General features: G+C 34.6%; 2 protein-coding genes across 3 annotated transcripts; one reads left to right on the top strand and one right to left on the bottom strand.

Annotated features, from left to right (window-relative positions):
• Window positions 1-3585: 3585 nt before the first annotated feature.
• Window positions 3586-18109, top strand: LOC149420331 (membrane-bound acylglycerophosphatidylinositol O-acyltransferase MBOAT7-like). The gene is made up of 5 exons (XM_089636340.1): window positions 3586-3704; window positions 3785-3996; window positions 12317-12502; window positions 13552-13690; window positions 17702-18109. Exons 1-5 carry the CDS (start codon window positions 3642-3644, stop codon window positions 17957-17959), a joined length of 858 nt encoding a protein of 285 aa, XP_089492466.1. The 5' UTR covers window positions 3586-3641; the 3' UTR covers window positions 17960-18109.
• Window positions 18110-18808: 699 nt separating this feature from the next.
• Window positions 18809-52209, bottom strand: Pdxk (pyridoxal kinase). 2 transcript variants are annotated; one of them, XM_089636614.1, is made up of 6 exons: window positions 51905-52209; window positions 45752-45903; window positions 41332-41575; window positions 36570-36839; window positions 35176-35355; window positions 18809-23306 (listed from the first exon to the last, which is right to left on the bottom strand). In XM_089636614.1, exons 2-6 carry the CDS (start codon window positions 45887-45889, stop codon window positions 23194-23196), a joined length of 945 nt encoding a protein of 314 aa, XP_089492740.1. In that variant the 5' UTR covers window positions 45890-45903; window positions 51905-52209; the 3' UTR covers window positions 18809-23193. The 2 variants fall into 2 exon arrangements, with proteins under 2 accessions (XP_089492740.1, XP_089492739.1); XM_089636613.1 differs by lacking the exon at window positions 51905-52209 and adding an exon at window positions 49071-49142 and having other exon boundaries at window positions 23175-23306.
• Between the last annotated feature and the right edge of the window lie 69687 nt (window positions 52210-121896).

Genomic DNA, 121896 nt, shown 5'->3' with positions numbered 1-121896 from the left:
CTACACCATATTTTGAAGTGGAAGATACTCTCAGTATATCCCTGGTAAAAGACCACCTTTCGGTATCAAAACATTACTTGAAATGGCTGTAGCCATGTTTAGAAACAAAATATTAATGTGCAGGTTCTACCCAACCATTCTAATCCTCCCCTCTTTCTTCAGCCTCTCAACATTCTCCGATACCACAGATCCACTGGCACCGGACATAGAATACATTGCATTATTGCATATGCATTATTCATCTCTTATTAAATTTTTTTATACTGTATTCTTTGTGAGTAAATACCATTTGAAATCACAAGGAACATTAGGAACTGACTAATTAAAAAAATTATAACTTCCAAAAAACAGAATTTCAATTTTCTTTTTGCCAAATATTTGTCTTTATCAAATGACAGTGACATGTAAAAAATTAATTTAGTGACATAATATTTTCATTATTAAATTTGTGTTTTAATAATAAACTAATTATATTTTTCATAAATCAATATGGAATTGAATGATTTGACGTTTTTATTTACAATAATGTCCTGCTCATTTGTAGCTAATACTTATAAAACATTAGAATCACAGAGTATAAAAAAGTTATATGGATCATTTATAGGTCTTCTGGCGATTTTCTTAATATCTGGACCGCATATTGTGCATCCCATTTTCATAACTATGGTTAATTCTGTTATTATTCTAAATGTCAACAAAAGGTACTACGAGTAAAATTTTATCCAATTCTTCATATTGAAATTGACTGTTTATCAATCAAAACATTTAAAAAAAACCCTTGGAAAATATACAGTTTTTGTTTGTGTCATTCCCTGCAACTTTAGGGCTGTCGAATAAAGTTTTCCTGTTGGATTATCAATAATAAATGATATTGTTTATTTTCTTTTTCTTTTAGGATAATGCATATTTACTCTTTTGGATTTTCCTGGGCCTACCTGTTGCTAATTCACTCTGATATATTGAACATCCCCTGGCAAATGATTCCTATCCACATGGTCATAACCCTACGATTAGTGGGCCTAAGTTTCGAAGTGAACGCTTCTCATATAAGCAAAAACCGCAATAAAATTAATCACAAAGAGTATGGAGTCAATGATGATATAATTCGACAAATTGCCTCTTCCGAAGAGTTGAGTGAAGACCCTCGTTTGGATGATATTCTGTTTTATACCTTCAACTTTATTGGAATTCATAGAGGTAAATAATCTCGACATATTAAAATACATAGTACAAAAAACAAATGAAAAAATTCATGAAAATTTACTTATACTTTCTTCTTGGCAAAAGAAATTAAGATCTGCAGAGTCCGCCCAAAACAAAGTGATGGATCCCCCCTCTAGGGCCTTGTTATTTTCTTTACTAAAAACCTGTCTTATCTCATCAAATATTGATTCTATCGACTTGGAAGTGGTCTCATTCGATTCAGCACAAATGAAAACATAGTAAACGATACTTCTCTTGACCTAGATTGTACCCCCTAGAGGGGCGTTCCACCACTTTTTTTGGGTGGATTCTGCAGATCTTCGTTTACACTGCCGAGATAAATGTATGACCAAAATTCCACGAATGCATGAATTTTGTCATTTATTAAACCCTATTTTACCTGAGCTGAAAGGCCAGACAATAATTATATATTAAAACATTGTCTTAGTAAGATTCACTATCATAGCCAAGATGGTCTACTATGTTATGAATTTCTTACATGGCGAATTACAATACTTTATTCATGTTTACACCCCAGTCAGGAGAACTCTTGTCCTGGGGTGACCGGTTTGCATCTTCTAGTAAACTCTGTTGACAACAAATGACATTGAGTCAAGTAAACATTGTGAATTTTCAACAAAAATAATAATTAAGTAACGTTCTTAAACACCCAGCAACGGCTCCTAGTACACTGGTTTGTGGAGCAACGTCCCAGACATCTCTATCATAAGTCTTTTATATACCTACATATCAAGGGAAGCAATAAAGATTAACTTAGCCAATAAGACAAGAAAGTAATAGAGAAATAATATCCGTATGACTCATGAGCCTAAAAGTCCTGGACAGAGCAATTCGAGAACAATTTGAAGCCGCAGGGTGAGGGGGAAATGTATGAAAAATTCTAAAACCTACTTAAAGTTTTTAACCCTTTAAATGCCGGAAGGTATTTTGCTTGGATGTACCGACAGGCTGCAAATTTTTTAGCTTTAAAAGAAGCTTCATTTAGATCACTCTAAAGTCGATATAATCTGTGAACTGTTATACTATAATTATTTCTTCATCATCCCAATAGATGTCACCGTAGGTTCCATATTTTAGATTTTTCAAATTACTTGAGTTTGACAAGCAAAATCGTCATAAAGAACAGTGTGTTAACGCGCTCATTTTGTATGGCCGGCCTTGTGAGCACGGCTACCTAGAGAGCGTAAACGCGCTTAAGGCACACAGCCGGTTAATGACATATCCCATTAACTTCGCTAACACAAAAATAAAATTATAATAGTTCATTATGTTCTTCCACTTTGCATACAAACCATTTCAAAAGTGTGCCATACAAGATGGCTGCTAGGCAATTTCCTGTCACCCTATATTTGGCTTTAATGCCATTCATACAAAACCGCACTAATACTCTGTCCAGTGTCCAGGGCTGTTTAGGTACATGGTGTGATTGGTTCCCATCCATTGATTGTCAGCTGTAAGCTCGCCATAATCTTCTATCTATGTATATAAATAAAAATGTTCGTTTGTTCAAAATCTTAAATTTCCGATAGTTCTTCACTGATTGAACGTTGCATTTGAATACGCGTGTGTTTTTCTATATCTATATAAATATAGATGTCACCTGTGACAGGTAAAAACATGCTTTGTTGAAAAACAGCGCCATCTGTTGGTTGTAAAGGCAGCATGCTATTGTTTTTCTATCTGCACAGAAAAACTGAGTCACAGCATCGTGTGGGGGGGTAGAGCTAGTTTATAATATTAAAACTGTATTTAAACCTCCTGATGAAGGAAGGGTACTTCTGAAACCGGTTGAGTGTGATTGAAATAAAGTGGTTAAAAACAAATTTATGTGTTTATACAAAGTGTCCGGGGTCAAAGTGCAGTAACTTCGGGAGGTGATTCTACATGATGGTAGAAGCAAAAAAGATAAATTACTTTTTCCGAAATTCCAACTTTTTTTTCCATACAAAAAGATATACCTACTAAAAATCCTTAGTGAAGGTACACACTTAGCCGATAAATTCGCTGTGTGCTTGTCGAGCACGAGACTGGTGACGTTGTTTATTATTACATCCACCTGCTGTTCGGTACACCCCCAACGTGAAAAAGTATTTTTCACCAAATATTTGTCGATTTCAAATGATCCAAAAGCAATAATAATGCAGTACGCACACGCCGGCGCAATTTTTCGTTAGTATCTGAAAAGTTCATCTAAAAGTTGAAATTTCAAAAAAAGCTATATATCTTTTTTACTTCTACCATCATGTAGAATCACCTCCCGAAGTTACTGAACTTTCACCCCGGATACCCTGTATAGTAAAAACTTTTATATCCATAATAACATTATTATTATTTCAGGACCATATTACAGATGGAAAACATTCAATGACTATTTCAAATTTCCAGTGGAAGATATTAGAATAAAATCATCAACTAAAATGTCCACCCTTCCAGTGATTTGCGCCATATACTTTTCTATGAAATTTTTATATCCGTTGAATGTGAGTAAGTAGTAGTAAGTTCGTAGTTAACACATTCCTCATAAAATACAAAAATATTAATTATAAAAAAATTGTTTCAGGATTATTTCGAACATGGCACCTTAAATGACATAAGAGCCTTCTGGTATTGGTACAGCATACCTCACTTGGTCATGTTGATTCTACATCAATGTATGATTTCTACAATGTGCCAATCTGTTTGCATTGCAGCGGGATTTGGTATTTACCCAATCAAATGTAGAGCCGTATCAGGGGTTGGACCCACTCAAAACTTTGAGTTACTTCAAAACCTGTTAGACATTTAATTAACAACACAAATATTAATCCTATCTTCTTTATTTATCAATGACAAGCTAATTCAGTTACTTATATAGGGTGTCCCAAAAAATAGTGTTAAGCGGAAGTCCAGAAGTAGAGGTAGAGTACCCCTAGGGGTACCCAAATCACCCCATGTATGTTCCGCGATTATTTGTGGTTTTCGAGGTATGATTTTTTTTGTTAATTTTTGATTATTGATTATTGGCCACAGAGACATGAATTATTGAGATAAATATTTGATTTTTTTTTTATAATTAGATAAATAGTATGCCTTGTAAACAAAAAAAAATCTGATTGTGCCATAAAAAAATGTTGAATCACAAAGTTAGTTGAAATTCTAAACTTTTCAGATTTTCGAGGAAGTCACTGAAAAAATTCCATCAGGACCCTTTTTAAAATGAAAATCTGTTTACCTTGTAAATTTCATTGAGCTATATCTTCGGCGTCATACTTAAAATTTGTTTGAAATCATAATAAGCCCAAAAAATCCTGTTAAACCCTTCAGTACTTTCATCACATTTCTTCAGTTTGCAATGTTTTCTGGGTATTTCAAATGCGCTATACACTTCTTTTTTTTTTTTCCATTATTTCTGGCTTTCACCCTTCAAGGGTGTTCTTGGCCATCATTTAAAATTATTGAGAAAGGTGTATTGAAAGGTGAATTTAAATATTAATTTTATTTAAATAGGCAAATTTCAAAATTATAATGAAAATTGGAGTCGAGTTCAGACTTAAAAGAGATGAAATGTTGAATGGAGGGGAGGCAATTTTAGTTAAGGCTTGATAGAAGAGAGGATATTTGTTTAGAGAGGGACAACCAAAAAATATGTGATCTAAAGTTCCCACTTCTAGACCACAGAATGTACAATCTGGGGAGTCAAGGACGTGAATTTTAAAAAGATGGGAAGGAACGGAACAATGACCGATCCTCATTCGAATGAGTGAAGAAATTTCTTTTTTGGAAAAATGAGGGAATTGCTGAAACCACGGTTTTGATGGTATAGTCCTTTGTATTGAGGCATAGCAGGCTCCCTTGGATTGACTAGCAATGTGCCAATACTCTGACCAAACATTGCGGGATCTTTCTTTGATGATGGAAAAAATGTCAGATAAGGGAATGTGGTTTACGAGGGTAACAACAGGGTTGGACGCTCCTTGTTTTGCCAAGGCATCCGCAATATCATTACCCATGATACCAACATGTCCAGGAATCCAAATCAGGGTTACAGATTTACCAGAGCTTTGAATGGATGCTATCATCACTCGAATAAGGCATACAAAATGATCATCAGGATGAAGAAGAGGACTGGATTTAAGTTTTTGGAGGGAACTGAGAGAGTCAGAGAGAACGAGGGAATGTTCAAAATTATTTTTGATTATATATTTGAGAGATTCTATTATTGCAATGCACTCAGCTGAAAATATTGAAAATTGATTTGAAATTGAATGAAATATTCTATCATTAGAATTATTGTGGTAAACGTTAATACCTATACCACAGTTAGGAGAGTCGGGAGATTTGGATCCATCAGTAAATAAAAGAGAAAAGTTGGGCCATTTAGATAAAATAATGTCATTGAACATATTATTGACAGTTCGGGCCGGGAGATTGGAATGACTTTTAAAGATTCCGATCCCTTCTAATATTGTTGGGGATAGGGTGACGTGACTATATTTTAGTTTGTATAAGGGAAGTAGATCATTTTGGATGATGTGGAGCTCTGAGAGAGACTTAAAATTTTTACAGATGTCAGGAATAGGTTTAGTTGAAGCTCTGATTGTAGATGAATGGTTTGAGTCAATGAACAAAGAGACGCTGGGGATAACCTGATGACATTTAGAATTTAAACATTTAAGAACAAATTTGTCAGCAAATAGTTGACGCCTTAAATAAAGAGGAGGATCAGAACATTCTACTTGAAGGGAATTGATGGGTGACGATTGCATCGCTCCAGTTATTATTCGCAAAGATTTAGATTGAATTTTGTCTAATTTATTAAGTACATTTTTTGAGGCAGTACTAAAAAGTGGGCAGGCATAGTCGAGATGGCTTCGAATAAGTGCATTGTAAAGCAACTTAATGCAAGTAGGGTGAGCTCCCCACCAAACGCCAGATAATGATCTGATGATATTTAAATTTTTTTCGCATTTAGTAACTAAATTATTAATATGGGAAGACCATTTAAGTTTCCTATCAAATGTTACTCCCAAAAATTTTACTTCAGAAGCGTTGGAGATTGGAGAATTTTTAAATAAAATTTGAACGGGGGGGTTTTTATGGCGGTTTGAGAAGGTGACACACTGAGTCTTTTGGATTGAAAGTTCAAGACCATGTAACGTGAGCCATGTGCAAAGGGCATTCATGGCTTCGTTAAGATATTTGACGGCAAGAGGGATGATTTTGGATGATAAGAAGAAAGCTATGTCATCTGCGAACTCGATAATTTTTATTTGTGGGGGAATAGTGACATGCATATCATATGTGTATATATTATACAGTAAGGGGGACAATACATCGCCTTGTGGTAAACCCTTCCAAATAGACCTACTTTGAGGAGAAATATCTGGAAGTTCAATGAAAATTTTTCTATCTAGAAATAGATTAATAATTGATTGGACAAACATGGGGGGAAGGCCAAGGCCTAGAAGTTTTTTTTTCAGGATTGGGATGGAAACATTGTCAAAGGCGCCTTCTATATCTATAAAGACGGCAAGACAAACTTCCTGTTTAGAAATTGATAAATTAATATCAGTGCTGATGATGGCAAGGTTATCCTGAGTGGATTTTTTTTTCCTAAATCCAAATTGAGATGGAGAGAGAAGCTGTTTACTCTCGACAAAAAATTCTAATCGGTTTTTAATTAATTTTTCATAAAGTTTACTGAGGGTGGATGAAAGAGCGATTGGCCTGTAGTTGGATCCAAAATTTGGAGATTTGTTTGTTTTTAAAATAGGGATGATTATTTGAGAACTCCAGTCATCAGGCATTATACCAGTCTGGAAGATTTTATTTAAGATGCTTAAGAAGTGGTTTAGAACATTATCATTACTATTTTTGATTATGCTGTAAGGTATACCATCTCTGCCTGGAGATGAGTCCTTGACTGTTGATAAACCATTTTTTAGCTCAATTAAGGTGAATGGAGAGTCTAGCCAATGATTAGACATGGGAGTATTATAGATGGGCGTTATTTCATCTAAGTTAGGAACAGAAGGGGGGGCAATTTTGTCCAAGAATTCATCTATCCATTTAGAATGAGACGCTCGAGGAGATGGTGAACTGAAGGAGGATCGAAATCTTCGGATCATAGACCAAACTTCCGAAATTGGAGTGTTCGGAGATACTGAACTGCAAAAGTTGTACCACCCGGATCTTTTTTTTGACCTCAATACCCTTTTGGCATTGGATTCAGCGTTTTTGTATATAAGATAGTTCTCCATAGTCATATTGTAACGATAGGAAAGAGATTTAGCTTTCCGAATTCTTACTACTTTGGAACATTCCTCATCCCACCAGGGAGTTGGAGGGAGTTTTTTGAGAGATTTAGTTTTAGGGGGAGGATTTGATTTATTTATTGCAGTTATGAGCATTGATTTGAAGTTATTATAATCATCTTTGACGGAAAATATATCGGTGGCGGGTGAATTTAGTAGGAACTTGTCCATATGAGAGTTAAATTCATCCCATTTGGTGTGTTTCGTTTTAATCTTTGTCGAAATATGAGACTTGTCTGATTGGAAAGAAGTTTGATAAGTAATGATGATCGGGAAATGATCACTGGAGCAAGGGTCGGGGGACACCACCCACGAGGAGAGAGAAGCCAGACTAGTAGAACATATCGAGAGATCCACTGCACTGGGGTTTGTGCTGGGGCGTGAGATCCTAGTAGGAGATCCGTCATTCAAAAGGAAAAGGTTGGATTGATCTAGGAAATCCATCACACTACGACCATCTCGGTCGGAGAAAGCAGAACCCCAGACGGGGGAATGGGCATTAAAATCGCCTAATATAAAGAAAGGAGGGCTTAGTTGACTTACAATTTGCAACCAAGTTTGTTTATTGAAGTGGGCTGTTGGGGGAAGATAGACTGAAATAAAGGATGTGTCCTTTATTTTAGCTGCAACCATTTGGAAGTCAGCATTGGGGGGTTTGATATTATTTATTGGGGAAAATGATATGGATTTTTTAATAAAAAGGGCAGCACCGCCGCCCGAACCTTCCGGGCGATCGTCGCGGAGACAGGAATACCCTCCCACATTAAAGTGGGTGGATGGAGTAAACCAAGTCTCCGAGATAGCAGCCAAAGAAATAAAGTTGGAATTTAATAGGTTAAGGAGATCAGATTTGTTAGAAATAGCACTTCGGCTATTCCACTGAAGTATTCTGACATCCTGAAGAGCCATTTTGAATAAATGATTTTAATGTGGAAATAATAGTAGCAGCGTTGGACGGTAGATTAGTTTGAGAAGAAATAAGGTCAATTAGAAGAATAATAAGAGTTTGGATAAATGAAGAATTGTCTTGGGAGAGTTTTTCAGAAAGTTTAAGAGAGTTCATTGAGGACGGATTATAATTATTTGCACACCCATTTGTGGCATTTGAAAGAGGTGAACCATTGGGATTTAAGAGCAGTGAGTTGTGTTGTTGCTGATCGTATCCAGGAGCCGGTTTAGAGATAGCGTTTTTGTATGTGAATTTAGTTGAACGAGAAGAAGTTGTTGTAGTGGAGGGAAGAGGGTTGGATGAGGAGTTGCTGGATAAAGCCTCAGCAAATGATTTTTTGACAGGCGGGAATAATTTAGAAGCCTGCAGAAAAGACAAGTTCTCAGAGGCCATAGAAATTTTAATATTTTTTTGGCGAGATTGTTCTGGGCAAGATGTGTTGATAGCTGTATGTGAGCCTGAGCAGTTAAAACATTTAGGTGAGGAGGAAGAAGGACATTGGTCAGCTGCGTGGTTTTCTCCACATTTAAAACATCTGGGTTGAGATCTGCATGCAGCTTTGGTATGACCAAAACGACAGCAATTGAAACATTGAGTGGTGGGATATGTATACATTTCAACTGGTAATGAGTTGAAGAATAAATATATATGGGAGGGAAGAGATTGACCTTCAAAGGTGATAACAACAGATTGGGAGGGCTTCCAGGTAATTATACCCTCAGAGGAGTCCTTGTAATTTAGCCTCCTGGCTTTTATGGGATTGCCAATGTGTTGGGGGGTTGAAAGTGAAGACAGAATTTCTTGGATGGACAGATCGGTCGAGATACCTCTGACCAGGCCCATGCGAGTGACATTGAAAGTAGGGATATATGCCTTGAACTTTGAATTAGATGAAATGAAGATATTTTTGATGAAACTGTTGGCAGCTGGCCCTGAGAGGAATTCGACGGAGATTCGGAAGCGACCCTCGGCTTTTACACCTCCAGGTTTGATTGAAAGATTCTTGCTATTTGATAGGAATTTGCCAAATTCAAGAGGGTGGATGGTTTTTCCTTGCTCAGTTTTTTGGGCGTATGCTATGAATGGGCCACGGGAATGAGGAGAATAAAAGTTTGTTGGAGGAAGTTGAGAAAGTGCTGGTGGGGACAGTGAAGTCGAAGGCGAGTCAAGTTTTATTGGGGAAGAAGGAGTAAATTTCCTTTTTTTGGTAGAAGTCAAGATGACAGAATCACTGTCAGAAATTTCTACATTTTCCCCGTCTGGGGGGTCTGGAGAGGGATCTGGGGGCTTTGTAGGGGGTCCAGGAGGGAAATCTTCCTCCATTATTCACAACAGTAAACAACTACAATAATAGTATGAAAAATGACAGAAGTAAAAAAGTTTATAAATATCTGGAAATCAGCAGCGAAAAGTGACTCCTGGAAGATCAGGAGGGAGAAGAAACCTCAAGGCACAACACACTACACTTTTTTTTTGCCAGAAAACAAAAAAGAATGGTAAAAAATTAATTTTAGATAGAGCAAAACAAAACAACTGATGACAGCCAAATGTTATTGTTGCAATCCTATACACTTCTTATTTTTTTAATTTTCCCTATAAACAAATACTCTGTTAGAAGCTAGATAAAATTATTTTTCCGGTGTATGGATTTAAAATAAACATTACTCATCATCATCACTTTTGGCTCTACAACCCCTGGTGGGTCTTGGCCTCCTCAAGAGTTTTATAAAATATTAATAGTCTATAAAATTTTAATAGCAAACGTGAAAAATGTTGTCAAAAACGCTAACCACATATTTACTTAAATTTTTACTCCAATCATAGAAAAATTGAGAAACTCGATTTGTTTGGGGAATTTATAAGAACTCTGTACCTTCAATTTTATCTCATTCATATAGTAAAAAATAATTTTTAAAGTTAAACCGATTGTTACGATAGCGGCGCGAAGTACGAATTATTCATTTTGGCTATTTTTGTGGATTTGATAAATGGATTCCAGTATAAATATTTGAGGCAAACTGGAAAGAATTTTTATTTATCTTTCTAACGCCCAAAAAAATGAAGTATTTCCGCATGATAGAAAAAAATACAGTGTGTGGCAAGCCTACGCACGACGGAAGTGAAACTTTTATTATTCTTCTCTCTCTCTTTTCATTTCATTCTCTCTTTTCATTTCATTCTCTCTTTTCATTTCATTCTCTCTTTTCATTTCATTCTCTCTTTTTTCTGTCTATTGACATACTTATAAGTAGCATATGATAAAAAAAAAATTAAAAGTTATAAAAATATGGGATTCGAACCCGGGTCCTGCATAACGAGTGTCGAACGCTCTGCCTCTAGACCGCGAGGAGAGATATTTCGCGCGACGCGGCGTTATCGGCCTTGATTAGTAATTTTAATGATTCAAAATAAAAATAATTAATCAAAATACCGAGCGACTCTACCGGCTCGATTTGTAAGCTATATTTTGACCAAAATATCATATAGGTACCGTAAATTAAAGTAAAGGTAAATTAACAAATTTATGTAATTTTTTACTACATTATTACAAATTGTTGATAAAAAAAAAATAATTAATCAAAATACCGAGCGACTCTACCGGCTCGATTTGTAAGCTATATTTCGATCAAAATATCATATAGGTACCGAAAAGTAAATTAAGTTTAAATTAACAAATTTATCTAATTTTTTACTACATTATTACAAATCGTTGATATAAAAAAAAATTAAAAGTTATAAAAATATGGGATTCGAACCCGGGTCCTGCATAACGAGTGTCGAACGCTCTGCCTCTAAACCGCGGTTATTACGTATTCGACCAAAATATCATATAGTCAAAATATCTAAAAGTCGCAGCACGAGAGCATTTTATCACTTTAAAAAAAATTATTATTAAAAAAATCACAAAAAGGAAAAAAAATTAGTTAAAGCGGGGATCGAACCTCGGTTCTTCACGACGACAATCGGGCGCTCTGCCTCTAGACCGCGAAGCTGAGTTTGGAGAGTGACCTAAAGTAGGTATATAATATTGGCTAGGCTCCTATAGCGAAATGATCACGGTTTTTCTTGACAGTCATGAGTTGGTTTTACTCCGGTCCTCGAAATTGCATAACGCGCGTAAAGAAGTTTCATTTCAAAAAGATAAAAATACTTGTATAAAATATGGACGCTCGGTCATATATGACCCTCAAACACTGGAGGGGTTAAAAGGAGCTAAATAAAACTAAGTAATAATTGTTAATTATTAAATCTAAAAAAATATTAAATCATAAAAGTTTTCAAAATGTCGACCTTCATGTATGCAACTATGTTGGTTTTTATTTTTTTTTCTGCCTGTCTCAACTTTGTTCGTAATTCCACTGACTTTCTAATTTATTTGGCGTAAACTAAGCATTTTTAATAGCCCAAGATGAAGAAACGCCCCAACACTCTGCATCTGATTTGTTCGAAAGCATAATAAGTCCAAAAAACATGTTTAAAAGGGTGAGTTAAATAAGCTTGGAGCACAAGGGGATGCTGGACGTGGGGACGTTTCTTCATCTGGGGTTATTTTTCTATGGCGCAATAGTATCAGATCTGTACACAATTGGTTATGTGTCTACAAGACATACTATTCTAATTAGAAGAAAAAAATCAAACATGTATTTCAATAATTCATGTCTCTCTGACCAATAATCTCTTGTAAGACAAGGTTTTACAAATAAATTCGAAAAAAATCATAACTCGAAAAACATAAATAATTGCAGAAAAAATATGGGGGTGATTTGGGTACCCCTAGGGTGCTCTACCTCTGGACTTCCACTTGAAATTATTTTTCGGGACATTCTGTATATATCCATATTTGAAATAGGCAAGAATATCCAGAGTTGGCCCTGAGAGAATCATATGACTTTGGAGCAATAAAGAGCAATGACAAATACCACATGTTGGTTGCGTCAACCATGCGGAGAGCTTTACAGGCATACAACATGACTATTCGATATTGGTTTTGGTCTTGTGTTTATAGAAGACTTCCATTCAAAAGTAAATTAGTGAGGTTAGTTTTTATATCTTAACCCTTATGAGCTGAACGCGCCAACCTATCGGCGTGCCATTCATGTATTAAAAGGTCGACTCCACAGATCCTTATATCCTTGATATCTGTTTTTATTTCACTGAAATAGGTTCACAATCAAAAGTTTTATAAATGTTTTAAATAATTTTGTATGCAGTTTATTCATTAACCCATTGGCCTCCGAATTGTTTAGCTAAAAAATTGTCCTTCACATCCGAATTAATTTTGTACCAAAGTTTTAAATCTGCAGTGGTGTACTAAATCTTACATAACTTTTAAACTAAACATGCAAACGAAACATTTTTTTTTAAATTTACTTCTGCATTGAATTAAGGTATGTAAAAATATATGCGGTTTTTAAAAAATAGTAACAATATGATTAAACGAGGATATAAAAATATTTTTTTTATAAAAACCAATTTTTTTTTTTTTCATTTTTTTATAATTGGATTAAGAAAAGTTTTACATTTATCATACTTATTACCATAATATATATTTTTTCAATTTGGGCTGATGTTAGCCGCCCACCAGGCGTTTTACGAACAAGCTTGTCAATTCCCGAACAAAACGCCATTTTGAAAAAATTCAATGACGCTGAAATATAACAAAATTTCAATCGTAAATATCAGGAAAAAACTGTACCAACGGAGTCCTGCCAATTACTACGAAATGAATGCTTAATTATCTACAGAGCGATTGGCATTTAAAATTTTAAACACAGATGTCAATAATGTATCCCTTTTTCGTTTTTAAACCGACAGACATCAGACCCTCAGTCGTTTGATTTTAAGACACATCGCCGTACACACGCTGGGACGGCGTCGTTTGAGGTCAATGGGTTAAAAGTACTTTCATAAATATCTATGAAAAAGTGGTAGGTTAAAATCAATTAATTAATTTTTCATTGGTCCTATTCTGATTACCGGATGCATTGATATAATTGATATTTGAGGATTTTCTATTTCTACATAGCTTTATGTAATCAAAACCTATGTATAATTTTATTGTAACTATCATTCATATGTTTTCAGATCGACAATATCAATTCTAGCCTGGTTTGTATGGAGCGGATTAAAGCTAGGGAACCTAATAATGGCATTCACTCTGCTACTTTACATTTATATTGAAGATTTATACAAAGGAGTTCTGAAAAATGTGTTCTCATATTACGTATGTATAAAAAAATGTTGATTCTTAGCAAATATATTATTTGCACAACTTGCTCTCAAGGCATTTTTTTCATGTTGGAAGTATAATCTCAAGGCATTATTTGGCATATGTATGTTGGAAATAATCTCAAGGTTTTGTTTGCCATATTGTATGTTGGAAATAATCTCAAGGCATTGTTTGCCATATTGCATGTTGGAAGTAATCTCAAGACATTGTTTGCCATATTACATGTTGGAAATAATCCCAAGGCATTGTTTGCCATATTGCATGTTGGAAATAATCTCAAGGCATTTTTGCCATATTGCATGTCTGAAATAATCCTAAAGCATTGTTTGTCATATTAGGCCAGTGCAATTAGCGCCAAAAAGGGGGTCGCGATCGAAGTAATTCCGGTAGTCCCAATTTTTTATATGTTATATTAACTAATCCCCTGATGTAAAATCTGAGTTTCCGACCTTGTCGCACCTGTGCTCGCGCCGCCATTTTGAAAAAATTGGCCGAAATCGGGCCAAAATCTAGATTTTCCCAAATATCTCATTTCCAATGCAAATTTCGGCTAAACTATTTTAACAAGTATAATAGAACATAAAATAACCTACAACTTTTGTAAAAACAAATTTCTTCTATCTCTAATAGGTACCGAGGTAGAAAGTCGTAAAGGTGTGTATATTTTTGAAAAAACAAGTTTTTTGCGCGACTAGGTTTGGTTTTTTATAAATACCTCGTTTCCAGTCGAATTTCATGAAAATTTTATTGATACCAATTATGTAGAACATAAAGTTTCAAAAAAAGCTGTGCAGTTTTTATGTTTATATAGTTTTTTTACCGATATAAAGAATAAACAAATCTAGGTAGGTACGCACAGAAAGTCTATCACGGTTTATTATCACGTTATTAGATTTTTGTTTGCATTTTTAAATACATACATCTATAAATTTATTAGAGGGCACTTCACAGACAGTTCCATCCTTCGTTAGACTGCTGGATTCGTTTATCTGCATAACATTTGTGAGGGTATCGAGTCATTCTGAGGGATTGAATCAGGAACGTCAGAGCAACATGTAGAGATGAGGCCTGCAAGAATTAAGAGGGATGATCGAGACGTTCAAACTCTCATTGATTGGTTTGCTTGCCATGAACCATTTCCTAAAACAAACGTGATTATGTCTATTAGCAGTGGCACAATCGGGGATAGCAAAGTCACTTGTCACATGGCTGAAAAGATGGGGAAATTAGCTATGTCTAAAGTTATCAACCAGAACTTTGAAAACCAACACTTAAAACGTAATGATGCGATAGTTTCTCTTGCGGCGGTGACCAGCAGTGTCAAAAATCAGGGTATGACTATGGCAATAGATCCATTAATGCTATTCCATCATATGTGTATTGCCAAAAAGTCTGAAAGTGAACTTAAAGAATATTTTCAATATGAACTCTCTCCTGTACCATTGTCTCCTTTCTCAAAGGCAGGCATGCGCAAAGGAACGAAGTCTATATTTTATTCATCATTCAACCCTTTACCAAATAATACAGAACTGGGAAGCAGTAAAATACACGTAATTGATGGAGGACATTTACTGCACAAAGTTGTATGGGGTCGTGCTCAACCTTTTTCAGTAATTTTCCAGTAATATGTCAGGTATGTACAAAATCATTATGGATCCAATGCAGTGGTGGTATTCGATGGATTCCCAGATTCTATGGAAAAGAAAAGCACTAAAGGGGTGGAAAGAGCACGGCGTGCCAGAGTTACAACTTCTGCTGAAGTTTTGTTTTTTGAAAGCATGCACCCACAAGTGCCACAGGAAAAGTTTCTGGGATATGAGAAGAACAAGTCTCGTTTTATTTCCCTACTCAGAACCTCATTTGCACGATCCCACATAACGACAGTACAAGCTGAAGAGGATGCTGACGTTCTCATAGTGAACACAGCAAATTCGTTGTCATCTCAACATGATGTAGTCATAGTCGTTGGTCAGGATATTGATCTGCTGGTACTCCTCACAGCTCTCTCACTTCCCAACGTATATTACCAAAAAGTTGGAAAAGGTAAATCACCTAACGCGTTGTACTCAAATGTTTTAAACACATTGAAATAGTTGAAAACATTTTATCCCTTCATGCCATAAGTGGTTGCGATACAACTGGAGCTCCGTTCGGTCAAGGCAAACACAAAATTTGTAATATTCTTCTCAAGAACCACTCAGTGAATGAACTTGTTTGTGTATTTCAAGACCCAAAAGCAAAGACACAAACAATCACTTTGGCTGCCGAACAACTATTTGCACTTTTGTATGGCGGCAACGAGAAATCAAATTTGGAAAATTTAAGGTACATCATTTTTGTCAGAGGAGTAAAAAAGAACAAATTCAATTTATCCAGGCTACCACCCATCAAAGATGCAGTCCAGCAACACGCTTCAAGAACATACTTGCAAGTGCAGACTTGGCTTAGTCACGATAAAGATCCGACTGAATGGGGGTGGAAAAAGGATGCTGTTGGGTTACTTACTCCAGTAACAATGTAGAAGGAAGCTGCACCTCAGGCCTTGCTGAACTTCATATCATGTCAATGCAAAAAAAGGTTGCGCTGGATAGTGCACCTGCAGAAAGTCGGGTTTGAAATGTTCCCTACTCTGCATTCATTGCAATGGCAACTCCTGCGAGAATGCTGTAGAAGCCTTCGTTGATGACGATGACGAGGAATATGATGACCCAGTCGCCACAAATTTGGGTTATGAGACAGATGAAGAAGCTATTCAGGGCCAGAAGTAAGAAACTATAGTCAAGGGCTCGTACTTCTGTCTAAACTGATCTACCATTAATTTTATTTTTTGTTATGTTGACAACTTAACTAATAAAGAAAAGAATGTCAATAAATGGTAATTTTACCAAAATACCAATTTTTTATCTTTTTTATGTACCTTATCATCTTAATTGTATTAATAATCTTAAATGTATGTTGTGATTACGTTGATAGGCATGTCAGACCAAGCTGCGAGCACAAATGTAGTGGCTTGGCCTATTTTAGTGGTATTCCCATTGGGAATGTATGGCGACCGATATGCTGAAATAGTCTATCTACTATATTTATAGCTAGGTCTGACACAGGCATGACGATTGTTGTCAACGTATATGTTCTTAGAACAATAATTGTTAAGAAAAATAAAATCAAGGAATGCCAAGTTTAAAACACCTAACCCCTGTTTCAATTTTTGGCCTGGTTTTGGTGGATTAGAGTTTGGGTACGTAATAATAATAGAGATAAAAAATATAAATTATATACCTATTTCTTTAACGAAATTTTATTTTCTACAAAATTATTATCAATAAATTTTTCACAAAATTGTACTGGAAACGAGTTATTTATAAAAAACCAAACCTAGTCACGCAAAAAACTCGTTTTTTTCAAAAATATATGCACCTTTACGACTTTCTACCTCGGTACCTATTAGAGATAGAAGAAATTTGTTTTTACAAAAGTTGTAGGTTATTTTATGTTCTATTATACTTGTTAAAATAGTTTAGCCGAAATTTGCATTGGAAATGAGATATTTGGGAAAAACTAGATTTTGGACCGATTTCGGCCAGTTTTTTCAAAATGGCGGCGCGAGCACAGGTGCGCCAAGGTCGGAAACTCAGATTTTACATCAGGGGATCAGTTTATATAACATATAAAAAAATTGGGACTACCGGAATTACTTCGATCGCGAATCGCTAATTGCACTGGCCTATATCACATGTTGGAAGTAATCTCAAGAGATTGTTTGCCATATTACATGTTGGAAGTAATCTCAAGACATTGTTTGCCATATTGCATGTTGGAAATAATCCCAAGGTTTTGTTTGCCATATATTATTGCAGGTTGGAAATAATCCCAAGCCATTGTTTGCCATGTTGCATGTTGGAAATTAACCCAAGGCATTGTTTGCCATATTGTATGTTGGAATCAATATCTAATTGTTAATTAACATTAACATTTATTTTACTAATTTCAGATTTTACGTTTCAGGGGAATTATGCCTTCATCACTGTGCGCTACATTTTGAGAATACTTTGCATAATATACATCGCCCCATCGCAATTTCTCCCGGATAATCAGAGGATACTACAGTTCTACAACTGCACTTACTGGTCATTCCAACTATTTCTCATTTGCTTACTGGCGGCGGTGAAAGTGGCTCCTAAAATCTTTCAAAGGATTTCAATGAACGCACAACGTGATCAAATGGCCTCCACGATGGAACATGCAACAAAGTTAATAACATAATTGCTACGATTCTAATGCACCACTGCCGTTACAAAAACAACAACACTGCCGTTATAAAAATCGCGGGTTATCTGTACTGCATGCATTAAGTTATATAAAAAAGCTTTTAAACTAACCAATAAATACTACTGTATTTGAAGGGTATGACAAGATTATAACTTATAATTTTTTCCAATATTTAAAATACATGTTTTTTAAAAGACACAGTATGTAAACCGAAGCTATTAGAAAAACGAGATATGCTATGTTGTCCGTCGGACCGTAGGCGGAGTACTACCTAATTAGGGTACTTTGAACGGTATCGGGACGTGTACGGACAGAAATCTGTTCTATGTATTAGTGCGGATACCCTAGCGTAAGCGAAGGTGTGCAGTAGTATTGGTGAACAAAACCGGCGACACTCGGCAAAACAATTCCACACAGTACGAACTGCTCATAGCACATCTCGTTCTTCTAATATCTTTGATGTAAACTGTAAAATGAGAAATGATTTAATAATTGGTTTTAAGAGAATTTTGTTGTAAATTTGCTAGAGTCGGATCTTCGAAATGTTGAATTACACAAACTATATCAAGTTTTAGCTTTGGGTCATGAAAGGGAAAGTTATCCTTTTTTGCAGAAAGCTTTTAAACACGTTGAAATTCGGGATATTTTTAGGAATTTTTTTTATCATCTCTTTCAATCTTTTTACCCAGATGAAAAGCTTAAAAAAGCTCGACTAGAAAACAATTTAAGAATTTTTGACAATAAACTAACGTGAAACTTATTTATAATTTTTATGTGTTTAATAAAATATAATACAAAATTAATAAAAATACCAATATCTTGAGACAATATTTTATATTGTACATTTTAATAAACAGGAATACATTAATTATTTATAGCATTAATCTTTGTTTATTTTGGAAGCCCATTTATAATATACATCAAAATAAATATTACAATAGAGTTAGCACTGTTTAATTTGTTTGTACTTTACAGAGACCCAAACAAACAATAAATTACTATATGAAGCACCTCAAGTCAAACATTTAACACTAGTAGTTCTTGCATCCAAAAAAGGATGTTTCTTATTTTCTCTTTTTTCATAAATCAAAACAAAAATTTCCTTTGAAATCATAAGATTTGTAAGTAGGTACTTAATTATAAATCGTATATTTTATGCAACATTATTTTATTTCAAATAAGGAATTATTCAATTTGTCCAAAGAAATGACACTGACTGTTCACGCAATATGTATGGAATTGGTAGGAATGCATTTGACTTGGTGGATAGGAGATCACAATATCAAATCCTGCAATTGTCCTACCTATCAGATGAAACCATCCCAAAATGTCACCATGACCAGTATAGTTGTTGCAAGATGTCAATACAGTGGCATTATGCTCATTTGAAGCTCACCAGAGCTCAGTGTAAATCAGATGGGCATGACTCCGATTGAAAATTGGAACCAAAATATTGTGACATCATATGATTGCCTAACTATATCCACCAATGAAAAACTCTGAAAGTCTATGGAATAAACTTTTAGAGTTTTTCATTGGTTTATAGGATAATAAGTAGGCTCCGAACGAGAATTGTACTGTCTATATATTGGCATATCTATGCTTTTTTAGGTCCAATTTGTTTCATACAAAAGCCCGAAGATATCAATCTAGTGAATGGTTTATTTATGGCTCAGTGTAAATTAATACCTGACAGGGCGGATTGAAGCGTAAAATAATACCTCAGAAAGTGAGGAATGATGTATAACATAACCACAACTGCGGAATAAAATATTTTAACATTCATATTTCGAATACATCAAGAATCTGGCAGACTTTGTTACCCCAACTGGGACAGTTGAGTTCCTTTTTTCCTATACTCCAAATCTGTGCATTTTTTATGTTCCAGAAAGGTTTAAAGCATTGAGGAAATACTGTCCATCATGTTTGGCAGATGCAGAAAATTAAATTGTCTCTATAACAAAATTGCAATTAACATAGTTCTGGGACTGGTACTTCGGGAGTGTTGCATAGGGATTTTTCCTCCTAAGGGTACGTATACATTTGCGAACCGAAACGCGAACCGTACCACTAATTATGGGAAAGGAACGAATCAACTGCAAGCGGCGTTTCGTGTCATTTGCGGTTGCTTTGTTCGGCAGTTCGGCTCGCGGATGTATACGTAGCATTACACCAACTAATACAGTGGAGTCACAGTTTCGCGACACCACTGATAATGACAATTATTTTTTCATACTTTCTTTAGGCAGGTAGGCAGGTAAGTACCATAATATTAAAAACCTCAGTCGAAGTTGCCATATAGTCAAAACACCAGATTTTCGAAACCGGAAACGGAACATACAAACAAATTTACAGACAGAATGCCAAACGAGTTAAAACAGGACTTCGATATTCTCAGTCAATAAAAATGTAGATTAGCTGTCCAAGATGCAAGATATCAAGCAGCTAATAAATTATTGAATGTAAGTACGTTCAATACAAGTATAAAAAACATTTTTGCAAAGTAAATCAAATAAACATCACATAATATTTATTATTATTGTCAGCAATTGAATTTCATGCACCCTAATCAAAGGCTAAGTTTTTAATACATACATAGTACCTACAGAGGATTACTTCTAAGGAGGGAGTCTTGGCTTATAAATGATTTTTCCTGTTTTTGCTTTCTGTAATAACTCTTTGTTAAATTATGTTGTAAACTGACAAAATCGTGTCTATCGGATATTATTTAGAAAAGAGTAATCGGAAACATGTTTTGTTGGCAAATTCTTACAAAAATGACATACATCATTTTATGTTAGAAAGTTAATTTAGATAATTACGTTTAGTTTGTTTAACCCTAAGCCAAGTTCACAAAGGAAGCAAAACTTTCGGCATTGCTTGATCATTCATACTGAGGGCTAGCCATCTACTTCGTCAGTTTGATATTTACATTTCAAATGTACTAACAACAGCCATTAAAGCTGATATCAGCTGTACTCAGATTAGCCAACTTTAGCCTCTTGGGCTATAATGCCAATTTACTTAGACAGTCATTAAAGCTGATGTCAGTTGTACTCAGATTAGCCAACTTAAGCCTTTCGGGCTACAAAGCCAGTGTACTCGCAGAAGCTGATGTCAGTTGTATTCAAGTTAACCAATTGCAGCCTTTTGGGCTATAACGACAGTTATTTAAGCTGATGTCAGCTGTACTCAGATTAGCCTACTTCAGTCATTCGAACTACAAAGCCAGTATACTAATGACAGTCACTGAAACTGATGTCAGCTGTGTTCAGTTTATTTATTTTAAAATTATTTTTTGTTATTGTGATTAATTCATAGAACTTTAAAAAAAAAACTAACTTATAATACTTGCAGAACATAATTATTTCATGATTAAATTTGATTTATGTATTTAATAGAAAAAGCTGGAATTCAGGTTAAGGCGATGCACTACGTCGTGTAATATTTTAAATCAAGCCGCTATCAATAACACCCCTTACGTAGATGGCGATAAGGTTTAAATTCCCGTTTAACACCATCCGCCTGTTTTGATTTATGCAAGAAAAAAACATGGCCAAAAAGTGGTTTTTATTTTATTTTGTGTATACCTATCAGGCATAAATATTTAATTTTTTTCCGATCATTTTATAAATAACTTAATTTGCCACATTATACAATAAAATCATAACCGAAAATGGGTTCGTAAGTAGGAGATTTTGAACTTTAAAGCAGTTTTCATAGGCCTTATACATTATTTTTTTCTGGGCTTATAAAAAGACTTATCTAAAAAATACTTGATTATTTCAAGGGCCAAGATGTATTATACTCGCAGTATCTGAAAAATTTCTAGGTGACCAAATATTCAAACCAAAAACACATGATTTTGCATTACTACGTATGGCATCGCCTTAACCACCTACAAACTTTCAGGGTATAGTACCAGAGTGTACAATCTGTCAGGTTCTATAGAAAATCATGTACAACAAAAATTAGCTTATGTAAGTTGGGCTAAGTCTAATTTACAAGGTTGGCAAGAAAGTTAAATAGATCTCCCTGTTTTAATAATCACACAATCTAACATATTGAATATTTCTACTATTCTGTGCATTATTCTTCATCAGTGAAATAATTGCTAAGAATAATCTTAATGTAAATTGTTAAAATCCGTGATATGTCTATTGGCTGAGGATAAAGTAATTGCGGATGAAATAGATAAATTATTATAAAAATTAAATAAGATACATTTTATCTAATGTATAAAAATATATTTGTAATAAGATAACATTTGAGGAATGTTTAAGTTGCTATGCAGATAATTCTATAACATATCTATAATAAATAAACTTTTCTTAAGAACAATCTCTGGGTTAAATTAAATATTTGTATGTCAATACTTTTTTTTAAACTTTGGTTTGGAGTAATAGCAAAAATTATGATGTAGTTACATTTTATGCAAATATTATTATGGTTTTATGTTGTACATACTTGTTTAATAAATATAATCTTTTTAAATGTTATTAATCTAAATTTAAAAAGAGGTTGAATGTTTCACAGAAATTAAAATTTAACATTATCATCAATTGGCCAATCAGTGCCATTTTGTTTTTTGACATTAGAAAGGTTTCCGTTAAATGCCGATTCTGGTACTTAACAATATTATTTTGGGCTTTTTATATATTTAATTAAACAATATTTTATGGGGAGGCTTAGCCACATGTTACATTTTTCTACAATTAGCTTTCTATGATCCTTATTCGATATTCAATTAAATAAATTATTTAGTAAACATCTAAAAATAATATTTATACAGAAATCAACAATAACAAAACATGGTTGTATATAACAATAATTAAACCAGTAACAATAATTGTTTAACAGATTTTTTGGGTGGTTATTTATTCACCGAGGATGTAAATTAATATTAATACTTGTAAATTAACTTGTTTAAATTCTGTGAAACACGTGAACATTATTTCTTCTTGGTAAACAGAGTATTGTTGACTGCATAGATAATAAAAACAAGGGAGATGGGCCATGTATTATTATTAGTTTGAAACCGCGAAACTTTCATTGACTATGCTGCTACGATAATCCGTGCAGTTTGGTCGTAGCTTGGTGTCAGTCGGCAGCTTCCATGCCATATCTCCCTTTGTTATTATTATCTAAGGTTGACTGAGATGAGTTTGTATTTCTTATACACAAATTGGTAATGAATGTTGGTTGGATCAGGAAAATATTATGGTAAATTAATCTGTTTGAACGGCGTGTATTTCCACTTGTGGATTTTCGATGGCGGACTTATTTTGTATAAGTCGCAATTCCACTTTGTCGCAGGTTAACTCGCCATCACCGCATTTTACTGGAAACAAATATAATGTTAATGTTTGAGTTAAAGAGATTTTATTTTTATGTTCTAGAAATTCATTTTAAACGTAGTAATATTATGTAAAAAATAGTAACTCTAAGGTAGAGATTGTATGAAACCATTCGTATTTGGGAGGTGGTCAATGGGTACCGCCGCCCCGGGAACCATACTCTGGGTTACCAACACCTCTGCCACAGGTCACCTGAAGTGGTTCGCTACGTTTGGTGACTTAGCAGGGGTGCCCGGGCTCATGTAGGGTTGTGCGTTCTGGATCACACTGATGAATGGGTCAGCCTACTTACTGCGGGGCGGGCCGGGCTGGGAGAGGCCGGTTGAGGGAGATCCAGTAAACCGGTTATCGCTGTCCGGGCCGCTGGATAGTACAGGGGCCCGACCCTTGGGCTCATGACCAAGGGTGGGCTGCCCCATCAGCCAGCGAAAAAACCCTGCCGCTGATGTTGTGCCGGTTCGTGACCGGTGAGGACCCAGCATCCAGCGTTTGGGGCGCACTGGGCGACCTCCACAGCCGGACTCTCCTGCCCATTGCCTGGAACCGCAGTCAGAAGAACATACCTTACATTTGGTGTATCCAGTTGCTCCACTCTCCAACTCCCCACCCAACCTTTTTAACCTAATCCTTCCCAACCCATCCTAAATCCCACAAACAAATAAAACAAACTTAAAAACTATGAACTCACAACAAATTAATATAAACTCAGCGACAGCGAACAGTAGAAGTCCTCAGTGTGGACCGAGGATGAAGGTGAATTTCGCTAACATTCGCGGTCTGCACACCAACCTAACTCCCATCCACCACCACCTTCTCTCACAAAATCCCCATCTCCTCTTCCTTACGGAAACACAGATTGCCGAGTCCCCAGATACCTCCTATCTGAACTGCCCAGGATATCATCTGGAAAGCCTTTTCAGGCCAAAAGGAGGTGTCTGCCTTTAAAGCCGTGCTGACATCAGCTGCGCTCGTCTCGCAAATATCGAGAGCGCAAAACACGAAGTGTTATGGGTACGTGTGGATCTCACCGGTATGATGAGAATTTATGCGTGCCTATATCGCTCACCAAACCTTGCCGAATCAGACACTGTTGAGTTGTTTAAATACTTGAGTGACACTGTAGATATTCTCTTGCCCCGTTACCCATCGGCCGAGTTTGTAATCCTGGGGGACTTCAATGTTCATAATGAACAATGGCTGAAGTTCTCGGGCCCAACAAGCTCTGCCGGTAGATCAGCGGAATCCTTTGCTCTTATCCATAGACTAAGCCAACTCGTAGAATCTCCGACTAGAATACCAGACATCCCATCACATCGAGCCAACCTACTCGATTTGTTTCTCACTAGTGAGCCACTCGGGTACAGAGTGGAGGTGACAGCGCCCTTAGGATCCTCTGACCACTGCCTGATTACCACCTCTGTCCCATCCTCCATGAACCGTCAACCCGACAAACATGTAAAGAGGAACGTATGGCACTACAGGGCAGCAAAATGGGACGGCATGCGGTCTTTCTTTGGCGCCTTTCCTTGGAGTACTTTATGCTTTAGCTCCGAGGACCCATCAATTTGTGCACGCGAGGTAGGAGAAGTAATCACATCAGCAATGGATTGCTACATTCCCTTCTCCGTCAAATCCTCTGGAGCGGGCACAAAACCGTGGTTTGACCATCGCTGTGCTGAAGCTGTCAGACTCAAAAATACGGCTTTTAATGCACTCCGGAAGATTAGCTCCATGAATAACCTTTCGGAATACCGAAAACGGGCAAAGGATTGTAAGAGAGTTCTAAATAGAGCTAAGAGCGATCACGACCAGAGAATTGCGAAAAAGCTGGCTGACTGCCCCACTGGTAGCCGTGCTTTCTGGTCACTCGCTAGCTCGATCGGAAGAAATTTCTGCAGAACCACTTTCCCACCTCTGACCAAGCCTGATGGTCGGCTGGCTAACTCGGCCCGCGAGAAAGCTGAATTATTAGGCAAAATTTTCACGGAAAACTCAACTCTTCAAGATAACGGAGAGACTCCCCCTTCCATTCCGCACTGCGGTTTTCAAATGGAGGAACCGAAGATCCGGAACAGAGAGGTTCTCCGAGTCTTGAACGAGCTGAAAGTCGACAAAGCCAGTGGGCCGTACGGAATACCTGCCTTGGTCCTCAAGAGGTGTTCTGCAGAAATGACTCCAGTGCTCGCGAAATTATTTAGGCTCTCTCTCAAAGGTGGAAAGGTGCCAGATCTTTGGAAAAAGGCAATCGTCCACCCAATCCCAAAAAAGGGGGACCGCTCCGACCCTTCTAACTACCGCCCCATAGCCATCACTTCCATACTCTCGAAGGTATTAGAAAGGGTGGTTAACAACAAATTGCTCACATATCTCGAGAATAACAATATCCTAAGCGATCGACAATATGGATTTCGTCGAAACCGATCGTGTGGCGATCTACTCGCATATGTGACGCATATTTGGGGGCGGTACATGGAACGTTTTGGTGAAACTCAAACCGTTGGGTTGGATATCTCCAAAGCCTTTGATAGAGTCTGGCACCAGGCATCTGGCATCGGGAAGTTACCATCGTATGGGATCCACCCAACCCTGCATAGTTGGATTGCAGACTTTCTGAGGGGATGAACAATTCAAACCGTGGTTGACGGCTCTTCTTCCTCACCGCACCAAATCAATGCGGGGGTGCCACAAGGATCTGTGCTGTCTCCGACGCTGTTTTTATTGCACATCAACGATCTCGTTGAATGTGCACCAATTCACTGCTACGCTGATGACAGCACCGTTCACGAGGGTTATATTTTTGACAGGCCCCCTTCCACCTATGATGTCCGAACAGCTCGGGAAGTTTTGAAGCAAAAAATTGACCACCACCTCGAGATGGTTCGTGCTTGGGGTAAGGCCAACTTGGTCAGTTTTAACGTCTCAAAAACCCAAGCGTGTCTGATTTCGGCAAAGAGGGAGATCAATGACTGTCTGGTGCAATTTGATGGGAGCACTCTCCCCAATAAAGACTCCATTGAAATGCTTGGAGTTACTATATCAGACCAGCTCAAGTATCATGGATCCATAGAAGCCCGAGTAAATCAGGCCTCCAAAAAGTTGGGCGTCTTGTCCAGGGCTAGGAGATTCTTCAACAGTGACCAGCTGCTGACCCTGTACAAGTCTCAAGTCCGCCCAACTATTGAATTTGGGAGCCACCTTTGGGCTGGTGCCCCAAAATACTTGATAAACCTGCTTGAATCTGTGCAAAGGAGAGCGATCCGTCTGATTGACAATCCGTTGTTAACAGACCGATTGCCTTCTCTAATGCATAGACGCAATGTAGGCATGCTGTGTCTGTTCTACAGGTATTTCAATGGAGCCTGCTCCAAGGAGCTAGCAGCATTGATTCCTGCTGCACCGGTGCACGTGCGCGAAACTCGACGGACACGAACTGAACACCCGTTCATGGTTGACGTTAGCTTCATGAGAACGGGCCGTTTTTACGACTCGTTTTTGTGTAAGTCGGCTCGTATGTGGAACGAGCTACCGGCATTTGTTTTTCCTCCCTCCTATAATCCGAGCCTCTTTAAGGCCCGCATTAACAAATCCCTTCCTACAGCCCCTACCTTATTCCGCCTCACAACGCCGCCCAACCGGGTGGTGACATAGTTCCCCTGTCTGTACACTGCACAGGCAGGGACACTCTTGTGAGGTGTCACATTAAAAAAAAAAAAAATGATCTCAGGCATTATGAAATTTGCACAGTTTTTATGTTGTCTGGGATTTCTAAGCTAATGAAACTGTCATTTGTGTCGTGAGCCACGGAGCTTTGAAAACTCTCAGCAAATAGGGTGAAACACCATACCCATCTAATCACTCCCTGAATTTCGGCCAATCTAAAAATTCCCGACCGACGAAGAACCTAAAATTTCAGCCATGCCTTAAAGTAGGTATATTATATTATATGTGCATACTGGTGTATTTTTCAAGTGTGAATCTATTTTTTGAGGTTACAGTACTTGCGGATGAACCTTTCGGGGTTAAAGGGGACTTACCGGCTCTGTGAGAGATCTCTCAGAGTTAAGTTGGCCTCACATGTTCTCTAAGATCTTCACAATAATACCACTGATTGATTGTACATAGAGGCTGTATGGTACAATATAAATGCAACCGGGATAGTTTGTGTAATACAGGGTGCGGCAAAACAGATAGTGTAGTTTTGAAAAAGGGTTTATTTTTTTCGGTAAATCATGCTGTTTTATGCATCAAGTCCTGAAGATGACATTAGAAAGATGATGGCCCCCAGCAGCATTGGTGAAGACGAATTCATTGGTGAAGACGAATTCATTGGTGAAGACGAATTCCTCTCGATTTCGATGCTTGAGTTCTTCCAAGGTGTGAGGCCGATGTTTCAAAATATTTTCCTTCAGGTAGCTCCACAGGAAGAAGTCGCAAATTGCTGGTGGAAGGCTCGCTGAAAGAATGGCCATTTTCAAGAAACGTGCGGAGTGCAAAGCCCCGGTGTGTCCGGACCAAACCATGGTAATGACTGAAAACGACAAAACCCTCCCGATACAATGAGACCCATCGCAGGTTCCTCCACCTACCACACGGGATGTACTGGCCCTTCAAAACTGCACGGTCTGTTTTGTTGCACCCCGTATAATATAAATCAATATTACTATGTTGTAAAACTATAAATGTGAAGAAAAAAAAAAATATCTCGCAGATGAGTTGGTAGTGGAACGTCTCTCTCTGAAATGGTAGCTGGCGCCCAGAGGCGGTTCCTTGGTACGTGCATTTGTGCATTGCACTGCTTGTCTTCAATCTCCAAATAACAGATTACAACGACATCTGTGCCCCAGTGATCGATGTCAGAAATTCGTAATTCTCGTCAGGTCATTATTTGAGCTATCTTCTAGTAAAAAAATTCCGCGCATTCCGTGCATACCCAGATATGCACAAAACCAACTTTTACCATACTACTAAAACAGCGTCGGGCAGTATCGAGACAGCCCGAAGTAGCCGAAACGGTGACATGAGCGAGACAGATTACACTCTTAACGTCAAATTACGTGTTAGAGCAGTGCAGATACATAACCAATCCGTGCATTATCGAAGTGATTTGACGGCGAGTGAATTTTGCATCACTTTGATCATGCGTAATCCAATGCGTTTGGAATGGAATCGCTTAGAAATACTAATGTTCAATGTTAACGCAACAACATTAACACATTGGAACTCGTTCGCGGTGAAATCAAACGGTTTCGCTATATTTTCAACGATGAATTGAGTGTCCTTTATTTTCAAGTTAATTTTGTGTTATTTAATCAGTTATTTTACAAATATAACTTAGAAGATAGAATGAATTGCAGTAGGTGTTCCCATTCTTAATTTGCTTCACCTAAATTACAGACTAGGTACATTTTAAAAGTGAAATGCACTGCTTGTAATTACAGTCACGGGCCGCGTCTGCTGGCGCCCAGAGTCATCTTTCTCTGATGGAAGATCGATTATTCGGGAGTGTATACAACATTCTACTTAATTTCTAGTAGGATTGATGGCGCATACAGATTTCGACCATAGAAGTAATGGCAAGCACAGACCAGCCAGATATAATACAATAGAATTTTTTTTTTTTTTTTTTTTTTTTTTTATTAACAAAATTTTTGATACATATACAATTCAGGTACATACATAGTAATATAGAATGAAAGAGTAACAAAAAAATCCCACAAAGGCGAAGCCTGAGCGTGGGTATTATAGTGTAAGGATAAAACAGTGGTGTTTAAAATATAGTTTTTTTTAAACTTGTTAAATGTATCTATAGAGATCAATGTGATTGGTTTTTTTTTTTAGAGAAGTTTCTATTTTTTCTTTTTTTTTTTTTTAAATTTACAAACATATACACACACACACACACACACACACACACACACATACACACACAGATACACGCACAAACAGACACACGCACACACAGACACACGCACACACAGACACACGCACACACACTCACGCACACACACACACACCCACACACACACATAAAACATAGATGCATGTATATATTTCTTTGATTTAAAGAAATTAATCTTTAATTTACAGAAAGACATGTGGTAGTTTAGTTATTTAGAAACAGATGGCTTAAATTATAGAAAAAAGTTACTCGCTTCGAAATTATTTCTTATCCAACTTTTAACATTTTTCTTATATAAGTTCAGGTTTTGAGACATGTTGATGGAATTGGGTAAAGAATTGAACAATTTTGGGGCAATATAGTTGATGTGCCTTTGGCCCAGCCTAGTTTTGCAGTGAGGGACTGTGAACACGCATGTGGTATGTCTCTGGCTCGAGCGATTTGTGTTTTTGGTGAAATTGATAGGACGCGTAAATATAAATTTGAGACATTGAATACAATAGATCCGTCTTAGTTCCATGATTTCTGTTTCTTGAAATAACTGGTTGGTGGGATATGTCTTGGTCCTTTGGTACATTATTTTAATGATGGATTTCTGAGCGATTTCTAAGGGTTTTACGTGATTATTGTAAGTTCCTCCCCAGGCAATTATTCCATAGGAAATAGATGAAAGCACTAACGCGTCATAAACAAGTTTCATGGTTCTTATATTGACAATGTTGCTCATTCGTTTGAAAATGTAACTTAGGTATCTCAGTTTATTGACCGTCTTTTCTATATGGTAAGTCCATTTGAGTTGGCAGTCTATAGTAACTCCTAAATACTTGATATATTGTCCGAATTTCACGTCTTCGCAATTTAAGCATGTCGCAAAGTTACAATTAGGGTTGTGGAACTTCAGATTAAGATTATTTTTAGGGGATGACTTTTGGGAATTGTAAAAGGGAATAAAGATAGTTTTATTCAAATTTAGACTGAGGAGATTTCTATCAAGCCAATCTTTGACTGTTGCAATACATTTGTTGGCTTTACTGGTTGTTTCTTCCCACGTTTTACCTTGTACTGTTATTGCAGTATCATCGGCAAAAGAGAGAATTTTACCTGGTATTGCAATATGGCATAGGTCATTGATGTAGATTAGAAAGAGTAGTGGCCCTAAGACAGTTCCTTGAGGAATACCATGTTTTGTCAAGTCATAGGTACTTAAGCTTGTTCCTATTTTTGTGCGTTGTTGGCGATTCAATATATAGCTTTTTAATAACATGAAACTTTTGTTTTTAATACCGACTTTAGAGATTTTTTTTAATAAAATTCTGTGGTTGACTGTGTCAAACGCTTTCTTTAAATCCAAGAAAATGGTTAGCGTTTTAGTGTTAGAGTCAAGGTTAGAGTATATGCTTTTGGTTAAGCTAAAGATAGCGTCATCGGTGCACAGTTTGGTTCTAAAGCCGTATTGATTAGCTGAGAGGATATCATTAGATTCTAGAAAGTTCATAATTTGTCGTTTTAAACACTTTTCGAAGATTTTGGATAATTGAGAAGTTAAAGTTATAGGTCTGTAGTTGTCTGTTTTGAATTGAGATCCGGATTTATGTATTGGAATGATGTGAGAGAGTTTGAAGTCATTGGGGTAAATGCTATGCCTGATGCAGTTGTTGAAAATATGATGTATTGGAATGATTATATGCTTTTTAATTGATTTAATTGTGGTATTGCTAATGTTATCTGGGCCATTTGCAGACTTCTCTTTAAGGTTGTCAATTTGTTTTGAGATTTCAAGTTCTGTTATTTCGTTGAATGTAGATAGTTCATATGTATTGACATTAGAATCTGAAAGGCCGGGAGGAATTTGATTCGAGTGAATGCTAAGACTGGGATTATCATCTATGAGGGTTGAGGCGATGTTTGTAAAGAAGTGATTGAAATTGTTTGCAATGCTCTCAGCGTCTTCGATGGTTGTGTTATTGTCAGTAATGATTTTTTGAGGAATTTTATGAACTTTTTGGTTCCTGTTTGAGATTTCGTTTATGACGTGCCATGTTTTTTTGGAGTCGTTATGAGCATTATGTAGTTGTGTAGAGTAGTATTGTTGTTTTTGTTTTTTTATGATTGAGTTTAGGTAGTTTCTAAATAAAATGTATTCGTTCCGTTTGGTGTGGTTCTGTGCTTCGTTTTTGGATGTGCAATATTTTTCGTGATTTTTATAGATCTTAAAAAGTTTGTTTCTGTGTTGTATTGAGATTATTAGTCCGCGCGTAATCCACGGTTTTATGTGTTTGTGCTTACTTTTTGGCGGTGCTATTGTTTCTTGACTTTTTTTAATATAATTTTGAAGTATTTCATAGAAGGTATTTAAAGCCAAATTTGGGTTGTCATTAGATAGGACAGCGATCCACGATTCTTCGTTCAGTAAGTTATTTAAAGTTGAATAGTTGATTTTAATCATTGCTTTGTTTTTCGGTTCAACAGAGATGGATAAATTTGGTGTATGATGGCCGTAAAAGGTGGGATAGTGGTCAGTTATGTCGATTTTTAATGTAGCGGATTTATGTTGGAAATTTTTGTGTGTTTTTAGAAATATATGGTCAAGACATGTATCGTTTGGATGATTAGGTCTGGTAGTGTTGTTTATATATGATAGGTATCCTGTGGAGTATAGAACATTTAGATATTCGTTTGCGGTCGGATTTAATACAGCGTTTTGTATATTTATGTTAATATCACCCATAAAAAATGCAAAATCGAATTGATTAGAGCTGTTATTGTTGATAAAAGTTTTGATTTCTTGTGTAAACAAAATTGGGGATAAAGAAGGGGAGCGGTATGCTGTTAAAATTGAGTATTTTTTTCCTTTGGAGGAGAAGGTTGCATGGACGGCATTTGCATATTTGAAATGAGTGTTGTCTATGCTAATGTTGGATATGGTGTGTATATTGTAAAATATGGTTATGCCATCGTGAGAGGTGTGTCTAGACGGAATTGAAAAAGTAGTGTAGTTTGGTAAGTTGAAAGGGGTACATTCACGCATTTGTGTTTCAGTGAGTGCAATAAAATCAATTTGGAAGGTTAACGAATTTAAAAGGATACAGAAATCATCAAAATTTTTTCGAATGCTTCTGATGTTCATGTTTAGTATGTTGAAAGATGTGTCGTAGAAAAGTGTGTTTACATCTTCAAAATTGTCACATTCAAGAGTTTCAGGGATGCTGTTTTCTTCTGAAGGGGCCATTTTTAGTTGAGTCCGGAGGTCATCTTTGAAGGTACAGGAGGGAGTCCAGGTTATTGAAGGGGTATGTCGCTCGCGTCTCTGATGTATATAATTGGAGTATCCTTATTTTTGCGGAGAAGGACGTTCCCGTTCTTCGTCCACGCGTATTGGTAACCCATCGCCTTTGTTGCTCTCGCTAGCCAGAGTAATTGCTTGTTTTGTGGCGTCAGCTTTTCATTTATGTAGATAGGGTTTATCGAGGTGGAGTGATTTATATCTTTGGCGGAGAAATATCCCGCTTTCTTTTTTTGGGAAAGGATCCTGTCTTTCAGTTCTTTTGTAGCCATCTTTATTGTTATACATTTCTTTAGTGAGTTGGTGTAAATGTTTATTATGGAATTATTATTTAGTAAATCTTCACACCCTATTTTTTTAAAGATGCATTCAATAGGTAATTTAGGATTTTCTTCTTTTTTAGTTTCGATTCCGTTGATTTCGAGCGATGTTTCAAGGCAGTTTTGTAGAGATTGATTTACAACAGATTTTAAATTTTTGTTTTCTTTTTCCACTTCCTTAATTTTTTTGTGTAGTTTATTTCTCTCTACTTCATAGTCATCGATTTTTAGTGAAAGAAAGTCAATGGTCTTGGTGAGTTCGCACAGCTGGTTCTTGAGGTTTTTTACATCTTTTAATTCAGCAGAGAATTTTTTTTCTATAATTTCCGACATATCTTTTTTTAAGCTATCGATGTTTTTTTGGTTTTCAATGTTTTGAATAGCTATTTGAGACATTATGTCTTTTTTCATTACGTCCATTTTTTTTTCTAGGAACTGTATGATTTTATCTTCGCTATCCAGAATGGTTGTCTTGCCTCTGGTGCTGCTCATTGTGTATTTTTTAAAATAAGTTTATTGTTTAATTAGATGTTCTATATTTTTTTTGTTTAAAGGGTTTCAAAAATATCACACGTTACAATGCAGATTAAAATTAAATTTAAAAGAACAAAAAAATGCGGTTGAAAAAAAAGCAGCAAAGTTTTTTTTTTTTTTTTTTGGAAACTGTGGGGTTTGAACTGACTTTCCGTATTCCACGGAGAGAATTGGCGAAACGTTTATACCATATTAAAATTAAATTATTTATATTATATATTATATTATATATATATTATTTATTATATTAAAATTAAATTTAAAAGAACAAAAAAATGCGGTTGAAAAAAAAAAGCAGCAAAGTTTTTTTTTTTTTTTGGAAACTGTGGGGTTTGAACTGACTTCCCGTATTCCACGGAGAGAATTGGCGAAACGTTTATACCACCAGGCTACTGACCGCCTGTGACGTATCGATAAATAATTATAATATTAATTGTGAGGGCACAGGTCCGTTTGTATTTGTTGTAATAAAAGGTTTTGATTGAGTTAGCAAGGCGGTCACTGTCACTTCAAATTGTCACTTTAATCACTTAAAATTGTAATGACTAGGCCGTTTAGACTAAACTAAATTGGATGAATCACTTCACTGGTTTTTCAGGTAAACACCAACCGTCGGTTGTTTGATTTTGGTGAGATTTTAACTATGAATTTGAGCGATTTGAATTGCCAGTATACATTGAACCGCTGGGTTCGAGAACTGAGCATCGAGGTCAACCAAAGATATTAGAAGAACGAGATGTGCTATGAGCAGTTCATACTGTGCGGAATTGTTTTGCCCAGTGTCGCCGGTTTTGTTCACCAATACTACTACACACCTTCGTTTACGCTAAGGTATCCGCACTAATACATAGAACAGATTTCTGTGCGTACACGTCCCGATAGTATTCAAAGTACCCTAATTAGGTAGTACTCCGCCTACGGTCCGGCGGCTAACATAGCATATCTCGTTCTTCTAATATCTTTGAGGTCAACGCTACAAAGGTACTTCTACGCGTCTTATAATGTCGGTTGTTTACTTCACGTCAGGGCGGCGGGTGCACTATTGTTTCTCCCATTTTGGAGCGACCGCAGAGTGCCATGACCTGTGCTGAACTAAAGCTTTCTCCTGGCTCCAGGACTGGCGCGGTCCTTCGGAGGGAGGGGGTTCGCTGGTGGCGCTGTAAGTGTTAGAATCTCGTAATCATTCTTCCTATATTTAGCTGGTTGTATAACTGTGTGGATTTTACAGTGAATATAAATCTGTTAATATGATTGTTTCTGTAAGTTTATATGCAAATGATAACAGTGCATAACAAATGCAAAGCTACTTGTGCCCATATTTGGAGCGGTTCCATGATAACTCAACACAGTGACAATTTAACACCTTTAAAAAGTGATATAAAGTCATCAGAAACGATGAAAAAAAAAATTAAACCTAACCTAAGCTACTTAACCCAGTTAATAAAGTTTTTGTTTCATCACTTTCCATGACTTTTTATAACTTTTTAAAGATGTGATGAATTATCATTTTGATGATTTATCCGGTCACAATTTGGTGCAGTAGTTCGTTTTGGATATCGCCTGCAGAACTATACGAGAATGTTAGCGTATTCTGTAAACAGCGAAACCTTAGGTACATACATTCTGTTTTGTCATGTAACCGTTTTGAATGTGTCCAGGAGTGACTGGAGATAATTTACCAACCATTAGCATAACGATATTTGGCCTTCAATATTTGTATTATGTAAAAAGATAATTTACATATGGTACTAACCCCTGGCATATCGATATGTGTCTTTCAATATTTGTAGTATTATGTAAAATGATAATTTCCTAACCTTTAGCATAACGATATGTGTCCTTCAATATTTGCTGCATTGTGGCAATGGTCTTTTCAAGGGAAAACTTCACATCGTTGTTGGTTTTGTATGTCCAGGCCAACATGAGGGAAGCAAACAGGTCTCCAGTTCCGATGAAGAAAACTGGCAACTTGGGAATCTTTATTGTGTAACGGCGACCTTGACAAAACATAACAGTTATGTAAAATTATTAAATTGTAGACAAAGAGTTATCTAGATAAATAATTTTTTAAAAAAGAAACATTAATTTAATTAACTTATTTTATGCTTCCGATTTTGTTGTCCGGGTTAAATCTTCCCCATAGGAAAAACTAAACCCTTCCACAAATGATCAGCTAGTCAATCAACACTATGCAAGTGCATTATATAAGTAAAATAAATACAAAACAATACAAGAACAACAACACGTCAACTCACCAGAGATCAAATGGGAAAAAAAAATTCACCGACTCCAGATATTTTCATATCAGAGGGTTCGGCTCGGTAGAACTTCTAACAGGGCCTATAAATCCTACTGATCCCTCAACATAAATATTTAAAAAAATGAATTGTGTTGTAAATAATATATATAATATTATTATTTATGATACAGTGGAACCATAGATTGCGAGTAATTTGATTTTGCAAGTGTTTAGCATGACAAGCAAACTTTTTAAATAATTTTAACTTAACAAGTGATTTATCTGTAAAATGTGGGAAGCAGTATAAAATTTCGTAAATCAGCACCATCCCCAAGTAGGGTTGTAATAGTGCGAGTGGTGAATCTGTTCAGTGACAATGCAATGTCACATTTCCGAAAAATCCTTTTCTTAATCTTATTCATTATTTTCAAAGTCAAACATTGTTTTACCAAACGTATTCCTCAAGATCTCATTTCTACAGCATTTAGTCTACTTTCAACTTTCCTCTGCCAGTTCTATTTTTTTTTTTTTTTTTTATAGTGAATACCTCACAAGAGTCCCAAATGCTCCCGTCTGGAGCCAGTGAGACTATGGCATCCCCAATTGGGGGATGTTGTGAGGCTGAAGGTAAGTGAGGAAGGGAAAGAGGAAGGTGGAGAATTACCTGGCTATTCAGATCTAGTCACTAAACACGGCTAAAGCCATTTGGAGCAACGTTTCAATTCTGAATGGTGGTCTTACACCAGGGCGATACTGGTAGTATCTTCCACTCTGGAACGTGCCGCAAATATACTATATATTATTTTAATTAATTAATTGTGAAATAACACAAATTAATCAAATAAAATTTATTTGCGCACGCCGGGTTCGAACCCGCGACCTTCGGAATGGCAGTCCAATGCGTTACAACTGGACTATGATGCCGGCCGTCATGCATCACTGCAGTAGTCTCAAAATAATATAATTATTTACCGTCAATAGTGCTGGCTAGGCCGAGCATTCCGCTCGCGTCGCCGAGCTCCGTGCTGGAAAACACCACCACTTTGATGCCGTGCTCGTGCAGGCAGCCGATGGCACGCCAGGCGTCCTCTACGCTGCGGATGGTGATGCCCGTCAGCAGCTCGGCCTCGTACTGGTTGGGCGTGATGATGTCCGCCAGCGGTATGATGGTCTCACGATACACGGGGAGCATCTCTTCGGGGACGTACATCTTGCCGTTGTCGCCCATCACAGGGTCGCACACTGGAAATAAAAAGTAACATAATAGTATTGTCATCAATAGTAGAATCTCACGGTAACGGACATGAAAAAAAAATCAACCCGAAAAAAACAAAGTTTTTTTACTGTAACACTTTTTTCTGTTTTTTGGTTGGACTGAGGATTGAACCTTCATGCCAGGGACTGGCTCTTACTGTTGTAAACTTTTAAAAAGTCTAAAAAAATAAATTTTTAAAGATTGAACCTTCCTCCTTAGGGACTGGAGTCAACTGCGCTAACAACTGAGCCAAATCTCAATTGGGTAAGACTGACCGTTATATCATATATTAACTGCTGTAATATCAACCATTAATTCAGAAAAAAGCTCCGTATATTAATTGCATTTTACAATATTTTCCTTCAGGGCCTATGCCATCTTTGGGGATGTTGTGTGAAAGATTTTTTTAAGGAGAGGAAGATCTGGGAAGGAAATAGGTTTGAGAGTTGGGTAGGAATCGGGGAGTCAGTGTGTCCAGGAGTGACTTTTGAATTCATCTCTTCCATTTCTGTGCAAGGCGATGGCTTGAGAGAATCCTGCTGCCAAGATCTAGACATTCTAGACAATCCAAACCCCGTGAATACAGGCACCCCTGCTAAGTGAGAAAATGTAGCCAACCACCGTGGGTGACCTATGGAGGAAATGTTAGTTATCCAATAAATAGTTCCCGTGGCGGCAATACCCATACACAAGCTTCCCAAATTGAAAATGAATATATTATCATCAACAACGAGTTTCTCTGCCGAGTTTCAGCTCGATTGGATGTCGGGAAGTGGGTTGATTTCCGCTTCCAAGATTTGCATTAATTCACTATCGAAAACAAAGGTGAAATTTAAAAACAGAACATGATAAAAAACATATATTAGGTTAGGTGACGTTTGATTTATGTTTTTTTCTTTCTTCACATTTCTTGCAACAATGCTCTATTTTGTCATGGAATCGAATCTTACTAATCTAGCACTATTTAAAACATGATGGTGCGGGAATAATAGAATGTATGAATGTAGAAAGGAAAGAACTAACTAACTAACTAACCATCACGCCGTTTCCCCGCAGGGGTAGGCAGAGAGGACGGACCGCCAAACAACTCGGTCTTGGCACACACTCCTTGCCTCGTTCACATTCATACATCGTCTCATACATACTCTTCTATTGTTCTGACTCTTGACATGGCCCGACTCAAGTATCTGATTCACTTGGTCGTGCCATGTCTTCCTCGGGCGTCCCCGACTTCTGCTACCATTCACATTTGCATCGTACATTCTCCTTACACTCCTTTCTTCGCTCATTCGCTCTACATGCCCAAACCATCTAAGCGTCCCTTTCTTGATCTTACTCATTACGCTTACATCAGCCTTGCACTCTTTGCGGATATCCACATTCCTCACACGATCATACATGGTTTTACCACACATACGCCTCAGGGATCTCATTTCAACAGCATTCAATCTACTTTTATCCTTTCTTTGCCAGTTCCATGTCTCACTTCCATACATCAGGGTAGGTACCAGCACTCCATTGTGGACTGCTAACTTCGCTTCTTTGGACAATTTTTTGTTAGCGCCAACTGCGTTCAGTCCTCCATTAATGGAGTTACCTGCATTTACTCTTCTTTCAATATCTCTGTCAGCCTTCCCATCTCTCGTAAACATGCTTCCTAAATACACAAATTCATCCACCTGCTCCAAGTATTCCTCATTCACAACTATATTGCACACTGTTTTCGTACTTTCTCTTTCAAACACCATTACTTTAGACTTACTTACATTCATCATTAACTCACTCTTCACGCATACTTCGTTCATCCTAGACACGAGAGACTGCAGATCATCCATACTATTAGCAATCAGCACCGCATCATCAGCATACAACAGGCAACATACTTTCAGATTACTCAAATTCGCGCCCAATCCCACATCTTTCAATTCTTGCATACAATTATCCATGTATAGATTGAATAACCACGGTGACATTACGCAGCCTTGTTTAACACCTTTTGTGATATCAAACCACCCCGTAAAACCACCGTTCACCCTAACACATGCAACGCTTCCCTCATATAGAGACGCAATTGCCTGAGTCAGATTCGCATTCACTCCATACTTGGACAACACCTTCCATAGCTTTTTCCTGTCGACTCGGTCGTATGCTTTTTGTAGATCTACAAAGGCACAGAAAAGTTTCTGGTTTTTTGCCAGAAACTTCTCGGTGAGCATACGCAATGAGAAGATCTGGTCCATGCACCCCCTTCCACTCATAAAAGCACCTTGCACATCCCATATTTTATCCTTTGTTTCCTTTCTTACCCTTTCAATCAAAATTCTACCATACAGCTTGCCAACTGAACTTAGCAGGCTAATAGCCCTATGATTCCCACATTCCATACGTGACCCTTTACCTTTGTATAATGGCATGATCACTGCCCTTCTCCAATCTAAAGGCGTGTAACCTTCCTTTAAACATTGTTTAAAAAGATTGCACAACCATGTGAGAATTATACGGCTACCTCCTTTAAAATATTCAGCAGCAATATTGTCGAAACCGACAGCCTTACCATTCTTCATACACTTAATTGATCTTTCTATCTCATCCATGCTAATTTCGGTAACATTCAGTCCATCATCGTTCATATCTGATTCGCCGCTAGAATCACTGTCACTCACTTCGCTTTCAAAGACTTCCTCGAAATACTTCATCCATCTCTCTTTTATTTTTTCCTCATTCGTCAACATTTTTCCATCTTTTTATTACTTTCAAAGGAAAGAAAGGAGTGTTAAAAGAAGATATACATGAGGCGAATGTGAATGGTAGAGGAAGTCGGAGTCATTCGAGGAAGACATGTCACGAGCGAGTGAATCAAATACTTACATTAAATTAAATGAGCAATATATTTTTATTAGTCATTATTTTTATAATACATAGAGATAGCTGCCAATAAAAATGTGCGGTGAGAAAAATAAAGACAATATTGTTGGTTCTTATTCGAAGTAAGACACAGTTAAATATGACCGAAGGAGATAGGGTCCCATTAGCTCAGTTGGTAGAGCGGTGCCTCGACAAGGCAAGAGTACTAGATGTGACCCTATCTTTTTCTAATTTTTCTGTTTCAAATTTTCGTAAAGGAATCGCTAATTTCGTCTTCAATAATTAAAATAATATAATTTCAAGTAAGAATAACAGAAGGGAATGTGTGAGATGATGTATGAATGTGAATGAAGCAAAAAGTGTGTGCCAAGATCGGAATTGTGAGTATAAAACGGCATGCCGGCATTATTACATAAAACCTTATCGTGTCGAACAAAAGTATGAAAAACCGATAAATAAAATATTTTGTATTAATTTGTGCTTTTACGATCGAGATAAGTAAAATTCCTACATATTATGAATTTTAAAAATCAGTAAATTTTATGGTTAGTAAATCATAAAGTTTTTTACGGTTTACTAATCAATCCTACCTAAATGTTTTCTCACACTCAATGGATTTACTTATAACTTATGTTCTGCATTCCATAATATACAATTTTTTAATTTAACGTCTTTTTCTGGTGCCCACACCTTTCGGAGGTTGACTATCATCACGGCAATCTATGATCCTTAGACTTCATCACGAAACTACTCAGCGGAATTGTATCAGTCACGCGGGCTTTTGGGTCGTTCATCAATTTTCCTTAGGATTATCAGTTAGGTTATCTTGTATTTGTAGCTCCTCCTGTTGTGACGAAGATATTTGATTTATGACGAATACCTTTAAACAAGGTATTCTGCGAATGTGCCAATACATGCAAATCTCAATAAGTAAAGTAATTTATTATTCTATTGTGCAGATGTGCGGTGAACTCCCAAAGAATAACTACAGCGAACAAGACTCACTCAGATTATAATATTACCACAGTTTTCACAGCGCACCATTACTCCATAGTAATAATATCCACCAATGGGAACACGGCTAAGAGCGGATTCCCGAACACACGATAAAAATATATGGAATTTTTTACACAAATAAATTCTGTTTCGAAAAGTGTCGGTCACGTGCATCTTGCAGAGCATGCTCAGAGAAAAAATTATCAGGGTCCAGTGCGCCGCGCCACCCGCTCGCTGGGACTCTGAGATGAAACGTTACGAGCATTACCGAACTCATTCGAGCGACATAACATCTGCGCTGAGTGTGTATACATCGGTTCGGTGTGCATCAATATATTTTTTGTTTTGTCGTTGTCAACAGTTTTATTTACCTGTTTCTGCAATTTAACAATTATTTGGTATTTAGTAGCACTTAGTAGCAATAAATCTTTTGTAAAACGCACCGAAGACAGGGTTGTAAGGAGAATATACATGTCGAGTTTTGTGGCGGTCTATCCTCTTTGCGCCTAACCACCTGGGAAACAATATGACAGTGGGGGATTGAACACGAGAGTGGCATTTCTCACATCAGTTAATTTCCACTTAATTCACTTAACAAAGCAATAAACATGTCCTTACCATACACCAAGTTGGGGTTCTTCTCCCTCAGCTTCTTGACCACCAGTGCCACCTGCTTTAGTGACTCGGGGTCTCTGGAATACCCCGTCAGCAGATGCGTGAAGCTATCAATGTTGTTCAGCTCCAGCCCTTCGAGCAGGGCGCACAGGTCTGTGTGGTTCAGAATGGAACCACGCATATGCTTGTAGTGCGTGTGGTTGGAAAACTGCACCGTGTTTATGGCGTCCACGTCGAAACCCAGCACCTAGGAAACCATAAATATCTTTGTAGATTCCAAGTTTACTTTTTAAAACGCTAATATTAAATCTCCAGGAAAGAACATTAGAATTTTCAAGAGATTGTATGGAATGACTTTTAGAACACTTTTTCCATTGGAATATGATTTGAATATTACAGAGATTGAATGGAATGACTTTTAGAACACTTTTTCCATCGGATGATGATTTTAATATTACAGAGATTGGATGGAATCACTTTTAGAACACTTTTTCCATCGGAAGATGATTTTAAAATTACAGAGATTGAATGGAATGACTTTCCATCGGAGAAGATTTTAATAATATACAGAGATTGTATGGAATGAATTTCCATCGGAAGAAGATTTTAATATTACAGAGATTGTACGGAATAACTTGTAGAACACTTTTTCCATCGGAAGAAGATTTTAATACTACATAGATTGCATGGAATGACTTTTACAACACTTTTTCTGTTGGAAGACGATTATAATATTACAGAGATTGCATGGAATGACTAAAAACTATGTTTGTAAATGTACATAAATCTTGATCACGAAGTAGAATATCTGTTTGTATGTCTCACGAAAAGAGCTTGAACAGTGAGCTCTGATATAATGAAATTTGCACAGCTTTTCAGTCTGAAATTTCAAGGCAACTATTTTCAGCTCACAAGGTCATCTCCATCATGAGCTATGGAGTCTTACAATTATTTAACAACAAAAAAATTAAGAAAGATCTATTATTGTTTGTAAAACTAGTCATTATGTAAAATTGCATATAATTTATCTGAGCATGGTGAGGAACGCTGTAGTGGTCCCAGAGGGAGGTCGTACATACACCATCGACGATCTTCCTCCTCTTTCTTGTATGAAAACGAAAAAGACAAGATACTAGAACGATGACATCATGCGCAACCTCTCTCAGGAACTATATATATCAGGACTATAGGATTAAGTTCCAGTGCCAGCAATAAATAATTATTATTTATACTGTTTCATTAGTATTTTATACTAATGACTTGATACAGAATCTATGTAGATATATATATCTATATATATCTTACATAGATATATATCTTACATAGATAAAAAATGTACATATGTATGTACAATAATTACAACCAGCAACTATTGAATATAATTAATTAATAGTTAGATGACTCACATTAATTAATTCTACGCGATGAGAGAATGGGTAAACAAGTTAGATTGATTTGACATTGAAGTGTAAATGTTAAAATTTTTACACTCATGTAAGAAAGAAAAACAATTGGATGATAATTAATACTTTAAAACAATGTGAAAGATAAATCATTTTAAAGAGAAAATTGGAGTGAAGTATCGGATCGAAAAAAAAAAAATAGTTTTTGTTAGGAAGCTTATGAGCTTCCTAACAAAAATGCAACAGAACAGAATGCAACCAAAAATTATTAAAAATAATATTGTTGAATACAATTGTGAGCCTAAATTTAAACGGAATTGGTAAATGTACAAAACCAGTCTTTGGGCATTTACTAGGTAAGAGGGGACTGAAGGCAGGTGTTCCAAACTAGTTTGAATTTTTTTTTTTAAACTTTCAATACTATCGGTTTGAAAATATATTCAAACGAGTTCTCTTTTAAATAATTTGATTCTGAAAACTGGATTCTTTCCCTGAAGTCGGTGTGTTCTAATAATTATTCCTCTAATTAGATTTTAAAGGTTTTATAGTTGTGTATGTAAGGCCACAAAGCTACGCAAGGGTCAAATATTTAACGATTCACGTATCTTGCTTGGCGACTACCGCCATAAATCTGCACGCCGGAGGTTTGTACAGAGGCACATCGTCGCCGATATTTTGTGAACTCGTTGGCGACGTCAGTCTCCCGCGACAAGCTGGGCGAGATTTTCAGATTGTCAGATATTTTCTCACAATCACAAGTGATTTCAATAGTGACGTGTACATACTGTTTGTGACAAGTAGTTCCCCACACAGGAGGATAATCTCCCTCGAGGCCTACATCATCTTTGGGGATGCTGTGTGGGGGTCTTTTAAAGGATAGGAAGTTCTGGGAAGGAAAAAGGTATGAGGGGTGGGTAAGAATCTAGGGATCAATGTGCTCAGGAGTGACGGACGAATGATTTAAGGCGATGGGTCAAGAGAGAACAGTTGGAGAGGTCAAAGGGTCTCCCCAAACCAGTCTCCCCCTCTGGAAAGCCATACAGCTGGTGGGCACGTGCATCTCACAACACACCTCGCTGTATGAACCCGGGCACCCCTACTAAATCACCAAATGTAGCAAAACCAATTGAGCTGACGTATGCCAGAGGCGTTAGTTATCCAATAAATGATTCCCAGGGCGGCGGTAATCAAACTCGCCTCCCAAATTTATCATTTATTTTGTGATATAAGTATACAAAATGAGTGTCAGATACTTGCGCAGCCTTACGGACGAATGGCCTTAGCGTTTATATTTCAATAACGGCAGTTTTAAATATGATAGATACTTCTCTTACAACCCCCTAGAAGATGTGTAATACAAAAATCTTTAGTATTTATGATGGAATTGTTAGAATAAAATAAAGAAAAAAAGAGTTATGTATAGTGATGTAGAATATTGTTATTATATAATTATTCCCGGGAATATTCCCCGGGGAATATTCCCGGGAACAGGAATATTCCCCGACCTGAAATAAATTCCCGAAAACGGGGAATTTATTTTATTTTTAGTAAAATGGTTTCTACACTTCTCTTGGATGCTTTATTGAGTGTTAGCATGTAAAGTAAGCCTGCAAACATTTCCAGTAAACGAAGCTGCCTCATCTTTACCTCGTGATATGAAGAACAGCCTGTTGGACGATGATGTTTACTGGACAAGAGTGACATCATTAGCCGATGTTCTGCGACCGATTGTTTCCTGGATTACACAGCTAGAGGGAGACGATCCACTAACACACAAGCATTGTATGCTTTTGAGGATATTGAGAGCAGTCTAAGTAAAACTCTTCCAGCGTCTTTACTGTCACGTGCCGAAGAGAAGCAAATACTGGAAAAGGCGGCGCAGCGCAAAGAATTTGCTATTGCTCCAAAACTGGTTGGTAGGGCTGCTGCCTTACTAGATCCACGTTCCCAAGGACATCTGCTAAGCCACGCACAGCAACTTGAATCACTTGAATTCATTGACCAAGTAGCAAGTCATATGGAGGCTGTTGATAGTGCAAATATGTTCTTGTTGATTTAGCCAATTATAGGACTAAAGAAGAATCATGGAGCAAGGCATTCCTATGGAAGTGTGTCGATAAAATCACGCCAGTGACCTGGTGGAAGGGGATGTGCGGATGTTCTGATTTGTCACAGGTTGCCATAAGAATATTGACTGCTCCCATTACTTCAGCAGCCACTGAGAGATCTTTTAGCACGTTTAGTCGCATTCATACAACACGGAGGAATCGTCTAACAACTCAAAGGCTTACCTGCTTTTTCAAAGCAGGGAAAATAACATTTGTGGCACACAATTGGAAACTTCTTTCCTCTGAAAGAGGCTCTCAAGTTGCTCCCAAGAAAACCCTTTCTTCCACGGATGAGCAGATTGATTCGCATCATAACGTTTCAAACCTATCTGGTACTCGCAAACGCAAACATCCAATTGACTGTGCTGAGGAAGAAGAAAACGTAGATAATCCTGAGTCGGCAACAACTTCATCCGGGTCGGATGAAGAAGAATATGAAGGTGAAAGTGGAAGCGAAGTTGATAGTGTCAGTTTCCAATCGGTATCGTCAGATGAACAGTAACGATCTGTGAAGTTGTGTCATTTTTACAGTTTTACGATTGATTTTTTATATGTACCGTTTAATAGCATAAAGTGAATATAGGCTACTAATACTGTACAGTATACAATTATATAGAGATACTATTCACTTTAAAATAATTTTGATCGGTGTTTTTTTGTTATTTTTCTCTTGGATCCTATTCCTATATATATATGGGAATAGTTTTTATGGATCTATCCTGCTCTATATGTACCATATGTGTGTATATTTTATTTAATAAATATTATTATTTTTGAGGTATTATGTTGTTAAAATCAAAATTCCCAAAATTCCCCGTCCAGGGGAATATTCCCGGGAATGTTCCCGGGAATATTTCCCAGAAATAAATTCCCGGGAATTTATACATCACTAGTTATGTATGAAATTATTACCTGCAGCGGAAAGGTGGCACTCTTATTCCCGACATAGCCGTGAACTACGTGACTTTGGATAGAAAGAACTCTCGGTGATTCGTCTATTCTATTGATATTGTTTGTGGAATGTGTCGTTTGAGATCCGTTGACAGCCATGTTGAATTGTTTAGCTGAAATAAATATCAAAATTATAATATATAAGGATAAAATTTTAATATTAGAGACCACTGCTCACTACGGCAACGCTGATAAAAAAAACAATAAGTAATAACAAGGCAAAATCCTAGGTTTAAATAATATTACGGAAGCTAAACAGTCAAAAATCTATGAGTTAAAGCTATAAAAACTCTTGTACTGTCTGGTCTGGTATCATAAAATTTGCATAGATTTTTGTCTATCTATTCAAAAACTATTCACGTCTATATCAATACAACCATGTGTAGCTAAAGTTATTTCCATCATAAGCTTTAAAATATCAATTTAACTGACAATTAATAATTGGACAAGATGTGCAGTATTATTTCAATGGTACATTAAGAAAAAGGATTTATAAAAAATGAGACTTGAGATTGGGGCAACAAAAGTATTACTTAAGTATAAAATTATTTTTTTAAATGAGAAATAAAAGTTGTTGAATTATACAGTAAAAGAAACATACATAACATTACAGAATTTTTTAATATAAAAAAATACATACATAAAATTGGACAAGCAATGTAATAAACAACTAATACACAGAATTACGGAAATGCTCGATAAACATCGGTATTTCACTAATAAACACTCAGGGGCCGTTCAAGTATAACGTAAGCAGATTTATTACAATTATTTACCCCCTCTTCCCCCTTGTCACCAAAAGTAAGCAAAGCTCTTACCCCCCCCCACCCCTCCCATGCTTACGTAAAAATTGGTACCTGTATGCATTTTTCTGTTAATGTATTCTGTTTTTTAAGTACCTAAACGTATTAATTATTTGTGGGAATCCCCGAATATGTATGCGGTTTTCAAACATAGACAATGTGTGGGTTACCAATGTGTTAAAAAAAAATAACTACTGCTGAGCAGCGCTGACGTAATCACTATCTAGACCCCCCCACCCCCCCATGTCATCAAAAATAAGCAAAGCAAAGACCCCCCTGCCCCCTATAGTGCTTACATAATACTTGAACGGCCCCTCAAATGAAATAATCACATCCACTGAACTATTGTTTTAGCACTTACAACAATAGATTTTTATCTTCGTTCAACAGATATTTCACACTAATATAATATAAATATGTATTGTACAAATTATATTTTCTACCGGGACATATCTACTCTTGATTGTCTCGTCTCAGAAAGCAAAATTTACAGTCTGACAGCAGAGTCTAATAAAACATATATTTAGATTTTATTATGTTTATTAATGCTGATAATAGAGAAGATAAGGAATGCTAATACAAAACTACTATCTATTACAACATATGACGGAAGCACAAGAGATATTTAACAGGTTCGCTGCCGGCGACTCCGGTCGGAGCCATTCAGCGTCTGGCACTGGGTGCCGGCGGCTCCGGCCGGAGCCATGAGTAGTATGTCTGCACAAACATCATTTTCCTGCTGGCACTCGCGGCGAATGGTTGTTTCTGTAGCTGGCGTTGTTGTTGACAATTGTACCAACATTTTACAGCAATTGGTTTTCAAGAAAAAATTAGGTTATTGTTGTAAAGGGCCATTGAAAAAAGTAAACGATAAGTTTGTGTTTTTTAATTTTTTTGTGTCAAAATCTTCTTATTGTCAAAATGAGTGATGATGCTGGACCATCTCGCCCTAAAAAGTCTCGTCCCTTACGTAAATCTCTGCAAGTTGAAGATATTGAGAGGGAGTTAGAAAATGAACTTGAGTGCTTCAATGAGTACCACCAAATTTTATAAATATTTTTTCTTCATGACATGTGTATTACTTTCGTTATCTTATTTGATTTGCTACTTGTATTTTAGTTATTATTTGTACAAAAGACAAAAAAAAATGTCTATTTTTGTTTTATAAAATATTAAATAAAAAGAAGAGAGTAAAAAGAGTGCGACTAAACGGACGAAACCGCCGGCACCTGCTAAGTGATTTTCAACCGTGGTGCCACCGGCACCGGCCGGAGTCGTAATTATTGTTTTGTTTTTTTTAATTTTACCACTGAAAAATAAACTTTTGCAACGATTTATTATTCTTGTTAGTATATTTAGAAACTAAAAAAATTTTTTAAAAAAATGGCCCCTAGGATCAGTTATATTGTGCATAGGCGGCAGCGAACCTGTTAATAGAAATAAGATGAAAGAAAACCGATATTGCCAATTTGATAATCTGTTCTAGAATGTAGACATTATTTGATCAATTTCATCCGAAGTATGATAAAATTGACATTACTTTGGACACAGAGATGCCCAACGACGTAATTAACTATAGATACGTTGTAGAGATCTCAAAAGTAGCAAGGGAAAGATACGATAATTGCCGTACTTATCGATATAAGTAGTATTAAACTGTCACTCATCGCGTGAGGTCAAGTGCTATCTCTAAAAAACTAAATTGCATAAGAAAGTGCCAAAATGCCCTTGTGTTTGATGATATTACATGGTAAACACTAGCAAGAGCCAAAATACTCGTGTTTGATGATATTACATGGTAAACACTAGCAATAGCCAAAATACTTGTGTTTGATGTTATTACATGGTAAACAATAGTAAGAGTCAAAATGCCCTCATGTTTGATGATATTACATGGTAAACACTAGCAAGAGCCAAAATACTCGTGTTTGATGATATTACATAGTTAACACTAGCAAGAACCAAATTACTCGTGTTTGATGATATTACACGGTAAACACTAGCAAGAGCCAAAATACTTGTGTTTGATGATATTACATGGTAAACACTAGCAAGAGCCAAAATACTTGTGTTTGATGATATTACATGGTAAACACTAGCAAGAGCCAAAATGCCCTCGTGTTTGATGATATTACATGGTAAACACTAGCAAGAGCCAAAATACTCGTGTTTGATGATATTACATAGTTAACACTAGCAAGAACCAAATTACTCGTGTTTGATGATATTACACGGTAAACACTAGCAAGAGCCAAAATACTTGTGTTTGATGATATTACATGGTAAACACTAGCAAGAGCCAAAATGCCCTCGTGTTTGATGATATTACATGGTAAACACTAGAAAGAGCCATTAAATACACTCATATTACTTATTATTATAAATAATACAAGTTTTACGATTGTTAACAGAAGATTTTAAGCACCTTTAGAGAAAGTGAGATAGCTAATATAACACAGAGTATAAGGACAACCTACTGGCAGTAGGTCGTCTCATACGGCATTCCGTATTCATCTTAGTGGAAGCGAGTAAGCGTAGTATCATCTCAATCATACCCATGATGTAGAGTGTAGTATTCGACACAACTTTTAAGTACATAAACGCAGTCTGGTCTTATATCCATTTTGTTCATACACACAATATATTCTTTGTTTTACTGTTTTTGTCATTGCATGACCAACGTTTCAATTAAGAATTTACTGGAAACGTGAGTGTATTTGTTTCTTACCACATTTTGTGAGACAATAAAGTGTGTATAAGTTTTTTTATGTCATTGGGAAAAGCCCACAACACATTTCTATTGGTTTATCTCTTCAGTGGAGATATATAAATTTGTACAATGTCACTAAATACAAAGATAATTATAATCTAATAAACGTTAAAATGTAGTTTATATGACAAGGCATAAATATTTGAATTACTGTTTATTTATAGACATTGACAGATATACATAATATCGGGAGGTTACTGTTAAAAGTTTGTAACTTCATATTTCTGTTTCTTGAGTTGGCAATAATTTCAATGTTTATGTTAAGGCGACGCACTACGTTTTGTAATATTTTTAATTGAGCTGCTATTAATAACAACCCTTACGTAGATGGCGATAAGGTTTAAATTCCCGCTTAACACCATCCACCTGTTTTGATTTATGCAAGAAAAAAACATGGCCAAAACGTGCCTTTTATTTTATTTTGTGGATGTTCAGGCATAAATATTAAAAAAAAATTTCGATCATTTTATAAATAACTTAATTTGCCACATTAGACAATAAAATCATAACCGAAAATGGGTTCGTAAGTAGGAGATTTTGAACTTTAAAGAAGTTTTCATAGGCCTTATACATTATTTTTTTCTGGGCTTATAAAAAGACTTATCTAAAAAATACTCGATTATTTCAAAGGCCAAGATGTATTCTACTCGCAGTATTTAATTAAAGCATCTGAAGCATTTCTAGGCGACCAAATTTTTAAACCAAAAACACATGATTTTGCATTACTACATATGGCATCGCCTTAAGTAGGTTTTTAGCTAGTGGTTTTTTCTATTAAACTTTGTAAATTCATTTTTTTATAATTAATAGACAAGAAAAATATTATAAAAGCACTTACAAAAATAAGCATGTTTGCTTAAAAAAACAGTGTAATAAATTTTTTTAAATTAACATTAACATTATTTCCCAAAACCCCGACTTCATAATGAAGATCAAACTTTAAAATTGAGTTTACTTCAAAATATGTTTTTGTAAGTTACCAACTTTTGGCAGTAACCCTACGATATGTGCAGGGCCGGCCCTGAGCCAAACGGCACCTGACTCGAGTAAAATTTTGACGTCCTTTGTCAAAACGAGTAGACGCCTCTATAGTTGATTACTGTAATCAATAATACTAGGATGATTTGTGTGTTTGTGTAGCGCCTATTTTGTAAAAAATAATCTAAGGGCAGTGTGTTAGGACTGTTAGGTATTATCAGCGCAATGACAATTCGCGCCCGGAGCGGCATATCGCGATATATATATATAATTTCTTTGACACGATAGGGGCCTAAAATATCTAGACCTAATTTCCATAACTCATCTGTTATCTGTTTGTTGTTTGTGTGTGTTGTTATACTGGACATATATAATTAATTTTGAATACCGACAAACAGTCTACGCACAATCAAGTGTCCATAGGCGACAGAAAAATAAATTTCAATAAATTAGGTATTAGAGATGAACAAAAATATGGTAAAATTTTTAAATATATTATTTTTATCAATGCATAAATGAAAAGGACATGATAAAGAACAACCTTTTTGGCAATTATCTTGTTACCTACTCGTTTCCAGTTGTTAAATACATGCTAATACGAAAGACGCGTATAAACCTTACTAAGTAAAATGTAAAAAATAGGTTCGCATTGTATTTTTTTGTTCTGCTTGGAAGTTTTGAAAAACTCCTTCAGAATAATATTCCAAGATTTTCAAGAAACCAGGATATTTAGCGAAATGGATGGGTATAATAAATATTATATTGGTCCTCAAATTTTTCATTATTTACTGATTTTGTTCACAAATTCACTTATGTTCAGTATATATTATACTCGAGAGCCCCAATAATGCCAAAAAGCATGCTTTTTATAAATTGAGCAACGACCGGTCAGTGGTTAAGTTTGCATCGCATTTGGGTTCCACAAAGGCGTAGTGTGTTCAATTCCTCGGCTGGCTAAGTCCTCCATCACAACACAAGTAACATTTTCTGCTAACTGTAGTGGTAGTAGGAGATTTTCAAATATTTTCAGGTTATTCGTAACCCGGAAATGTTTGTCTTTCTTTAAAAAACAAAACAAAAAATTACCACAATTATCGATAATAAAAAATAGCTATTGATTTCCAGGTAATGACATTCAACGACAACTGCATATTATCAGCTTATGTTTTTATTAATAAAACACAATTTTGTTTTTCCCGGCACAAACATAAATAAATTAAAACAAAATCATGGCAGTAGAACTAAAAAAACAATGATAAATATAATGGCATTGTCAATAATTTACAGAGCATAAATATGTATCTTATATACAAGAAATAAATTCATGTTTTACAAAAAGCCTTGAAAAGAATGATTATTATTATCAATACTTATTTAATTTAATGGCACATTCATTATTTTAAAACAGCATAGCTAATTGATAGTAAAACTATGAAAGTGTACAATGTTTCAATTTCCACCGCACGATTTGGAATAAAATAAATCAATATTTTGTCAGAAAATAATACAAAGTTTATTTCGACTCATTTTTGACGTCCATTCATTTAAACATTTGATAATTACCGAAGATGTCGTTTGATGACTTCCAATTTAGCACTAATTACAACTGAATTGAAGGCAATCAATTTTATCACTAAATATTGTTATCGTACATTTAAATAAAATGCGCCAAAAACCAACAATTATTTACGGGTTAATCAATAATACAATATTCACAACAGAATGAGATAAGTAACTATTCACATTTAATAACTACACAACCGCAGAGTCCGACGGAACATTGTAGAGTTTCATAAATATTCCGAAACTTCGCAAATTTCAACATAATCTATAATGATAACCTGACATTTGCCGGATTTGCCCTTCAAAATTATTATGAAACTGGACTAACGAGCGGCTAGATGCGCTGCCGGGCGCATAGATCTGCCGTCAGTGGTCAGGCGCGTTCTGAAACAGACGTTTCTAAGCATTATTAGAGCGATCAGAAAAAATACCTATAAATAATGATCAAACATCAAAAATAATCAAACTATATTTTCATAAAAATCAAGAACATAAAAAACCTGGACAGAGCATTATTGCGAATTTGTACGAGTGGCTTTGAAGCCAAATACAGAATGAGGGGAAATTGCCTGGCAGCCATCTTGTATGACAAACTTTTGAAATGATTTTGCCAAGTGGTATGCAATGAACTATTTTGTTTTTGTATTGTTAATTATAACGGCTTGTGTTTTTGGGGTATTTGATGAGTTAGGGAATGGGTCAATAATGTCATATTAGGTTTTGACATTTTTCATACATCTTCCCTTTCACCCCGCGGCTTCAAATTTTTTTCGAATTGTTCGGTCCAGAGCTTATTAGGTCCATGATAAAAATGAAGGTTTCTGTTTTTTCACGAAAACGGCGCTAATCAGGGTTCGTATAAAATGTATTTAACAAGGTTGGCTCATACAGGCTCGTGACGTAGCTCGAAGACCAGTTGGAATCTGAAAGGAACGATGTTTTTCACTTTTCATGGGAAGTTTATTATTTTTTAGTAAATCTAAGTTAATTTCCTCGCATTTATGTTTGTGCATACGAGTTGAATTACTGTCGATAAAATATTGTTATTTAACAGTAAAGATGTGCTAATTCGTAGTGAATTGTAAAAAAAGTCGGGGACGTCCGAGGAAGACTTAACACATCTCTGACCTGAAATGATATACGCAGTCGAATTTAATAAGATATAATATTGTTTTTTTACCAGTAGATAACAATATGGTATAAATTAGTGATAGAAAAAGTCGGGGGCGCCTGGAGAAGACTTAACGCATTATCTTTGCACTAGAATGGCATAGGGAGTCGAATAAAAGTCGATATAATGTATTTTTTAACAGTAGCAATATGGTATAGAGTAGTGAAAGAAAAACATGGCGCGATCAAGTGAAAAAAATATGTACTTATGTATAGTAAAATTAGTATTAAAGTATTGACCGAAAAAATGGTAGAAGATGTCCTGGACTCCCGATGAAGACATGGCGCTATCAAGTGAAACAAATATAAAAAACTTTTTCAATTCTTAACAGCAGTATTATGTATTTCCACCTGACTACACTCAATTTTCATGGAATTTTTGGTATATCTTTCGAGTCACTTACATACAATAAATACATCACCATTGCATACATATAACCACTGTTGAATTTGGTGGCCACCTCTGGTCTGGAGCCCCAAAATACTTGAAAAAACCCTTTTCTTTAGTTGACATTGGTTTGGTATAATATTTTACTCACGAGAACTGGTCGTTTCTACGGCTGTGGAAAGATTTTCGTGTTTCCTCCCTACTACAACTTCCGTCATTGCTGATGTCCATGCACCAAATACAATCGACATAGGTCCGGAAATCTTCTCCATTTTTTCCTTGACAAAATTGAGTCAATACGAGCCCTAACAACCTACGCTCCACCACCGTATTTTACTAAATGCAATAGAGAAAACCTTTCTGCCTTCAAACCTACATCCCTAGAAGAAGTAAGGAAATTAATTCTTACTTCACCGAACAAGCAGTGTTCGCTCGACCCTATTCCAACGTGGCTACTGAAAAAGTGTTGCAACGAAATTGCTCCCTTTTTAGTTCATCTTTTCAATAAGTCACTTAGCACGGGTGACTTTCCAAAATCCCTTACATCAGCTATCGTAACTCCATTATTAAAAAAAACACAACTGGACGCTGAAGATCTTTCAAATTACCGACCCGTTTCAAATCTGCATTTTTTATCAAAAATATTAGAAAAAATCGCTGCCTCACAGGTCATATGTCACTTAAATTCAAATGAATTATTAACTAAATACCAATCTGCATATAGACGGTTCCACTCCACAGAAACCGGGTTACTACGTGTTTTGTCGGACATAACTACTGCCATTGAGTCGGGTAAACTGGCACTTCTTTCAGTCTTGGACATGAGTGCTGCATTTGACACGATTGACCATGACTTTCTTACTAAACGATTAGATGAATCATTTGGTTTAAACTGTGATGTTAAGACTTGGCTGACATCGTACCTGGCCAACCGTTTACAAGCCGTAAAAGTGGGAAAAAACCAATCAAATTATGCAACCCTTTCATTTGGAGTACCCCAAGGTTCCGTTCTGGGCCCACTACTCTTCATCCTCTTCACAAATGATGTCGCTAAAATAATAGAATCATTCGGCCTTCTATCTCACTGCTACGCTGATGACCAGCAAGTTTATTTTTACTGCTTACCAGAAGAAATAAACAGTCTAAAAATTCGTATAACTGAGTGTATAGAAGCAATTACTCGCTGGATGACCTCAAATAGATTGAAACTGAATCCCACAAAGACTGAGTTTCTGTGGACTGCTACAAGCAGACGTCAGCATAACATTGAAAACTCCCCAATAACCATTTCCGGAAGTGACATCACTCCAAAAACGTGCATCAAATTACTGGGTGTCAATCTGGACGCTAATTTTTCCCTTAAAACTCAGGTGAACAGAACTGTAAGCACGGGGTTCTTTCAATTAAGGCAAATTAAAGCAGTGCGGAGAAACCTGCCAACAGAGGCGACTAAATTAAGGTTTGATAAGGTCTGTCATAAAATCCTCATTAATAAACTTTTGAAACTCGGCATTAATGGAAACCTTTTATCTTGGTTTAAGAGTTACCTACTTAGGCGTCAGTTAACTGTCTGTATTAATGATCACTTATCCTACATGTTCGAAGCTACCAGTGGCGTACCCCAGGGTTCGCATCTTGGTCCTTTACTTTTTAATTTATTCATTAACGACGTAACAAACATATTCACCCGTGTTCTCATTCTAATGTTCGCTGATGATATGAAGATATATAGAATTATTGACAATATCGAGGACTGTCTAACACTTCAATCTAATATTAATAGCTTTTACGATTGGTGTCTTAAAAATAAATTAACTCTTAATGTAAAAAAATGTCAACTTATGAGATTCCACAGAAAAAAAAACCCATTTTTGTTCACCTACTTTCTCAATAATCACACCTTATTATCTGTGGATGAAATAAGAGACCTTGGTATAACATTTGACACTAAATTAACATTCATTAAACACATTAATAATATAACCAGTAAAGCAATGCAAATGTTAGGATTTGTCTTACGGATTTCAAAGGATTTTAAAAATTTAAAAACTGTCAAATTACTTTACACTTCACTTGTTAGAAGCCAACTAGAATTTAACACCACCATTTGGAGTCCTTACTACAGTGTACATGAGAATTCCCTTGAGCGAGTCCAACATAAATTTTTACGTTATATTAATTTTAAATTGGGAATATTCGTCGAAAACATTAATTACCCCTCTCTGTTACAATTATTGGGACTCGATACATTAAAAGAAAGAAGAATTTGTTTTGACCTATTTTATTTATTTAAAATAGTTACCAACCTGTTGAACTCCCCTGAACTTCTTTCGTTAATATGTTTTCATGTACCTAGTCGATCAGTTCGTTTCAAATTACCCTATCATTGCAACAATACAGGATCTAACGCTGAACTCAATTCCATAATAAATCGCCTACATGTACTTGGTAATAAATATGTTTTGGATGAATCTATAAACATTACTAGCTTAACCTCATACAAACACTATTTAATTAAAACTGTATGTCAGCGCTTCTCAGATTGATTATAATCAAATATAGTTTTAAAGTATTAATTTATCCGGGATTTATTGTATATGAATTGTTTATATATTTATATATATATATAAATATATAAACAATTGTTGTATTGTATTTATAATAACTATTTCTATTGTTCTCTTTTATGTATTTTATATTTATATTTTTTTTATCTATGTATATTCTGTATTAATATGTATAACAAATGTTATTTTTTTGTAAAAGCCGCTATAATCGGCGTTAATGAATAATAAATAAATAAATAAATAAATAAATAAATTGCTAGTCAATTCCTATGTTGTTTCACGTCTAGATTATTGCAACGGAATATATGCAAGTCTCCCTAAATGTCAAATCAACAAATTACAATCCGTTTTCAACGCCGCGGCAAGGCTTATCACCGGAGTATCTAAATACTCCCACATTTCAGAGCATCTCAAAAATCTGCACTGGCTCAAATGTCCTGAAAGAATCCAGTTCAAGGTATGCTGGATGGTATTTAAGTCACTTAACGGAATGGCTCCGTCTTATTTATCAGAATTGTGTATTCCAGAAGATTCCAATTCCTGACAGTCAACCCTTAGGTCAGCAACGTCATCAGCTATCGGAAGGTTGAATAACCAAAGCGCACACCAGATACTAAGTTCGGTGAGCGTGCTTTTGCCGTGTCAGGACCTAAAGCCTGGAATGGACTGCCTCATGATTTGAGAATGATCGCAGACTCGATAGAATTTAGGTCTAAACTTAAAACTCACCTTTTCAGACAGTCGTATCTATAATTTCAGAAACCTCCACTTTCACAGTTGACGGCAATTTAAGTTAACAAAATGTAAAAAATACTAAAAATAAAATAAAATAAATAAAAATAATAATTAAAAATAAATAAATAAAAATGATAACAACTAACAATTTGTAGGCTTTTGAGACAGTTAAAATACATTTAAATTAAAATAAAAACTATAGCAGACTTAAGATCATGCGACGACCAGTGTTTTTTGATATAGTGTCCTCTGCGTGCAGTTCTATCTTTTATAAGCATAAACTTTTTAATATAAGTGTGTTTGTTGGAAGTGACTTGCCAGGTAAGTATGTTTTGGTATCTTTTCCAAATAACAAATGTAGATCCTAGGAAATAAATTGTACAGCGCCCTTGAGGTGATTTTTCACAAAAACGGCGCTCTATAAATTATCCAATTATTATTATTATTATTATTACAACATTTTCACAACCTCATCTTCACAAAAAGACCCCCGTATTACACAGCATCCCCAAAGATGACATAGGCCTTAAGGAACTTGTTTTCCTCGGGGCCTCCTATGTGGAGATGATATTAAAAAATACTTAAATCCAGATATTTGACTTATTTCAATATAATTATGTTGTATTATAAATAAATTGTATTACTCCAGTTAGCTGTGATGAAAAGAGTTTGGGCTATTTCGGCATAGTGAGGGGAGGAAATAGAGGAAGGCGGGGAAGTACCTAATGGTGGTCTTTCACGATTTTCACCAAGGCGATGCTGAGAGTATTACGACCATGTGCGATTCTTTGTATAAATACAATTATTCCCAACACTTTCCCTGTTATATCATTGTGATGATAATTTGCTAGATGAAACTTTCAATTTGGAAATTTGAATGTCCTCAAAGGCAATATGTACAAGGCGCTAATGAATAACCTTGATTCTAAATCATATATGCGTAAGTAACACTGCAAATATTCCCTTTTATTCGGAACATTATTTTTGTTGTAAAAATTATTATAATATTACCAACGCATTATAAATAAATCATTGTTAACTCAAATCTCCCAGTGAAAATGGACTTCTATCTACGTCACGACTTTCTAGCCAATCACCGCTCTTCCCCCTCGATGAGCTAACCTCTCGTTAAATACGGTTTCTACGAACCTTCAGCGCTAATAATCGAATAAATCAATTTTGGTTAGTATTTAGTACTAGTTTATATTATTTGGGTCCGATTTTGTGCAGTTAATTATTTTGTTCATAATATTTTGAGAACATAATAGGAATTTTATTAGATTTCCGTATCTCTAAATAGTATGAAATAAAGTAGCTGTCCGCGTCTGTCTTTTTGTGCTCTTAGTTCTTCTAAACTACCCAACGTATTTTGATAGGGTCTTTATTATCATTTAGAGAATTTCTTCCGGAAGATTTATATGTATAATACATGTATATTATATTTATAGAAAGTAGAAAAAGTCGATGATTTGTAATCAATTCATAAACAAAATATTTTCGGGCGCTTACATTGTTAACGCTGGCTAAACCTTAGGAAATACATCCAAATAATGTACCTACTACGGAATTGTATATCAAAGGCCTACAGAAAAGTGCGCGACGCTATATGTCTATCTCATTAGAATAACCCCCAGCGTCGAATTTTCTCTACTTTCTATAATTGTAATATGCATGTATTATATGTAAACCTTCCGGAAGAAATTCTCTAAATGAAAATGAAAACCCTGTCAAAATCCGTTGCGCCGTTTAAAAAAACTAAGTGCACAAACAGACATACGCGGGTAGCGACTTTATGTTATACTATTTAGAGATACATAGTATTACATCAGATTTACGCTATAAATCGTTGATAATATCACATTTTTTTATTAACACCCATGTTTTTTTTAATCTCTAATGCCGTATTTATAGCCCATTTTATTATAGTATTATTAAAACAAAGCTACTGTATTTTATAAAACATATTAATCTAATCTATTAGTAAATATTTACATTAAAATAACTTTCAAATCTATTGCAAATTTTTATTAGATCTTAGATAATACTTCCATAAAACAACATGGTTATTGAATAACTTCATGTTATAACAATATTATATACAGGGTACATTAATAAACCATTAAAAAAGACTAGTAATTGAAATCTCAAGTTTCGCTCACATTTGTTGCGCTTTAGCAGAAGAGGTGTCAGTTGTAACCGCGTAGATTTTAATAACCACATGACATAAAGTTTCAGCTTTCCTGACGCCACGCATTATTGGTTTCACGCATGGACCTAAGAAGAACTGGATGGAGCAATTCGAGAACAATAATTTGTCTCTTGGTGAGGGGAAAATGTATGGAAAATGCCAAACCCTAATTAAATTTTTTAATGACTTATCCCATTCCTTGTCTCATCAAATACCCCCCAAAAATCATAAGCCATTGTAACTGCATTAACAACACACAAATACAATAATAATAGATCATTTTGCAGACAAATCAGTTCAAAAGTAGTCATACAAGATGGCTGCTTGGCCATTCATACAAAATCGCTCTAATGCTCTGCCCAGGGCTTTTTAGATCCATGGTTTCACAAGCCGCGCGGTACATATAACGTAAAAAATGTTGTCATACAATAAATTATTACAAAAAATACGAACCACACGGGAATAAGTAGGTAAATAACAGTAATAATCCGACGAGATAACACCCTTTTTCTATTTGAAATAATATGCCGAGTCATTTTGCATTGTGTGCTATGATTCTTGGCCGGAAAAGGGTTCATCTCTTTAAACTAGACTGATAGACGTGACATTCAATAAATAATAATTATTACCGATAGTCCCTTGGGTAGGTACCCATGGGGCGGTGGATAGGTACTGGCGTTTAGGGTTTTGAAAATCATTAAACTTTGTTCCGTGGTGTGTCCTTGGGGATACAGGATAATTTTTCTTCGGTTGAGTAAATATAGGGCCAGTGTATCAGTAATTTTCGGTAACGGTATCAATCGACTTATTTTGACAGGGTTCCTGCCAGAGAGCAACTCGACGGACGTTAATATCTCTCTAAAGCGGATTCAGACGTTTCAATTTGAGTTCATCAACTTCCATTGAACTACTAGATTTCGAACTAATAACTTCATCAACAACTGAAAGAAGACTTAGGACGGGTTGTTTCGGAGAATTTGAACAATTCATCAAATTTCAACTTTCATTTTCAAGTTCTGTGAAAGATTTTTTCAAGTTCTGTTTTTATCTCAGTTTTGTCAAGCAACTAGCCTACAATGATATAATAACAGAACTTGAATAGGACTTTCACAGAACCCGAAAATGAAAGTTGAAATTTGATGAATTCTTCAAATTCTCCGAAACAACCCGTCCTAACATTTGTCAAGTGTTGAGCTGATCAACTAAAATTGAAACGTCTGAACTCGCTATTAGCGAGCAAGAAACCAAAACATTTCATTAGTAAAGGTTTAGGTAAATACCCATACAATATTTTCCGTTGTAAAACAAATAGGTGACTACCTAGGTCTAGGTGGATAAACAATGGCTTCTACTCCATAGAGTAAAGGTGAGCGAGTAAGATAATTATTGCCTATTTCCGAACCATTGTCTTGGCCGTCAACAGTCTTTCAGGGCAAGCTGTTGATCATCAACAATCATCATCATCAACATTCTGGTGTCCCGTCAAGATTGCCGTAAAGCATAAGACAAATTCACAATACAACAAAAACGATTAGGTACTCCACCAAACTTGCATAACTTGAAAAAAATCGCTTAATTATTTATTAATCGCGTTCGAAAACATGACAAGTACTTATTATTTAAGTAAGTGTTCGGTAAACAGTTTTAGAGGAAGTTGGAAAAGCAATATCGATATTTTAAAAATACATAATTTAGATTTTTGATTCCTAATAATATTACGAACATAGATTTTTAAAGATTCATTTCACTATGAACCCATTTAAATCAAGGTTAAATACATTTTCTACGAACCTTCGGTACAATCTACCAGTATTTTAAATTGCAATTTCGATGTTCGTCCGATTGTCAATAAACCATAATATAAAATTGCTAAAATGGAGGTAATTCGCGCGCGGCACTAATGTTGTAGTGGTGGTTTTTTGGCGGCAAAATCCCAAGGAAATGATAAATAACAATTTGACCACAACTGTCAGGTGAGATAAATATCGTGCCAATTATTGCTTCCTGACTGTCCTGACATGTATTGTGGAACCGTTCCGAAGGCAATTTATTTTTTCCTCCACGCCGTGCATTTTGAGCTTTTTTTCTTCATTTATTGCGGGAGAGGGTGATTTTGACGATATGTTTTAAATCACAGATATTGTGGAACGTTTATTATACATGTATTCTTTTCAATGAGTTAAGTACCTACCCACCCACACAACGTACCTACTTTTTAGCGATTTCTTTTTGTAACTTCAAAATCATGCTTCTGAAAGTCTTGGAATATTTTAGAATTTTAAGGAAGGGTTGTTTTGGAGAATTTGAACAATTCATCAAAATGTTCTGTGAAAGTCATATTCAAGTTCTGTTATTATATCATTATAGGCTAGTTGCTTGACAGAACTGAAATAATAACACTTGAAAAATCTTTCACAGAACTTGAAAATTAACTTTAAAATTTGAAGAATTGTTCAAAATCTCCGAAACAACCCATCCTTATACAATATTGCGGTAAAACATTATATCATCTTGATATAACTTCTGATCGAGCGTAATTTTATATTTTATGCTTACACTTTTTCGAAATCCTGAAAAATAATGAAATACTTGAATTTGAAAATGTTATTATGGTTCTATTTATATTGTAGGAATTGAATTATCAAAATGCTAATCCGTCCGGTTAGCTTTCGAGTGGTCCTAAGCGTCGGGTTCCCACTCCCACCCAAGCATCACAGATTCAATCATCTTCTAGCTGAGTCCTCCATCAACACACAAGCCACATATTCTGCTGATAATGATGACAGGAGAATGAATTCATATTCATCTCTCTGGGTCAATAGAACTAAAAACACACAGAAATAAAATTATTTAATTAATTACAAGAAAATTTAATATTTATTAATTATAACCTTAAAGAATTCAAAACACAACTAAAAAGTATACGGAAAACTTAAAACAATGAAAATATAAAAATAATTTTAAAAAAGCAACATTATAATAACTAAATTAATAACTTTGTACGGAGTTAGTTAAGGGTGCCTATAACTATCTCAGTACCGGTTCGTGACTTTTTAAAGAGCTAGAGTGCTATTATTGAAAAAAACGAGTATATATTATGTTGTTGTAGCTGAAAATGATTTTTTTTTCAATATTAAAAAAGAGGATTTTATTTTTACTTGGCGAAGCTATTTTTTTTTCAAGCTCACGAAAAGTCTAGAACCGCCTAAGCTACAACTTTAAATTAAAATATAGATACAAAAGTCTGGAACCGCCTAAGCTACAACTTTAAATTAAAATATAGATACAAAAGTCTGGAACCGCCCAAGCTACAACTTTAAATTAAAATATAGATACAAAAGTCTGGAATCGCCCAAGCTACAACTTTAAATTAAAATATAGATATAAAAGGATATAATTATAAAAATCAAATTATTATTTATATATTATAAAAATTAAATTATGAATTATATATTTTTTAATAAATAAATATAGAAAAAAATAAAAATAAAATCTTTGAGGATCTATATGTACCTACATTATGCGGTAGCCACCACTTGCCTCTGGTTTAATGTCAGCGCATTTACCGCTACGCCATAACTGTCATTTATCTCTGAATACCACAGTAATTATATTATAAACGTTTAATTATGGTTTTCGTAATTTGATAGGAGGTCGGCGATATTTTGTGACTTTTATTAATTCCCATCTACAGATCAAAGAAGCCGCCATGTCTTTTGATGAATTTTCTGTTCATTATTTTGTTTACCTTACAACTGAATTAAAATTGTTTGATTACATTAAATATGGTCAAAAACGATTAATTAATCACCCATGTAATTCTTTGGTAATTTCAGTGACATTTATTTTTTGTTGAATGGGATTTACAGTAAAATGTTTGCACACAAAACATTTAAAAACCGGAATTTATTTTTAAAAAAGTATTTATATCTTTGATGAGACTTCAGGCATTTCTCTTGCTTGTACTAATTCGGTGACCTCAGTCCTTTGCAAAGCCGGTATCTTCTCTCTTGTTGTTAGAAACTGAAGCTCAGATAGCTGGGCTTCTTTTCTTACTCCTGGGCAGGGGCGGATTTAACCATTTGGGTGCCAATCGTCGATTTTCGTCGATTCGTGTTTTAACGAAGATTGCCGATCGTCGATTTCTGTCGATTGCGTCAGTCGTGTTTTGATTCGCGCGTACGTCTGTACGTAAAATTCTCTTTTTTTCGAAACGCCTGGACTTCGGGATTCTCCTCCGCGTGATTCTAAACCAATATTCTTTAATAAAACATCGAAAAAATCATCGAAATCCTTGAAAATTCAAAGAATTATATGGGGTTTTAAAAAATATATAGTTTCTTAAAAAATAATGTTTTTTTGGTGGCATTTTACAAGTAACTGTATGAATTTTTTTGGCATTCAAACGGTTAAGACTCGAAAGGCAGTCATGATGTCAATTAGCTAGAGACATAAAAAGAACTATTAAATAGCTAATAATTTATATCAAGTTAAGTATCCGGCCAACGTGGGAAATGCCCACCTCATACAGGAGCCCACTGAGAGACAGCCTTGGTTCTCATTGCCTCGCAAAACCTGGTCTACCATCAATAGGTTAAGGTGCTCCCATAGCCGCTGTGCCCACATGATGCACAGATGGGGCCTTAAAGAGTCGGCGATGTGTGAATGTGGTGCGGTGCAGATCATCGAACATGTGGTCAACGAATGCCCGCTCGATTGATGAGGTTCACATGGCGACGCCTGAGGCCCTAGGCTGGCTCGCCCCCCTCTGACCCCCCACCGTACGAAAGAAGAAGAAGAAGTTAATTTATAAACAAATTATCCTTTAAAATACAAAGTGTTTTTACTATAATATCTATATATTTTTATTTATAGATGTATGTATAATTTTTTTACTGAGGATTGAACCTTTCTTTCAAGGGACTGTCTTTTAGCTGCTGTGAACTTTAAAAATGTCTTAAAATAAAAAAAAATTGGTTTGATTGAGGATAACACCTTCCTCCCCAGGGACAAATCCCAATTGGGTAGGACTGACATTTATTTCGTATGTTAACTGCAGTAATGTCATCCAATTTCAGAGAAATGCGTATGTGTCCGCGTGATTGCCACATGTATAGTATGCATTGTCAACGACAGCGAGTCTATCTGCTGAGTTTCAGCTAGATCAGATGTCGGGAAGATTTCTTTTCTTGGTCTATAATTGGTGTCACTTTAAAAACTCTTTACTGTTCGATGGTTCGCCCTAATCTAGAATATGCTGGAGTTATCTAACCTAACCTAACCTAACCTAACCTAACCTAACCTAACCTAACCCAACCGTCTGGAGCCAGTGAGACTATGGCATCCCCTAAACCCACTTCAAGCAACGTTTCAATTCTGAACGTCTTTTTGTCTTACACCAGGGCGATACTTAGAGTGTCTTCTGGAACGTACCGCAAGTATACTATATATCAAATAAAATTTACTTGCGCACGCCGAGATTTGAACCCGCTACCTTCGGCTTGCTAATCGAGAGCCTTACCACTCGCACACGGAGGCCGTCGGAATTGATATTATCTTTTCCTCAATTATTAAGAATGATTTTAAAATATTTCTGCGCCATGAACCAATGCAATACACTATAAAAGGTGTACTTAATCAATTTTGTTGAATATGTTTCGACTATCAATCTAATCGATTTTAACATAGCCACTCCATTACTATAATGCATATATCGGTTCGTTCAATGAATGTATCAGACAATATTATTAATGAAAATATATCGGCTACCCTTTGCCAGAATTATAGTAATAATGATACCCTTTCGCAGTTTCTTTATCAATAGAAAACCATAAAAAACCAACGCTCCTTTATCGAAATCAAGAGGTTGCACAAAATGCATAACTTAATAGTTAAATCATGAATATGCATAATCCTAATAATTTTATACAATAAAATTTGCAGCTATTTTTACCTGTAAACGAAAGGGTAAAATTCGGTTATGGTCGTTTAATGGAACCCCTTCAAAACGTTTGCTAATGTTATTTTTAAGAAAAATAATGCAAATCATCGCTTTATCAATAGAAGTATGAATACTGATCAACCAATCGTATCGGTATGGATGTATATAATTGAAAAAAATAATAAAGGTTATAATATTGTACGATTAAAACATTTCTGATGCCCTATTATACAAAATCGTGAACAATCTTGTTGATTCATCATATCTGCTAGTAAAGATTGCATTTCGTTGCCCTGAACACAACACCAGATCGAACGACTTATTTAGAACACCACACTGTAAAGCCATCTGTAAAACTCACAATGCCTCTAGAGATGTACACATTTTCAACTGTAACTTGAAAACATATAAAATGCAACTTACTAAACTGATAACTTAATTTTTTATTTTGTGAAATAATCCTATCATCATATTAGTTTATTTTATTGTTTTTATTATAATCATGCGAAATCTGTATTACTACTAACTGTATTTAATTGTTTTAACATTATGTAAATCGTGCGATGTTTCTTTTTCATTTATAAATATATTGTATAAGTGCTAATATTGAATCAACGACTAGAATTAATGGAATGAAATTGGTCGAATATTGTAAATAATTGCTGTTTATGATAAATATATAAATATAAATGACAGTTTGTTTCCTAAATAAAATAAAATAAATAAAAAATGAAATAAAATATCTGGTAACTATATTAAAAAAAAAACATTAAAAAGGTGCATAAAATTAATTATTACTAAATTATTTTAATTCTTTTGGGAATCTGTGAGCTGAATTGTATAATTTACTATTATGTATATTACGAAATTCTTCAATCTGTAAACTTCACCCGCCAAAACACAGGGGCATCCCTAGCATGGCGGTTGAAATAACATTCAAAATGTATCATCCAATGTAAATTTTCTTAGAATTAAAAAAGTATTATTTTGTTAAAAAATTTCCAAATCTTTCCTGTCTGGAATATCTAAATCAACTATTTTCAAATCGCAGAATTAGAGTAGTGTATATTACGTTTGATATCTATAGTAGCAAAACCTCTCGAACGGTGAGTTCTTGCATCGTATACGTAATCACCATCATGAGCCATGGATATTTTAGATATACTACTTAATTGTTTACAAAATAAGAAAAGGTGCCATAATTTTTGTTAAAAAATATATATAATCTTTGAAGCCGAAATTAACCCACTTCCCGATATTCTATCTAGCTGAAAATCGACAGATATACTTGTTGACGATAACAATGCATTCTGTTATGGTCAGAGGCGGATTTGCAGTCTTGGCCGCCCTAGGCCCCAGACCATGTAGCCGCCCCTTTCTCAGTACCCATCATATTGACCAGGAGTATTCAAACTTTTCAGTAAGTTCCTAGGGTCAAAACCGTTTTAATTTTCCTGCCATTATCATTCATGGTTCATGGGGTGAGATTTGTCCAGGTCTTGGCGGCGGATACGTCTGCCCACCTGCTGCGTGGCGGGCCGGATCGAGAGAGACTGGGTGAGGGAGGCCTTTTGACCTTTCCAGCCGGACTATCTTGACCCATCGCCTTGCACCGCAGTTGGAGGGATGTATTCATACGTATGTCACTCCTGGACACCCTAATCCCCAGATTCCTACCCACCCCTCATACATTTTCCTTTTCAGAACTACCTATCCTTCCCTTCCTTAAAAAAACCCTCCACACAGCATCATCATATTCATGGTGATTTCCATCCATATCTAATTATGCGAAATAACACTTTTTACGTGAGGTATCGTCCACGTCCTGTAAAGTATTTTGATTTTTATTAATATTGCAGTACATACACGTCGCGTTGCGAATACCTTTAAGAAATTAGAAAAACGCTCGTCAACTCGCTGCAATTGCTGTACGCACACTGGCATACTGACCACTGCCGGCACTGACTGCTGTTGCCTGTCGCGAGCGGGTGCGTATTTCCAATCCCTACGCGGGTTTGTTCCTCTGGAACGATTTCGGTCCAAAAATGGACCACATTTCCTACCATTCGTAAAACATTTATTATAATTATTTAAAACATTTTCTTGGCCAGCCGTTTTTTATAACACGGAGCTATTGCAAATTGCAATGCTTTATCTATTTTGACCATAGATGTCACAAATCCGAACTCCGTAGGCTACTTTAGAACAATGCTAAAAAGAAATAAAAATCCTTTGCCTCTTAATCCTATTCCTACGTTCCTCCAACCCCCCCCCCTTTTTCATAGATTTAAACTAAAAATATATATATTTTTATTTTTTAAAGAAAATAACTTTATAATGTCACACTTTATTATTCACTATCATCAGTGGAAAGTTCATAATTGGCATAAATAACATCTTATTATTGTATTATTTTATAATCTCTGATTCATTTATTTACTATAGCTTTTGTAAGGTGATTAAGAGCGTGTTCACACAGAGCTATAATATGCGTGGGATGGCGTATTTCGGCATATCGCTCGCCGTACATTCCAAATTGGAAAGTATGGCGAGCGATATGCCGAAATACGCCATCCCACGCATATTATAGCTCTGTGTGTGAACACGCTATTATGCATAACAATACCTAACGCGATTCAGTCACTAGCGCAACTGAATGGATTGGAAATACGCGAGCGGGCGAGCGACGGAGCATGATAGGTGTGGCGAGGGCGGCTGCGGGGCGTGGGGGCGCGCTGTATGCTGTGTGTGAACACGCTCTTGCATATCGCTATTTCGTACGTAGAATATTTAGGTACCTAGGAAGTAATTTCTTGTTATCATCTGTGACTTTTTTGTCACGATTGGCCGCCCCTAATATCTGGCCGCCCTAGGCCCGGGCCTACATAGGCCTAAGGGCAAATCCGCCTCTGGTTATGGTGGCAAGTACACCCGTGGATATATACGCGTTCCTATGGAATCGGATGACATTACAGCAGTTAATATACGAAATAAATGTCCGTCCTACCCGATCGGCATTTGGCGAGGTTGGTAGAGTTGCCTACTCTAGTTCCTGGGAAGAATGATTCGATCCTCAGTCAAACCAAAAAATGTTTAAGTTTTAAAAAAACCTTTAAATATAGTTTCGTACAACTAGACGTACAAAACGTAAAAATTAGTACCTAAGCAAGTGAAATGAGATTTTGTAAATGCATGCAAGCTACTGTTCCATTTTACAGGCATGTGTATCGCCGCCTTTAGATTTGTAATTTAAAATTTTATTCTGAAAAAAAACGAATAAAAATATTTACAAAAAGACGTAGAAAATTTATTATTTCGATTGTAAATTAATACAACATTTGTGTAGACCTGTTTTGATTGTCAGTAATGACTGTATCTTATCTATACATTTTTTCAATCCATATCAGAACCATGCCAGTTCTTGGTAATTAATGTAATAAAAAGATAACCATCAAGACGACCCGTCCACAATCATGATTCGTGTCCCGATCCTGACCGAGTGGCAGTAAATTGCGTCCGGTCTGGCACGAGTTTGGCAAGCTTGCAACCTTGTCCAGATGCGCGGGCAAGATCATGGGACACGTTGTAGCTCGTCGGAGGCGGGTAGCGGGTAGGTACCGGCGGTAATGGCACAGGTGCCCAGTTCTTGCTTAGCTCGAGCCACCCCTCGGGCCTGGCAACACCTGGCATACAATTTTTATTTAAATAATGAGCGTGCACGCACCCTTCATAATACAGACGAAAATCAAAAGGTGAGTGGTGACTTAAGTAGGTACGAATGTGATTTTAAATCCTTGCAACTTATGAGTAGGTACTAAATAAAAATAACATAATATGTGCAATATGCATTACTTCGAGCGATATCTTCCATTAGAAATAATAATTGGCAATATACTTTCGAAATCCTTTTTCCTGCTTCCTCTCCTATCGGAAGTCGGTTTCATCAGGACAATATTCCCTCTGCATATTGCAACCCGTGACACTCAGCTAAACATCATTTGTACTTCATTGGATTTTGAACGCTTGACCTTTAGCCAAGAGACATAGCTCTTAAGACGAAGCATAATGCCAAATCACTATTTTGATTAATCTTTACAACGAATTGGTGTACATTATGAATACCAAAAAATATGCTTTAGATAAATTGAAGGTTTTCCTATCGCTTCGCTTGAGTAGAATACAAATAAAAAAATAAATTACTCAATAAAAAATATAAATGCAAACTACTAAAAATTTTTTTTTCAATAGAAATGTATGAACGCATAAAAGAAACAACTTAAAAAAATACAGTACTATAGCTGAGATTATTTGTGAAAGTTTCACTTGATTAACTTTTTTGCTTTCTTATAAAATTATTTACAAAATAAATAAAAACCTATTACCTACGATATAAGGTATGCGAAGAATATACACATTTTGGCTTGTAGCTTCCTCTTAACGCTCCGTAACAGAGTTCACAGAGAGAAAATATTTATGACCGAAAGTGGAGAGAAAAGAAATGTCTGAATTTATTGAATTACGTTTTTGCACGAAATTTTCGATTGACATCGCGGAATCATCAGATCTGTTGAGAAAACACAGAAAAATACGGTTTTGAAGTAAACTTATGTCCAAATTCGCCGAAAAATCGATTTGTTCATGTTGTTTATTTTGTACTTCTTTCGCTTTTCTCTTGTTTTAATATCGCCAGAAAGTGACATCAATAAGTGGACGACATTCGATAATGGACAATGCATGTTGTATGGACCCTGCAGGCAGCAGGGCCGCCGCATTCATTATTATATACTAAAGTACGTGCGATGTGTGCGGCGCTCTCACGAGCTCTCTATCCTGATGATCACTTTGTATGCATTATTCGAGTGAGGATGGCCGCCAATCAAAGCTCTGAAAAATTGTAACTTTGATTTGAATTTCTGTACAAGTTGGCAACGTGGGTAATGATGTTGCGAATTTCTTGGCAAACCAGGGAGCTAGATCCCACAATGTTTGGGCAGAGTATTGGCACATTGCTCAATCCCATCAGGCAATCAAAGGGAGTCTGCTAAGCCTCAATAGTAGAGTATTCAGTGTAGAAGTTAAACAAAAACAAAGGACAATCCCGTCAAAACCGTGGTTTCAATAACTGTTTCAACGTGTTAACCCATGTTTCCAAAAAAATAATTTCCTCACTTATTCGAATGAGAATTAGACATCGTTCTGTTCCCTACCATCTTTTAAAAATTCACGTGCTTGACTCTCCAGATTGTACTCTCTGTGGTGTAAACGTGGGACCTTTAGAAGACATATTTTTTGGTTGTACCTTTCTAAAATATCATCCTTTTTATAAAGCCTTATCTAACATTGCCCCCCTCTTCGTTCAGCATCCCATCTCTTCTATGTCTGAACTCGACTCAATATTCCATACAATTATGAAATTTGCCTATTTAAATCAGATGAATATATAAATTCACCTTCTCTCTCTCCATAATTTGAAATGATGGCCTAGAATGTGGAGAACCCTTGAAGGGTGAAAGGCAGAAACATTTGAAGAAAAAAAATGCAATTATTTTTAGTTCTTAATTAGCACATAAAAATATTATTTGAAATATTTATACAAACAGCGAAGTATCCTACTTGATAGTTTTCCTTCAAATGTCTTGCCTGAAAACAAAAAAAGAAAACAGAATGTCGAGCGTTTCTAATCAAATACAAAAAGTGAATTCCGAGTAAAAAATGAAGAGAACAAACATTCTTTCTGGATCGTACGTTTATTATGTCGAAGAAAATAATAATATTTATTAGGGATAAATACATTATTGAGCTTTGACACACGATATGCAAGCTATAGTTTTCGATAGATCTCTCATGATTATTACTATATCTAGGTAGCTTTGGCCCGTTATATCAGTCGGTCCACATTCTCGCTATGTGCGACATTCCTCGCTCAAATTTAAGTTGGCTAAATCGGGTCTTTTAGGGTGCGTGTAAGCAGGACGAGCGGAACCACGAATGACGGGAAAGGAACAAAGCAATGTTTATATGTAGCATTAGACGTTGAAGCGCTAGCAGTAAAAAATGTGAAATATGACGTTTACATAAATCTCACCGAAATTTACGATTGCTCAATTTCATCAGTATGGACTTATTATATTCATCGATGAGGGATGTTGATATTATTAGTTAATAATAAATCTAAGATAGTCTGGTAAGGTATTAAACGAGGGATCTTTTAACGTTAGGACAGTTTGTTTTCACAGTTTAATTCGTGATAATTTCATGAATAGTGCACCTACTCCAGCAAAACAAATACTATGTAATATTAGTATCTTCGCATATGGCAATGCGCCGATTGAAGTGAGGAACTTCAGCGGTATATCTATGACATTAGACAGCATAGATATACCGCTGACGTAAAGAGTAGTCTGGTTTTACAAAGAAAAAAGAAACACATTCCTTTATTCAAATCAAAGACAATTATTCCGTGTAATATTGCAGATCGACCTACATTCAAACCAAGCCGAGCTTAAAATCAACTGATATACCGGGCCTATATGTTTTCTAAATAAAAAGGAAGTTTCATTTCAGTTTTTCGTGCTCATACGTTGGTAGCTCTCGCGCCGGCCCTGCGATGGGTATTGGCTAAAGGAAAACAACAGACCCACCGACAGATTGAAGGCACAATACGAGTAACGGTACCCCAACTTACTGACAAACTAAATTTATTGCCTTCTAGAGCCAATTAAAGTTGGCCATTCTGAGACCAACACTTTTTTACTGGCGAACTTTTGCAGCGATAAGAAAGTTTAAACAATGACGCACAACGTACAATGTATTATTTATTTGAATTAAACGAAATATTTTTTCTCGTGAAGATACACAAGAGACCAAATTGTTCAGAACCGGTGGAACATGTCATTCTCAATACTAATGACATTTGCGATTACTAAGGACGGGTTGCTTCAGAGAATTTGAACAATTCATCAAATTTCATCGTTAATTTTCAAGGACTGCGAATGTTCTATTAAAGTTCTATCATTATTTCAGTTCTGTAAAGCAACTGGCCACGCTAATAAAAAAACAGAACTTTAATTAATAGGACTTTCACAGAATTTATTTAAAGTTAAGGACGGGTTGTTTCAGAAAATTTGAACAATTCATCAAATTTCAAAGTTAATTTTCAAGTTCTGCATAGGTTTTATTCAAGTTCATTATTATATCATTGATGCCTAGTTACTTCACGATACTACTATATTCAATATACCTAATCGTAGACTCAGAAATAAAGAACTGCTCTTCCTCAATCAACACTCGACTAATTAATTATGCTTATAATTCACCATTGTCCAGAATATGTAGAATAGTCAACTCACGTCAAGACCTTGATTTTTTTGGTATAAGTCAGAACGTTTTTTTGTCGCTCACTATGCAATTGAGGATACTTTGTATCACTTTAGTTTTCACTGTTTGTATCTGCTTTTATATACCATCATTTACTATTGCATTGTACATTGTCCTAAATCTCGTGTCGCTTTGTTATATATGGGACGAAGTCCGTTAATTAACAAATAAATAAATAAAAAAATTTGATTAATTGTTCAAGTTCTGTGAAACAACCCGTCCATAATTAAAAGCCGTTTGCTAGAAACAGTTGCTTTTAGTTTGTGTGATAAAATTGTAATTTAGATAATGGACACACGGCAAACGAGTAATATAACAATCAAGTGGAGAAATGTAGCTCGTCCAAGTCGAAAGTGGCGAATGTCATTGTTTTTTAGATCAAGGTTTCCACTAGTGGCGCTAAGGGTGATAGTGTGCTGTAGGCTATTATATGTTTTTTAGATCAAGGTTTACACTAGTGGCGTTAAGGGTGATAGTGTGCTGTAGGCTATTATATGTTTTTTAGATCAAGGTTTCCACTAGTGGCGCTAAGGGTGATAGTGTGCTGTAGGCTATTATATGTTTTTTAGATCAAGGTTTACACTAGTGGCGCTAAGGGTGATAGTGTGCTGTAGGCTATTATATGTTTTTTAGATCAAGGTTTCCACTAGTGGCGCTAAGGGTGATAGTGTGCTGTAGGCTATTATATGTTTTTTAGATCAAGTTTTCCACTAGTGGCGCTAAGGGTGATAGTGTGCTGTAGGCTATTATATGTTTTTTAGATCAAGGTTTCCACTAGTGGCGCTAAGAGTGATAGTGTGCTGTAGGCTATTATATGTTTTTTAGATCAAGGTTTACACTAGTGGCGCTAAGGGTGATAGTGTGCTGTAGGCTATTATATGTTTTTTAGATCAAGGTTTCCACTAGTGGCGCTAAGGGTGATAGTGTGCTGTAGGCTATTATATGTTTTTTAGATCAAGTTTTCCACTAGTGGCGCTAAGGGTGATAGTGTGCTGTAGGCTATTATATGTTTTTTAGATCAAGGTTTCCACTAGTGGCGCTAAGAGTGATAGTGTGCTGTAGGCTATTATATGTTTTTTAGATCAAGGTTTACACTAGTGGCGCTAAGGGTGATAGTGTGCTGTAGGCTATTATATGTTTTTTAGATCAAGGTTTCCACTAGTGGCGCTAGAGGTGATAGTGTGCTGTAGGCTATTATATGTTTTTTAGATCAAGGTTTCCACTAGTGGCGCTAAGGGTGATAGTATGCTGTAGGCTATTATATGTTTTTTAGATCAAGGTTTCCACTAGTGGCGCTAAGGGTGATAGTATGCTGTAGGCTATTATATGTTTTTTAGATCAAGGTTTCCACTAGTGGCGCTAAGGGTGATAGTATGCTGTAGGCTATTATATGTTTTTTAGATCAAGGTTTCCACTAGTGGTGCTAAAAGTGATAGTATGCTGTAGGCTATTATATGTTTTTTAGATCAAGGTTTCCACTAGTGGCGCTAAGGGTGATAGTGCGCTGTAGGCTATTATATGTTTTTTAGATCAAGGTTTCCACTAGTGGCGCTAAGGGTGATAGTGTGCTGTAGGCTATTATATGTTTTTTAGATCAAGGTTTCCACTAGTGGCGCTAATGGTCATAGTATGCTGTAAGCTATTATATGTTTTTGTGCGAAGACTGAAATCTCTATTATTTTCCGGAATACATATTAAGCATTGGGCTACCTTACATTTTTGCTGTTAACGGTAGGTTAATGTTAATTATTGTAATCTCCAGTTAATGGTCCATAGCGTGCCGTGGGGATGAGAGAGGCTGGACCTCTCCTCGGTTAATTAGCAAGTCTTTGAGAGATTATTCTCGGAAATATCCGTTTTCAATTAGAGCCTCGGCTCGCAGTGCATATTCCATAAATAAAGAAATGAACCCTTGTGATGAATCGTTTCAATTACTCAAGTGTCTCGGACGCAAATTAACAACGTACGAAAATGTCTTATCTGAAAGTTAAAACCAAGGCTACAGGAATGTATATGAGTATACTTCATCTTTATGATGTATGTTACTCTCCGGATAAAAAACAATTAATTAAAAGGATTTCCCACTGACTCAAATAATTTTATTGTAAGGTGCACTGAATAGAAAATAACACTAGAAATGCCTTCCATGTAGATTTGAATGAAAACAAATGTCGCCATTGACTTGTTACCTTTTGGTTCTAGCCTATATAGCATATTACATCATACCATTTAATCTAAATGACTCAGATTATACGTAGGTCTGTATTTATGTATTCTTTAATAGCCGGAAGGCAAACGACGCGATCGGGATCAAATTTCGAACACGTGACCGCACTCGTACCAACTCTCTTCAAACAGAAGACAGTGTGATAACCTTAAAGGTTAAGTTAGGGGTTAATGCGAAAAGTTATGGCGAAAGTGTTGATTATTTGACTTGCCCAATAGTCCTGTATATGTAAGAATCAGGAAACACGCCCACATTGCATTTCTTGTGTTATGCTTTATTCTATGGTTAGGTGTGTTTTGGCATTCCTGTACATGAATTACAAACCTGCTATAATGAGATGTCTGTTTGGCTTGTTTTTCAGTATACTCGTGAATGTTATTAGTAGGACTGGGTTGGAAGCTGGAACGTAATGGTGAGCTTAAAAAGCAACTGAAATACCGGCCGTAACTAAAAACAATGCAAGAAGTAACACTGTTGACTGAGCGAAGCGAAGTCCAGTTTTTAGACGAAAGTTTTGAATTTCGTCTTTCTGTAAATGTGTTTGTATGTTCCGATTCCGTTTCAAGATGGAGGACTTTTAATGTTTCAGTGAAGAATCCATTTTCAAAATGCGAAATCATCGTATTAATTTTACTTTATTTTTCTTTGGAAAAATTGTATTTTTATTCTTCACTACAAGCAGCCGCTAAATTGCCAAAGCATTAGACTCTCTTATTCGTATTTTTTTCAATATACCTACCTGCCTGCAAATAGTGAATTATCACTGGGATAATGACGTTTCTTTGAACAAAGTGCATAATTCCTTTTTTGATAATTAAGTAGGCAGGTATTTAAGTACCTAATATACAAATCTATGATTTAAGAGGAAAATTAGTTTTTGATTTATTAAATAAAAGAAAATTAGAAACGTGATTTTTTATAAGCAAGGTCTACTGTTCACAGAACTACTAGTTAAGCCCCCGTACCTATACCCAATTTCTACCGATTTAAAAAAATATATCTCCTTAACTCTTTAAGTTTTTAAGTTAAAAAAAAGTTACTTTTGTAGATATTATCCGTACATTTGTTATGCCAAAACTTTAATTATATGAAATTAGCTCGATGGAAAAAAATCGTTAAGTAAGCTCGGAAAACAATTAAAAACATGTTTTGTTTTGTTATTTAATAAGTTGTAGGCATGACAAATTCATAGTGTATTTTTAAGACGAAGCTTAATGCTAAATCATATTCTGATTAATCTTTATAACTAATTGGTGTACCTACATTATGAATACCAAAAAATATGATTTAGATAGTTTGAAGGTTTTGCTATCGTTTCGCTTGAGTAGAATACAAATAAAAAAATAAATTATTCAATAAAAAATATAAATGTAAACTACAAAATTTTTTTTTTTCAATAGAAATGTATGAACGCATAAAGGAAGCAACTTTTTAAAAATACCGTATTATGGCTTAGATTATCTGTGACAGTTTCACTTGATTAACTTTTTCGCTTTCTTAAAAAATTATTTACAAAATATATAATAATATAATAGTGATGATACTGAAATTTGTTCGACTAACTTCGAAAATATTATGTCACAACACATTAAAAATTCGACAACTGAGATAACAACACACATAAAATCAAAATTAAGATGTTTAAAGCCTTGGATTACCAAAGGACTTATTATATCTATCAGAAATAAAGAAAAACTTTACAAAATAACTTTAAAAAATCCCCAAGATGAAAAAGCATATATTTTCTATAAAAAATATAAAAATAAATTAACATCTTATATTAAAAAAAGTAAGGAAGAGTATTTTAAAAATAAAATATTATCTTCAGAAAATAACCATAAACAAATGTGGAAAACTGTTAATTTCGCCATAGAAAATACAAAAAAAACACAAAACATTAAGTACATTGAACATGATAAAAAAATTATAGATGCCAATATACAGCCTAAACAATGTGCAAACATACTTAATTCCTTCTTTGCAAATGTTGGGAAAAATCTTGCGAAAAATATCCATAAGCCTTCAAACCAAGAAAACCATAAAAATAAAAATATACAGAAACGTAATATACTTTCAATGTTTGAAACAACAACAGAATGTGAAATCTCGAAAATAATAGAAAATATGAAAGGAGGTTCGTCTCCCGGTTTTGATTCTATTACGACACACATGTTAAAAACTATGAAACCTCACATAATAAAACCTATCACTCATTTAATAAACTTAAGTTTAACAAATGGAATTTTTCCAATGAACTACAAAACCACAATAATCTCACCTATTTACAAATCTGGAGATCCACAGCAAGCAACGAATTATCGCCCAATATATCTAATTTCTAATATAGGAAAGAACTTTGAAAAAATAGTAAAAAAACAATTGGTAAATTTTCTAGATAATAATAAAATATTACACAAAAATCAGTTTGGCTTTATAAAATCACTCAGCACACAAGATGCTATTGCTAACGTAACTTCATACATTCACGAATCATTAGATAAAGGTAAAAAATGTGCGGGTATATTTATTGACCTTAGAAAGGCATTCGATAGCATATCCCATGAGATGCTATTAAAAAAATTGAATAATATCGGCATAAAAGGCGACGTGATTAAATGGATCACCGACTACTTAAAAAACCGTCCTCAAGTGGTAAAAATCAATAGTGTTAAAAATGATCAAGAGATTACAAGCTTTGGAATCCCCCGAGGTACAGTGCTTGGACCAATTCTATTTACTATATATGTAAACGATATTTTTTTTTAACCTTTACATGGTCAAATCACGTCATACGCCGATGATACAGTATTAATAATAAGTGATAAGACTTGGGAAAAAGTACAATTAAATGCCACAGAGGACATCAACACGCTCAAGAATTTTTTCGACACTAATTTACTGTCACTTAATAATGAAAAGACATTTGTAATTCCATTTGCAATCCATACAAATGATACTCCTAAAAATTTTAACATTGTCATACATAATAATACTAAAATTCACACCCAAAACTATTGCAAATCAAACTGTACAGTACTAAAAACAGCAAATAAAATTAAATATCTAGGAGTAATTATTGATAAAAATCTGAAATGGAAGGAACAAATATGTCAAGTAGTAAAAAAAATTAGAAAATTAATATATATATTTTTAAGAATTAGAAACTTTCTGTCTATAAAAAATCTATATTTAATTTACTATGCCTTAGTTCAATCCACTTTACAATACGCTATTATTAGTTGGGGATCCGCGTATAAATGTAACCTTCTTCCAATTGAAATTATACAAAGAACAATTACTAAAATTATATTAAAAAAATCCTTTGACTACCCAACAGAACGCCTGCGCCTGTTTGAAGAATTTCAAGTACCTACATTTAAAGACCTATATATTAAAAACTCATTAATCCAAATTATAAAAGAAAAAGATACATATCAATTTTTAAATGAAAACAGAACGCGACTTAGACATGTTTTTCTATGCCCAAAAATAAATAAGTCTTTTGCACAACATCATTATACTTACCAGGGAAGAACTTTTTTCAATCGTCTACCAGAAGAAATCAGAAGCATTAATGATAAAACCCGAATACTGCTCTCTGTCAAGAGACACTTTAAAAATATTCTGAAAAAAAACTACTGTCATTTAATTAATCTCACAAATATCCTTAGTTTTCCATAACTTCCTTTCTTTTTTAAAATTTATTATATTAATATATTATCCTTCACTACTATCAAAAAAAATACTACAGCAAACATACATTTATGTACAATTAATTATTTAAGTACTAACTAACAACAACATTTATGTACACTCCCCTTCCATACACAAGCAAATGCTTTCAATGGAAGAGTAGTAAAAAAACCCAAGATGTAAAATGAATTATGTACCATGTAAACATATTATTAAAAATAAAAAATAATTACAAAAAAAATAAATTAAAAAACAGTTTTGTGCTTGAAATCGAACGTTTCTGGACTCCGTTTGTCAAGCGATTTTAATGCCTATTACCTACAATATAAGGTATACCAAGAATATACACATATTTGGATTGTAGCTTCCTCTTAAAAGCAACTAAAGCATTTGTCGAGAGATTTTTGCTCTATTTCAAACGAGTCGTGTTTTATGAAATATTTTTACAATTTTTGAATATTTATTATAGTTTTTAATATTAGCGCGCTCCCTCTAATATTCGTATTTACCACAGACATAGGAATTAATAGACGAGAAGATAATGGCGAGGGGTAAAATCAACTGTTGAAGAACGAAGGGAGTGAAGCTGACTGTGATTCGTCAATAAATCAATCTGACAGTAAATAGGCATCTCGCATTATAATATCACCATTTACTTCTTAAAAGTAAAATCTGCTTTTGAATGAATAGACATTTTTACATGGGAGCGCAAATTACTCGCCACGTTATGAACAAATTTGCGAAGTCCAAATTCGGCAAAAAAAATCGGTTCTATTTTCAGAGTCGAATATTTCGTTTAAGTATTTAGTTAAGACACTTTTATAAATGTTCATAATTTACTTCCCAGCAACCAACTAGCTTTGTGTTTCGCGTCCAGACGTTTCTCGATGTGATAGTAACAACTGATTCATATTATACGATGTGAATATGCTTAAAATAAAGTAAAATAATGCTTATATATGGAATGTAATACGACAATTGGGTTTATTCTTTTTTTATCACATCTATTTTTACAAGTTTTCATAGTACAAGTCAACATTTTGCCGTGTTATTTCGTAAAATGAACCGATGATGCCTCGACCATAGTTCGCACAAGAATGATGACGTCACGTTTTCAAATTTCACTTGAGGCCATACGCGAGCCCAGCCGGCTCCAATGGAACCGGTATGGGGAGTGGGGATAATACGCTTTTAATCACTTAGGGCAGGTCTACTAATATTCATATGTCTATGGTATTTACATATCCTCCCTTTCAAACCATCTTTGAACGCTTACTACGTGGCCTCAAGTTTGTTCCGTATTTTTCAGTTCTTCAATCAGATAAAAATGGTGTTAAAAATCGTGCAAATCCGGGTAGTAACTACTAGTTATGGAAAAATGTCGAAATTACATGGTTCGGCATTCATCTGCCAATTACATTGAGATATTTTTCTTTACATACATGGTCTTGGCGTGTACGTGTCGAAGTGTTGATTGGTAAGTTTGATGGATCTTACCAAAACGGCTTTACTGTTATAAAAATATTAATGTTATATTAATTTTTTTATAATAATAATTAACATTTATTTGCCAATAGATAAATTTTTCATATTATTTAACATAAATTCTATTGACAAAAAGGTCACTGCTCAGCTATGCATTCCGGATCTCTCCGGGAATACAGCTGGTTTTCAGCAGTGCCTAAAATATAAAAATAATAATATATACATATTTATGTATAATAATGAACAATGAAATAATATTAACAATAAAAACTCAAATCAACACAAACAAATAAAACAAATAGAAATAGTACGTATACAAATCAGTGCAAATTTAATATAGTCAACAAAAAATCAAAATAAACAATATACAAAATCGCAACCACATGTAGCTAAGTATTCCCTTCATTGTAACGATAGCAACCATTCGCAGCAAAGCCTTTTGAAGCAATGCAACGATGTCGATATTCGAATTGACAGTGGTACTTCGTTCCAAAGCTTTGACGAAGAATAGCTATAACTACCCTCAAACACAGTAGTTTTATGTTTAGGGAGAACGAGTAAGTGGTTTCTAATAGATAATGATATCCTCACTGGGATATCCCGTGCTGAGGATTTCATTTACATATTATTGAAGTTTACTGATACGAAGTAATCTAAAATACATTTTGTAGTGTGTTTTTTCTGAAATTATTGTAAATATATCATATGGTATTTTTAGTGCAGTTGAGTGATTTCGGTTTCAGTCTGTATGTGGCGTCAATATTTTTTACCCTGAGATCTAGTGTTTCTAATATACGTGTCAATTGTTATTTCTTGTGCTTTGTGTTTAAGAATATGTAGAAATATTGTTAAGTTGTTTAATTAGCATGATGTTGTTAGTAAGTGCCTAGTTCTTACTGGGACTTTGAGCATAATTTACATTATGACTTTTTTATGTTTTAATTAGTGATTTCAGCATAATGTCATTTGCACTACCCCATCCGATAATACCGTATTCGAACATTCATGAGAATGAGTATAACTAACAAACAAAATCACATTTTTTTGTGAAACTTATGTATTCGACAAGTCCGTGATAAAATTTTTTTCGAACATTCACGGGAATAAGTCAATATAATTACTTTAAATTTCATATTTATATTTTTTTAATTTTTTTCTTTGGTATATTGGGTTATAATAAAAAATATCAGTCGTGTTATTAACTTCAAATCGAAATGGTTAATATTTTTGTTATTACAGTTATTATTCCTACTTTTATCTTAAAAAATAGATATTATCTTAAAAAATAACATATATTATTTTTGGAACTTAAAACTTAAACAGTAAAAGAGGAACATGTTAGTAAAAGAGGAACATATATAAATCTGTAGGAATTGGGAATGCGCGGGCTTAATGTTTATGACCCCGCACTTGTTACCTGCTCAACCAATTAATTGAATCGTGGCCTGCTAAGTACCGACATTTTTTTATGTGGGTCAATGAGTTCGGTGGTGCGAACAGGAATTCTCATCAAAAATGCAATTAAATAACGCAATGAACCGAAAAGGTTTTAGTTCAAAGATTACGTTTAATCTCACCTTGCTTCTCGCTTCTAGCCGCTAATGAAACGTTTTAAACCTTTTAAAGCCCTGAGAAATAATCAAGAAAAGATTACCAGTTCTTTCGGCGCGGCAATTAATTAGTTAATATAACGGGGATTGCCCCCTTTGGACTTTCCGCTGCCCTTTTCGGGCCGCAAATATTCCGGATGCTTTAACGATCACGTGACTAAATGATATTTATAATATAAATGTATGTATTTATTTTATAATATTATATAGTATAGGTACTTGCTGCACGTTTCAGAATGGAAAATACTTTTAGTATCGCCCTGGTGAAAGACCACACGGAGAAAACTTACTGATATGAAATTGTTTATTGTCTCTTTACATTGTATCTTTTTTACGTAATAATTTTTAACCTCATTAGATCAAGCCTGTGTTGAGGTTAATAATTTTACAAAATAATAAAATTATCACAAAGATTATGGTTCCATGATAACTCAACACTCTTTTAAAAAGTGATATAAAGTCTTTAGAAACGATTAGAATTGTTTTTTTAACCTAACCTAACCTACTTAACCCAGTTAATAAAGTTTTTGTTTCATCACTTTCCATGACTTTATATAACTTTTTAAAGATGTGATGAATTATCATTGTGATGATTTATCCGGTCACCATTCTGAATTACTAATATTTGATGTGAAAGTTTGCATGCTGTCACATGCGTGCACCATTCTGAATTGAAACGATCCTTGAAATGGCTTTAGCCATGTTTGGTGACCAGATCTGAATATACACCTTCCTCCTCTCCATCTCCATCCCCTCCCCACTGCCCTCAGCCTCACAACATACCCTAATTTGGAATGCCATAGTCTCAATGGCTCCAGACGGTTAAGAGCAGTTGGGACTGTTGTGCGGTATTGACATAACTTTCTAGTCTGCTAACTCACGCAATACTACAAATGCTTTCTGGAGATTCTATTCCAGTGACAAAAATCCTCGACTGTAATCTAATAATTTCTAAATAGGTACATAACAAAATGTCTGTAATAACGGGGGCCCGGTATATCAGTCAATCCGTATCCTCACTCAAATTATAATCGGCAGGATAAGTACCCTCTTTTAAATATAGAGACGCTAGCAGTAACACATGCCAAATCTGATGTTTTGGTCTCACCGTAATTTACAGAAATTGCAAAATTTTATCAGTATGAACTTTTATAAAATACAAATACAAAACTGAATTACATAAATCTATCAAATATTTTTATTTCCAACTTATAAAAAAATTAACATTTCGAAAATAACCTTAAATATTGTCAAAATAAAATAGCCTAAACCTCAACCGGTTCCATGATAACTCAACACAGTGACAATTCAACACACTTTTAAAAAATGATAAAAAGTCATTAGGAACGATGAAAAAATATATTTTTTAACCTAACCTTACCTAACCTACTAACCCAGTTAATAAAGTTTTTGTTTCATAACTTTCCATGACGTTATATAACTTTTTAAAGATGTGATGAATTATCATTATGATGATTTATCCGGCCACCACCTAAACCTATTTAACCAAGTTTTTGTTTCATATTTTTTTATAACTTTATATGCACTTTTGATAGGTGTGTTGAATTGTCATTTTGATGACATACCCGGTCACTGTTGAATTGTTATTTTGAGAAGTTGCCATGGAACCGTTTCTTCAAAATAAAAATAGCCACATACGTTTGTAGCAAAAAGTAAAAAAAATGTATGAAATGATTTGTGACCTATTCAACTTTCTTATTTTTTTATAAAGTTTGTACAGCGCCCTTGAGGTGATTTTGCACAAAAACGGCGCTATACAAGTCATCCAATTATTATTATTATTAAAGAGCTTGGCGCATCGAATAATTTTTATTATTTTAACTCAGCTGCGGAAATAAGAATCCTAATCCTTTGATGGAAAGGCCCGGATATAATAATATACATAAAAATATACACACTATAACCCAAATACACCATAACTGTAAAGTTGTAATATTTAATTTTATACACTTTTTTTAATTTGATATTTTCAAGTTGTAAGTTTCAGCTTCTAGCGGCTCGGTGCGTTGTGCGGCTTAGTCTGGACTTTAAATAATAATTTATTTTGGGAAGGTACACAGGGAAAGTGCGAAGAAATCAATACATTTGATATTATCTACTCGAGCGATTGGTGTCATATAGACCAGTGCTCCGCAACCGGTGTGCCGTGGCACACTGGTGTGCCGTAAGCTGGTTACAGGTGTGCCGCGGACAAATTCAATGTATTTGACATTTTACAATATTTCATTATGTATTTAATACACAATGACAAATTATTTTTCATAATATTGTCTCTTTTTCAAAATGTAGTATAGAATCTTTGGAATATTCTGTGCTGAAATGGGAGCCGAATATGAATCCCTATTGTTTTATAGTAAAAATCGTTGGCTATCCCGAGGCAAAGTTTTGGCTAGATTGTTTGAGCTTCGTCATGAGGTGCGTGAGTTTATTTCAAATCAAAATATGCACGAACTGTATCAGCGCCTCGATGATGATTACTGATTGATTAAACTTGCATACATGGTTGATATATTTGAGCATTTGAATGAACTTAAACCAAAGGACCAACCATTGTACAATTGAAAACAAGCAATTAATTGTGGATCTGGCCCAACAACATTTAAGTATGCTTCACCACAAATTTGATCTGTATTTTTGTTCCACTATTACGGAACAATAAGATAGGATTCGAAATCCTTTTGCAACCAATGCAATAAATTTTACGGAAGCACTGCCTCTATATAATTCGAGAGGAATTTACAGATTTATATAATGACATGACTTTAAAACTTCACTTCTCCGATGTTCCATTAGATGTTTTCTGGATTTACATTATCCCATACGAATATCCTCGCATTTTCGACACAGCAATCTTAGCACGACTTCCATTTTCAACGACATATTTAAGTGAACAAAGTTTTTCAACGTTTGTATTAATTAAAAATGATAAGCGGTCATGCTTAAAAGTCGTGTTGTCAAAAATCGAGCAGAATATAAAACTTTTGTGTTCATTGAAATGCAGGTATCACATTAATTGATTATTATTTTATAATAATTATTAAATAATTAATAAATATATGTATGTATATGTATGTATACTTATATTATATGTATAATATAATATAATATATAATATACTTATATTATATTATATTATTATATACTTATATTATATCAATTATGTTATATGTATGTATACTTTTCAAATAAAAAAACAAAAAAAATTGTCCATCAATTTAATACCTATATATTTTAGCTTTTGGTGTGCCGCGGAATTCCAGGAAGAATTTTAGTGTGTCTTAGGTGAGAAAAGGTTGCGGAGCACTGATATAGACCATAATATTTAATTAATATCCTTCCTCAAAATATTAATACAAACACGTAAAACTGCTTACTGCGATTTAAAGCCAATAAATCCAACTACATTTCACCGCTTATCCCAAATTTTAAGGATCTATAAATTTGACATATTATTTTATTTTTTAATATCAACGGTATAAAATATACCATATACAGTAAATTATAAACAGTGACATCAGAAAATATACAATTAACAGAAACTCTAGATGGATATAAAAAGTTAGATATATAAGTACATGCAAAACTTATAGGTAGACTAGGTTAGATTAGTATTGATTGAAATATATGATAATATAGATACATGATATAATATATTACAATAGCTAAAATGTATGCATTTATTTTCAGGTTTTGGTTGAAAGTAGGTAAGTGCAAATCAAGCTGTTGGTTCACCGTATTGAATATTATTATAGACCCAAGTTTCCTCAGTTGCCCCAGGCATATGCATATTTATTTGACTTTTTACGTAAGTATGAGTAGACTTACATTTTATTGGTCATGATTTAAAAAATATGAAATTAAAGGCTTTTTGTATCTAGCTTCTGTGCAGTTAAACAGATCCGCTACATCTGCGTACCTATTACTAATTTCATGTACATAATCTAGGTACAAGCGAGTGTTTGAAATGTTCAGTCTTAGAATTGTTACAATTAAAGAGGGTTTTAGAACGAGTAGCTCTTATGGGTACATGAAATTCAATGAGGTTAATTAAATCAAGGCTGTTTACACTACCATTTACAATTTTGAACGTAAAAATTATGGCAAGGATCGCTCAAAATGTTTTTGAAAAGTTGGCATAGTATGCCAAAAATCGCTCGAGTGGATAGGTGCCGCGAACCGCGATTTAGTATACTAGTGTTTTGGCGATTTTGCCGAATGGAGATTTTTTATGTTTCCCTGTCGGTTTTGCCGTGACGGTTGTTCAAACAACTAGATCTTAACCAATAACAATTTCTTTAGAATGCATAGTGGATACTTACTTCCAAGTTTTAGAGATGTGACAATTGAGTTGAACAGAATTCGTTTGCTGTAACGAATGCATCTTTTTATATTTGTCGTCATCCTTAATGCTCTCTGATGTACACTGTCAACTTAATTGTGAATTGTGACGTGCGTTTCCCAAATAGGTATCACTGATTGATTTTTACCATTGCAGATATTTTAAATATTTCATTCATGTCCTGAAAAGGACAAGACAAGATCTCCCTGTGTAGATCAGTGGAACGGTATTAACAGGTCAAATACCTGGACCATATATTGAAAGAAGATGAGACGTTGATGATATTGAGGGGAAGAGGAATTTCAACATTCGTGCAATGCGGAAGTGACTAGTATTTTAATTCGATTTTAAATTTAATTATAATTAATATGTAGCCACCAACCAACTATAACGAATGAAGTACAATAGCGTGTATTTAAAAATAAATAAATATATATTATTATTATTATTGATACCTAAAGTAACAGATTTTTTAAAATTATTAAATGATAGTGTGAGCCTCACTGGTGCTTACATTTTACAATTTTTAAAGATTTGTAAATTAAATGGACTGTATTGAAATTAAATGATTGAAGAGTAAAATAATACTAACAAATCTAAACGAAAAATGAAAAAAAAATCTTATTTGTTGGGAATAACTTCAAGTTAAAGAAAAGTTGTTCCAATAAAAATGAAATGAAACGATCCTAGAAGTTTGATAGGGTTTTCACTATCATTTAGAGAATTTCTTCCGAAAGGTTTATGTATGTAATACATACATATTTTATTTATGGAAAGCAGAGAAAGTCGAACAATGCCAGGTACACGTCAGCTAATCTTAGATAAAAATAACGTACATCCACAGGGATCCCTATAGAAACATTTGAAAATTTAATGATAAGTTCATCAGAAATAGTTAAATTGTGAGCGTCGATAAAACCCCCGTTATTAGAGTCTTATGTCGCCTTATGCTGGGGTCCCATTGATCTATTCTATGATCTTTTCCCTAGAATCTATGAAAAAGATCAGTGCGATAGAAACCCAAAGTTGAATCATCTGTGACCATAGAATAGATAAGGTGCGAAGTCAGCATTATCATGCTAAGTGTATTGCCTGCCTATAATATTCTAGGCGCACCGAACAAAACACGTTTCCAAGTTATTCTTCGGCAAACCAACGTACAGGGTTTTCCATTAGGGTGTTATTTTGAATAGCCCGCTATTTCGGTAGATGTTACTTTTGAAGCTGTCTTTTTTTGACATTTGACAATTAGAAACTACGCCATTAATAAAAATGGAACGATACACGCTTCAACAACGCATTGAAATTATTAAAATTCACTTGAGTGAATCAAATCCAAATCATCTTGAGTGATGAGGCCCATTTCCACCTCGGTGGCTTCGTCAAAAAGCAAAATTGTCACATCTGGGGCTCGAAAATCCCAAGAATTATTGTTGAAAAGCCTCTCTATCCTCAACGTGTGACTGTTTGGTGCGGTTTAAGGTCCGGCGGAGTTATTGGACCTTACTTTTTCGAAAATGAGGCTGGAGCAACAGTTACGATGAATGGATTGCGCTATCGAGAGATGATTAATGATTTTTTATGGCCGGATTTGGATGGTATTGATCTGGACAACGTTTACTTTCAACAAGACGTCGCTACGTGCCACACAAGCTACGAAACCATTGATATTTTTCAATTGAATATCAAAATAACACCTCTTATTGGAAAACCCTGTATTACAAGAATTAGAAAAGAACCAGGTGAGAAATTATGTAAACTTAAAAATATTCATTGCGCTTCTATCTGAAGCTAGTTAATTCCTACAAATTAATGTTTTACTTGCAGGAAGGAAATTGTATCCAAGAAAAATATTTATAGTACCTACCTACTAATGAAAAATTAGTAGGTAGGTACTAGAAAAATATTTATAGTACCTACCTACTAATGAAAAATTACAGATTTAAGATTTTTTTAAGTAAAAAAACATTGATTAAATATACTGATTTTGGTTGTTAATTCCTTGGCAATTAACTGAAATTGGAACTGACGATTGTTTGAAGACAAGTAATAAAGTAGGACCTAAATATAATGAGAGAATGATTTAATAAATAGTTCTGATTAGAAATATAAATGTAGTATAATTACGTAAAATAATTTGACTTTCAGCTTCAAAAATCCTACAAAAATCATAATTTGACATGTTTTTTCAGGTGTCTGCTGTAGTATCTACATAAAAGAGTTGTGACTGAATTAAAGATAGAACTCATCTAGTTAACAAACAAAAAACTGAGGCTATTTTCATCAGAAAGCTGAAATTTGAGTACCTACCAGTGATTTACTTTAGTTCTTATACAACTCACTCGACTTGGATTACATTAATTATTACTTACGAACTGGTACCTACATAGACCCCGTATATCAGTCAGTCCCTATCCTCGCTATGAGAGATATTTACTTCTGTCAAGTTGCTCCCTGGTAGGAGCACTGGCAAGTGATACCATTACAAAAAATACTGGTATACGGGGCCGTAGTTACAAACCTACCTGCAAATGTTTTGAAATCCGTTTTCTTTGAATTGGTTCTGTTTGTAATCCTGTTAGCGAAAAGGATTATTCCAAAAAGGTGATTCAAAATCGCCATTCCTCGTGTTCCGTGTTCCAATCTCAAAACTGTGCTGACAGCTCGCGAGGGGTATGAAAATATAATGCATTTTACGAGAGGAATTGTGCCAACATTATAAAGGACTAGTAAGATAATGTTGCCAGAGGGAATAACATTTTAAACAATCCTCCATAGAAAGTGACAAGTACCCCAATTCCACTTTTGACAGAAAATTTTAGATACAATCAGTGGCGGCTCTTGACTTTTGGGTGTACTAGAGTACCAATATTACAAAAAATGGCATTATTGCTGTTGTTGTAGCTTAAAACTATGTTTTATTTGATTATTCAAATATTCGATTTATTTTTTTTTCATAATTCACAATCATAATGTATAGGATCGATCTAAATTTGCTCAGCGACCGACCGTTTAGGAACCCTTGATCTATTTGGTTCCTATTTTATAGAAAGCCATCGAAATGTAAAAAAAAACAATTTATTTGAGTTTTAGATATCAAATAATGTCGATATCAAATAGTGTAATATAAATATGTGGGCATTAGTATAAAAATGACATTCGTATCGTATAAATGAATCCACTTACTGTACGGAAAAAATCCAATCAAAGTAGGCCATCATGACTTTTAATGAGTATATGCTTTTTGTGCATTTCCTATATTTTAATTTATCCGTCGGTGGCGTCGGTTCGCCATTTTAATAAATTTAATTTAAAGTGAAGGTTGGCGCGGTCGCGTGCGCGGAGGGCATAAAGCTCGCGAATGCGTGCCGTCAGCCGAGTGCCGAACCAAAGGCTTAAGCCGTCAAAGGCAAGGCAATGGACGTGTAAATATTGCACATAAAAATGTATATTATGTTCATAAATTATACATATCGTGGTAAGACACGTAAGCATTTATATGAATTTTGTTTCGGTTTTCTTATTTCTCCAATGTTATCTCACAGTAGAGGGTTGTGAACTCCCTGGGATATAGTAACTAAGGATTTTTCTATGTGAAATATCTCAAAACAAACCAAACTAACACACCTTTTACCAACACTCCAACCCGTAAAAAAACAAAGAAACGTCATTTAAGTTTATTAAGTCAATTCTTTTCCAATTTCCTTTTATGATTTATTCCAACAATGTATATTCTTTCTTTATTTCGGCCATGTAAAAATCTGACACAATATCGCCATCTTGGTTTGCGTTCTGTTTTATTTTCCACGTCGTACATATCTGTCAGTTTTGTTTTCCACGTCGTACATATCTGTCAGTTTTGACGTTGACATTCTAACTGTGAAGTACTACAACACGGAACGCGGGAAAATTCAAAATTTAAGGGAATACATTTCCTTTGGATTTATTCAATGACTCTTATTTTTTTATATATTTTTTTTATTTTTATGTTTTTATTAATATGGCCTTTATTGACTGAAAATTACATTTTTTTTTAGACAATGTACAGATAGTCCCACGAAGCTGCCACATGGCTGCTTGTCTGCAGGTTCTATCTCAATATACAATTATAATACAGTAAAAGTCTCCCGATTTATAAAATAAATAACAGACTCTTACATACAATCATAGAACTCATTAAAGCGTCCCAAGTACACTAACACTTTGAATGACAAAACGATAACGTACATTCAAAAGTACAAGACAATATAGCACACATATAACACACATTCAAAAGTAAGACAATACGATAACACACATTGAAAGTGAATAACATCGTACTGTAGCACAATGCAATAGAATTAAAATTCTAGTTAACTAAGTGAAAAATGTTTTTTTTTCTGGAAATAAAAAGCTTGTAAGTGAAAAAAAATAAATACATTAATTTATATTAGAATTAAAACTTTCAAATAAGTTTATAAGTTTAACATTTTAAAAGATAAATATATATGAAATATAAAAGAGAGATACAATATATTCTTAGTCCTCCTCACTAGGAAATGCTGGGCTGAAAAGGGTGAGGTTTTGGACAGCGACTTCTGTGGTTCAACCTCATGTTTTGGGTAGAGTTTTTTCAATGACGTATACCATAATACATACATTTTTTTACATTTACAGAAAATAAATTATGAAAACTAATAAACTTTTGCGTAAAACGTATGTTTATCCTTAGGCGCGCTTCATTCAAATCGCAAAAAATATTAAAACTCTAAAAAATCTTTTTGCAATAGTTTTTAAAATTACTGTTTTTTTTTTATTAAATCCAAATTAAGAACCTCCTTTTTTGGTTTAGAACTTAGGTTTAATTAAAAAGAAAGAAAAAAAACTAACTCTAAAACCTACTGTCATATAATAGGTTACCTAGGTAGTACGATGCACGGAGAATATATACTGATAAATATTACTAATTTATTAAATTTCTGGTCTAATTATTCGTATTCCTGTTAAACTTGAAGTGCAGGCATTTAACGAATGAATTGACAGGTTTCCTAATTAACTGCTCGATAAAACACGAATACGTTATTCGGTGTCGGAACACGTGTTCATAAAAATTCTAATATTGTAACATTTCGCCCTTATATTTATTAGGTAAAGGACACCTGCACGAACACGTGTTCTGATATATTCTGAACAAACTAATATTTTATTGGAAAACGGATTGCAATCACGTTTTTAACAGGATTAAAATAAATCAGACGTGCTTATTTTTCTCCGTGTGATCAATTCTAAATAGTTGATTTAGTAGTTATTCATTGAAATAAGTTCTTTGTAAATACTTTGTTCATGTTAAGGATTAGGCGCGCTTCTGAGTATTTATAAAACATAGGACAGGGACTCAATGCAAAGAAATTTAATACTAACATTTTAATAGTAAATCTCCTTTTAGAATATGAGGCACTAGCTATAATTTCTTCAATGTATAGATTGTGGGACTACTTTATTTCCCCCCACATGTGGCAATACTAACGCGAATTAATCCGCTGCTATACGCAAGCGAGCATGAGAAGAGGAATCTTCATTCCTGTTTTAGCGTTCGATTCAACCGCCAGTACTACAACTCTTTCTGCCACCGTCACCGCGTTCTGTATAAAGTATAATATTCGTCTTCACGAATAAACTAAATCAATTGTGCAGACACTCGTTTCAATCTCCCATCTGCTGAACACAATTTACGGTTTGGGCAGGCGCCGTAAATTACAGCTAATTACATCCCACAAAACACGCGGCCACAAGGTAAATCCAGATCTGGCTAATACCTCCAGTTCAATGGGAGTATTGCACCCAATCTAACACCTCATTGCCTCGGAGGAAACTGCCTTATAAAGATTAATAAATATATTACGAGATAACTTAATCTAATTTGTAACTTCAACACACCCTCGGGCCTAGGCCGCGATGCGATGGCGTGGCCATTTTTCACTTCTGATTTTAATGTTACCAACTTTTTATAAGTCTTACGAGATAACGAGAATGTGAGAATAGTAAATTTATTACAGAAGTAGAAACGTATTTATAAAGTAAATCGAAATAATTAATAATATTTGCTTCTTTACAGGTATTCTCAGACTGTTTGGTGATTTATGACCGGTTTGTCGTACAGTGGTATAAATATGTTCGCGCCCATATGTTTCAGGTTTATAGCACAGGTATATAGATACATATTCAGGTGACGTGATTATACGTTCCGTTTTCAGATATACTGTCCCGTTATCCCTAAGAAAAGCGTCCGGACGTGGAAATATTTCGTTTTCAGAAAGAGGGCTTCTCGCGATATCAAATTAACTATTAGATAGATACTGTTAACTATTCGCCAGACATCGCGAGTTAGAGTTCAAATCCCGGCGTGGAAATTAATTATATTTTAATAATTTGTGTTATTTCATAATTTGCGACACGTTCCAGGGTGGAAGATACTCTCAGTATCGCCCTGGTGTAAGATTACATTTCAGAATTGAAACGTTGCTTGCAATGGCTTTGACCTTGTTTGGTGACAAGATCTGAATATCCAGGTTCTTCTTCACCTTTCTCTTTCCCATCGCCTTCACCTCTCCATTATATTTAACCTCCAACATATCCCAATCGGGGATGCTATAGTCTCACTGGCTCCAGACGATTTGGAGCAGTTGGGACTCTTGGGCGGTTTCCATATATAACAAAAAAATTATAAAATATATCTACACCGATTTACAAGAAAACTCATGTCGCCATTTAGGTAAGCAATATGGCTTTTCGACTCCTAGGCAATGAAATTTTTATATCTTTTCAAGAAATTATATTGTCAATGTTGGATCAATAGGAGTTGATAAGGTTGACCTTACTTCGGGCATACAATAGGAAGCTACACAATACGCAACATGGACTTATCTTACTTTCTTATCTTACTTATCTTACTTATGTAGGTAAAGATATTTGACTATTTTATTGGATCGTCCCGGGGTTAGAACCCTGGACCTCTGTGTCTTCAGCAAATGAACTTAGCCCTCTACCAAAAAGTCTTAGATACTCTGTTCAAACTTCTCCATTTTTGTTAAGAATATAATGTGGAATTCGACAGTAAGAAAGTTTGCTACCATCGAATGTAATCGTATATGTACCTTTTTACCATAAGTATTGTAGTGTATTTAAAAAAAGAATACGATAAGTTAAGAAAAAAAAACAGATAAAAATAATATAGACATTTATTAGAAAAAATGAAGACAATTCTGAACGAAAAATGAAGTTTTTAATTGGATTAAACTGTATCTACAGACGGAGGCTCTCATAGTCACGAGTCTTTTCCCCAAACCTTGGATTAATAAATCACCACCTCTTTTTTACTGGGGTTACAAAATGAACAAGTCCAACAGCACTGGTAAAACACTTGCTTCTTATTCCCAGTTATCTGTTCGTATTAATCCGTGCCGCTGCAGCCAAATACAGATTATGGCATGAACGGCTCGTGGGTAAATTATAATATAATATCAGTAGGTAAATTGACCTCTACTATTTTAAAATAAAGGAAATAAAAAAATCTGAGAAAAGTACTATTTATTAATTTAATATCTCTGGAACTCCTTGAAGCGGTTTCACACGTGTATCAATATTTTTCGTTGTGGAATATATGGAAAAAGCAATATGGCGGCTTGATTTAATTGTTCATGGTTGGTCTAATGATGGTCTTGGTTTATTTTTTGTTGAGAGATGATTACAACAAATGATGTCAAGAGAACAAGGTACAGGCACGAGCAATTTCAATATTAAAAACTTTTGAATAGCTGACAAATTCACTGACAAGATTTAAAAAAGTGTGGTTTTTTGATGGAATCGTAGAAAGAATGGAGATAGTCGTCTTTTCCGAATGTTTTTTTGCTTAAAAATAAACTTTTACTTTCCACGTGGCATTTCAAACATTATCATACTCCAGGCGGCGTATCAATAACTGATATCTGCCTATAAAAAACGGCCAGTGCCGCTACTGAATTAAAGCAGTTATTCCAGTGAATACAAGTGAAATATGACCGCGTAGTTAAACCGCACGTTCTTTCATTACATTACACCATATAATATATAATGTTATATTATGCTATATGGTTTTAATGAGACAGCGTTGTCGCCCTGGCACCATATGCATTTCCATCTCGCGGGCCTTTCATTGCGAAATTCTCGAGATGTTTACTGAAAACGCCGAAACAGTTCAGGCCGAGATTGTCGCAAATTTAATGAAGAATTTATGTTATAGGTAATTGTATTGAGTAGTTATACAGGTGCTCACTTGCGACCAGAATTAATCGAATTTGTGTATTTATGTACTTACACTTGGATTCAAAAATGCAACTATTTATATTCTGGCGAGAGACCGATTAAACTAAACCTACATGTGTTATATATTGCAGTTTTCGACAAATTATCAGAAATTTGCTTTAAAAATACTGACGTATTCACATACGTGTATTAAACAAATCAAAACTGGTAGTCCAGTCAGTGGGGAGTTTTACCTTGCAAAAGGTTAGGTAGTAGCGATTTTGATATATGTTGTTAAGATTGGGACTCTAAAGAAAAAAAAAAGTTTTCGACCTTGGGAGGGTCGAGCTCGATCCGCCATCTTGGATTGAAGGTGCCAAAATTTGTTTTTTTCAAAATAATTGTGAAGTGGTCGTTTTTACAACCAAATTGTGAAACGCAAACTTAAAGACAACTAAATTACCTACATTTTTTGTGGAAAGTTTTTTTTTGTAAGTCTAATAGGTAACGAGTTACAGTGGCGGAAATGTGAATATTTTTCAAAAAAGTGATGAAATTCCCAACTTTGTAATTTTTGCGGGTTATTCATTACATAATTATAATAATTTTGTTAACTCATTTCCACACCACCATGAGGTAGAGAACATTGCGCATTTTTTTTATTGTGGTATCCCCAGTAGGTCAACTCCACAGATATACCTGCGTTATGCTACAGTAAATTATGTTACATTACTGTGAATTATGTTACATTACTGTGAATTATGTTACTATAAATTATGTTACTTAATAACAGTCTTCGTCATCAATGTCATCATCTAACTCATTGCCTGTGATATTTGGGCTTCCATTGACAAAAGCTCTTCTTCTTCGTCCTCGACATCGATGTGAACCTCTGGTGAATTTCGGCATGTTTGACCATTACAGCACCCACATACAATAGAACACTTCAATCCAGCTTTCCTGCAGCCACATGCAACGCCGCATCCTTTTTTACAATTGCATGAAATAAATTTTAATAAAGTCTCGGGTGCTGGTTTCTTTGTCATTCTTACTGGAACAAGCCCGTTGATGTCACGTTTCCAGGCCCAGTTTTCTGGATTTTTTTGGATTCCATACCATTTTTGGACTTGATGGTACGTTCTAAATGCATGGTACCGTGTAGCGTCGTTCGTTAGTGGCAAAGAGGCAAGATTGAATTTGCTTTTTGTTGTCGACTTTGCGAAACGTTTGTAGAGGACTTCTTCCAAGGTTTCCTTATCCATGTCACCCCCGTATAAAGCAACAAGAAAGCGTGTTCCTGCAACTGCTATGTCTTCTGGTGTTGCATCATGTTGTTTGAAGATTCTTATCATGGCATTGAGTCTTGTGTCGTTTTGCACAAGCGAACAAAATTTATTTTTTCCTTGGTTGAAGAAGGACGATGTTGTATCGCAGCCGCTAAAGGCATGAAGAAACAGAATATTCTCAGCCGCCTCTTTGTATTTCACACTATTCGCGGAATACAATCATTCAAAAGTTTTGCCTCTACCGGGTTTGCGAAGATATATACTATTTTTTTGTGGTGCTAATGCTGTCATGCTGTCAGCAGAACTAGGAGATCAACGTCTTCGCCAATAATGAAAACAGCGTCATATGATGAACACAAGGAAATCGCAGTATTGACAATCAACTCATCAGCATCTTCTTCAGCCTGCTTAACTGTAAAATCATCCTGTATAAATTGCTTTGTAAGCATCGAAATCAGACGGACTTTGTTATTTTCATTGGCTAAAAATCGTTCTTGTGAAACTTGAACTGGCATTGTTTCATCGAAAAGAACATCTGCAGACATGTGCTTCTTCGATCGGCGAAGTCTTTCTGCGGTTTTCGTATTTTTTTCACCATCATCAAGCGGATATCCATCGAAAACAATGACTGCATATGATCCATAGTGATTTCTTACATAGTGAACGTACTTCTCGCAAATTGACCCAAAATAATCATTCCGATTCCATACAACTTTATGTAAAAGATATCCTCCATCTACAACATTAATTTTGCTACCTTCAAGTTGCACGCCTTCTGGAAGTTGTTCGAAAACACCATAAAATGATGATTTCGTACCTTTGCGCACGAGCACACTGAGTGACCGAGCATCCAGGCAACGTCCTGTAACCACCCCGACTCAATCAGTGTTGCCAAGTCAGCTGTAGACTAGGATCCCACTATAACAAATCAACGTCATCGAGCACACGGATGATGCTATATAAGTATATTGTAACGTAGAAATACGTTAAAATGATATTGTGTTATATGTTCGTACAAAATTTATCAAGAAAACTGGAGTTTTACAATTTTTTGTCAAAATTTTCTTCTTTCAACCGCTGTAACTCGTTACCTATTAGACTTACAAAAAAAAACTTTCTACAAAAAATGTAGGTAATTTAGTTGTCTTTAAGTTTGCGTTCAACAATTTGGTTGTAAAAACGACCACTTCACAATTATTTTGAAAAAAACAAATTTTGGCACCTTCAATCCAAGATGGCGGATCGAGCTCGACCCTCCCAAGGTCGAAAACTTTTTTTTTTCTTTAGAGTCCCAATCTTAACAACATATGTGAAAATCGCTACTACCTAACCTTTTGCAAGGTGGAGCCCTTTTTTATCCCCCACTGACTGGACTATGGTATGACCGGCATTTTTTTATGTGTCGCCGGATATGAAAGGATATAAAAGTAGTATTTACCGACATTTTTATTTGTCGTCGCATATGAAAGGATATAGGTAAAATTAGAATTTACCGACATTTTTATGTGCTAACATTACTGTTTATAGTATTATTATTGTTTATTTATTTATTTATTAACGGACATCGTCCAAATTACCAAATAATAACACGAATACAGTAAAATGAAGAATACAGGAGTAGACAAAGGTATATGAAAGCAAAGACATATCGTAGATATAATATAAGAAAATAAAGTGACAAGTCGAAACAAGTCAAGACTACGCCGTGGGTCAGGACTACGGGACACTTATAATATTCCGTCACTTGTTTAGCGAACGGCAAAAATCATTCAAACTTATCCCAAAAAAGTTAAGGTTTGTTTTATTAATAATTTTTATTATTGTAGAAAGCAATCACTTTGTGGTTTGACATATTTAATAAAATAAAATACTTTTTTGTTTTAAAACCACGATATTTATTAATTTAAGAACCGACCGGTTTCGCTTTACTTGAGTTGTAAAGCGAAACCGGTCGGTTCTTAAATTAATAAATATCGTGGTTTTAAAACAAAAAAGTATTTTATTATACTGTATTAATTTGTACCCTGATGATGCTTAAGTAAAGCGAAACCGGTCGGTTCTTAAATTAATAAATATCGTGGTTTTAAAACAAAAAAGTATTTTATTTTATTTAATAATTTTTATTTGTGTTTTTTTTCAACTTATATTACTTTCATAAAAGGTTATAAATTTAGCAATTTCTGATGTATCGCTGGATGTGAAAGGTTTTAAAATTAGCATTTACCGATATTTTTATGTGGCACCGGATGTGAAAGAATATAAAACTAGCATTTACCGATATTTTTATATGTCGCCGGATATAAAAAGATATAAAACTAGCATTTACCGATATTTTTATATGTCGCCGGATATAAAAAGATATAAAACTAGCATTTACCGATATTTTTATGTGTCACCGGATGTGAAAGGATATAAAACTAGCATTTGCCGATATTTTTATGTGTCACCGGATGTGAAAGGATATAAAACTAGCATTTTCCGATATTTTTATATGTCGCCGGATATAAAAAGATATAAAACTAGCATTTACCGATATTTTTATATGTCGCCGGATATAAAAAGATATAAAACTAGCATTTACCGATATTTTTATATGTCGCCGGATATAAAAAGATATAAAACTAGCATTTACCGATATTTTTATATGTCGCCGGACATAAAAAGATATAAAACTAGCATTTACCGATATTTTTATGTGGCACCGGATGTGAAAGAATATAAAACTAGCATTTACCGATATTTTTATATGTCGCCGGATATAAAAAGATATAAAACTAGCATTTACCGATATTTTTATATGTCGCCGGATATAAAAAGATATAAAACTAGCATTTACCGATATTTTTATGTGTCACCGGATGTGAAAGGATATAAAACTAGCATTTGCCGATATTTTTATGTGTCACCGGATGTGAAAGGATATAAAACTAGCATTTTCCGATATTTTTATATGTCGCCGGATATAAAAAGATATAAAACTAGCATTTACCGATATTTTTATATGTCGCCGGATATAAAAAGATATAAAACTAGCATTTACCGATATTTTTATATGTCGCCGGATATAAAAAGATATAAAACTAGCATTTACCGATATTTTTATATGTCGCCGGATATAAAAAGATATAAAACTAGCATTTACCGATATTTTTATGTGGCACCGGATGTGAAAGAATATAAAACTAGCATTTACCGATATTTTTATATGTCGCCGGATATAAAAAGATATACAACTAGCATTTACCGATATTTTTATATGTCGCCGGATATAAAAAGATATAAAACTAGCATTTACCGATATTTTTATGTGGCACCGGATGTGAAAGAATATAAAACTAGCATTTACCGATATTTTTATATGTCGCCGGATATAAAAAGATATAAAACTAGCATTTACCGATATTTTTATATGTCGCCGGATATAAAAAGATATAAAACTAGCATTTACCGATATTTTTATGTGTCACCGGATGTGAAAGGATATAAAACTAGCATTTGCCGATATTTTTATGTGTCACCGGATGTGAAAGGATATAAAACTAGCATTTTCCGATATTTTTATATGTCGCCGGATATAAAAAGATATAAAACTAGCATTTACCGATATTTTTATATGTCGCCGGATATAAAAAGATATAAAACTAGCATTTACCGATATTTTTATATGTCGCCGGATATAAAAAGATATAAAACTAGCATTTACCGATATTTTTATATGTCGCCGGATATAAAAAGATATAAAACTAGCATTTACCGATATTTTTATGTGTCACCGGATGTGAAAGGATATAAAACTAGCATTTGCCGATATTTTTATGTGTCACCGGATGTGAAAGGATATAAAACTAGCATTTTCCGATATTTTTATATGTCGCCGGATATAAAAAGATATAAAACTAGCATTTACCGATATTTTTATATGTCGCCGGATATAAAAAGATATAAAACTAGCATTTACCGATATTTTTATATGTCGCCGGATATAAAAAGATATAAAACTAGCATTTACCGATATTTTTATGTGTCACCGGATGTGAAAGGATATAAAACTAGCATTTGCCGATATTTTTATGTGTCACCGGATGTGAAAGGATATAAAACTAGCATTTTCCGATATTTTTATGTGTCACCGGATGTGAAAGGATATAAAACTAGCATTTGCCGATATTTTTATGTGTCACCGGATGTGAAAGGATATAAAACTAGCATTTGCCGATATTTTTATGTGTCACCGGATGTGAAAGGATATAAAACTAGCATTTGCCGATATTTTTATGTGTCACCGGATGTGAAAGGATATAAAACTAGCATTTGCCGATATTTTTATGTGTCACCGGATGTGAAAGGATATAAAACTAGCATTTGCCGATATTTTTATGTGTCACCGGATGTGAAAGGATATAAAACTAGCATTTGCCGATATTTTTATGTGTCACCGGATGTGAAAGGATATAAAACTAGCATTTACCGATATATTTATGTGTCACCGGATGTGAAAGGATATAAAACTAGCATTTGCCGATATTTTTATGTGTCACCGGATGTGAAAGGATATAAAACTAGCATTTGCCGATATTTTTATGTGTCACCGGATGTGAAAGGATATAAAACTAGCATTTACCGATATATTTATGTGTCACCGGATGTGAAAGGATATAAAACAAGCATTTACCGATATTTTTATGTGTCGCTGGAAATAAAACTAGCAATTACCGATATTTTTATGTGTCGCCGAATGTAAAAGGATATAGAACAAGCATTTACCTACATTGTTTACGTGTCGCTAGATGCGAAAGGATATAAACTAGTATTTACCTACATTTTTTAAGTATCGCGGGATGTGAGAGGATATAGATTTTGGGATTGGGATTGGGATTTGAAAATTATTGAAAATGAAAAAACACAAAATATTGATTGATATTTGCAATAGTTATCTAAAAAGATAAAAGCATAACTACACAACTTAAATAATATTATTAGCGTTATTACTACTAGACTAAGGGTTAAAGGTATTAGGTAATAATACTTATAACTTTAATTGATTTTTTAATGTAATATGATGTACATGGGTATGTCTTAGGTGTATGTGTTAGTAATATTGTTATTTAATAGATAATATAAATAAGCATGGCATGATTTGTGGTATTTAGGTGTATGTATTATGTAATCAGTTATTTACTGTGTTGTGGTATTTTATAATAGCACTGAATAGATAAATCCCACTAGAAATGCCTTCCATGTAGATTTGAAACGAAACTGATATCGGGCACTGACTTGGTTTGGACAATAACACTGAGGTGTAACGGAGCTTTCTGGCTTAAGTTAGTTCTGAATTTCAATGACTAAAAAACCTCTTGTGTGGTATTAGAAGTAGAAAAATATATTCACTTCAAATAAATCCAATTCAATATTCATATATATGAACCCGGCGTCGTTTTAGATTTATTTTCTTCGAGGCACGCTTTGTCAGCGCTCGGCCGGGCATTGGGCGTTAGGGGGAGCCGCCGAATTATCTCGGTGACTAATGACTCCTCTGACCCGAAAGAGGATTTGTCCTGAGAAAGGATTTATGTCCTGTTTGACTGTAGAAGTGTTAGAAGCCTGCTTCATGTGGTAACCAGTTTCTACTGGTAATTAATTAAAATTGATAAATGAAGTTAGTATCAAGTTAGATAGAGAGACAACATGTATTTGTATGATAAAAGGTAGCTTGCAACGACAAATATGGATTTGATGACCTTTGAAAGGTACTAAAGTTTTTTAAATGGCTTGATGCTTATGTAAACAAATAAACTCTCTATAATTCAACACCGGGAGGTCTAGCAAGAAAGATCGATAAAGCCCTACGTCAGTACGATATTGACAAAATCCATCATCTATGGTCAGTAAGCGATATTTGCACGGTCAGAATATGATTCCGACAGTCGGTAGACAAAAGCCGCTGATCTTAGCGTAGCCTCCAAGGCTGTCAATATGCTATTTTTTTTGGATAGTGTAATTCTTTATGCAAAATAACTGGCTCATGGAATGGAGTTGAACTAACTAAGCTCTTAGAATTGAAAGAAGTCGTACACACAATCCGTATACTTGATTAATTCATCGGACGCAGTTAGTGGATTCCGTTCCAACTTGGAGAAACTAACTTTGTTAGTCATAACTCATATCTAAAGACCTCGTGAACTAATGAACTCCCTTTTTGTGTAAAAACGTACATGCAGACTGCCAATGTACATATTAAAGTAAATATTTCAATGTAAATTTATTATTATTTTTAACTTTTACGTAGCCCTCTGTTACTAGACAGATACTCCAGTGTTGCTAGCTTATATCGATTCTGATTTATTGCGTTATCATCATCGGTCTGGTATAAAATCATCTGTAGTTACGCCTGTCGATCCAATAGTGTAAACTTATCGATTTCACTTATCGATTTTTCAGTGTACTCCCTGAGGCAAAACATGCAGGAGTCTGTGTAAGATAAACAGTAAGTATGGGGCTAAATGTAAAGATTAATAAATTAATGATGTTCATACAAATTGTTTTATTGAAGGGTATCGTCGGTTTTTTTTTTGTTTTTATTTTATTTTTTTTATAATTTTTTTTTTTTATTTTTTTTTTTTTATAATATAATATAATACAAGTATTTGATGTACCCCCATAAATAAGCAGGGCTTGTGTGTATGGGGGGTGGAAATAAGTTATTTATATATTACAAAGTGCCTACTTAGGATAGTTTTAGGTAGGTAGATACCTAAGTACTATTTTTGGACTAGCGCGCACTTGTGTTAAGTGAAAATTGAAAAATCGATGTAAAAGAATACTCCAGGTTAATTTCAATATGTCGAGCTTAAAAATTAAGGTGAATATCAACTTTTAATCAATTATAGATGAAATAAATAAGGTAAATTTCCCAGAAACATCTATTTACAAAGTAAGTAATCTTGATAAATGCTTTTCAAAACATGTAGGTAAATGTTCATACTTAAAAGTGCATTTAAGGCCCCGTAGTAAGTATTCAAAGAAGGTTTGTAAAGGAGATATGTAAATACGAATGTTAGAGGGAGCGCGCTAATATTAGAAAACGAAAATAATTAAGCTGAATTGTTGAAAATATTTAATAAAACACGACTCGTTTGTAATAAAGCAAAAATATCTCCACAAATGCTTTTGTTGCATTTAAAGATACGCTGTGAATTTTTCATGCCTATAATAGAACAAAACGTGTTTTTAATAATTTTCAGAGATTAATTTTTTCTGTCGACAGAATTTCATATAATTAACGTTTAGGCATAACAAACGTATAGATATTTATTATCTTAAAAAATAACATATATTTTTTTTGGAACTTACGAGTTAAAGAGAAACTTGTTATAAATCGGTAAAAATTGGGAATAGGGAAATTGAAAATTAGTTTTTTCCACAGAATAAAGAAGAATATTACAAATGCCTTATATAGCAAATTTATAGATTTGAATGGAAACAAATTTTGCCAGAAATTCTGTCTCTCATTTGCCTTGTGCTAGATCACGAAATACCCCCAAAAGGAACTTCTAGTGTTATTGTTTGTTCCCAGGTTTTCCTCTTAGCACGCTAGCCCATACGTAAACTAATGTGTAAATAAGACTACACAAACCGCGTGAAATAATTAGTTTACTCCAAAAATAGTAATGATTACTTACCAATTAAAATGCTTTATCGGCTACTAATGTTTAGCAATTCCCTTATTGAACACGCTGTTACTATCTATACCTACACTCCTGCACCCTATATCTAATAGCTAAAGTTTCCAAAACATTTTTGCAACATGTTATTGGTGGCTCCATTTTTTGCGAAGCCACGAAACAACAAAGCCACGAAGTCTCGAAACCACGTAGTATAGAGTCATGATCGCGATGATGCTTTGACAGAATACGTGGCGGTCATGCGGCGGCAAAGCACCAAGCCTCAATTCCGGCACTCTTAAATCTCTCCCGAACAACGCGCTGTTTTATTTGGCGGTCCAAGGAGCGTGGACCGAGGAGGGTCTACCTAGCAACTGTAGTATAACCTACCTACTACCAGTACCTACTTGCTGCCTGTGGTACCTATGTATAGTGCCTACCTGCTGCCTGTAGTAGGTACCTACTTGCTGCCTGTAGTACGTACCTGTTTAGTCTCTACCCCGCTGCCCACGCGTATGGCAGCACGCGGGTGCATTATAACAATGTTGCAACTTGTTTATGAAAATCTTAACTAAAATTAATGATTTTAACTATAAAGCAACCAAAAACAAAATTTACCTAAGTTACAACAAATGTAAATAAATAAGCTACCAAACTAAAAATCATAACGCTATTATACACAATTATTATATAGGCAACTATTCACTAAATCGTGTATACTGTATAATGGATCTTGGCGTACTTTTTGATTACAAACATCATTTCAATGCGCACATTAAAAACATTGTGAATAAAGCTTACTGCATGCTAGGCTTTGTTATCAGAAACAGCCGCGTATTTCGAAAACCTGAAACCTACCTTCTGCTTTACTATACGCTGGTCCGTTCTCAACTTGAATACTGCACCTCCATATGGACTCCACTTTACGATATCTATAAAGAAAATATTGAAAGTATCCAGAAGAAATTTCTGCCTTCCTCAACCCGAGAATGAGCGCACCTAAACGGGGATACACAAATATGCTCTCGAAATATAACGTCTCCACTCTTACTAACCGGCGAACATACCTTGACCTAATGACTTTGTACAAAATCTGTAACAATTTTATCGACTGTCCTGGTTTACTCAATCTAATAAACTTTAAAATACCATCCAGAACGACTAGGCTTAACGACTTATTCCATATTAGCCGGACGCGCACAAATGCTGGTGTCAGGGATCCAATCAGAAGAATGTGCGAATTGTATAATAAAAACCAAAACCTGAAGGATTCCGACATATTTTTTGATACATATAGTACTTTTGGTAGGAAATTGAAATTGTCTGTTTTCCTATAAAAAAAAAGAAAATGTGTACTTACTTCATTCACTATACTCTTTAAGTACTTTTTTATGATTATCTCTAAACTTGTATAAAAATATTTGTACACTTTTATTTGACACTGAGCATTATCTATTTACAAAATAATTTTCTTTTATACTTTTTCCTTATTTACATGTAAAAAATATTTTAAATTGTTATCTACCAGTCAATCTGTGAGAAATAGTTAGGATGCAGGCGAATTCTCAAGTTATTGTTTTACAAAATTATCTTTTAATTACTGTCTGTATCTGTGTTTTCTCCTTAAATAAATAAATAAAAGTTGGTTTGTACCACAAGGAGAAAAATGACTATTGCTATTTTATTAAAAATCTCTTCAAATCATTGATGATTTCGGTTTCAGGCCTTACGAATGAATGAACAGGTTTCCTGGTAAACTTTTAGTAATTTAAGAATATATTGTCATGATGTCGGAATGTTCATGAAATTTCGAATATTTTTGCATTGAAAATTTAATCTTAATCGATATAATAATCCTTAATTGGTGTTTTATTAATACAGCCTGTTAATTTATCGTGAGGGCAAAAATTGATTTCTCTCCTTGCACCATCGTTGAGCTTTGGCGTCATGAAAAATTGATAATTTACATATATCGTGAATTGATGAATATAAATAATAGTAATATGACATTTTTTCAAAAGTTTGATCATTGCGTTTTTGTCATATCCCAGGATTTTGATCGATTTTTTCATAGTTATTTATTATATAATATTAGAAAGTTATACAGGTGTTCGGGGGTAAAGTGCGCTAACTTCGGGAGGTGAATCTACAAGATGGTAGAAGTAAAAAAAGTTAAATATCTTTTTTAGAAATTCCAAGATATTTTTTTTTGTCTTAAATACATAATTACGTATTGTTGGAACATCATTATGTAAGTACACAGTTTTTACGTAAATTTGGACCAACATTGAACAAAATCACGTTTAACATTATTTCTGATATAAAATCCGTTACTTCCTTTACGAAACTATTTTGGTGGAAACTTATAAGAAGTCAAAGTAACGGAATGAAGTGCATAAAAACAAAAATTATCTTAATTTCATTTATTTATTATATACCCATATGAGGTTTGATTGTTGTGAGTGTTTTTGTTATGCCTGTCTCACTAGGAAATATCTGTATCGAGACAGACTTAGGAAGTTGATACACGCGAATAAAATACAACTTTAAATATATTTTTGATTTTTTTCTTCTCAGTTTGTTTAATATTTTTTTCTAAAATAAACAAATAGGAAATATAGGTTAATCTTGTAAATAGAAATTATATTATAACAGTAGAAAAAGATGAAATAAAATATATATTGTTATAAAAGGAGTCGCAATTATTGTATTCGAATAAGTTTGTTGTGCTTTTTTTGTGACACAACTATTGGGGTAGATGTGGTTAATAGAAAGTTAATAATTAATTCGAAAGGAATTCTTACATACCCTTGGTCTTTCGTACACGTCTTGTTGCTGATCGATATTATGGTCTTGTGAGACATTGTGGGTTATAAGGAACATGTTCACTGCACAGGTTTTCTTAACAGACTGGTAATGTATAAAGAGTTGTTGCAATGTCACTGATGTAGGTATGTAGGGAGTCCACACTGTCAGCCAGAGACAGGTAATTGGGTGGAGGAATGTAGGAACATATGTACCCCAAAGTGAGATGCATATAGTTGCGTGAAGAATAATAATTGTAGAAGCTAGGCTAGTTAAGACGTTAGGTTAAAACCTCATCAAACAACCCCATAAAAACGTGTTACTTCAGAACGGGTTGTTTCGCAGAATTTGAAAAAATGATCTCATTTCAAAGTGAAAAATTCAACTTCTGTTATTATTTCATCAAAAGCAGGTCGTTTTACAGTACTTGGATGTAACAAAAAGTGATTAGGACTATCACAGAATTTGAATATAATCTTTGAAGTTTGATGAATTTTTCAAATTCTGTGATATAACCCACAGAAGTTATGCTTACATTTTGTAATCATACTAAAATCTATATATAGTGTGTCTAGACAGAGTTATAATAATCATAATATTGGACAGTTTTTATAGCGCCGCTTTTGTGAGTTATCACCTCACAGTTGATGCAGGTATTACAAAAAAATACAAATATTACCAAAATAAAGTGAAGTTAAGTAAAGTAAAATGAAGAACAGGAACAGGTGACATGAAGACAGAAGATGGAGACTCCGCAGCAAGAATCCTAGGTAGTGAAGAAACTGGACCAGATGCTGCAGCGAGAGAGTCCACCAACAGTGCCAACACGAGGTTCTTCATCCATCCAGGTATATGTTTGCTGCTAATAAAGCGCTGACACCATATCCTCACATAGATACCAGACCGTGTCCCGTTTCATCCACTTTGCCTATCTCCGCGGTGAAATAGCGTGCTAGGTAGTAAAGAATTGTTTAAACAATAACTGTTTTCTTTTTTACAAATCAGAAAATATTTTCTGAGTTATAATATTTTTACTCTTAACCAGAAAAAAAGGTGCACAAAGAGAAGTCGGCAAGTTCGGGCAGGACCAGGTTAGTAGGAGAGGAGATGAGGGGAAAGGAGGGCGAGTGCTGCCAAATAAACCCAATTTGCATGTTTTTTTGGCCCTGGCCCTCCCTCCATTGTTACTTGTTAGGCCCCTCGGGCCGCGGAACGATGGGCCGATAGCTGACCCTACAAGGCCCCGGCCGAATGGACCTCGCGGTAATAATTCACATAAATCGCATTCTCCTCTGATGACGGCTAATTTTTTTCAACCAAATTATCCTCGGACAAAGGCGTGCCGCTGGTAGCCCCGTTGTAACTTCTCACACTTTCTCAAAAATGACGCGTGTTAAAGAAAAAATGACGGGGCTCTAAGCGGCAGCAATTTCACAGTTTTCATTAAGACCGTAAATACCTTGATACCGAAATGGCTTTAACCGTGTTTGGTGACCCAATTCTATACTCACGTTCGCCGTATACAAAATTTGGGTAATGACTATAAGATGTTGTTGATATATTCAACACATCATTCACCAAATATTAACAAGTCATTACCCAATTAAAATCAGAAAGAAGAATATCAAATATAATATAATTTAACTATAGAAACTACGTAGCTCTGTTTATATTACCAAAGTTTTGTAATTTTCCTAGTATTTATTTTTCCATCTTGCATGGTGGAGTGTGAGTTTCCACTTTATTTCTTTTTGACATTTGTTTTGTTTAAGAGGTTGTGTTTTATTATGTCTTCTATTTTCTTTTTGATTTTGTTGTGTTTATTTAGATGTTCTTTGTAAAAAAAATAACATGTAAAAGGCCCAGCCGGGCGTGAATTTAGAAATAAATATCTAAATAGCCAGGTACCGACTGCACCACCTTCCCCTCCCCATACCCGTCAGCCTAACGACATTATTGGTGATGTCATGGTCTCACTGGCATCGTTTGCCAGGGAGCAGTTGGTTGGTTGAGCTCTTGTACGTTATTAGTTTTCAGAGTGGACATGCCAATCTTTTCAATGATTCTAAATCTTGATTTTAACTTTTATATAAAAAAAATATTTGATGCACCGATGGCAGCGGTTTCATAATTGATTTAAAGACGTTCAGATCTAGTAAAGGTGGCTATTATAATAGGAAGTTCTTCCAAAACTTCATGTTTCCCACCTCCTTCTCTTCCCACTCCCTTCAGCTTCACAACTTACCACTATTGGGGATGCCATAGTCCTACTAGCTCCGGACAGTTGGAACTGTTGTGCGGTATTTACTGATTGAATTAGATCCAGATTAGATTAGATTAGATCCAGCCTTATTAAAAATAACTACTATAAATAGATTATGTTATTTATATTTTTCATGTAGATTTGAATGGAAACCAATGTCTCCACTGACTTAGTACCTTTTGATACTTGCCCGTTTAGCACCCGTTTTGTCTTTCTCACACCTGATTGATATCGTAAATTGCAATCCCATTTGATCGAAATGAAACACAGTTCTGCATAATAGTAATTTAAGCAAAAAATAGTCAGGTATTTTTTGCACTTTTCTTTATTATATGTAAATACATTTTAAAGAAGGTTTAACTTTTACACCAAATAGTAAATTCGTTTTCGGAATAAATGATAAATGCTTAACATACTGACGTATCACTCGGAATTGCTAGTCAGTGTTTTTATCTGATCGCGCAAAATAAATGGAAATAATCGCTTCTTATGATTTCTGATTACAATACAGCAGCACGTTTCTTTATTTATTTCAATTACAAAATCTGTACAAAAAGACAAGATGAAAAGACAAGACAAGATTGGTGTGACGTTTCACCAACTTAATTGCTACCGTTAGTTAGTAAAAAGAAGGAGTAAGAAGAAGCAAGTAAAAGTGATCAAAAATGATGAAAAATGAGTAAGGAAAAGCATATAGGAGCAAGAAGGTGCAAAAAGGAGTAATAAAAAGTAAGAAGGACTAAGATGGAACAAGAAAGGGCAAGAAAAAAGTTTATAAAGTCAATAGTTAGTGGATTAAGATTTTTTATATTGATATTGTCTCTAAGCACTTATACATTAGTATTCATTGATTTTATGCATCTAAGTTCATGTAAGTTCAGTATAAGTATGCCTATGGGTGTGTTTAAGTATTTTGTGCGTCTTTAAGTGTGTTTATAATATATCTTTAAGTATCTTGCCTGTATTATATATACCTGTGTATTTCATGTCTATATATCTTAGTCATTTGTAATGTTATTCTTCTATCTCTATTTTCTATATTATGGTTTAGTGTTATAATTATTATTGAGAAATTGTCTTTCTGACAAACTGCTTTGGCATTTTAGCGGTTGTTTACAAAAAAGAATAAAAAAGCAAGAAGGATCAAGAAATAGCGAAAAAGAGTAATAAGGAATAATAAAAAAAATGGGAAATGCTAAGTGAGAAGCAGTAAAAAGGAACGAAAATTAATTAAAAATGCAAAAACAGTAAGAATAATGATCGGAAGGAAGAAAATATCTAAATCCTAAAATCCTAAAGCCTAAAATCCCACGATACTCTCAGCACAGAATGAGACAAATAGTTTATTTAATGCATGCGGACATGCCAACAACGTACAAGATTGGCAAGAAATAATTTCGATCGTCATAATATTAAGAATATGTTTGATCAATTTTACTCGAATTTAAGAGAAGTTGAGTTATCTGGGGCACACGGACACGCCAACGACGCACTTAATAATAAAGACTAATTATAATTGGTTAATTTGTACATAGCCGTTTTTGTAAAAAAAAAACCTCAACGTTTTTATTTTCAGTTCGTCAAACCCAACGAGTCCTTAAAAATGTATATTAGCGGCAGAAAATCTGTTCGACATATTATTTCTATACCGGTAGATATATTTGTGTGAAATGCACTCGAAAGTAGAATAAATTAATGAATATAATTCTCCCACGTAGAGTATGGTGGGACAGTATTTTTCTGATCGCAGAAGGCAATTCAGCTATCGATACAAAATTTAAACCCTAATGGCTAAGTGCATTTCCCTGTTTCGTATTTAGAATGTATCGGCGTAGTTTATTACAATTAACCTAACTAGAGAAACCAATACCGTTGTAGTAACTTTGATTTGCTTAGGTTTCTAATATACCATATCCACCTTACAAGTTACAACCTACATTACAAGTTACAGTCAAAGAACCCGAAGCTTTTGGGACATGAGCTTTATCTGAACTCGACGCGCGGACAAGAAACAAACATTATTTGGTATTCTCGTTTCGTCGCGCGTTGAATTTAATTTTGTCAAAATCAATCTTGACATAGATAAAGCTAGATTTTTACGTAGGGTTACTTTACTTAGGCTGTAGGCTTTTCGTTATTTATTTTTATGGTTTTTTCTTATACCCATCCATATACATTTATACAAGCTAGACGAGTTTTAATTTAAATAATTCCCTGAAAGAAAGAAAAAAAAATAGTTTTAATTGTTTTCATTAATAAAACTTTAAATATATTTTTTAATGTTTTTAGGGTTTTCACATTGGGTAGATGAAATGGTTACAACTTTTAATACAAGGGTTGGTAATAAACGATGGTTGCAAATGGTTTACAATTGGATAAAATTAAATACAAAAATCTATCTATAATTATCAGAAATAACATTTTGACGTGAACAAATTAATTAGGTATGTTTTAATTTTAATTAATGTAACCATAGACGATATTCTATTTTATGGAGATCGAGAATTCCAGAGTAAAAACTTCGGTGTTTTAGTAAAAATAAAATTTGTTCACTACGTTACCAGTTTGATTCATTTTCCATCTTCAAGCATTTTATAGCTAAGTTTTGGTTAATAAGTTCGTTTGAAATTAGATCGACCAGTCAAAATGTTTTATTTAATTACTGAAGATAATATTAGCGATTTCTGAACAGAAAAATCAGAAAAGATACGGTCACATCTAGGACTCGAGCCGACCCTTGCCTTGCCAGGGCACTGATATTGTTTTCAATAATTAAATATTACAATTTGAAGTTTTACTCTCTAAGTTATTCAAAAAATAAATAAAATGTTTTGTGTTTCGGAAAAATCTTTGCGAAAATCGCGTAAAAATGTCAGGGCACACTTCTGGTACGTCATTGCTTTAGGGTTATTGTTCGTTTATGCCATGTTATTGCTATTTTATGCCAGTATAAACAAGGTTATTCCAATTTTAGGCCAGGTCGTTGCTAATTTACGCCAGGCTGATAGTTTTTTTTCATCTTTATCATTTTAAATTACGGTGTAATATGTTGAACATGTGTATTTTTCAACCTTTTCATTTAATAGTGTAATTTTTTTTCTGCTCTCCTTTTTAAAATAATAGTTTATTATGTTTTTTTTTTGCAATCAAGTATCAATATATAATATGATGGTCACCCTACATGTTTACTACATTATACTGTAATGAATTGGCTGGAATTAAATTAAGAGATACCACGTAGGTACCCAATTCGTAGAAACGTTAATGTAACAAGATTGTTATCTTAAAATATAATCTTTTAGTAATTTTTATTGTTTTGTAAAATTATTTATCTCAACTTAGGCTTGTCCTAGTGAGGTTAAAAATTCTGACGTAAAAAAAGACACATTGTAAAGAAACAATAAACAATATACAGTAGTTTATGGCAGGTTATTTCTAGGTTTGTACTATGTTATTTGACAGGTTATTTATAGGCTATTTCCAGGATATTGCTAGGTTACTGACATCGATAACTAGGTGCTCACAAGATACAAAATAAATTTCCGTCAATTTGATGAATTATTGAATTACAAGGGTACCTACCTGATGCTTGTTTGTAGGCTTCAAAAGGCATGTGCATACGAACACTTTGGGGCACAGCGAGATTTGTGCATATCACGAATTTGAATTAAGTAGGCCACAATTTCACACACTTTGCATGCAAATGTTGCATTTGAAAACTTTGCATATTGCTTTATGTTAAAATGATGACCCGCAACTAGACTAAGCAAGGTGTTCGGATATTATATACTTCTATTTCTGATAACTTGCTATGAAGTTGTTTATTGTTAACTAGGTAATAATATACTCTTTTTAAATTTTGGAGCGCGCATCGCTTTTCCCTAATATCCAATTCCCTAACTTCAACCCTAATTTTTGGTTGAAATTGTAGCATTTATAAAATGATGAGCCTCGTTTGCCCAATCGATAATTCATAAGTGCGAAGTTGGTAATTCAGTAATCCCAAGAAAATATCTTATTTTATGGATAAAGCGAGCACGCGATCGATTAAGCGCCCTTCAAATGATTTTTTTCGCTAAAATGGCGCGACACGAATAAATTATCGTAATATTATTTATAAAAATCCCCTCAGGCCGCTGGCATATTCTGTATAAAGAACAAAATATTTCCCACTTTGCAATAAAATCCAAATAATTGGAATATGTATTAATGAACGTATCCAAAAACTAAATAAAAAAACTGTTTTTGAAAGGTGAACTACGCTTTTAAATTGTATTATTACACTCTACACTCTTCAGTTCACTCGCACTCTTCCTTCTAACACGTCTTGTATGAAAATGAAAAATTAAGAATCTAATAGAACGATGACGTCACGTAAGACCTCTCTCTAGGACTCTAAATTTCACTAATAGTTGTCAACGCATAAAAACGATTATGGTGGTGGCATATGAATGAAAATAAATATAAATAAGTGTCTCTGTGGCGGACGTTGTTACTTTGTTTTTTATTTTAATACAAATCTACAGTTTTATTCCGAGATTGATTAAATTTTGCACACCCACGAATTTTCCAGCCCTCGAAACAGGAGGAAGGCCCTTTCCGGCACTTTAAAGCAGAATTTTGCAGCCCTCGAAACAGGAGGAAGGCCCTTTCCGGCACTTTAAAGCAGAATTTTCCAGCCCTCGAAACAGGAGGAAGGCCCTTTCCGGCACTTTGAAGCAGAATTTTGCAGCCCTCGAAACAGGAGGAAGGCCCTTTCCGGCACTTTAAAGCAGAATTTTCCAGCCCTCGAAACAGGAGGAAGGCCCTTTCCGGCACTTTAAAGCAGAATTTTCCAGCCCTCGAAACAGGAGGAAGGCCCTTTCCGGCACTTTAAAGCAGAATTTTGATTTATTTATTTATTTGTTAAGACATACACAGTACAATAAGATACAGTTAGAAATTTTTTAGTTATTACATAGTTGTAGTACCTATTACGTATGTCCATAAAATGTCATTACGTAATTTCGCCTGAGATTGTTATAAAAGGAAGGAAGTGTGTGGATAGATAATAATAAATGAATTGAAAATAAGACTTATAATAAGCTCACGAATTGTAATTGACTGTTAATACATAGGAGTTTTGAAAAATGATGTGAAAATATTTTTGAAATTTGTCATGCTAAGAAATTTAATAAGTTAGTTTTGTATGTTAGAAAGGAATCATGAAAGATGTCTAAATGTAGTAATTTTTCGTAATGGGTGTATGTTGTGATTGCGCGAGTAATTACTGAGTTGTTTGCTGCATTGGTATTGTTGGCTTCAATATGAAATAGTGTAGTGTGCCTGGTACGCCTCGTTGGAACATTTAAACCAATGACGGATAGTAATTCGGGACTATCTATTTTATTATTTAGCAGATTATGTAGAAACAACAGGTCTGACAATGTGCGTCTTTTTTGTAAAGTTAACATATTATTTGTAGTATTGTTGTATTTCTTGAGTAAATGTTTCGAAAATTTATTCTGTATACTTTCTACTAAATCTATGTATACCTTATATTGAGGATTCCATATTGTGGAAGCATACTCCAGTGGACTTCTGACCAATGAACAAAACAACATTTTCAGAGTCTTAGCACTTTTGAAAACTTTGCATATTCTTAATAAGAAACCTAGCATTCTGTAGGATTTAGAAATAATGTGTTCAATGTGCTTGTCAAAAATTAATTTGCTATCTAAGTAAACACCTAGATCTTTACACGTAGACATAGGTTGTAAAGGTTTGTTATTCAAGTTGTATGGATAGATGATTTTGTTTTTATTTCTAGTAAATGTAATTGAGTGACACTTAGATATGTTTAAGGACAATAAATTTGATTCACAATATACGCACAAATTATCAAGATCGCTTTGCAATTCCATACAATCGGATAAACACTGTATAGCTTTATAAATTTTCATGTCATCCGCGTATAAAACAAAGTAACTATTTTTAAAGCATACGGAAATGTCATTTATATAAATATTAAATAAGAGTGGTCCAAGATGCGATCCCTGGGGCACACCTGAGATGATTTCCGTTAAGCAAGATGCAAAACCATTGACAACCGTGATTTGGTGCCGATTATTGACGAATGATGCGATCCATCTATAGAGGTCACCGTGAATTCCTAGACCTAATAACTTTTGTAAAAGAATATAATGATTAACACGGTCAAATGCTTTAGAATAATCCGTATAAATGGCATCTACCTGGCATCGCATATCCATTTGAGCATGAAGAAAATTTGTAAAAAATGCCAGATTTGAAGTTGTTGAGCGATTTTTCATGAAGCCGTGTTGATTATTTAAGAGTGAGGGTGAGATAGTAGAATATAATTGATCGTAAACAATTTTTTCCAATACTTTACTTAGTATCGGTAATTTGGATATAGGTCGATAGTTCGAGACATCATTTTTACTGCCATTTTTATATATTGGGGTAATCAGGGCTGTTTTCCATTTGTCTGGAAATGTTCCTTCGGATAGCGATAGTTTGAAAATAACAAAAATGGGGGGTGTCAATTGTTTACTACAATAATTTATGAAGATCCCTGGAAGTTGATCATCCCCTGGTCCCTTTTTGATATCAATGGACTTGAGGTATTTGAATGTGATGTCTTCATTGATTTCGATTGAGTTGATTATGCTATTTGAATTAGAGCAAAGACTGGCATTGCTTGTATGTGCTGGTTGAGCATTCGAAAATACAGATCCAAAATACTCAGAAAATAAGTTGGCTACTCCTCTACTGTCATTAGCAGTTTTTTCACCGTAAATCATATGATCAGGGATGGCAGGAGATTTTCTTTGAGAATTGACGTAGGACCAAATTTTTTTAACATTGTGCTGTATACCGGATTCTATTGTAGAAATGTAGGTTTTGTAAGCTGCTGAAGCGACTGTTTTTTGCCTTTTGCGAAGCAATGAAAATGAGAGATAATCAAGGGGGTTCCGATGGCGCTTCCATTTTCTAAAGAATTTTAGTTTTTCGTTTGTTATTTTTATTAAGGCTGCCGTGTACCATAGTGGGTATTTTCCAGATTTCACAACTTTCTTAGGAATAAACGCTTCGATAATCTGTTCAATTATAACATAAAACGAATTTAACGCTGTATTTACATCTGGTGCATTTATAACGGTTGACCAGTCGGTTTCTTTCAGTCTCTCATTGATCTCTGCATAATCTGCTTTATGGAATAATTTTATTGTTCGAGGAGTTGAGAGGGTTGCAGTAGTGGATGGAAATTCTAGTTCTACAATCAATGATTTATGATGAGCATCTTCTTTAACTATTGACTGATATTTCATGTTTTGGTGTATATATATAATTTATAAAAACTGTTCGTATAGCCTCCGACCTTGTGGCCAAGAGGTAAGGCTCTCGTCTAGCAATCCGCAGGGTTCAAATGCTGGCAGCGGCGTGCGCAAGTTAATTTTAATTTGTTAATTTGTGTTATTTCACAAATTATTATTTATAATAGTATAAAGCATGTTTGCGGCAGTATCGCTCTGGTGTAAGACACAGAATTGAAACGTTGATTGAAATTACTTTAGTCTTGTTTGTTGACCAGATCTGAATATTGGGGATGCCGTAGTCTCACTAGTTCCAGACGGTTGGGAGCAGTTGGAACTTATTATTTAAAAAAAAGCCCGGACAACGCCGGGGATTTCAGCTATAAATAAAATGAAACGATGTTGTACGAAGAATCTTCTTCATTTCCCAATAAACTTACTTTCACAAAAGCCGATTCGGCTTCAACAGAACGGTCGTAAATCCAATTAAATTTCTTCTCTCGGCCTTAAAACACTCGAACTGATATTATATGGGTGCGCCGCTGCCAGGGCGCTTTCTTGTTACAGCGGAGCTATGTAAATACCCCCGGCAGCCAATTCAACACATTTTTAATTTGTTGACCGTTGAATGCATTGCACCAGAACGCGTCGAGCGTTGAATTGACGCTGTCAGAACACCGATAGGGAAGGATAAATCTAATTGATCTAATGCTACTTGTAAGAGATTAATATAAATTTATAGAGAAAATAAAATGAATTGGATACATTTTTTTCTTAGATAGGTGCTTTAGTAATGGTTTATCTTTTATTATCATTTAAGGCATCCGTTCATTGGATTATTTTTATCGATATAATTTATTTGATAAAATGAAGTAGCCCTATCGATAAAATGTAAGATGGTATGGGTTTGAGATAGGCCATAAAATTGTCTAAAATAATCTTTGATTAAACGACGTAGATTAAAATATTTTTTATTCTCTTGGTAGGTAAGTATGTGCTTTAGTAAGTTGATATAGCTACCGAACTTATTTAAAATCTATGCTTCTTAATGGAGGTAGATTATTTCTTGTGCCAGGGTTGTAGTCCAATAAAAATAAAGATTCTACTGCTTTGACCGATTTTAGTACCTACTGCTTTCATTTTTAATGTACGGTGCTTCTTATTGTAACAACATTAAATGAAAAATTTCAATGGGGCACCTACAATAATAATTTATTTATTTAAGTGTTTATTTATTTTTTTTTGGTTAATTCACTTATTTATTTGTTTGTGTATTTTTATGTTTCCGTTTAACAGCTTGATACAAATACATCAATGGCTGTGGCTGTCTGTGACTTTCAGAACGCTACGTTTTTTAATATAATTGAAACTTTGTTGCTTCTCTAAAAATTATGATAAAACATTTTTTAGCTCATTGCCAAATTGTGGAGAGAGTCTTTTTTGTACAACTCTACAACTACAACTCTATTTATATGATATAATAGATCTGTCAAAAACTGTATTGGTACTAACTGCTAACGGATAAAGATTTATTAGCCTACCTATAGTCCTACCCACGGAGGAAGGAAGACTTTCCTCTTCCACGGAGGACCGTGGTCCTACCATTTCGTTAAAACTTCCGAGAAGGTACCTACATACTTTTATTATCATTACTGGCAACACTGCCCCTCGGCTATACTAAAAGAACGAAGAGCGGCGCACAGTGTTTCGTTTCATACAAGCTAGACGGAAAAAAACTCTTTTATAATTATAAAGTGTTTGGAACCCTCTTGTGGGGAGTATGTAATCTGAATGTATTGAAAATTTGGGTTGAAAGTGATTAATTTAATTTTTTTCTTAAAAAAAAAAATCGGAAAAAATCTTTTAAATAATTAATACCGTATTTGAGGTTTTTAAAGAAAACAGTAAAAAATATATCTATTTTGAGAATAATAAATAGGTAAAAGCACAGTCAAAAAATATAATACAAATCACGAAACATTGCGAAAGTATAAATAAATGATAAAAAATAATCAAAACAATCATTATTAGGTACTAATCTAGGAAAACAATTTTAGTCATATTTAGCAACAGAACTTAATAAAAACAAGCGTTAGTTGCAGAAAGTACAGTCAGAAAATAAAATAATAATATCAAAAGTTATGCAAGAACAGTAACGAAACAAAAAATAGGTAGCGGCGTAGGTAAGTACTAACGAAGAAAGAACTAACCTACCCACCCTTTCCTTAAAACTTCCAAATAGGTACCACGTTACTTATTATCATTACTGGCAACACCGTTCCTCGGCCAGTTGTAGTACCTAGAGGCCACGATCCGGGCACGGGTGTAATTATTTATGAAAATTATGTGTTCTTTTTCCTCCAATTTGAATATGGAACGCACCGTTGTTTTTGGCGGCACGTGGCTCAAACCTCTTGGGTTTAATAAATGTAAAGGATGTGCCAATAATAACAAAAATAACAGAATCATCTAAACCTAACTCTTATCAGTTGAAAAAAATCTTCGTGAAATCAATACCTACCAGTTTTTTAAATAATGAAATAAAGTACACATTTAAAAAGTGTTCTTTTAACAGACTTGTTTCTTTTCTCATTTAGGTAGGTACTTCCTGAGCTATACACAAAATATATGGACACTTTAAAATGTATACTTCAACGTCCACAGCTCACGATAGAAATAACGGTGTGAATTGAAAATAGTTACGATGATGTAGAAACATCAGGGAGAAAATCTATTTATATTTCATGACACCAAACACACTAGTTTTTTTGTGAGAAGTTCAGATGGATTTTTTGCGTTTGGTACATAAAATATACTTATCTCTGCAAGCGGCAAGAGGAACTAATCAAAGAAAAAAAAATCTGTCTTTGGTTAGTTACAGGTAAATCATTTTCCTTGCTTATGTATCGGTGTACAGGATGGATCAGAAACAATTTACTTTAATTACAATTTTATTTTTGTTTAGAAGCGGAAGAGTGAAATAAAAATAACATATTATTTTTCGGAATAACTTATTGAGTAAAACCTCAAATTATAATATTTAAATATTGAAGACAATATTAGTGATTCTTAAACGCAAATCTGAAACAGAAAAATCAGAAAAGGAAACGGTCACATCTGGGACTCGAACCCAGGACCCTTGTCTTTCCGGGACAATGCTCTACCAACTGCGCTAATGGGACCCTATCCTCATCGGTCACTTTTAACTGTATCATACTTCGAATAAGAACTACCAACGTTGTCTTCATTTTTTCACCGCACATTTTTATTGGCAACTATCTTTATGTATGATCGCAAGATTCAACCCGAACTAAAATGCAATCCTAGACAGCGTCTTATAGATAAACCTATCTTATTGTTTTTATTTTTAATGTGCGACATCTATTGACTTTTTCTGCAAGTCTAGAAATGAATTATTATTTTTCGGAATAACTTATTGAGTAAAACCTCAAATTATAATAACGAAGCAGTTGGTAGAGCATTGTCCCGGAAAGACAAGGGTCCTGGGTTCGAGTCCCAGATGTGACCGTTTCCTTTTCTGATTTTTCTGTTTCAGATTTGCGTTTAAGAATCACTAATATTGTCTTCAATATTTAAAAATAACATAGTTGTTTTGAATCACGAGTCTAAATTTAAACGGAATAGATAAAATTTGGCACGCACCCAGTATCTTTGGGTATTTGCAGGGTAAGAGGGGACTGTGGACGGTTGTTAGAAACTTTCAATACTGTCGGTGTGCATAAGTACATTCAAACATGTGCCCTTTAAAATTACAGTTTGACTGATTAATCTCTGCCTTCTGTAGTTTCTATTTTGAATAAGAGAATTTTGTTTTCATTTTTAGACTTCCATAGTTGTTCTTTGTTTATACGTCAAAAATAAACTATTTCAATCATTTCCTGTTCAATGGCTTGAAAATAGATTAAGGACGGGTTGTTTTGCAGAATTTGAACAATTCAAATTCACCAAAAATTTCAAAGCTGGTTTTCAAGTTATGTAAAGGTTCTATTCAATTTCTGAATTTGTATAATTGTAAAGTTATCACACAAAACTGAAATAATAAGAGAACCTGAATAGAACCTCCACCATCGACATTTTCAACGTCACTTACAGACAGTTCAGCTACTATCTTATGACGTATTTCACAAAATAGTAAAACTGCCCTCATGACCAATTATACTTAAATTTACCTCTAATTTGTGATATTCTCCGTAATGTGTTGGCGGAAGAGCGTTTTAAGGAGAACATGAATAAATAAATATATATAAATATTAAACACTAACTTATTTGAGACTTGTTTTATGTAAAAGCCAAAAGGGCGATACATTAACTAATAAGCAATATACATATACATAAAGTACATAAATTTCTTAAGTTCATATAAATCTTGGGTACATAAATTTCTTAGCTACATATATTGTTTAGGTAGATAAATTTCTTGGGTACGTAATTTCTTAGCTACAAAAATTGCTTAGGTAGATACATTTCTTGGGTACATAAATTTCTTGGATAAATAAATTTCTTAGGTACATAAATAGTTTGGGTACATAAATTTCTTGGGTACATAAATTTCTTAGGTACATAAATTTCTTAGGTACATAAATTTCTTGGGTACATAAATTTATAACGACATAAATTGCTTAGGTAGATAAATTTCTTGGGTACAAAAATTTCTGGGGTACATAAATTTCTTAGGTACATAAATTTATTACGTACAAATTTCTTAGGCCGATAAGTTTTAAGACGAAGCAAAGTAATGCAAAATCATGTATTTTTGAATTAAAAAATTAATCGCTTAGACCTATTTAAGATGCTTTAATTAAAAACTGTGAGTTTTGACAAATAATAAAGTAGTATTGCGTCCATTTTAAACATAATTATTCATGTAACACAATTCCTAAATAATCAGATACAACTTTTAAATCTTCGAAGTAATAATTCTGCCCCTTTGGGCAAAAAGAGAAACGTGCAAAAGGGTTGGGGAATGTGATGAAATTGGCAATAACTCCATTTGTAATGAGCTTTTTGATTGCCAATAAACAGGCTGTGGTGTTAATGGGCAAGGTTTATAAAAAAATACCTTGAAAAGGGGAGCAATCGATTAGGTTCTCAAAATGTCGTTTTCGTGTTAGTGTGCACGGAGAAAACTTACTGATTTGCAATATTGTTAATTTACGTATTAAAAATCTGTTCTAATAATTCGTTGTACTGTTAAAAACATTTATAACGAATAATTGGACAAATTTCACAACAAACTCATCAGTGAAGCATCAATATATTATGAGGTAGTCGGAACACGTGTTCTTTAAAATAATAATATTTTCTCATCTCCTTTATTCTGTTTATTCGGAGCACCTGCGTGAACACGTGTTCAGATATATTTTGTTGACTAATATTTTATTAGGAAATGGTCATGCAGTCACCTTTTTAAATAAAGTCGTACTAATTTTTCTCCGTGTGGTTTTTAAAAGCACCGTATACATTAGAAGAAATTTGACCAGATTTTTAATAAATTAACAATAAATATTTCATGTATTTGTGGGGGTCAGTTCTGTCACTTCCAATTGGGGAATTTTTTGAGGCTGAAGGTGGTGGGGAGTAGAAGGAGAATCTTGAAGTCACAAAACACAGCTAAAACCATTTCGAGTTTTAATAGCGGTCTTTCGTTTTCATTTTCGCCATTCTACATTATATCTATGAAAATATCTACTTTTGTTTTCTGTAATGAATGTATGTGGAAATTATCCCACATCCTGACATCTGATCAAGCTGAAACTCAGCAGATAGACTCGTTGTCGAGGATAATGCTTTCTATCTCATCACTATACACGCAATTCTCTGAAATTGAATAATATTACTGCAGTTAATGTACGAAAATAATTAAGTCCATGGGGAGGAAGATTAAATCATTAGTGAAAAATCAAAAATTGTTTTAAAAGACATCCATTTTACGTTAATTAAGTGCCAGTCTCTGGGGAGGAAGGTTCAATCCTCACAGTCAAACAGAAAAATGTATACACTGCATAGCATACATTAAAGAATTTGATCTCCTCGCTAAACGCCGTTGTTTAATCGTGATTATTTTTTGGGTTATTACACCGTTTTGAGCTGATAGCCGTGTTGCGTAGTAAAATAACTAACAACTTAAGGCGACGCACTACGTCGTGTATTTTAAATTGAGCCGCTATCAATAACAACCCTTACGTAAAAGGCGAGAAGGTTTAAATTCCCGCTTAACACCATCCGCCTGTTTTGATTTATCCAAGAAAAAAACATGGCCAAAAAGTGCCTTTTATTTTATTTTGTGGATGTTCAGGCATATATATTAAATTTTTTTTCAATCATTTTATAAATATCTTAATTCGCCACACTATGCAATAAAATCATAACCGAAAATGGGTTCGTAAGTAGGAGATTTTGAACTTTAAAGCAGTTTTCATAGGCCTTTACATTAATTTTTTCTGGCTTAAAATACTCGATTATTTCAAAGGTCAAGATGTATTCTACTCGCAGTATTTAATTAAAGCATCTGAAACATTTCTAGGCGACCAAATTATCAAACAAAAAACACATGATTTTGCATTACTACGTATGGCATCGCCTTAACATGTGAAAATCTCAAATCATAACCCGCTTTTTGTCTTGTTTACGTCTGCTATGT

The sequence above is a fragment of the Hesperophylax consimilis genome, chromosome 10, assembly GCF_061612785.1.
Source record: "Hesperophylax consimilis isolate HC1 chromosome 10, BYU_Hcon_1.0, whole genome shotgun sequence".
NCBI classification, from domain to species: domain Eukaryota; kingdom Metazoa; phylum Arthropoda; class Insecta; order Trichoptera; family Limnephilidae; genus Hesperophylax; species Hesperophylax consimilis.
This window is presented reverse-complemented; position numbering and strand designations above follow the sequence as displayed.

Excerpts from the sequence above, each read along its gene's own strand:
- LOC149420331 (XM_089636340.1), top strand. The coding sequence starts at position 3,642 with ATGTCCACCCTTCCAGTGATTTGCGCCATATACTTTTCTATGAAATTT. Across the intron at positions 3,705-3,784 it reads AATTTTTATATCCGTTGAAT|GATTATTTCGAACATGGCAC; the intron begins GTGAGTAAGTAG and ends AAATTGTTTCAG. Across the intron at positions 13,691-17,701 it reads AAAATGTGTTCTCATATTAC|GGGAATTATGCCTTCATCAC; the intron begins GTATGTATAAAA and ends TTTACGTTTCAG.
- Pdxk (XM_089636613.1), bottom strand. The coding sequence starts at position 49,137 with ATGATACTACGCTTACTCGCTTCCACTAAGATGAATACGGAATGCCGT. Across the intron at positions 35,356-36,569 it reads CCTAGCCAGCACTATTGACG|GTCGCCGTTACACAATAAAG; the intron begins GTAAATAATTAT and ends TGTTTTGTCAAG. Across the intron at positions 23,307-35,175 it reads CACATATCGTTATGCTAAAG|TAAAATGCGGTGATGGCGAG; the intron begins GTTAGGAAATTA and ends ATTTGTTTCCAG.